Below are 144,179 nucleotides of genomic sequence, written 5' to 3' on the forward strand. Positions count from 1 at the left end.
GAAGATGAAATTTCTTAATAGATACAAGTTCCCAGAAAATTTAAAGGCAAATCAGAACCTTTTATTCTTGGAAAAAAACCTCAAACCTAAAGAAAAAAAAAATCCATGTCATGTCTCTCAGATGTGATCTGTTTCTTCAGGAATCAAACACAACATAAATATTTAGTTCAGAGTGAGGCAAATGTATAGGTACATACGGACATACATAGAAATTTCATGAAACAGGCCCAAATCAACATTTTATGTGCTTTTCATTACCCAAAAGTATCTGGTGGAGCTGAGCTGCAGTCAGATATTGAATTGCAGGTTGGGGAGAATTTACTATTGATCCCACAAACTGTTGGTATTGATGACAGGAAAGGAAAAAGGAACTTCGTGCAATAGAATTTTGAAACAGATTACGTAGAGAGCCCAATAATACAAATATAGAATGCAAACCACATTGATTACTTGAAAAATGTGTGCAACCTACACCAGAATGAATGAGCACCATGGCAATTAACCTCTGACAGCCACATGAACAAGCACTGCATAATTCGGGCTGTTGGATAATGCCCTAAGTCTTGAAGAAAAGCAGTGGCATTGAAATGGTCACCCAGTAGAAATTCATCCTCAAGAATTAAAGTGGAGCTTTAACACTCAGTACCTCCCTGAGGAAGAAAAGCTATGTCTGTTTGAGAAAATGGGGTGGGGTGGGGCGTGGATTTTGGAGCAGTACATGTCACACATAAGTTACAGGGGTTGTGCTTTGGGAGTATAAGCATGCCACGGAAGGCAATACATGCAAGTCATGGCCATCACTGGAGCTGTGCTTAGAGACACACCATGTCAAGCGACAGTGCATTTGACCAGAGCAGTGGGATACAGCTTCTCAGAATGGCAAGGCCATGCCAGCTAAAACGGAAACCTCTAGAGCTGAGCATTTAAATGAACAGACTATGGGTCCAAAATAAAAGCTATCTCACTGAGTTGCTCTTTAACATCCAGAATCTAAACCCAAGACCAAGACTGTGCTTTCTTCTTCCTCGGCCTGTAAGACTGAAGAGGTTAGGCACAGCATTATGAATAGGCCACGTTGAATTCCAAGAAGTCATACCAGAATTAATCTGTGACTTCCTATTCATTAGATCCAAGCAGGAAACCTTTCTTGGTACAACAAACTCCCAAGCCTGTGAATGTAATATGTTTGTCACTGATAACATAAAAGCGCTGTCAGACAACTGTTACAAATTAAGTGATGGAAAAAAAAGAAGAAGCATGGAAAGAAACTAAAAGTTATCATTTATAGCTGTAAATCACCAGGTTTCAAAAACATAAAGAAGGAATACTAAAGTCACACCAGATGTTTTAAATACATGAAGATAGGGAGGGCTTAGTTAATAATTGATGAAGTACTAAGGTGAAGAAGAAGACAAATCTGAAGAAATAAATAATCCAGTTAAAAAAAAAAAATTAAAAGAAGGGGGGAAGAGAGGGAGGTCTATTTTCATAGACCAGTTTTCAAGTAAAGAGGGCAGTTATTGTAATTTGACTCATTACAGAAATCTGCCTATTAACATAGTCAGATAACAATTCCTAACATATTTTTGCTGACCCAGTATGCCTGCTGTCATTTCCACCCTAGAGGCATGTACTACCAGCTTGCTTCAAGCAATGTGTTCTCAGCAATCACTCAGTTCAGGCATTTGGTGCATTCACATCCTGAAAATTTTGCAAATAAATAACAATCACTAAAAAAAAAAAGAACAAACTCACAAACCCCCACTTAACTCAATTTTAAATTTACCTTTAAAATAACCATCTTTTGGGTGAGTCTGGTTGGGCTCCCTTAGTCATACAGAAAGACCCTGCTCAGTGTGACAAGACAAGCACAAATAAAAATGAAAAAACTGATGTTTCTCAGATCACGCACACACCAGAGGATTCAGATATTCTTGCCACCCTGATAAGGCACTCACACATTCTTTGCTGATGAGGAAAGTGTCAGTGAACGGGGAGAGAAGAGCCACTGCCTGGAGCTCTGCAGACCAGCTGCTCTGCTGCTGCTCTGCCCTCTGCCACCAGCTCCATCCACACCTTACACTGGTGACTTGGTGACATCAAGTAGTCCTTAGATTAAGCTCTCTGCTTTCTTTAGAATTTACAATTGTTGCATGTTTTCCCTCTTGGATCTTTGTACACCTGATGGTCCTGTTCCAATCACCCTTCCTCATTTGTAATATTATCATTCTTATTTCTCTTCAGTGTTTATTTCCGCTCACTTTTGGACCCTCTTAGTGGTCACACTACTCTGAGGCAGGGTTATGCAGCTTGGTGGGATCCAAGCTGGATCCTTATCTGCTAGGGCATCCCACCTAAAGAGCATGGGTTACTGTGAGACAAGGCTTCCTGTTCAGAGCAGGCACTTCCCCACAGAACGCAGATCACTTTTCTTATGAGTGTCAGTGGACTCATATCTAGATGCTGCTTACAGAAATCCTATCTACAATTTTCTTCACTATCTCAGGGGAAGTCAAAGACTTGGGAGAAGAGTCTCTGTTAAGAGATTAAGATTGACAGAAACCAGGATGAACTGCAAAATGTTCTTACTGAGACAGGAGGGTCACTCCAATGCTTGAGCTCAGACTGTAGGAATAGCAAAATGAACACTCCAGATTAAAAAGCAAATGTTTTTGCATAATGCATGCAATGGTATAATTTACCTTATCTGGCAATGAAGACTGTATTAAAAATTCAAATGAGCTGTTTTAGAGAATCCCAATCTGTAGGAATAATACACAGTCAAAATTATGAGATGTAGGAGTGGCTGTCATTTCTTCCTACTGACTCATTTGACCTCAGCTTCCTGATTCCTGACTTTTTTAATGCCTACACTACCCCTTTTCATGCATTTTGTGTTCTTGTCTAAAACAAAACTCAAAAGAAACTTAAATAAGCTGAGAGAAGAAAATCAACCACCTGCTACAGGTAAGATTTAAGAGAAATGAACCCCAAAAGGCATGCCAGTGTAAATATAAATGTTTAAAGAGAGTTTGGTGAAGCTAAAAGTGATTGCATGAATTGGAGACAAATTCTCCAAATCTCAGGATTTTATTTAGACATCTTATTACTCTTGAAACTACTGGGAAATCAGACTGTAACATTTCTTAAATAAACATTCTCTTCTTCAATAAATATATACTGGGAAGGCAGCCTGGGCATAAACAACAACCTAAACCAGTACCACACAGACATTGTGCCCACCACTCAGTATGATATGCCCACCACTCCCAGGCAGGAGTTGCTGTTTTTTGGCTAGTGGTGACTATGCTGTTTTACTATTAACTAAGAAGATTTGCATAAACACAGTTGCAAATCCTGCACACCAAAACCATCAGATCAAGTGCACGTGCCTGTGAAATCAGAAGCATGATTCCTTCTTCTGCCAGCACTTCTGCTCTGAAATGTAGTTAGGAGCAGATAAATGCACTCACATCATTCAGGATGGTTTCTGCCTTTAGAAAATGAGTAGGAAGCATCAATAGTTTCCTTCTCACAGGACTTTCCGCTTTTTAAGTGGAAGGCACAGCAAAATGTTCTGGGACAAAGCAAACCCAGATAATTAACTGTATTTTGTTGAATTACTCTTCCACCACAGTGGAGATGTCTCAGATAAAGTACCTTAAATGAGACTGAACACTTGTGTTTAAGTAGCTCAGTTCTACCTGTACCTTTTTATCACTGATTTGCCACAGTCAAGTGTATTTTTCCATGATTCAGAGGAAAGCAACTTCTTTAGTTTAGGCTCAAGCTAAAAATTTCCAAAGCACTAGAAACTTGAGTTGAGAAAAGGAGAACAGACTCAGGACAAAAAGTTGTATTCAATTTTATGAGAGTGAGAGATAGAGAAAATCCTTTTGTGACCTCCTTTTTAAAAGCATAGTGCAGTAGCTAAGCATTAAATAACAGCTCAATAGCTTTTCATCAATGCAGAAAAATAATTGTCTGGGAAAAGTTATATAACCTCCAACAAACAAGGTCAAAGACCAAGATATTTTTACCCTTGGTCTGTAAGCTTCCCTCCTGCACAAAGTAACTTCTTGGATAGAAAAAAACTTATCATCTTTACAGGGCTGGACACAAATGACCTATTATTTTAGAACCAATTGATTTTCCTCCTTGTTGAGTTTATTAGGGAAATTCGCTATACAGTCCCACTGGTTATTCTCCTTCTCTGCACCAGGCGTATCCACGAATCCATACTGACCAACCAAACTGCATCTTTATTTCAACAGGCAATTTAAAAGAGTTACATTTTGTTCTTTACTTGAAACAAAATTTCATGGGCCTATCTCAGCTTTTTTAGTTGACTAGTCGTTTCTCTTTTTCCTGGAATGTGTAACTATTGCCATCCCAACAGAAGAGGTCCCAGCACACACTTAACCTACGCCACTGGTTAAGACCCAGTTAGCTGCCAAAATCCTGGTATCAGTAAAGGGCTGAACACCATGTCCTTGCAGTAGGAGCCATGAGTTTCAATTATTAACCCATCACAGATACTGCATTAAATAGATCATTAATGTTCTCAGCAACAATAATCGAGTCACCATCACACAGCAATTGCAACTGCACCTTATCTGAGGACTGCTGCTTACCTGGCTCTACATATTAGTCTTCAGGGCTGGTATGGGAACAATTGTGGCACAACTTCCTATTTCTCTTCAGTGCCTCAGTCCAAGAAGTTTTATAATCCTCTTGCTGAGGTTCTACCATTTCTGAATCTAAGCAACAGGCTTTCCTGGTGAAATACCTTCCTTCTTTAAAACCAGAGTCTCGCGCTCAGTTTCAGTGTGGTCAGTATTTATTCTGTTGAGCCTGGGACTTCCCATTCAAGTGTGTGCAGAGTGACTGGAGTTGCAAATACTGGAGCTGAGGGACCTAGAAAAAGGAGTATTTTTCAGTCTTTCAGAAGGCCCTTGCCAGGGTTGGGGCAACTCTGCAGGCTACAACGGTGAGCCCAGTTTAAGGCTGTGAGCCAACAGAAAGAGAAGTTTAGCTGACATATTTTGGATGATATCCTGGCAGTCGTTTCCTACCACCTTCCTCCAAACCACTGATTCTGACAAATTGAAGGTGGGCATTGGGCTGATAGTTTGACCATACTAATAGAGTAACATATGATGCATTTCCAAATAAATGGAGTTCTCCTCACCACTCCAATTTGTGTGTTTATGTGAAGCATAAGGCCACAGAACTCAAGCTCAAAAACAGCTACAATGGAATTTTTAGCCTATAACTGTGGTACTTTTGTATGCCATCTCCATCAAAACCAAATCCCGCCTCAGTTTGTCATCAGCTGACCCAAAGTCCTTGAGAACCTCGGATATGACCATCAATTTCAAAACCATGCTTCAGGTTTCCTTGAATATTTTAACATTTCTCTTTTAATAATAATTTCAAGACCAAATACAAGTTCCCTGATCAACTCTGTACCAGATCCACTATCTTATTACAAAATTCTAAATTTTCCCACTTGAACACCTTTATTGAATAACATTGGTGTTGGCATTACTGCCTCTCCAGTCATAGTTACTATTAATCTCCTATTAAGGAGGGAAAGCTGCTTCCACTGAATATCTTACAGAAGCTTAAATAATTTAAAACCATTAACATTTTTTATAGCTTCAGAATTATCACGTCTAAATTAAGTGATGCAATTAGAGAGCAACATAAACAGTCTCACACTCTACAGGTGCCAACCCAAAGAAATTTTCAATACATTGCATGGAGCAGAACATCATATGGTTTGTCACTAAGGCATTTGTGAGCTGGTACCTCCCCTGATAAGTGCTCCAGTGGTGCTGCTGGTAAACAGCTGGGTGTCAGCCCTTTTCCTCACCGTGCTGGGAAGTAACATCTTCCTGGATGGTAAGTATTACCCATGTACCCTGAGGAAAATGTTCAAGATTTTGTATGCTGGAAGGACTGAGGTTCATAGTCTTAACTGAGTGAAGACTGAGGTGCCAGGTAAAATCTAAAAAAGCAGTTCAGTTAACTAGTGTGGGTGGCTAATTAATCTGAGAACTGTTTGTACAGACTACTTGCAGATATTTGACTTCTCCTTTATTTTGTAAAGAGACATTTGGCAATCTCAGTGGATGTTCAGACAACAAAATATTTGGAATGCTGTGAGTCAGAGCTTTTCTAAGTTAAGAAAGTGGTACTTTGAATAAAATCTTTGCCTTAGAAGATTTTAAATGTATATTTTCATATTATATATAAATATATTATATATATTAAATATATATATATATTTATATTATATATATATTATTTTTATATTTTATATATCTTTATGTCTGCCAGACATCTCTCAGGGGAACACTATACTGTGATAGTTTCTGCAGCTAAAAAACAGCTTCTCTGTTCCCTTTGACTGAGCTGATTTTATCATTTGTATTCTCTAGTGGTCACTGCCATTTGGAAAGGATCTGCTTTGCTGACATCCTTCTGCACATTAGCCACGAGAAGTGGCAAGTTCTCCCTTGTCCATGATAAGTGTTTTGTTGTCACTCTATTATTTGAGAGGACAAGAGGAGTAGGGTCTGAGGACTGAGATCATCTGTAACCAAGCTCAGCTTTCTTTTTGACTTACAATGAACCGGTTGTTTCCAGAATATCAGCAGTCACTGTGTGGAGCTCTTCCAAGTCCAAAGCCTCTTCTCTCGAGTCCTCTCTGAAAGAGTTGTCCTGAGCTGTTGTGTGACAACCCAATGACAAGGGCATGCTTCTTATCTCTCCAGGTGCGCCGGGTTCAGCCCCGCAGATTCCAGCAATGTTCTGGAGTTTGACCTGGCTCTGCCCTGTTGCACCATGCAGTATGGAGCACCACAGGAGGGGAGCTCTGCTGATGACAAAAGTGCACCAGCTTTTGGGGCTAAGCCTGTCCTGTTTCTCCAATCCAAGCTGTAATTCCCTTTGAACAGAAACAAGTGTCTCACACATTTTCCCTGGCACGCAGAGGCTATTATCTTGTCCATTTCATTCCCTAAAGCAAAAAGTATGTATAATACACTCTATGGTTTCAATTACAATTTTTGACATTTCATAGTGCATTAAAATGCCACATTTGTAAGCAGTAAACAATAATTACATATTAAGGCAAGACAGAGAATAGCTTTAATAAAGTGCACACATGTACTCATGGCAATGAAAATGAATTTACACCTTTAAGAGGTCAAATTGTGCAGCTGGAATCTCATCACAACTACATTTTGGCTGAAAAATATATGTTTGAATGAAAAATGGGCACTTCCTCTGGCCCCTTGAGGTCCAGGGAGCTCTGAAGCCACCACTGGACTAATCATCCCTTAAAGCATTTGGACTGCTCATCAATTATTTTTCCATAACAGTAGTTTCAGGGTATGTTTACAGTACAACTGCTGGAAACTTTCATTGAGCAGATGATAAGGGATGAGTTACTTTTAGTTGATTTGGCCACAAAGAAAATCTATGCTTTGCAAATTTAATTCAGATCTGCCCTGCTTAACTTGATCACTAACACAAAGACAGCTGCTTAATACAGTTACCTTAATTCCAGTTGCATGTTTTCTCTGCTAAAGCAGTAATTATAGGCCTTTGGAAAAGCAAGGAAGGAAACAATGATTATATGGATAGAGAGGGAAAATGTTCCAGCTGAAATTCAGATTCATTTTCCCACATCACCTAACTTAGGAGCCTACCAATAAAGTATACAATACATATAACTACTTCTCTCTAGAGCTGTGCTTAGCTCTAAACATTACCCATCTTTCAGCCTGACTGCTGCTTACTTTCAGGTGCCTGCATCTCTCCTCTGAACACAATATAATCTGAAGGAAGTTTTTTGGTGTAGCTACACTTTGAGAAAGACAAATCCTTTTGTTTTATTTTGGTGTTGTACCTGCTTAATCTTAACTGGTCTTTAGGAATTAAAACACAGCAGTCTGAATCTCTGGCATACCTGTAAGGCATGTAGAAGACCGTCTGCTGTTTAATGAAAAATGAAAGGAGATGGTTTAGCAGATGTCTTTGCTGATTCTTAAGTGATAGAGCACAATTTTCCCAAGCTACTTGTTATCAGCAGAAACACCCAGGCAGGAATGTTCTCACTCTTTCTTGAGCTTGGCCTTACTCATATGCACCATAAGCACTAGAACAGGAACTACAGAGCACCAGAAAGGCAAAGCCTTTCTGCACCTCTTGTGAGACAGGATAGCATAGTGAAGTGTGGCTTCTGAAGTTTTTAGTCAGATACCTTTGCTAATGCTTGCTTTCTGGGTTGTCAGCAACTACACATAGCACTGTTTATTACTTGCACACACCATCTCTCTTCCACACACTTTAACCCTGCTTTTTTTGGGAACTACATGGGTTGTTGACACAAATTCTGTCTTTTCCAGCTTCCAACTCCCTCTGCCAAGCATATTTTTTAAATTAAATAATGCTTGGCAGTGTACACAAGCAAACAATTACCCACACAGATTTGGTGCAAGCAAGTGTAAGACCACAGCAACAGTGGAGAGGAAGTCAGGCTTAATCATTAAAATGTGTCAAGTGTGGGTTCAGCAATTGTTTTTATTCAATAAACCATACGATTTTATTGTGTGGTTAGCTTTCCTGGGCCACAGACTGAGCCTAACTCAAGATTTAATAAAAGGCACAGCTTTTGTGACAAAAATGGAGGACCATCTCCCTACTTCTAACTCTTTGCCCCTACTCTGATCTTTTCTCACAGATGAGGGCTGAATGACCCACCATTTTGAAACTTCACTGCATTGAAGACACAGCTAACACTCTGTTGAGGACCAAATACAGTTAACAAGGACGTTGTATGTCTTCCCAAAGACAGCAGCAAATAGGTTAAGGAAATTAAGTTTGGCCCTCCAACTCCTGAGGTTGTTTTGTATTCTGTCACTTCAGCTGCTTGTGCATGTAAAATTCTCACCTGCCCCTACTACTTCACCCAGTGGCTGGCCACTGCAATCCACTTGACTAAACTTTTAGCTACAGCAGTGTTCCTGGGATTTTGATTACGACTTAATTCCCATGCAAAAAGTAAAACAAGGAAAAATTTCCCCATGGTAATTTGAGAAGCAGTCCTGCATCTAAATGAAGTCATATCCAATGCTAATGAAAGAGCATTTGAAACCAAAGGGTAACCAAACGCCTTGGGCCATTTTATCATCTGAGGTACACAGGAGTAAATATGAAAGGGCTCTGATGTAGATTAATAGGCATCACAGGTATGTAAATGATGTCTCAGTTTGGCACACTATAACTTACTTGCTCTTAGATCTTAAAATACCCTAAAGTGTAACTTTATAACACAAGAAAACTGTTCTTAATTTTGTACAAAAACTCCATGTCATTTTAAAATAAAGTTAATTAGAAAAGAAACCTTACATAAATAAAATAAATACTTTAAATTATATATTAAAGATCACAAATTACTTGGAAAAAATCCTGCTTCAGGTTTGACTGTAGAGGGATTCCTTATGGAACAGGAGCATATGATACCCCTGGAAAGATTGGACAACCCAGGGTTGCTGAGGAAAAACCCCTGAACTGGCCCCTGGCTGCAGCCTGGAAAGCACCTGGCTGCAGGCAGGCCTGAAGGTCCTTGGCAAAGTTATGCACTGGTATAACTCCCCCGCTGATTAGAGGCCGTCTAGAGGGACTGGGTGTGAATCTTTGCAAAAAGTAGATATAGGCTTGCATAGGTAAACAATAAAGGGAGAACGATGCTCAAATCGTATCAGTGTACGTGTCGTTACTCTGGCCAGCTCTCCAAACTCGGTCCCGAACACCTGGCGCCAAAGCAGGGACTTGAGTGATTTTCGCTTAAATGCGGTTTGTTTTCACTAGATGCAGTTCGCTTAGACGCGGCAAGACTCCAAATCATAGCACCAGTGGTGAGGAGCCTGGAGAGCTGGAGTTGGAGTGTCCCAGCAAAAAAGTTGAGTGGAGCTGGAGACTGGAGCTCACCCAGCTGAGAGAGCCCCCACAGGTAAGATAGCTGTGGAATACGAGGCTGCCACTCGTCTCCTAGCCAGTATCCTCTCTAAGAGATGTGAGACTGTAAAAGATCTCCATGCCCTAATTACATGTGCCCGGGAACAAGGGTTTTTGAAATGCACTTTGCTTTTTTTTTTGACGGAAGAGTGGTCGGAAGTTGGAAACAGATTATGAGAGTTCGCAATTGAGGGTGGAAATGAAGGTAAAGAAGCAAAAGCTCTTGGATTAACATGGAGAGCTGTGACTAATACCCTTGCAGAAATGAAAGCAGAGAGGAAGGTGGCCGCGGCAGCATGGAGGCGCTGGGGGGGTGGCAGTCCCAGAAAAGAAAGAGAAGGGGGTCTCACGGAGCGGTGGCCAGAAACCAGGGCGGAGTCCAGGGTTGCACAATTCTTCGGGCTGACCGTGGGTCGACCGATGAAGGGGACATCAGCACCTGTACACTCGCTGCGGGAGCTGCTGGACGCGACGGGGAAGGAAGTTACCCTGCAAAAGCCTGAGGGAGAACTGCAAACAAAAGTGGAAGTAGACCCTCCTGACTCTGGGGGTGGGGCGCAGACGAGCAGAGGAGAAGCAAGCGGTCCTAGTGGCCGTCCGAAAACGGCAGCACGCTACCCCCTTCTGCCGGACAGCGGATCATTGTCTGACTGTGAAGCAGCCTCTACGGCTTTGTCGCCCGCAGAGCCAGAGCCAGCCAGGGCTGCCGCGGGCAAGCCCCAAGAAGAGGAGAAGCACCAAGAGATAATGCATGAAGTAATAAAGAAGCTTGCTGAATTGTCTACACGTCAGGATGCACTGGAGTCTAAGGCTTGCAAAACCACATCAACCTGTGGACCCACCGGTCAAAATGGCCATCAGAATTCCTCCGTTCCCGTTGGGAGAACTGGGCACAGGGCCTATGGCCCCTCCCTTCCTGCAAGAGGAGGAGCAGCCCTTGCCTCCGTCAGCCCCGACGGCGAGGACTGATCCATTGTGAAGGAGATGGAATGGAGTTGTCCGTAACACAATCATTAAAGGAGATTGGCAAGCCGTAGATGCCCTAGCCTGCCCTGTACTGATACAGGGGGACACTGCAAAGTGGGAACCCCATGACTGGAAGATCTTGCAGCAAGCGAAGCAAATGGTCACCATGCACGGCCTCTGGTCCGAAGCTACACGGAGCATCCTGCAGTTTATCTTTACAGCAGATGTCCTGTGTCCTAATGATTGCATCAGCATCGCACAGTTGCTGTTGACCCCTTCACAGTTCCTGCTCTGGGAGTGAATGTGGAAGCGGCTAGCACAAGAAGAAGCCAGCAAACACCAAGGTGATACGCAAGACCCACTGCATGCGATCCAAGCTGATATGCTAACTGGGAGCGGGGCTTATGGAGAGACAGTGACACAGCTGACCATGCCCACAATCATTCATCAGTTGTCACAGACTCTTGCCCACAAAGCCTTGCTGTCAGTACCCGAAAAGAAGAAGTCTTCCCCGTATGCAGCAGTCTGACAGGGGCTGTCAGAGCCATATGGTCAGTTCATTGACCGTCTGTCAGCAGCCTTGAAGGATGCAACTGAGCTCTCTGAAGAGCTCCAGGAGCAAATGTTCCAGACTTTTGCCATTGAAAATGCTAATAGGCAAACTAAGACAATTCTTGCCATGCTGCCCCAGGGAGCAGGAGTAGACGAGATGCTCGTGCGTGCTAGCCGTGCGGAGCAGTCGTGTCAAACAGCTGCATTTACTGCAATGCTGCAGAATGTCCTGCAAAAGCAGGGACGAGTCATTGCCGCAGCGCTGATGGGAGGGGCGCAAAGAAAAAGGGGGCGAGGGCCTCTGGCCCACATCCGGGTCCCCGGACAGACGGAGTAGCCTGTTTCCAGTGCGGTGAGGAGAGGCCTGCGTAACCTTCAGGAGACAGACGACCCTATTAGAGATTGGCTTAAGAGCCTAGGTACCTTGATAGAAGGCTGCCAATTGCTATTTGTAGTCATAATAGGCTTAATAGTATTTGGGTGTATTTTTTCTTGCATTAAAGCGGGGCTGCAAAAGATCATTGACCTGGGTTGCCCAAAAAGAAAACAGGGGATTTGTAGAGGGATTCCTTGTGGAACAGAGGCATATGATACCCCTGGAAAGATTGGACAACCCAGGGTTACTGAGGAAAATCCCTGAACTGGCCCCTGGCTGCAGGCAGGCCTGAGAGTCCTTGGCAAGTTATGCACTGGTCGGCTCCCCTGCTGATTAGAGGCTGTCTAGAGGGACTGGGTGTGAATCTTTGCAAAAAGTAGATATAAGCTGGCATAGGTAAACAATAAAGGGAGAACGATGCTTAATCATATCAGTGTACGTGTCGTTACTCTGGCCAGCTCTCCAGCCCCGGTCCCTAAATCTGACTATAAATTAGAAATACTATCAGAAAAAACCTCAAAAACTAAAGCATCACTTTGTCTTCTCATTTTTCCTACTGTGCACTGATGCCACTCTACAGTTCCCAGGAGTCATAGTCTGGTTTATCAAGGCATGTGTGTCTTTACTTACTGCTTTTCTTATGGTAACTCCAGTTCCTTCACAAAGAACGGCATCCAAGAGCCCATACTTTCAAAAATAACTGGCTAGAATTTTATGCTGGCAATTCAACTAAATTTTACCACCTCTAATAAGCTAAATGCAGGTTGTCTTATGCCCAAGGGTTTCATCCCTTTGCCTTTACTTGGGGATTTTCCCCATTCAGGCCACACACAGGCTTCTGGGCACAGCCCCTCTACTCCTCTAAACTTACATGAAAAAGATTATCAGTGTATTGATAGCAGGTCTCCAAAACAAGGACTGTCCCCCCAAAAGAGCTATTGAATTACATAACTCATAGTCAGCAAGGCACCATCCCCACAGCCCGCATGGGAAGAACAAAACAGTGCAATAGGCAGGATGCTACAGAAAAGTTTCTGAGATTGTACCTTACCCTTCCTAGAAGTTGCTTATGCACACATGCACAGATGGATTCACACAGAGGTTTTTACATGTCTCGGCCTTTTCAACTTCTGGCTGTAAGTTAATGGGTGTGAGAACAATGTCAATATGTGCCATTTTAAGAACAATCTTTTATGTAACTCAGATTAAAATTTAACTGGCCTGTTTCACTATTCAGTATGTGCAGCCTTTTCAACGGGACCTGATAAAGATCAGTTTTGCTGGAACTTGTTTTCATAGCACTTACAAAAACAGCTTCCCTGCCACCGGCACTTGGAGCAAAACAAGCTGTAAAATCTGCTGCATTTGAGAATGAAATAACACATTTACTATGGTTTTACATGTGCAATAAATGTAAGGCCAAAAAGGGGCTGGAAGGATTTCTAGTACAGTGTCAGTTGCCAATCTTGCTTTAGCTGCATTGTAACACTAGCTCACCTCCTGGTCCTGTAGGGAACTGCTTTACTGGCCTGGCAACTGCAAAGAGCTGTCAGCTACTAAAGGATGCCTCAAGCAGCCTCAAAGTGTGACTGAAAACCTTACTTAGCTCCATGTTCACATAATGGACTCTTATCACCAAGGAAGTTCAGCCCTCCAAGCTGCAGTTGAGGGACTGGTGTGGGAGGAAACACGAGAGCTGCAAAATCTTCATTTAAATTGTGGAGAAACAGATGATCAACCTTCAGTTCAGTTAAATCTCTTATCTTGTTTAAACATGTGCCTCTCACACACTGTCGGGAAAAGATGAATTTATAGAAAGCTGCTAGGTAATGACATTCTGGGTGTACTGTAAGTGCAAGCAAGCCTCAAAGACAGCCCATGCATCTCCTGATAACAGGCTGTCATTTCTGCTAGAAACAGTTCACTGGCTGAATGAGTTCACACAGGCATCAGCCCAGTCCACTGGGAACTCCTGCGAGCTCCTATCAATGACAACCAAGACTGAGGTCTCTGAAGTCCCTGTTCCTAAGATGAAGCATGCCTATAGCAAATAAGCCCCAGTATAGTTGCATATTTTGATATCAGTCTGTTTAATGTACTTTAGAGGCAAGTCAAAAGAGCCAGATGCCCTGAGCTGATTATGAATCTCCCCTTCAAGGCAAGCATTTATGACACATTACTCTAGGAATTCAAGACCATCAAACTTCAAATTTTAGATCCTTGTGAAAAACTGTTTAAGACATTATCAAAGGAGGATGTGGCACTGGGTATAAAACCCTGGTTAATAAATAACAGAAGAATTTGTGATCAGCTACAAATTACTTTGAAACTGAATTGAGGAATGCAGTTTTCAGTGGTGACACCAAGTTCTTACCTTGCACAGCACCCACAGCACCATGGATACCTGTGTATATTCCTCAAAACTGCCACAAAAAACCTGCTTATGAATGTGCAAAACAAAATTACTTACATGCATTAAGTACATGGTTTGCAGGAGGACTGCAAAACCTATGAAAATGCACTCTACATGCAAGGCAGAAACCCCTTTCTCCTAAAACCTTTATGTCTTTCCTAACCCTTTAGAAAAAACTTCATATGGGGCTTCTTGAAAGGCTATCAGTAAGCAAGTAGGAGCAGTACCCTTATTGCTGTCATAGCAGAAATTAAAAAGATTAGTTGCTGGATTCTCATAAAGGTAATCAGTAAAGATTTCTTCAAAACCTTAAACTATACTTTAAAAACTAAAAATGGCAAATAGTTTTGCAAGGGATAAACTTACAGACAGTGACAGACTTTTTATTCACTCTGCAAGTAAGTTCTGTTGAGGATATGATTTTTTGAGGCATGTTTTGGAAAGCATAACATCCCTATGGATATTTTTAGAGGCATATTTTCATTTGAAAGCATTCATTTTGTGATGGCCAGTATTCAACATTTTGGATTTAATGCATATTTTGTTGAAGCTTGTGGTTTTCAATAAGGTTCAAAAGCATTGAAAACAGGGTCAGAATAAGGTAACTGTTCAAGCTACTGCTATGTGTTTTTTTGCTTGGAAATACATCAGTGTAGACATTTTAAATACACCAGAACTTAAAAAAAAATTCTCCTGATTGAATCATTTCCATTAGGCTGCTGATCTGAGCTGAAAAGCAACAACAGGCTCCAGTGGTTGGCTGTTTTGGAGTGCTTGAGATCGTGGAAATCTCTGCAACCTGTGCTGTCTGAGATTTACCTTGATTCTCTAGTGCTATCTAGTGGCTATTACTGAAAATTATTAATGTGTATAAATGTAGCTACACAAAAGTCAGCTTCTATTGACTGACCTACATCCTTCTTCCAGGGCCAGTGTGACCTCAAGGTGTGCACGTGGGGCTGGGTAGTAAGAGCCAAATAGCCTCTCCCATAATGCTACAGCACCCAAAGCTCCCAGGCTAAGTGCCCAAGCTGAAACCAGAGCTCACTGCACAAATACCTTGTTTATTGGTTTTGTAATACAAAAGAAACACTCACAGAGCCACCTCCATGCCTATTTGTGCCTAAATAGGTGAGCACTTCCCCTCTTCTGCTACCTGTTAATTTAACGTACCCCTCTCCTGTTAATTCAATTCACTTTTGATTTGGAAGTTCATCCTAGGGCAGCTGCAGCCACCTTTCAATATAGAGAAAAGCACACGGGCTACCAGGTGTCAGTAAATACCTTTGCTGCTGGCATTTCTGCTTGGTTCACCTCCTCCCTGATATTTAGAAGGAAATCAATCCAATTCAGGTTTCCACTTTTGGCTTGATCAGAGATTCGCTAGCTTGGCCAACAGATCCAAGGTTTATACTCCAGTGTGAGTCAGTAATACGTGTACCTGAGTTCAAACTATCAGTAAAGTCAAACTGAGTATAGTTCCTGTATATAAAAGGAACCATCCTATGAATGTAAGGTCTTTCACATTGGCCTAAACAAAGGGCTTCTATCAGTGAGGAACTCTGGAGTGTATTCATACTTCATGAGGTGATCTTAGCCCCACAAACACAGCATCAGTATCCCAGGCCCAAATACTTCTCAGCTTCAAATAGGATTTCATTGTTCCGAAAGCAGAACCTGGAATGTGTTCCATTGTTAAACTTACCAGGCTAATAGAAAAGATGTACATTCAAGTTAGAAAAAGGTTCATTGGGAATCACAAAATCACAAAGAAGAAACGGATAATGCCTCTGCTGCAGTTTTTCCTGATATTAAAATAGATCAAATATTTACTCTCTTTTAAAAAATCCTTTGAGAACCTATGCATAGAAAAAAGGATTAGTGTGCCTATTTTAATTTCTTTTGTAAGAAAAAAAACATACCTGGAAGGAAATATCTGCAGGCCAATAGTTACCACTTACACAGTACTATTCCCAGATCTACATATACAAATATGTGCACGAGCACACACAAAGCCTTTGACAACCTCCCCTCACACATTATTTCCCCCACCAGCCCAATGCAGACACACCAATCAAAAGAAATGGGAGCAGGAGAAGTGCAGACAAATATGTTTGGCTGCTGGAAAAATAGCTGGCTTTGAAGAGACTCTTAAGAGTGGAAAGAAGAGACCATATTAGAGCAAACAATAAACTGTTAATGAGCTATTTCTACTAAATGTTAATATTCCATAAATCTGCACTTAAAGCAAAGGTCTGGTTATATATATATTTTCTTTCTTCCTGCTCTAGCAACCACAATTGAATAAAAACCTTTTTCCAGAGGGAAAGACTATACACATAGCATTCTGATGATCAGCTTCCATTCGAAACAAACCAAAGCCAAATTATTCCTAGGGAGATAAGGCATAGATTGAAGAGAGCAGGCTTAGTCACAACAGGAAAATCAGCTCAGACCAGGAGCTTCCTACCTTATCTCAGGCAATTCTCCTTTCTGCCCAAATTTATCCTTACTGCAAAGGTTTTGTTAATTTTACACAAAGGCGATCACTGCTGTAATTCAGTGTTGTGAAAGAGGCTGTAAAAGCCTTACCAAGAGAATGCGTCCATGAACTTTTTTTGTGAAATAATCAACATATGTATTCGGTTACCAACCTCTAGATCTACATTAACAATAAATTTGAGTGGAGTACTTCGCCTTATGTATGTGCTTCAAAAGGGAGGTACCTGAGGTGCCTGGTAGAACTGGAGATAAAGGCAGAACAAATTCAGGTCCTCTACATGACCTTTAAATTAACGCCAAGATGCTCAAGGCTAGATCTTTTTAAAACCCTCCCAAGTCAACCGGCCACCCAAGCCCTGATTTCCAGGACTGCAAGTGAAATCTGTGGTACACACCGGTATGCAGGACTGAAAAGTGCCAGTATGCATCAGTCCTGTCAAGGAGTGTCTCTGGAGCCTGCTGTACCAAGAGGAGAGCTGCTAACCACCACATCTGTCAGAGAACAGCAACTCAAGCTTTTGTCTGCCTGAGACCTAAAACTCATAATTTCTCATACAGACCGAAACCTACAGTTGCTCTCCCAAAACGCTGCTGGACCTTAGTTTTCAATTGAAGCATGAGTTGCAAGAGAAATGGTGGAGCACAGACCTTCTCTTCACACTAACTTTTCCAGGACATGGCAATTCAAGTAGTGTATACCATCCAGATGCATGCAAAAAGAAGCTGCAGATGGAGCGGGTATTGTCTTGGTGCTTAAGATCACCATGAAACAACACTGATTTTCTACGCTAACTGTGTCACTTGTCCTACTTAAATCTCCAGCTACCAAAACTGAAGTCTCCAGCCCAGACACTAGGTTTGGAGTTGCTCGGATTCCCCAAGAGAATTCTAACATTAACATTTTCCTTCACTACCAATGTGTGTATATATTCATCTAATGCAAGAAAAATCATATATATGAAACACTGTATTTTTTTTAAATTTCAAGAGTATGAGAAGAACACCTTATTAGCCCTCTAATAAGGCATTATTCTTCTTATACTCTTGAAATTCCTTTCTTCAGAGGAACTCTACACTTGGGAAAGAAAGTAAAATCTGGGAAAAAGAGCTAGTGTGAACTTACTAAAAACAAACAAAACAAAACAAAACAAGACAAAAATATGAGTACTAGCATTTTACCCTTCTTCTGGTCTTGGTGACAGTAACAAAGGTTAATGCTTTTCCCATATGATCATCTTTTATTATCACCTGTCCTCAGTGGTTTCTGTTACAAACAGGAATTCCAGTGAACATCTGCTACCTTAACCACCAGGATTGTGTTGACATCTCTCTATCTAAAACTCATCCACAATACTGTCTTTCTACTTCCAACAGACATATTCACATTTAACAATGAGTAATGAATATATTTTTTTCAGTCAAAACAAGCTGTATATGTTTTTGACAGTTTCAGATAAATATTCTCCCAAAAGAGAGTACAACTTATTACCTACTAACTACCCAAAATGCTGCTCCTGCTGCTTTCTGTAAAATTCCCAATCATGTGAAAACTTCAAGTGTTGGACACAGTGGCTTTGGCGTCTCTGTCATGAGGAGGTACTTGAAAGTTATAGCCTGAAAAAATCTTTCATGTGCCTCAGCCTAAATACTTGTGTGAGGCACTCAAACAAGAAACTTCTTTATCTCTAACTGGTGTGCAGTAGTGGAAATCTGATAGCATATCTTTTAAATGTACCACATGGCCTCAGTCCTCTGAGTTCTAGTATCATGCCCTCTTCTGCGGCTATGGTCAGTGAGAAACATAAACAAAACACTATGAAAACACACCAAACTGACATTCTGTTGTTGAACAGTGCTGAAAGACCCAAAAGGGCACCTGACATCCCACAGAAATACTCAAGAAGAACATTCACTCTCTTTTAGTTATAATGTCTCTTGGTCAGTCAAAGCATACTCTTAATTAAACTGAATTCACTTAACAAACTGTAGTCTTAACTAATAAAATGCCAAAGGCTGAAATACCAGAAAATACTAACAAATGTTAAATTCAAAGCCTCCTCTCTCAGACAAAAACCTTTCTCTTGTCTGCCTATGGACAAACTGGACATATAACTGCAAGCACTTAAAAAAATCCAACACAGTACTTGCAGCCACAAAAACAGGTAAGTTGTTTTTGTGTGTGATTCAAACACTCCTTTGATGTAATAAAATAAGTTATGTATTTAAACTACCTATATGAAGATCAAAAACAATGGACTGACTACAAAGTAGTCTGAAGAGAAATAGTAAGTGAAAACCTGTTTACCTCACTTTCACAAACCAACCTGCTGCTGCAAATTATCAAAAAAAATCTCCAGTTGAAAATTAACAATTTAACTTGGAAAATTCTGTTATTTTCAGCTCAGATATATGCAGCTTTTAGAATTTGAAATAAGAGAACCAGCATCTACATTTTTTCTACCCATTTCAAACAAAAATTTTCCCTGGGAGTAGAAAGCTTAGGAAGATTTTATGACAGGAGAAGAAAAACATAGCAAAAAATCTACTTACTCAATCTACTTAGGCATAATTTTCCATTAGGTGTATTCTTCTCAAGTGCTTGAGTTGAATCTTCTCACCTATCATTGTTACCACTTCCATGAAAACAGATGGCAAAACTTCACAAGTTAATGCATTACCCTGCACTGGCTATGAACTAAAATACATTATATTAATGATCTACATGTCTGTTGAGGAACATGCATGACGACCAGTTAAAAAAGAAGAAAAATCCACACTATAGGTGTCAAATATGCTAAAGATAATACTGTTTACAGTTTTAATAACATTTGTAAAGAAAGTGAAAACTTTATGATTAGTAGCTTCAATTGGAGATTGAAACTGAAGTGGCCTCTACACAGGAATATTTTAAATGCTTCAAACTATTTGTTTTTAAAAAGCAAGAAAAAGTGTGTGCAGAAATCTAACAGATGTCCCTTTCCAATGTCACTCCCACTTTGAGGAAAGGCTTTGTTTGCAAAACACTATTAAAAGTAGTAAGTTCTTCCACATTACTTGCAAGTCTCTATCAGCAAAACAAAACATCTTCTTGACACTTACAACAAAGATAACACTTTTTTCTTCATCCAGGTCTATAGAATATACAGCTTTTTTTTTTTTTTTCTTAAAAAAAGAGACTGAATAGAGTGAAGGAAAAGGGATCAGCAACAGCTATTAAATTCCAACCCTTCTCCCAGCTGAGAATTAACAATACTACTGCTTCCATAAAGCCAACCCAGAAATAAAATCCAACAGAGGAACAAACAGAAAAGCATCCATGCCAACAATACCTGCTCACTGTCAAGAAATGAAATACGAGTATTCCTATGAATCAGCTGTCCTTTATCCAGACCCATGCTTTCAAGAAGTGACAGTCCATTTCATTAATACCACTCTAAAATTAAAGACCTTTACTTTAACACCACTCTGATTACCCTTCAGCAATGAATGAAGAATAGCAGAGAGTTAAGGCAAGTTAAAAGAATGGGCTGGATATCTGACCAGACAATGGGATGGAGCCTTTAAGATGCCAGACCCTTCCAAACCTGTAATACAGTCACATGGAAAAAATGTAACCAAAACCATAAAACTAGGTAGAACTGGGCCACAGTACCAAGCACCTTACAGGACTAACCCCTTTGACTGGAAAGTTGCGTTGAATACCAAATGATAACAAAACCCAAACATCCTAAACCTGCAAAGTTTATTACTACGTGGTCCAGTTCATGGCAAACACTAAGCAGTGGTCATGCAACAGTTTCCTGGCACGGGGCTTGGGGGAGAGCCTGTTCTCTGAGTCCCAAGCTCCATGGCTCACTATTTTCTCCCTCATGGCAAGTCCCATGTCTGAATGAATGCTTTTTTAACAATGATTAATGCTATCTGTTACAAAAAAAGCAAGACAGCTTCTTAGTTTCATGAATTCGCTAAGAGTTGACAAGTGAAGACAAAATCTTAAAAAAAAAAAAAAATCAATTTTTAGCAGATGCTTTAAGGTTCACATAAAGAGAATTGCCTTATTTAAACTATTAAATTGTTTTGAATTAATCTTTTGCAACAGAGTGAATAATGCAAGTGAGCTATTGTAAAGCAACCAGTAAAACACACAGAACTTTACTTCATCATGACAGTTTGGAATTTATTAATTTAAATCCTCCATTGTGACACAAGAGCAGTAACAAAATAGCTGTACACTACTTCTGTTACAAATATAGATACTATTTAAAGTGACTTTACATACTCTAATGTAGGCATTTCTCACTCTATGCAAGGAATAAGTATAAAAGCAATTCAATAACAGCAGCAACCAGTAACTGTAACATCTGGTTTCCTACCACAGTGTAACAGTTAAAAAGACAAAGGGAGTGGGGTTTTTTGTTAATTGACTAACACATAGCTATCAATTTGTTAATACTACTTGACATACACTCCTAATACTGTTTTTGTGACCCACTAAAATGAATGTTAATCTTTTGTATTATCCCCTAATAATGGCCTGACCATTGCCTGCATTTTCAGCTTATATTTCTCTTAAGTGATAATTGAGATGGTGGCCTTCTGGCTAAAACTCCATTTTTGCTAATTAACACAAAGCATCATGCTGCTAAATAGAATACTAGTTAGCTTGGTATCTTCCTCTCTCAAAAGACTCAGCTGAATTTTTCTGCAGGAAAAGAAATCATGGGAAAAACATGCTTTATGTGCCAGATTCCTAAGAGCACGGCAGGCAAAGGCAGGCAGGTTACAATCAGCTAAGTGTTTCATTGAGTGCAGTTTTTAGATAAAGTTTTAGTGATGAGAAAGTGATACATTTATTGACCACGCTGCTGATCAAAGAACAGCTCCATGGTTGCATTGTACTTACTAGACACTTTTATCTGTGCCTCTAAAATTAATATCCCCAAAATAATTGTTGTAGCTGTAAAATCTCCTCTTCTGCTCATTACTGATGCAAACCTCCACTGCTGTCTCACTACTCACCTCCACTGTGAGGAATTTTCAGGTCTTTACCCATCCTCAACCCATTACTCCGTTCAAGGAGGACTCTACCTCTGCAGCTACTGATAATGGCAGCAACACCGTAACGTCAGCTTCTTCCACGCTGGCAATAGCCAGACATCTGCTGGCAGCTAGGCAGACCTGCTCTGAGCAGTTTGTTCCCGGCTCTGAGTCAAGCAGCTTGCAGAAATGTCTGTGCTGAGCCCCTAGGGAGTCTTGTATGTTGGAAGAGGACAACCTTTGCTTACAGACACTTCTAGGAAGGTTGTTTTCACCCATATAGACTATAAAATATTACTATTAAATAGTCTAGTTCTTCTAATACTGCAGTTGCTGGGCATTCTTATTCATCAGGAATAGTTTCCACTAGCAATGGATTTTTCAGCCCTGAGCACAAGTCCCACAAAACCCACAAACAAAATGAACAAACAAAAACCAAAACCACCATCACCATCACCACCACCACCCCCCTCCCCGAAATCATCAAACTCTCAAACCTAAGCCAAAATGAAACAGTTTTCTTTTTTTTCAGATACACCATGACTTAGCAAATTTAAACACACAGACAAGCAAAATAACCCACCCAAGTCACCAAACTGCTGGAGCATTGAGAAATAATATGACTTGGGTTGAAAGGGACCTTAAAACTCATCTAATTAAAAAAAAAAATCTAGTCTATCAACCATCTGCCTCCAGATTACATAATTTTCTTTTTACCTCCCAAATCTCTGTTTTATTAATATTTTCTTTCTTCAATAACCTTATTCCTGTTTTCTGACTACTGCTACCCATGCAACCCCCTTGCTGACTTGGTGCCTTTATCATTTTTCCAACATACCCAAAGTAATTTCAGTTTTGTTCCTGTGGTTATCAATGAAAACTTTTTTTCCTGGTGACTTACTAATAGGAAAAATATCCATGTGTTTCCATAGTTAACATAACTTCATCCCAGTGCTTTGACAGGAAGAGAAGTAGTTCTAAAGTATACAAAAATATGGTTAAATGTTGCTTTTCTTCAGTGTTGTAACACAGTCCTGTGAAGCTGAAAGAGCAAGAAGACTACACAAAACATTGCCATTCTCTTACTATGTGGAAACTAAATAATATTGTCTTATTGACCCTAACTCGTCAGGCAGCCAGTTCATGACAATACAGTCAAAGTGACTGTTCCTTTTGTCCTTTTCAGAATAGCAACTGCTTCCTCATGGGTCACTCCTTCTAAACTCTGCCCATTCACAGCAATGATTTGATCCCCCCTCTTGAGGCGTCCATCTTCTGCTGCTGCACCCTAGAATAATAAAACAAGTAACTGCAGACTCATGCATTTCTTTTTCTTCCTGACACACAGTCCTTAGAAGAAAACCCCTTACAACACTTTCGATTTTCAGTAATACAAACAGAGCCAATTGTTGTAAAGACCACTAATGCTGCAGTATGCCCTGCCCTGTCTAATTTCCACATCTAGAAATTGGAACCATATGATTGCTTTGTTCCCTTAACCCCATTTTTCCAGCTAGTATAATGTTTAAAACCTAGTATCATAGAAGTAACATTTTCAAGACCCAGAGAACTTTCCAGTGAGTTTTGTAAAAGACAGCTTTATACTTGGATTTACCATAAAAATTTAGGATTTATGATTCCAGTCTTCTCAGACTCTCTTCTGTTTCCTAGAGCAGTGCAAATTATCCAACCCAAGTCAGCATCTGAACTTCTCTGAAGGTCCAGTCTGAGTTCAATAAAACAGTTCCCTCTACTACCTGAAGTAAACATAAGCCCCTGAAATAAAATATAAGCCAAGGGACCTGTTTTTCTAAGTATTTGCGCTAGTCCAGTGTTGAGAGCTGGACAAGACTCTGCTACAGGCTGAATCACCGGTATTTGGAAAGTCTTAATCTTTTGAATATTACAGCCTTCAAATGCTGCAAGCACATTTTGACCAGCCTTTGCACTAAAAAGGAAAAGCTGTGAGAAACTGTAACATTCTTTTAAATGCAAACCCAGGCCATGATTTAGAACAATAACTGCAGTAAACTAATAAATGGATTGGCTGAACAAATTTACACCTACCTTTGCAAACACTGTCTTCACATAAATGGGTAAGTCTCCATGGGGACTGCCATAGCCACCCACAATACTAAAGCCAAGGCCATCTGGTCCTCTGTCCAGAGTAATGGTCTTGTACTGAGGAGGTCTAAGGAAGGGGAAAAGAATATTTTTTCTGAACTTTGGATTTAACACATAGAACATTCAACAAAAAACTTTACTCCTTTTAAGCTAACCAATACATTTCCCTTTCCACTGTAACTACAAATACTTTTATTACAAAGAACAGGCTATTTCAGTTCATGTAAAACACTGTAAACTGTCTAATGCCTATGTTATTATATAAAAGTAACTATTTCAAATACACAGTTAAGGACATAGTTATGGCTGCTATGTGTCACCAACAGTGCTTACTAACGAAGTACAGAGGCAATGCCAGTACTTAAAGATTCTATAACATCTACTTTAAAAATCCTGTAATGTCTAAAATTAGCTCAAATAGTTCATGCTATTAAGGTTTAATTGCTTCTCTCCTAATAGATGACTGTGTATTTGTAGGTACATGTTTATTATACAGATCATTAATAGGTGTATTTCCCCACATATACTTTGATTGTCAGAAATACTGGAATTCTACTTTTCAAAGTAGGTATGTGTGGCCAAAGAACCCCTTTCCCTCTTTCCCCATTCCTAAAAGAAAAATGCCTCAGATTTATGACAGTTTTACGCAAAACTTGTTCACATAATGCACCTTGCAGAATACCAGAAGCAGTATACCTTGTACACCAGAAACATCTGATACTCCTGATTGCCCAGCACTAGAAAGCACGGTATGGAAACACAGATACCACAGTGGAAAGAGAATTTTTGGTTGTACCAATTAATCCCAGCTACCCAATCTCATTGAAACAATGGAGGCTGGAGAAGAAATCAAATCACATCATAACTCTACAGAGGGTAAAAAAATTTGCAGCACAGCAAATTGCATCATGAAAAATGTAGAAGAGGACCTATGGCCCATAGGTCCCATGCTTACCAAATATGCTAATCATGATAAAGCCAAAAATGTCATTTATTATTTGCTAGAATTTGTAAGGTTTATGGGCTGAATACCATCTAAAAGTTACAGGCTACAGAGGCTGTATATTCTGCAGTTACTGACCCTAAATCATCCTGAAAAATGCCAGTTGAAGTTAGTCCTGCAAACGAAAGACTGGACGTAGGTGGATCATGCTGCTGACCAGTTATGACACTCACTTCTCCTCCAGCTACAACCTAGGAACAGAGGTCGGAAAACACTGAAATAAAAAAGCTGACACTAAAATAATTCATTGTAGCAGCTGGCAAAACAGTATTCAGAAAAAATACAAAATGTCATTGAGGATTTTTTTACCTGCAACTCAATAGTGCCTGAAGCATTTTTTAAGATATTAACAGCTTGGGAATGAGTCATGCCCTCCGTAGATGTTCCACAGATGCTAACAATCCTGTCCCCAACCTACAGAAGAAAACGTAGAAAATCTAACTCAGTTACATAGATTTGTCACTTCCAACAATAGCAGATCTGTGCATTTGCATTTAGCTAGATTTTATCAGTGATATTAGGGTACGAAGAATGAGAGAAGCAACTGTAAATTCATAGTAAATTTCCTCTTGAAAACAAATAATCTTTGAACTACAAAATAACCCAGTACAAAGGTAGGCAATTCAACATCAGAATTAGCAAATTACACTGGTTTAGTGTATTCAGTGTAAAAAGTAATGATGCTTTACAGAATTGATCCTAAAACTCTAGAAACATACAACATGTTAAAAAACAGAGATGCGTTTTGCATGTCACCTGAAGACAGATAGACTGAAGTAGCAAATTATCATCAGAGATTCTCTTTGACTTCATCTTGAAAAACACTGACCATTTTCCAAGAAACCTAAGTCAAATTCAACCACCTCTGATGCAGATTGGATACAGTACCCATTTAAGTACAGTTTCAGATAAAATCTCCCACTCTAACTCAGAGCCTAAAAAGTGCTTTCTCTATCCTAAGCATAGGAAACATGAGAGAGAAAACAGACTGCACACCTACATTTGCAGGAATCACCACCACATTCAGCAGTGGCACTCGTTTACAGAATGCATCCTTCTGAACCACTTCCTATGCTTTTAATTTTCACAAGCTGACTAACTCTGCAGTCCAAGATTACTTTAGCACATGCCAGCAATTACACTTTCCTATGCTACCAATCTGAGTTACTGTTTCATCAATCCAAACGGCAAGAATTCTTCGCACAGTCTGAAGCACTTAAAACTGTATCACTGAACTGCTGATTTACTGCCTGTCTAGCGTAATTATGGCGCATTTGCCATGCAATCTTTACAGACTTCTTAATTATTAACTTACTCTTAATTTTTGAGTCTGAGCTGCAACTCCATTTGGGTGCATCATGGCAATAAATATAGGAACATCTCCAAGAGGACTTCCTACACCTCCAGCAATGCTCACTCCTAGTGAGTCTGCAGGGCTCTGTTACAGCAATTAAAAAAAAGGATTAGATTTTTCTGGAAAGAAAAGCACAGAGAATTGCAGGCTTACCTCAAAAGATCGCTAAACCCCTATTTTATGAAAATCAGAATTCCTGTGTCAAGCCAGTTTTTAAGCTTATACGCTTTGCATCACTTCAAGAAAGCAGAGAGACCAGAATGGATGTTTCTTCTTCTCAGTCGTAGGTGAAAATTTGCCGATTTAGTTGTGTGTTTTATCTTAACCAAACTAAATACTTACAGAATTCGGCACCCGACTCTTAGTGTCAGCACAGAGGTCTGAGCAAGGAAAACCAATGAGATGGGATTGCTGTCCTTAGTACAGTCTATATGAATATCCTATTATTGAATCTTCTGAAGACTAGAATTAATCTTTATGCTCCCCCTAGTGCCCAAATGTTGAAGAGCAAAACCAGCTGTTTACCACTGCACCACACCCAAATACCTCACTGTAAAAACTGCTATTGAAAACTAGTATTTGCAGATTCTACTGTAAAAAGAGAATGGATGAATACAATCCATATAATCAAGTGCACTAGATGCCAACCAAGGACAAATAAATATAAATATTTTGGAAAATAAGAAGCAGTCTGTGACTAAGCTCACATGCATAATGAAGGTGACTGAATTTCACACTTGAAAACCTGGCAGCTGTCATGGAAGAACCTACTCATTAAAAATATGTGTGAAGAAAAATATCAAATACCAAAAAACAGCCTTCCAACTTTAGTACAATTCCCCTGACTTTAGCAAAACAGAGTCTGCATTTAACTCAATCTGGTAATGATAAAATTACGTCACAATATCTCTACCTTCTTTTGCTTTCAACACAGCTCACAAAACATGATAGCATAAGTCCCACTATTTTACATAAAAGTATAGGCAGTGGAGATAGTGCAGTCCTGAACTGAAAAGACAGAGAAATTAATTTCCAAAAACAATGAGTAGGCCTAGACTTCTTCCATTCTGTAAAGACACCTATTGACAACATCTACAAAACCTATTCCTGATATATGCCACTGTATGCTACAACTTACCTTTTTTATTTCAACTGTTCTTAGTCTCTGTATTTCAGAAGCTGCTGTCAAAGGAATTAAAATAAATTAAAAAAAAAAGTTAAACTAGCATTCCTAAAAAACTTTTCCAATAAAGTTATTCAAATCACTATGATGATTCTAACTTTCTGCTTGTATGTTATACATATTTTAATCTGATTTTGATAGTGACTGTCATTACATTAATTGGATTGAAATACTTCTAGAATAGGTGAAAGAAGCAACAGTTCTTTCTATTTAAATAGCTTTTGGAATAAGACTCCTAAGCATGCTCAAATAGAATAGAAAAAAACTTATTATTTTCCAGAAATACTTTTATCAGAAGTAACTTTGTTCTAAATTTAAGCATGAGACAGCTATTCCACATGTATCTAGATTTCTGTGAATGAGACAGCGTGTCATACAATGTATTTAGATTAAATATAAAATTATGGCTCAACTTAAATTGTCAATATCTAAACTGCTGACATAAGAAGTTGCTAGCTTCTTTTATAAAGAGCTACTACAAGATATGTATGATGCACTGAGCAGTAACCACTTCTGCAGCGTTTTACTGACTAACAAATCACTTTGAGGCCTGCATCATGTGGTTATAACATTTTAACAGAAAGATTTCAGCTACCAGTTCACACGTATAAAACACTGAACACACTAAAAAACTCTCCGACTTACTGGTATTCTTCTTTAGGCCGCTTTCAAAGACCTCAGGTGCACTGGGCCCAGAAACTGGGAAACTGAACGATGAGAGACTGCCACTTCCTTCACTGACCTACACACAATGTTAAAGTGGGATTAGAGAGGAGCTTCACTGACCCAGCTACTAAAAGTAAAACTGCAACTTGTAAAATACACTTCAGTGTCTTTTCTGCAGTATTTTATTTTTTCTGTGCCCAGTTAAAACTGAGTCAGAGAACTCCACATGCTTTCTGGTCACACTAGACAGCTCCTTTTTGAAACATCATTAGACCAATGGAAATTGTATGTCTACAACCCCATGCAAAGCTTTGAAGTGCTTCTTCTGATGGCCCAACAAGACCCTGGTATTTGCACCTTCTATCACCTTACAGAGATCTTCTAATGCAAGTTAGCCACAAGTACCACAGTAAGGACAGAATACAAAAGACAGATCTCAGTACATCCTCATGTGGGCTCTCAAATGTTCACCTACTGCATCAGCTACAACTAAGATTAGGCTCTCCACTCAGCCTCACCCGCACAATTTCCAGAAAGACTTTCACTATATGTTCTGGGGTGATGTTATGAAGCCACTTTATTCCTTAACTGTCCACTCAATGCCCAAGGACGCTGTGCCTTTAAGAGGGACCCGGGGTCGGGGCTGGAGCCACGGACCCAAGGGGGCGGTTGAACGGTTCAGCCCAAGGGCTCGGCAGGGCTCGGGAGGGAGTGCGCCGGGAGTGCTGTGCTGCTTTTTGGTTTCATTTGTATTCCAGCTAGCTGGGAAAAGGTTCTGTTGGTTTTTTCTTGTTCTTTTTCCCTTTCCTTCCCCTTGCCTCACTGCTTCCCTTCCCTCCTTGCTGGTCTGGGGAGCCTGTGGGGGCAGCCCCGTAGGGTGGCCTCGGCTGGTCCGAGCCCAAGTGTCTGTGCCCTCTCCAGGAATTTGTTGTATTTTGAGGGTTTTTTTTATCCTGTTCTACCGTTTTGTTTGTGTGTTAATAAACAGTTTGGTTTCTTTTTCCCACTTTTACTCCTTGTGACCCACTTGTCTTATTGGTGGAGGAAAAGGGGAGGCTCTTTCCTCCTGAACCTTTGTCTCAAAAACCAAGACATAAATTTGGCGCCCAACTTAAGGGGCACGTGAAAGTGGAAAAAAAACAAACAAACAAACAACCCACCAACATCTTGCTTTGAATCACTTTGTATTGAACTATAGCAGTAAGACCATGCAGTTTGATTTAGTAATTTTTCTGTGGAACTTAACCATAAGTACGTGTCCACAGCTATGGCCAGTCGGGTCCCTGGCTTACGCCTTTTATAAGTCAGGAATAAGACGCAGGACTGTCATTTTAATATGCCTGGTGCTAGTGATTTCTTGAAGTTTGATGGAAGTAATGGAAACCATCGAGAATGTGTATGTCATGTTGTTTTTCCATTCTGGCCTTGGTAGTTTCCTTTTGGAATGTATTAGCAATTACACCCAGTTTGTTAGGGAAAAGCAGGGGACGGTAATTCCCAGCCCTTCATCTCCTTCTTCCCTTTCACATCTGACACGTCACCTTTTGAAAGTGTCCAGTTTCCCCTGGATGTTCAAGATACCATTTTCTTATGTTATCTAGCAGGGTTCCTCTATGTAGTCTCCAGCTTGTCTAAAATAAGGGCTGAGATTTCCAGAGGGGTTGCCCAGACACCTGCCCCAGTTGTAGAAAATCCTAAGTGGTGTGGGGTATGGGAGGACATAGGCCAGACCCTGAAGCAGTTTTCTGACCCAGTAGCCTGGAACTTCCCCCCTCAACGAATTCAGAATCCAGCTGAGGCGGGGAAGTATCTGAAGGAAAGCTGCAATATAAAAGCTGATGGAAAGGAAAAGCTCATGGCCACGTGCTGGGTCCTGGCTAACGCTTACTGCACGCTGTTAGATACTGTAGGGCAGACGATACAGCCAGAGGGGCAGAAGAATTAGCCAGCATACACCCCAATCACTCCAGCTGCAGCTAAAGCAGATGGGGAGCCTAAACCAGCCTATCCAGAGAAAGAAACACAAAACCAAATCTGTTTTCCCAGTGGATGATGATGGGCAGCCAGGACCTTCACAGCCAGCAGAGGAATTGGAACCTGAAATCATCACTGAGTCCCTGTCCATAGAGAGCCTTCGTACCCTGAGGAAGGATTATACCTGATGGCCTGATGAAACTGTATTAAGTTGGATGGTCTGAATCTGGGACGCTGCAGGCGATGGTACAGTTCTGGATGGCACTGAAGCGAGGCATTTGGGGTCCCTGTCATGTGATTTAAGTATTGACCAAGGGATGACAAGGGGCCCTGAAGCTCTCAGTCTCTGGACACAGCTCTTAAGAAGTGTGAAGGAAAGATACCTGTACCAAGTAGATCTCCAGCTGCAGCAAAACCCCTGGAAAACCATGGAACAAGGGATTCAATACCTGAGAGAACTGGCAGTGGTAGAGATCATATTCTCAGATGACCAAGCAATTAGGAGCCCTGACATGGTAAAATGCACACCAGTGATGTGGCTGAAACTTGCATGACATGCACCACCAGAATATGTCCCTGCATTAGCAATGATGACATGGAATGACGGGGATGAGACAGTGAGTCCTATGGTGAGGAGGCTCCAGGCGTATGCAGACACTGTGCACAGCCCAACACAAGCAAGAATTGCAGCTGGGGAAAAGAGTCTGTCAGAGACCATAGAGAAGATGGAAGATAGGATGGACAAGACTCATCAGAAACTCAGGAAGGAGCTGAAAGAGGACCTTCTCCAAATTGCATCAGTGCAGACCAGAGGCCCTGTTACCAGAAGCAGATGTCCCACAGCTAGGGAGAGAGGGTGCACCTCAAGAGTTGAACTGTGGTTCTTCCTGTTTGACAGTGGGGAAGACATGAGGAGGAGGGATGGAAAACCAACTTCTGTCCTGGCAGCGCAGGTGATGAATTGAAGGATGGTAATGCTAAGAGAGGGAGTTCCACCAGAAGGGAAGTAGCTCAAGTTTTGAATGATAACCAGGACTAGAGGGGCCCTGCCTCTAACCAGGGAGAGGCCAGGGAAAATCACGTCTTTTGGACAGTGTGGGTCCAATGGCCTGGCACATCAGAACCACAGAGATATGAAGCCTTGGTTGACACGGGTGCACAGTGCACCTTGATTCCATCAAGACACATGAGGGCAGAACTGGTTTCTATTTCTGGAGTGACAGGGGGATTGCAGCAGTTTACACTGCTTGGAGCCGACGTGAGCCTAATTGGAAAGCAGTGGAAGAAACATCCTATTGTGACTGGCCCAGGGGCCCCGTGTATTCTGGGCATAGACTTCCCCCAGAATGGGTATTTCAAAGACCCGAAGGGACTCAGGCGGGCCTTTGGAATAGCTGCTGTCCTGGGTTGCAGTGTATTCTATTACCATCCTCAAGAGCCGTTGAAATCAGGTGGGGCAGTGTTTCCTTGCCTCCTTCCCCCAGACTATCTTGCTGTTAATGGCCCATCATTGTCCTGCCGCATGACTCAGAGATAACTCCCTCCGGACCATCTTCTGTTAATGAGCCTAATCAACACTTGGCCTCATGACTCATTACCCCATTGTGAGATGCTCCACCCAGAGGGAGGAACCAAGCATTCCATCCTGGATAGAATCTGAGATTCTGAACACCAGAGACAACCTTTCCACTGGATTTCCAGAGGACAGGAGCTACACAGCCACCACTGGACCTTCTGAGGAAGAGCAGACCCTTTTCTACAGGATCACTGCTTCAGAGGACTGCAGCCACCATTCTACCAGACTGCTACCACCACCCTGACTAACAGGGTGTCAGGTTGTATCTTGACTCTGTCAGTTTGAACCAGTGTTTTCTTTTAGTTTTTTTTCCTTTTCTTTAATTTCCCCATTAAATTGTTATTCTGACTTGGTGTCTCCCACTGGTTTGTTTTCAAACTAGCACACTGCTGTGGAGGCAGAGGGCATTAGGCAATTGGACACCTTGCCTGGGCTGACCGAGAATCCTTCTGCAGTTGGGGCTTCTGAAGGGAGAAGAGCAGCGAGTGCCAACTGCCGCCTCGACAGTGCACCACCGGCAGTATCAGACAAATGGAGATGCTGTGATCCCCATCCACAAGCTGATCCGTGAGCTGGAGAGCCAAGGGGTGGTCAGCAAGACCCACTCAACCTTCAACAGCCCCATCTGGCCTGTGCACAAGTCTGACGGGGAATGGAGATTGACTGTGGATTATCATGACTTGAATGAAGTGACTCCACCGCTGAGCGCTGCTGTGCTGGAAATGCTGGAGCTCCAGTATGAGCTGGAGTCCAAAGCAGCAAAGTGGTACGCCACTATTGACATTGCTAATGCATTTTTCTCCATCCCTCTGGCAGCAGAATGTAGGCCTCAGTTTACCTTCACCTGGAGTGAATCGATTGCCCCAGGGGTGGAAGCACAGTCCCACCATCTGCCATGGACTGACCCAGATTGCACTGGAAAAGGGTGAGGCTCCAGAACATCTGTAGTACATTGATGACATCACTGTGTGGGGGAACACCACAGCAGAAGTGTTTGAGAAAGGCGAGAAAATCATCCAGATTCTCCTGGAAGCCAGTTTTGCCATCAAGAAGAGCAAAGTCAAGGGACCTCCCTGGGAGATCCAGTTCCTGGGAGTGAAATGATAAGATGGACAGCATCAGATTCCCACTGAGGTCGTCGATAAGATCACAGCAATGTCTTCACCAACAAGCTTTCCTAGGTGCCATAGGCTTTTGGAGGATTCATATTCCTGAGTACAGCCACACTGTGAGCCCTCCCTGCCTGGTTACCCGCAAGAAGAACAATTTCCATGGGGCCCCTGAACAGCAACAAGCCTTTGCCCACATCAAGCAGGAGATCGCTCGTGCAGTAGCCCTTGGCCCAGTCAGGACAGGACCAGAAGTGAAGAATGTGCTCTACTCTGCAGCCAGGAGCCATGGCCTGTCCTGGAGCCTTTGGCAGAAGGTGTCTGGTGAGGCCTACCACTGGGATTCTGGAGCCGAAGCTACAGAGGGTCTGAAGCCAACTACACTCCAACAGAGAAGGAAATCTTGGCAGCCTATGAAGGAATCCAAGCCGCCTCAGAGGTAATCGGCACTGAAGCACAACTCCTCCTGACACCCCGACTACTGGTGCTGGGGGGGATGTCTAAAGGAAAGGTTCCCTCTACCCACCATGCCACCGATGCCACATGGAGCAAATGGATTGCCCTCATAACACAACGTCCCCGTATTGGAAACCCAAATCACCCTGGGATCTTAGAAATAATCACAAATTGGCCTGAAGGTGAAAGCTTTGATCTCACTGATGAAGAGGAACAAGAACAAGTGACACGTGCTGAAGAAGCTCCACCATACAACCAACTGCCATCAGAAGACACACGCTATGCTCTTTTCACTGATAGTTCTTGTTGCATCATAGGGATGAAACAGAAGTGGAAAGCTGCTCTATGGAGTCCCACATGACAGGTTGCAGAAGCCACTGAAGGAGAAGGTGGATTGAGCCAACTTGCTGAACTCAAAGCTATCCAGTTGGCTCTAGACATTGCCGAGGAGAAATGTGGCCAAAGCTCTACCTTTACACTGATTTGTGGATGGTAGCCATGCTCTGTGGGTGTGGCTGGAAATGTGGAAAAAGGTCAACTGGCAGCATAGAGGAAAACAAATCTGGGCTGCTGAGGAGTGGAAAGATATTGCCACTCGGGTAGAGAAGCTACCCATGAGAGTCCATCATGTAGATGCTCATGTCCCCAAGAGTCAGGCTGATGAGGAACACCGAAACAACAAACAGGTAGATCAGGCTGTGAAGACGAAAGTGTCAAAAATACATTTGGGTTGGCAGCACAAGTTATTCCTAGCTCGATGGGCCCCTGATGCCTCAGGCCATCAAGGCAGAGATGCCACCTATAGGTGGGCACGAGATCAAGGGGTGGATCTAACCATGGACAGTATTTCCCAGGTGATCTATGATTGTGAGACATGTGCTGCGATCAAGCAGGCCAAGCAGGTGAAGCCCCTGTGGTATGGTGGGCGGTGGTCCAAATACAAGTATGGGGAGGCCTGGCAGATTGATTACATCACACTGCCTCAAACCCGCCAAGGCAAGCGCTATGTGCTCACAATGGTAGAAGCCACCACAGGATGGCTGCAGACCTACCCTGTGCCTCACGCTACTGCCCGGAACACCATCCTGGGCCTCGAAAAGCAAGTCCTTTGGAGGCATGGTACCCCTGAGAGAACTGAATCTGACAATGGGACTCATTTCAAGAACAGCCTTATAAACACCTGGGCCAGAGAACATGGCATTGAGTGGGTGTACCACATCCCTTACCATGCACCAGCTGCAGGCAAAGTGGAACAGCGCAATGGCCTGCTCAAAACCACCTTGAAGGCACTGGGTGGGGGAACTTTTAAAAACTGGGAGATGCATTTAGCTAAGGCCACATGGTAGGTGAACACCCAAGGCTCCATCAACTGAGCAGGGCCTGTCCAATCTGAACCCCTGCATACAGTAGATGGTGACAAAGTCCCAGCAGTGCATGTCAGGGGACTCCTGGGAAAATTTGTTTGGATTACTCTGTAAAGACAAACCCATCCATGGGGTTGTCTTTGCTCAGGGGCCAGGTTGCACATGGTGGATAATGCAGAAGGATGGAGAAACATGTTGTGTACCACAGGGAGATCTGATGTTGGATGAGAACTGCTTGTAATGTTTGAATGTCTATGTATGTTTGTTGAAGGTTGCTGCTATTGTTTGTATATAGTTATGTATATATGTATAAACATGTGTGTTTAAAGTTGAAATGTATTAATTTGGGCATTGAGCAGACGGTATGGAATAAGGGGTGGAATGTCCTGGGGTGACATTATAAAGCCTCTTTATTCCTTAACCGCCCGCTCAATGCCCAAGGACGCTGTGCCTTTAAGATGGACCCGGGGGGTGGGGCTGGAGCCATGGGGCCGAGGGGACAGTGGAACAGTTCAGCCCAAGGGCTCGGGGGGCTCGGCGGGGCTTGGGAGGGAGTGCGTCGGGAGCGCTGTGCTGCTTTTTGGTTTCCTTTGTGTTCCAGCTAGCTGGGAAAGGGTTCTGTTGGTTTATTCTTGTTCTTTTTCCCTTTCCTTCCCCTTGTCGCACTGCCTCCCTTCCCTCCTCACCAGTCTGGGGAGCCTGTGGGGGCGACCCTGGCTGGTCCAAGCCCGCGTGTCTGTTCCCTCTGCGGGAATTTGTTGTATTTTGAGGTTTTTTTAAATCCTGTTCTACCCTGTTTTGTTTGTGTGTTAATAAACAGTTTGGGTTTTTTTTCCCCACTTCCACTTCTTGTGAACCACTTGTCTTATTGGTGGAGGAAAAGGAGAGGCCCTTTCCTCCTGAAGTTCCCAGTGAGACTCCATGGTTCCCAGTGAGACTAGTTCACTGACTGTGACGCTCTTCAAAACATTCAACATTGTGAGCATCATCTTAGAATAAGACCAACCAGAGTCTGCATGTTTCCATGCTGTTTAGCAATACTAATTTTGAAGAAAGCCTAACATTTTAGTCTTATCTAGTCTTAACCTGCTCACTGGAAACTGTTTAATTGTGTCTAAAACTATTTATATTTAATACTTGATAATTTTCATCCCCAGTTCACAACCAGAGAAAGTTCTTAACGGTAATTTGTGAGTTCTAAAAACTGCAGCTCCTACTGGAAACAATCACAGTGTGAGCTGCTATGCCATGGAAGGTGCTTTCAAATGCAGAAACTGATGCGAGGTTGTAACAATCCACCGTTAAAACAACAATAAAATAAATAAGAGAAGTGTGATGGAAAGGGCACAGTTTTCCTGCTTCTGGAGGCCAAGATTACAGTAAGAACATGCAAGGAATGGAGAAATTCCCTAAGCTTACTGAAGCAGTACTCCACTGTATGCCAACTACTCTGAAAGTAACTAAGAGGTTTAAAGTTGACTCTAACTTCTTCTGGTATTGGTGAGATTTGGAGTTCTCTGTGCTTCCGGGCTGGAGCCTGCAGCAAAGTCATTTCTGGATTACAGTTTTGGCTGGATCCTGTCTATAACAGATACAATATACTAAGCTGAACATATAAACTGGCTACTGAAAAGCTGCAAAATTGCTCAATCTTGGATCAGGTATGTGAAAAATAATTGTAATCATAAAACCGATCTTTCTATTTGCTTTCATTATTTAACATTATTTCTCCTAAACTAACCAGTTTTATAGTTACATACCTGGCTGCCCTGGGATGTTCTCCTCTCAGAGTGAAATGGCCCAGCTTTTATTCTTCCAACCTCCAGTCTTACTGTACCTAAGGAACACTAAACAAACAGTCACTTATAACACTTCTCTTCTGTCTACAAGACTAAAACCTACAACATTTAAGTGACTTTCTAGAAAGTGGAAGAAGAAAAAAAAAATGGACAGAGATAAGAATTATGGACTAGCAACCCTGAAATGCGCACTTTGCTGACAGAGCCCATGGCAGGATCAGAGATACACAAAGTACACCATGATACTGAATACTGAGCAGGATACATTTTTTATACTGTATTAATTAGTATTATAATGCAGATGTGAAAATCACACAAGAATACTAATTCTATTACACTGCACTTAATAAGGAGTAGCTTCTGAATTACAATGTCAACATACAATTTTCACAGTAAAAACTACAAACAGCGTAACACCTCGAAGTCTTAATCATTATTTCTCTTGATATGACTGAGAACATGGTAATTGAACTGGAAGTTACTCATCTCTCTCAAACTTTTGAAATTATCTGTTACTCTGCATAGACACCAACATAACTAAAGAAATTTTGGGCAGAAAATTTCCTAAACATCTATAGTTTAAGTGAAGTTTCTGCATTTGACTCCCAGCAATAAGCTGGGTGATATGGACTGATTACACATTGGAAAGTTCTTTCACTACCCTTTAAGATTTTAAGTATGCTATTGAGTCTACATAAAATGCATGTCTCAGGAGAACATTCACCCTGCAATTAAATATTTAAAAATCAAGACATTATTTTGAAAAAACAGAGAAGTTATTATCACAAAAAAGACTAAGAAAATTCAACTTTCAGCATAATACAAGTAGTGTCAAAAGAAAACATCAATCTGCAATGTATTAATACAGAAATATCAGTTTTGTTGCTATTTTGGTTTTTTTTCCTTTTACTGGGAATTTGTCAGTGTAAACTTGTGCATTCAAAGAACTTAATAATACATGAGGTTGCCTTTATTTATCATGTTTTAACTTTATTATCTTAAGAGAGATTCATGCATTTGTCAGAAAAATTCACAGTAACAGGCGAATATATCAAAACCAACCCAACATATCCATTCAAACAAGGTTTCAATGCCTCATATTCTGTTGCTATTCCTGAGGAGTGACACTAAAAAAGATTTATTGCTTCATCGCTTTTTATTTCATAAGTAATGTTGACTTCTCTAAGTCCTGGAAAAGACTTGATCAAAGCTCAGGCAAAATCATTCTTTGCTTGTATGAATTTAGTTGTATTAAACCATATGGACAACTCTTATTCCAAGTGGAATATTGAGGAAATATGTATCTAAAATTACCACATCCTCACAAATAAGATTTTAAAACTATAATGTGTGAAAGTAGGAGGTAATACTTTCCAACAGAACTTGTGAATAAATCAATTCCCATTTAGTTTTATTACACCTTTCTCTCTCCCTAAATGCTTCTATTTAAAAGGTCCATTAAGTCTAGTGAGGGGAAAAGCTAATAATCTTTTCACATACTTTAAGGTATACTTCAAAAGAAACCCTGCAAGAACAGGCAAAATGCTCAGACCGATGACACATTCTATTTGTCTCATTTTACTTAAAATACACTGGAATTTTCCAAAGATTATAGAATTATTTTCTAGCAAATTACATTTTAGGCGGTCCAAGACAATTTACTCCTAGATCCTACTCTCATGAATGAGAACTGAATGGATACCTGAACGGGAAGTGGTGACTGCCTACATGTGAGTGACCATGCTTTATTCCACTTATACTATGTAAACAAAATAATTATTAACAATAATCTGTCTAAGGTATTTTAAAAGCCCAGTTCTCAAGGCTATGAAAATTAATTACAAGTACTACTGAGCAATGATTAAGTACTTAAAACTTTAATACAAGAATGGTAAATGGGAACTAAGCATCTTCAGTAAGATACTCCAAAATGCTTCTCAAAATGAAAGGAACTTCCCACATGAAATGGCATTTTTATTCAGAGGAGACATAAAGGTAGAGCATATGAAGAAGAAATGCTGTGTTCTTAAATAAAACTAAAAAACTGTCACATAAGAATGGAAAAGTACTATAACCAAAGAAGAGTATACTAACAAGTTCATTGTCACAACACAGATCTTGTTCTGGCATTCTCATTAATGGGCACATGCTGAATACAGAAGTCCTCCTATCTCCAGCTTTCTGACCACTGCTCTCCCCCAGGACTCCTCCTACCCAATAAATCCAAAAGATCTGGAAAAATATACCTTTGAATGTGAGTGTTAAGGAGCATAACCATGTGCCGATGTATCCAAGAGACAGCTATAATTAGCATCTGATAAATTTTTTTCCAGTGAAACAGTTCTCCATTTAACATGCTGACTCAGTGGAATCCTTATCATGCAGCATGTCTCAAAACTCTGGACCGAAAAACAGACAAGCTGGCTGACCAGCTGAACTTCCTGCCAGACTACAGGAAATATTGTATATCTGACTTCATTCTGATTTGGAAATAAGGGAAAGACATCAGAAACAAAAAATTTATCAAGAATAGATTGGCTCCAAGAGCTGCAGGTAGTTACTTCAGTAAACTCTGAGAAAGCAGTTTCTTATACCAAATGCTTGGTCCCTGAAAAATGCATTGTAATATTTAATGGATGTAAGATGGCACACAACATATACAATAAAAAAAAGATTAACCTCTCCTAGTAGACCAGGTTACTCAGAGCCCCATCCAACCTGGCCTTGAACAGTTCCAGGGATGGGGCATCCACACCTTTTCTGGGCAACATATTCCAGTGCCTCACCATTCTCACACTAAAGAATTTGTGCCTAACAACTGATCTAAACTTACTCTTTTAGTTTAAATCCTTCCCTCTTGTCTTATCACTACAGGCCCTTGTAAACAAACTATGAAAGTAGTCACTTTTGGCACAACTACTCTGCTGAATTTTCCACCATTTAAAGTCAATTCTGCATATCTTTCTGAAAATGTGACACAGTTAACCAGTTATCAGTTTGTTCGACAAAATAGAGTTAAGTTTTTGGTTGTTTTAGGTAATGGTACTCTGTAAAGGTCTTCTATAAACCCTGTAAATGTATGACTTTCCGCACCATCATTACTCCTAGTTTTATCAGGTAAAGTATCAAAATATGAATGCTCTAGATTTCAGGAAGCTTAGATTTGGATCCACAACTCATCTCACTGACATCCCATTAACAGTCTGATCTCAGTCTGAATAAAGTTAAAAACTTGCAAAAAATCTGCATCTCAATCTTTCCCTCTTACCCATCTTCTCTTTTCCCAATACCTTTAGCAAAGCTGCAACTGCCTCCTGGTTAGCATTTCGGACATCTTCTCCATTCACTGTCAATATCTGGTCTCCTTGCATCAATCTCCCATCTGTATCTGCTATTCCTCCTTTGACGATGTCTGACACAAACACACCTGTGTCATTTCTGCAAATACACACATGAATTTTACATTACAGTATTGTTTGACAGCTGTATTATTGGCTTTCTATTGGGAACACAAAAAACATAGTCTCATTTTTCTGTTAAGTAACACTGACTTAGTTCCTCTAGGAAAGGCTGGTTAGCTTAGGCACAAAAATAAGATGTATGGCCTTCAAGTCCACAGGATCTGAGCACCAGACCACAAAAGAAACATGATAAGGAAGTTCCAGACACTGAATCTCCAGGTACATTACATACCTTTTCCCAACAATACTCAGCCCAAGGCCTTTACCAGGCTTCTTCTGGAGCTCTATATTCAGCACATCATACATGTCTTCCTCCTTGTACTGAGCTTCATCCCTGTACACAGTCAGACGAACTTTTTGGGGAGTCTGTCGGAGGACATTAATGGCTTCATCATGTGTGGCATTCCTGAGGTCAATTCCATTCACCTGCAATGAAAGCGTACAATGGTAAATTCTGCAGCACCTTACAGCAGACAAATATAACAGGCCTAACCAGCAATGAAAACAAAAGCAACCAAAGAAATCACCATACCTCTAGAATCTGATCTCCAGCCCACAGTCTTCCATCTTTAGATGCTGCTCCTTCTTCATATACTTCATGGATAATGATTGCTCCCTGTCAACAACAAAAACAACAAAATTGCACGTTGAAAGAACAAGTGCCATTTTGAACCAAAAGTAACTGAAAATTGCTACTATAATTCATAAATGACAAGTCAGGTGGCAAGAAAGTCAGATGCATGCAGAACAAAATAACAAAATATTTAAGAAGCTCATTTTTACTTTTAATTTTAGAAAGGGCTTTTTTCTTGTTTTTGTTTCTTTTGCATCTTTCAATAAATGCTGTAGAAACAAATGACAAAAAATCTCTTCTATCAGACTAATTTCATTACTGTTATTTCACTTGAGTGACACACATATTTTTCCAACCAACCAGCAAAGTGTCTGCTCCTCCAACAATGCTCAGGCCAAGACCAGTCCGCCCCTTGGAGATATCAATGGTTGTTTCACATCCAGGAATGATGGGACAAGTAGCTGGGTCGGAGGTTAACATGGCTGGAGTTGAAGACCTGCTTGTGTCTAAAAGAACCATGAAACATCCTGGTTACAGTAACAGGGTTTGGTATTAGAAAAATAACTTTAAAACAACATTTTTCAGAGTTCATTGACAGCTGTACAGCAATAGCTGAACAGCTGATCCACAGAGAATGATGCTGCCAATTCTCCCTTCTCCTCAGACAAGTACTGTCCTGTAGTTTTATTTGCAGGTATCCTGTTTTTATACCATCAAGTACCTGGATTACAGTCTGGACAGCCAAAGAAGATGTTGTACACAACATATTCTATTTAGGATAGAATTTAATTTAAACATCTATATGATGTGTGCATTACTTGAGTTGTTATTAACTGAGAAGGGTGTTACTTAACCAATAAGCATCATCCATCAGAAACATCGTAACTCTCCACTCTGAAGGAGAAGAGTCAAATGTGGCTGCTCATAAATGGCAAGACAGTCTCAACCACCCCCTTTTTCTACGAAAAATGACATTACTTTTCTCCCTCATTTAAAGGAATGCCTTTCACTTAGTTCTAGACAACCATGACAAAGGCACCTGCCGCATGTTTGAGATGGAGGAGAAAATCCTTTCATCCTCCTTCCTCTACAACAGCAGGGCAAGAGGTAGGTCTTTAGTATGGTGGAACAATGCTTTATCTACATGAATATATAATCTGGAATATTAGAAAGTGCAGAAGACAGTGGCGCGCATGCAAAAAGGGAAAACTTACAAGCTGGGTCTTTGTTTTTATGTTACAACCCCAGCAAAGAAAAGCAAGAAAAACATTACTTTTGACTGCTTCTGGTTCTGGTGAGCTGGAAGGAGGAACAGCTGCTGGTGGTTGTATATTCCTCTTCTCTGCTGGGACAGTGCTGGAAGGGGCTGGTGCTGTACTTAGGTTATCTGTCTCTGCTGGGTTGATTGTAAGCCTCACCACAGATTTGGATGTCTTCAGGAGACTAATAAACTGAATGATAAAGATAAAAGCCTATGAAAAGCGTAACTGGATTGTTCAGTTGCAAACCAAAAATAAAGCAGAGTAACAGTTCCACAAACTGGAGCTACTAGTCACAGTCCTGCAGGTTTTCTCGTAAGGAACAGAGAAAAATATTGATTTTTTTCTAAGCAACATTTTCCGTGAAACTTTTCCAAACTATACCAGGTGAGAATGCTGCAGTCTTTCAGTGGCTTCTCCAGACAAAATAATATATCTGTAGCAATTATTAGAAAAAAAAAAGTGTTGCCTTTTAATGCTGGGTGGAGCCAAATTCTGATCCCACAGAAGTCAATGCCAAAATATCTACTGAACTAAAGAAATGTGCAACTGTCATTCTGGAAGAAAAACCTGAAAATATTACCTCAATTATGGAAGGGAGAGAAAGACACTAGGGTACAACACAAAATCTAGTTCAAAGAGATACTGAAAATCCTTCAAAATCAATTGCCATCTTGCAGAAAAGACACCAAATCCTCTTGACACTTCACATTTAGGTAGTGCTATTTTCAGAAATCACTTACTCAATCTTTGTTCTTACAAAGCTTACCTACCCCTACCTCCTTACAGGCAACTTCACTATCTCTTACTTATTTACTGCCTCAGAGATAGCAGTACATCAGAGAGTAAGATTGATGCTCTCCTAATTGCCCTTTAACAAACAGAAAGTAATCTACTCATGCCTAAAGAATCACTTTTCTTGGTAGCAAGGCATGTGCTAGAAAAAAGGCCTTCTTGATTTACTACAGAACCCAAATTGAGTTTGCAGAGCTAGAAGCTAGAAATAAATCTTGTTATTTAGGAATGGAGACATTTTTCTCCAAAGGGTTGAAATACTATGCTTGGAATATAATGAGGCTGTTACTACAGACAGTTCCCATGGATAAGCACAGTTTATGACTTGATTTACCACGGATACAACTCACTCATGTAAATTTACACATATTAATTTTACTGGTTCTAATACTTTTAAAGTGGACTAGCTATGCAGAGTCATTATAAAGCAATAGTTCATGGCTTTTATCACACTAAGTGTCTCTCAGGCATCAGGTCTGAACCACAGGGAAAATAAAACCACATTCAAAGCAGAGATAGGAGGATTCATGTACTGCATTAATATAAAATAATAGTTGAGCTGTAAATTTAGGATTTAGCTTATTTTGCAGTAGTTTCCTTATCCAGACAGTGCCTGCAGATCTTTGGTTTTTTAGCTAGCTTTGAAAATGAAGTAAGAATATAGCCATGAGAACCTCACTAGTTTAAGACACAATCACCTCCTATATTAAGCAGTGTGCTTTCTGGAACATTCCTGACACTTCAGAAGCACCTTTTCTACAGGATATCCCACAACAATTTCATCATCCACTGCCAGAATCACATCTCCGACTTTGATACGTCCATCCTGGAAAAACATAAAATAAAAAATATGAACTACGGATGCTACTCCAAAAAACATTCTTCATTCCCTAATCAGATTTTAAACATTCTCACACCTTCGCAGCCGCACCATGATCTGTTAAGCTTTTAATAACTACTCCATTAGTTGTGTCTTCTTCACTAATGGCAATTCCAAAGCCTCCTTGATCCTGGGGCAAACAGAAAAATGCAAATGGTTAAGTACTGTGATATCAAAATGTTAGAATACATTCACTAAAGACTAGTGAAGCCTGCTGACTTACCAAGTCTGGTGTTTCACAATGCACCAATATTTTTGTTTTAAATGACTTCTGGAATAGATTCTGCCAACCTATAAACAGTATACTGACTACCAAGATAAATCTGAAACACTTTTAAATTCAAACTCACCCCTTTGAAACTTACAAGGTAAATTGTGATTCAGTTGTTACTTTAAACAATTAGGGCATTGATTTTACCTGAGGAACCATCAGTAAATGGTTCTCAAAAGTTCTGCAAATAGAACAAGAGAATACTTTTTCCAGAGACACAAAGCAATTGGCAAATCAAAAACAGTCCTGTCCATTCCCAAACAGGAACAGGAGATCTCTAGAAATCTCTTCACTGACTTCTTGTAACTAAGAGACTGTTTGCCATAAGAGGGACTGCCTTACAAAATTGAATGGCTACTGAATAAAAATGTGACTGTTATAGATTCAGTACATACCTTAGGAAGTTCCACATACTGAATATTTTTACATGAACTCAAGTCACAAAATGGACTTGGGTTTGCAACACTGAAATCAATCTAAGAGAAAAAGAAAAAGCAACTATATAAAACATTTTGCATCAAAACAACGTAGTGCACAAACATTTAAAGTCAATCTGCTCATTTCCTAGTTTCACTTAAACTTCTAAAACCCTGTTGATGGGAATGTTAGGCTTACTTCCTAGTGTAGAAGAATATAAAACGAAACAGAATCGATTACAGCTGTACTAAATTTAGCAACTTTACTAAAATCTCACTTGTTTTTCTATTGGGTTTCTTTCTCTTTTACTGTATTTCCTAAGCAGATAGGGTCCTCCTCTATCCAGAACAACGCTAGTATTTTGGTCAAATAAGAAAAACAAATATTTACCTCTTGGTGTTGAAGTGTGCCTGAAGTACACTGTGAAGCCTCTACTGACTTTGCAGGGCAAACAGCCATCTGATTTACTGCATCTTTGTTTCTGCAATACAGTCAGTTAAAGAATGTAGTAATAAGGTAATAGTACCGCCCCATATTTCTTAGGACAAGTTTAAGTCTGGTTCTTAGTTTCTGGCACTCACAAAACAAATATCAAAACAGAAAACTCGAAGATGTATTTAACGATTAGTAAGATTGTATCAAAAGCACATCTATGTTACCAAAATTAAAAATAACAAACATTGTGTGAAACTTGAGCACATTAAAAATTAAACCTTTTCAGCCAAACCTTTAACCAGAACTTACCTGATAAAGATTACTTTTACTTTAGATGGTGCACATTTGATTATTGAGGAAGCATGCTGATGAGTCCTTCCATAAAGGACTTGGTCATTTATCTAGATAAGGAAAGGTAGCAATTATTTACCAAAATATTTTAATTCCTTAAACTAATTTTTAAGCCTAAAAAGTCCATATCACTGGCTAAACAGCAACTGTATAAGAGAGTTATGTTACGTCCTGCTTTCACTCCCTTCTTCCAGTAAAAGTATTCACTATAGTTTGACTTCAGACTAACACTGTCACAGTGCTAAAAATGTCATTCTCTGAGTTATATTGGGTTAACTTGGCACATCACCTATTTTCACTTGCCATTGATCACTTCATGACTGATGAGGTGATTAAGCAGGGCCATGGGAAATTCTAACCATAACAAATAAATGAATTGCTTATATCCTGCAACGAGATTGCTATTATTTATTGAATCTCAGGCACTTTGCACCTCTGAGCCAGGCACTTTGTACACAGAAGTCTGAACACTGACACATTTAGCAGAGTTTTAAACTAGACTTGATGAGAAAGAGGGAAGGGAATGTATTTCTGTGTGTCGGAGAGGAACGAGGAAACACCAACACTTTGGGAAGCAGCAGAGAAACAACTCTAAATTGTCCCAAATGAACTAAGGAGGGTTCTTCTCAAAAGGTGAAGAGGTTGATAACCCAGCTTAAGTGCCTCTACACTAATATAGGCAGCATGCGTAACAAGCAAGAGAAACTGGAAATCAGTTGGTGGGATGAATCACACCACTGGGACACTTCAGTCAAGGGCTACAACCTTCTCAGAAAAGAAAGGGTGGGAAGGAGGGGCAGACATGTTGTGCTGTGTGTGATAGATTGTGAAGAGCTGCCTCAGAAACAGCCAAGAAATAGCTCAAGAGCCTGTGGGTAAAAATGAAGGACAGCATCAGCAAGGGACACCTTGTGGCTAGGGTCTGCCACAGGCTATGTGATCACAGCGAGCCTGCTGATTTCTTGCTTCAGATACAGAACTCATCGCGCTCACAAGCTCTCATCCTGATGGGGGATTTCAACCATCTTCATGTCTGCTGGAAAAGTGGTACAGCTGACTGCAAGCAATCCAGGAGACTCCTAAAGTGCATGAGGACAACTTCCTGGTCCAGGTATTGGACAAACCAACCAGAGAAGCAGAGTTACTGGATCTGATGCTCACCAGTGTGGATGAGCTCATTAGAGAGATTAAGACTGGAGTCAGCCTTGGCTGTAGAGACAACACCCTGGTTAAATAACTAATCCCAAGGAACATGGACTTGAAAAAGAGCGTAGCTGGAACTGACCCTGATCTTTAGAATAATGAACCTCCAGACATTTAAAGAATTAGTGGATGAGATTCCCTCAGAAACTGTCCTTAGGGACAGAGGACCTCACCAGAGCTGGCAGCTTTTTGAGGATTCTTCATCTCCATGTATAAGAAATCAAGCAAGGCAAGCTGGAAACCAGCATGGCTAAACAAGGATCTGCTCCTCAAACTGAGGAGTAAGAAAGACATGCACATCTAGTGGAACTAGGGACAGATGATATGGGAAGAGTACAGGGATATGATTGGGATGTGGGTAGAGATGGGTTGAGGAAAGCTAAGGCACAGATGCAATGGGCTTTGGCAAGGGATGCAAAGAGCTATCAGAAGGGATTCTATAAGGGGTCAGAAAAGAAAGGCCAAGGAGAGTGTACCGCCCTGACAAACAAGAAGGGCCAGCAGGTGGCAATGGACATGAAGAAGGGTGTGGAACTCAAAAGTTCTTCACCTCAGTCTTCAATTACAGTCTGGCTTCCCACAACTCTCAATCTACTGAACCTCTAGGTGGGGGAGGGGAAGCAAATTCTCTCCCGCTGTAAGCAAAAAGTAAGTTTGAGACCACTTGATGAATTCATATGAGAGGTAAAAATGATTTGCAGAAATATTTAATGGCTCTGAGTTCCACTTTGCAGAAGCTCCAGAGATTCGTCGTGTTATCCAAACCAATAGGATTGGACACACCTGCTCATCCATTCCAGCCTGGAGACTGGGTCTACATCAAGTGGTGGGACAGCAACCCCTTGCAAGCCAAGTGGAAGGGATCATTCCAAGTTTATATTTATTCCAAGAATAGGCACAAGTCAATGGGGCTTGATGATCTGGAATCCAGGTTCCTGAAGGAACTGGCTGATGTAGTTGCCAAGGCACTCTCCATCCTACTTAAGAAGTCATGGAAGTAAGGTCCCCAGTGAGTAGAAAACATAAAACATCACTCTAATTTCTTAAAAGTGTAGAAAGGAAGATCTAGGCAACCACAGACCACTGAGCCCCTTCTCTGTGCCTCGGAACACCATGGAGCAGATCCTCATGGAAGCAATGTTGTGGCACATAAAAGACAAGGAGGTCATCTGAGACAGGTAGCACAGCTTCACAAAGGATAAAACATGCCTGCCCAATCTGGCATCCTTCTTTGACAGAGCAACAGCAACGGCTGGCAAGGGAAGACCAACCAATGACATCAACCTAAGCCTCTGTAAGACCTTTGACAAAGGTCCACACCATATCCTTACCTTCAAATTAGAGATAGGCAGATTTGAAGGGTGAACTATTGGGTGGATAAGGAACTGGCTGGATGGAGGCAGGCATAGTGTTGTGGTCAATGGCTCTGTGTCCAGGTGGAGGCTGGTGACAAGTCTGTCCTGGGACCAGAGCTCTTTAATATCTTTATCAAGGAAAGAGATGAAGGGATCAAGTGCGCCCTCAGCAGATTTGCAGATGACACTAAGATGACTGATGTAGTTGACACAACATAAGGATGGGATACTATCTGGAAGGACCTGGACACACTTGTCAAGTGGGCCTGTGGGAATCTCATGAGATGCAACAAGTCCAATTACAAGGTCCTGCACCTGGGTTGGGGCAATCCAAGACAAGAGTACAGACTGGGAATAGAAGTCATTGAGAGCAGCCCTGCAGAGAAGGACTTTGGGATTCTTCTGAATGAAAATCTGGACATGAGCCAACACTATAGGCTTACAGCCCAGAAGGCCAATGACATCTTGGGCTGCATCCAAAGAGGTGTGACCAGAAGATCAAGGGAGGGGATTCTCCCCATCTAGTCTAACCACATGAGACTCTACCTCTAGTCATGGAGTTCTCAGCACAAGAAAGATGTGGATCTCTCAGAGCAGCTCTACAGGAGGGCCATGAATATGACCAAAGGGCTAGGGCACCTCTCCTGAGAAGACAGGCTGAGAGAGTTGTGGCTGTTTAGCCTGGAGAAGAGAAAGCTCTGGGGAGACTTCATTTCAGCCTTCCAGAACCTAAATGGGGCTTACAAAAAAAGAGGAAGAGTAACTTTTTATGTGGGCAATAGGGATATGACAAGAGGCAATGGTTTTAAATGGAAAGTTTTAGATTAGACGTCAGGAAAAAACTCTTTATCCAGAGGATAGTGAGGCACTGGAACAGGTTGCCCAGAAAAGCTGTGAATGCTCCATCCCTGGGAAGTGTTCAAGGTCAGATTGAATGGGACCTGAGCAATTTGATTTAGTGGTTGGCAACTCAGGCCATTGAGGGAGACTTTGAAGTAGATGATCCTTAAGGTCTCTTCCAACCCAAGCCATTCTACGATTCCACACTTGCTATCTGAAGATGTGACCTGGCAATCTTTTTCCATTTGGCAGAGCAGACTCACTATAACACCTTGAAGCACCCATGATTCAGATAGGAGAGGAGCTGTCAGTGTGAATTTACAGACTAAGGCCATTACTTGCTTGCATTTTATTAGTTGCATTTTTTGTTGAAAATGGAAAACCACAGTGCTGAAGTTCACTCAAGAAAAGAGAAATTATTGAAGGACAATTTGGACCTACACAAAGGGAAAGTAATACGCATTGACACAGCAGTGAGCAACAGATGCAAGACACTGTACAGAGGGCTGAGCATAACAGCAACCACCTCCTATGCAGGGTGTGTCCACCAGGCATGTCACAGGGGTCTTGAGCCCTGTCATTTACACTGGAGTTGACAATCCAAATGCAGCACTCCCTGCAGTGTTGGCCACAGGCTTGTGAAAAATATATGGTCAGGCTGCCAAGTGGGGTGATGGGACATGGCCCCCAACAGCTGCTGGACAGCTGCTTGGGAATATAGGGAGCAAGCTCAGATGTCTCCTCTCAGAAGAGGTTGAGGCAATTTCTTAGCATTAGTCTGCAAGTTTACAGTGTGGACAGTAAGCAAGAAATCACAGGATGTCAGATTCAGACAGGTGCGTTTCAATGTGTTTTCAGAATATTCCAGCTCTTCAACACCAGGATTTTAAAAACAGATGTTTCAAGAGAACTGTCTCACAACACTGGAGTCTGCAACAAAGTTCTCTCCTTGAGGCTTGGTCCACAGTGCCACAAATCCCTTAATTTCTTTCCTAGTCTGCAACTTCTACCCTATATAATTTACTTTCTCAATGTCTACCTCAAGCTTTGTTCAGATTCACCATTCCCTCTCTGAACCGTTTCCCCACTACCTCCTCAAACACCTCCACACATAGCTTTGAAGTTACACAAAGCATTTCTGTGAGGGTCATGTTACCTACTGCTACCAGAAAGGGAAGAGCTATAGTAGGGTATACACCTGCAAGTATCATCAACTGGGCTGTGGGAATATAGAAATACAGTTTTCGCTCACATATGTACTGGAAATGTTAGTTGCATGTTCAGTGGTTCGGTCCCTCCACTAGAAAATAGCACCCAAACACGTCATGAGTTAGAAGTCCATAATAAAAACAGGTATGTTCCTGTTTCCCCAATTTAATTTCCACATTCTGTGTTGCACAATAGAAAAATATTCTGCTATTATTCCACTTCTAGTAAACAGAGAACTAATTAGAAAGTCTGGAGTACTCCACAGATGGACGGACTGGAGGACTTCAATATTTTTAATGATCTGCAATTCACTGCCATTCCAAACATCTCCATAACTCAGAAACTCCTGTTGTCCCACATTTTTATTCAACACACCTTCATTCAGAATCGCTGAATCTTCTGAGTTAGAAGGGACCCACAAGGATCATTGAGTCCAACTCTTAAATGAATGGTGCATACAGGGCTCTAACCCAAAACTTGGTGTTATTAGCACCAAACTCTACCATAATCAGGAAAAAAACTGCTACAACTATTTGGCATACATCAGAAGGAAAATTTGACAGCATAGAGATATGAACTTGGATAAATTTGGGATTTCAAAATCCACCGAAAAACATATATATTTCAGCAAGAAATCTGGTCTTTGAAATCAGTACATTTGGCTTTCAGTATAAATTGTAAAAACTCACCTCTAGCAGCTCATCTGCAATCTGTAACCTGCCATCTTTTCCAGCTGCTCCATTTGGATCAATTCCCACTATAAAGACACTCATCCTGGATCGGTCTTTGTTACCAGCAAGACTAAGTCCCAGACCTGTCTTTCCTTTTTCCAGCTCAATCATGTATAACTCTCCTGGTAGATTTCCATAGCGCTGCATGATCTTTTCTAAATGTAAAAGTGTGGGTAGGAGAGGTTGGATTTACATTAGAAAGTTTCACAAGTCACCTAGAGAGTCAAGATCAGTGCTCAGTGGGCAGCCTCTGACAGAAGAAGCCCACAATGGATGTTGAAATTTTCAGTGTAAACCACACCTTCTTTTAAGCTAAGCCTTAGGTGATTTATAATAATATTTCTAGCTTTTTGTTTTCCTTATAATTTCAGAAAATATTATAAATTTTCTTAAAAATTAAATTTCATACACACAATAAGTAATCTTCTCTCCAGTAACACCTTCAGGTAACAGAAACTATAACACTGATTACTGCCATCAGTTACCTGGAGTACAATGGAATTCTTCAAGTATTCCTACATTGAATTTGGGCCATGGAGGAAAAACAAGACTGCAGTGCAATGAAGAAAAAGAAATGAGTTTTATATTTTTCCATGTGCATCTGACCAAGCACAACTAAAACAGCAACCCTTAACACCCAAACCACGATGCACATGAGAAAGAAGCAGTTCAAACTGGATGTCCCTACATCTGTGTCTTATACAGTGCAATTTTAATACTGAGTATTTCAAATATTATCACACAGAAAAAACTTACTCCAGCTGTAACCAAACTCATCCTCCTTCTCCACATCTTCTGGGACTCTGATAGAAGATGGCTGTGCAACATCACAGCTCATTCCTGAAAACGCTGAAGGAGGGGGCAGAGGCAAGTTACAAAGCGAAGTCTTTTCTGGTTCTACATCTGACTGACCAAATGCCTGTGGAGGACAAGAAAAATGCAATGGCTAAGAAGATGCAAACTCTATGTAGGGCAAACTAGTATGCAAAAATGTCAAAATGGCAATGACTACAGCTTCAAAGTTTCAATACCAAGCAGCTCAAACTCTAAATTAGTAACACACAGAAAGGCAGAAAGAGATCAAAGACAGAAACAAACACCAGGCAAGGTAAGAGAGAACATCACTCCAAAATGTATCTGGAAGCAAACAACTCACAGTAAAGGCCCAATTCAGTAAAGTTTTATGTGCCACTTTTTGTTTCAGAAAAAGCCTCTTAAGAAGACTCAAGTGCTTTTGTTTTAATGCCAGATTTGTAAAAGACTTACAACCAATTTTATTTTTAAAAGTCATCACATATAATTTCCTCCCATCATATGCTTTGCAAGCCAAATACAAGGAAAGAGAAAGGAAACAAAAAACCAGGTACTTTCAAAAATACCTACAGGAAAAAGAAATAACTGGCATATGAACTGATAGAACAGTTAAAAACCAAAATTAAACAGATGATAACTGAAGAAATCCATAGTGACTGGACCTTTTCAGTCTCATTTACTAGCTTCCTATAAGCCGCACAGAGGAGATCAAACAAAGGAGGATAAAGATTAAATCACAAGAGACAAATACTTTTTCTCTTGACGTGCTCTAACCATATTCACAAAAAGTTAAGAGGTATAAACACATGACTACTGCAATATAATGGTTAAATGCTCAAATCCACAGTCTTGTAAGCTTCCATACAAGACAGTTTCCTTGAGGAATGTGGACTCTGATCAGGGATTTCACATGTGAAATTTGTATAATTTTGCCTTGTTTAGGGTAAATATGTAAGCAAGAAACTTCTGTCTGAATGCCATCACTCCGAAGCTTATGCATGCTCAAGAGACCTGGATACTTGGCAGATCAGCTACTGAAGTAAACAAGAATTTCAAATGAAAAACAAGTCTTTTTCCAACACTGAAATTTTCAGGTGTGCTGCCCTAGATTCATAACCCTGTTCTCATCCTTTCAGTTCTCACTACCTCCATCAGCAAATTTGAAGACAGTATCTCAGATGGTGTCTTTAGGTGCAAAAACCCCTCAGGTAATCTCTCCATAAGAGCAACAGTGAAATGAATAACAACATACACCTTGGAAGACTTTATCAGCTTTAAAACTGAAGGTGTTGAGAAACGTAGAAAGTTACTAATTTAGTAATTCCAAAATTTAAGAAAGGTCCCATGTCTAAACAAAAATGACATACCTTCACTCTATAACTCCAAAGATAAAAAGAAATTGTAAATGCCCTATTTCAGTTCTCTCATTCTGCTTCTGCTTGAAAAAGATTTTCCTTTCATTTAGGAACTTGTTCTAGGAACTTAACTAAGAAGTATCAAAAGTGTGGGAAGTTTTAATGTGACACCCAAGCCAATGATTTTTATAAAGATTTTTATAAACATATAAGTGTTATATGACTTTTTGTATCATTAGTCATATTGCACCATGCTTCAAATCTAAGACAATGTCATCTCCTAAGATGATACCAAACATCCCTAAACTGAAGCAACAAAATTCTAGGAAAGACATTGTCACCTACCAGAATCAGAGTAGAAACACTACCTAGTAACATTAAAAGTTATTTTACATAATCAAAAATTCCTGTGTCCACCAAGAAGAAAGCTGGTGATAGACCTCCACATCAAGGAGGGGCAAAAGAGAGAGTACTTTTAGAAACACTCTTTTTTCAGAGTTCTTCCGACAGTTTTACTAAAGCTAAATAATATCCTGAAAAAATTAGGAAGCACAGTGTTGTGGTGGGCTGACCCTGGCTGGAGGCCAGGTGCCCACCAAAGCTACTCTATCACTCCCTTCTTCAGCTGGACAGGGGAGAAAAAATATGACAAAAGTCACCCCATAGCCTCCCCAGCTACCATAATCTTGCAAGACAAATGCAATACAAGTGTGGGATTAAACCAGATCAGCAAAACTTAGTCTCTATGTTTTAAAACCAAAATTAGCATATTACTTTAGAGTTACTCTTTGTAAGTGACAGTGTCCAAGAACAGCAAAATTAAAGAAAACATGACTAAAATAAAGGAACAAAATATTGGTGTCAAGGATCTCTGGGAGATCTGTAAGGTGTGGATGTAGGGTTACATCCTGTCAGATTAGCACTTATTAACTGCAGCCAACATAATATGATTGACAAAAAAATGCATCTTTCCTGTACCACTGTACACGCATAACAATGTAACATAACCTAAACTTTTCTGATGTTTAAGGAAATGCTGATACCAAAGTGGAAGCAAGGCGCCCTTGTAGGTGGGTAAAAACTGTGCTACAATGCCATTTGGGTGGAGGGGAACATGTCCTGCTTCCAGAACTCAGCCTGACACATCACATTTCAACAGCCAGAAGAAGAAGCCGGCCCCCACAGTTTATACACACATAAGACTTTTGCTCCCTGAATCGGGCAATGCACAAAAATCCTAGAAGGCTTTAACTCATGAAATACTTTCAGTGGGTCACACCGCAGTATTTCATTTAAAATGCAAAGCATCCAACAGTTGCTGAACCCATTCAACTATGAGGGTCACTCTGATCACAGCCAAGCAAGTATTGAAAATGACAGCAAGTCTGGAGCTTGAAAAAATGAAGGCACAGGTGGAGGAAGAAGCAGTACTCCAGAAGGTATCACAGGCCATGTACAAATGTACAGCACACATACAGTAGGACCAACTGATGGGAATTAAGACAAACCTTGAATGGTGTGGGAGCAAAAGGGTTAGTTGGGGAACAACGGAAGGTTACCCTAACTGGATTCGATACCTCCTACAGTAACAGAAAACAGCAATCCACATGTTACAGCACCTTTGGCAATACACAGTACTATTAACCAATAACTCATTTTCAATTACAGATTCATTTAACTAATTGCAGCAACTTTATTAACTCAATTTATAAATGGACAAAAGTATTTAAGGGTTTACTGAGGACCCTGATTCATCAAAGTTTCTCACTGTACATGAACCTGTGTTCAGAAAAGGATGGAGATGACAGAAGACCATTCTTATATCAATGCTAAAAAAGGAATTATGCAGAAACTGCAGCATCATCAGGTTGTCTTTTAAAATACGTGCAATTTTTTTCAGAAATACTTTTGAAAATATAGAAAACACGAGTCATCATTTATGTTATACGTCTACTCCCTTTCCTCAGAACTGTAACAAACACAAAAAGAGATTTCAAAACACACATGCAATTATACACCACATATCATATCATAAGTGTTTGTTGCACATTCAATATTTTTGACAATATGTGAAAATAGACAAAGGGCACAATCACTTCCAAGATGCAAAAGCAGATAGAAATTATTTTATTAAATCAAAAATGCATGCACACTAGGATTAAGCTTTTTTTATTAACATGTTAGAGATTAACTCTGTTCCCATTGAGAACAACATGCAGTAAGTAAGCACTAGCCACAAAAAAAAATCTAACTTTTTGGTATTTCCAAAGACATCAGCATTCTATTCACAGTGCATTAAAAGAATTTTCAAGAAGCACAGGGAAAATATTTTCATGAAGCATCATAAAAAAAAGCTGCCAGTTTTTTTTTTTTTTCATGCAAAAATAAAAGAGAGATATCAAGGCTGGAAAGTCATAACCACAAAAAACCAAAAAAGAAGTACATAGCAGCAAAATACCTTACACTGATAAGACAGTTACACTTGGTTGGTATTTTAACATATACCACAGGGACTGATCTTATAACTAAAAACCTACTCCTTTGGTAGCTCTGAATAGATCAGATTTTGTGGCTATGATTAATGGAGCTGGCATTTTTTAATTTCTCCATAACTGTTCTGTGTATATGCATGTCTGTGTCTTTTAAATTCACTATATAGAATTCTCAAGCTCGGTAGCATAGCATTTAACTCAAACTGGTATGAAAGAAATTAAATGTAGAGAGACAGTAATGAGAAAGAAGCACACATAGGATGTTTGGTGAATGAAAAGATAGTGTGTCATCATCCAACCTTAGCAGTGTTGAACTGAGAAGAATCAGCAAATGGGTTAGTGCTGCTGAAGACAGCTGGCCTACAGAAAACACTGTTCTGCGGGAAAGGCAGGGAAGGGTTCTAAAAGGAAAGCATAATCGAAACTAAGCAAAAAAAAATTTAAACAAATTATTTTCACTCATGAAGCAAAACACATTTATTTAGTTGTTTGGGCTAACCAAACAGGGTCCACTTTCTGCACTTTGCAACAGATATGTGAAGCTGGGCAAAACTGTATTTGCCCTGTGTTTCTGGCAGCAGAGAGGAAAAGCACCAATCCTCATACCTGTTCTAGACCACAGAGTACATCAAGTGCAGAATTGCACAGCATTTATGTGCTGTGATATTTGTACAATTTTGTCCAAACATCTCAGCATATGGGACACTCTCACACATTAATTAATTGAAAAAATTGTGGATTTCTGGGTTAGGATGAACACAATTATCTCTAATAATGTAGTAGATTTAGTTTTATTTTGAAAACCACAGATTCTCATAATTTGATTAACTTCTGTGGTAACACACTTTATTTTGGAGAAGTGAGGGTTTAGTAACATCAGGCATCTCTAAGCAGATTTCATATCTAATAATAATTTTTACATAACACTTTGTATACGTGCACATGCATGTAGAATTGCCTGAATCTATACTTTATTGAAACTAAATACTCTGGTCTTCCCCTGAAGCAAGGGACTTTCTCATTATTATTTAACAGAAAAGGAGTTTACACATTTAGATCAAATAAAAGAATATCATTTGACCATTTATATTCCCTATGCAGTTTTTGTACTGTGTTCTATTTTGAGATCAGAATCTCCTAAATAAGGAGGAAACGGCTCTGATTTCAAATAGTATGTTGGAAATATACTGTGTATACCTAGAAGTAATTTCTACACTATGAATATCCAGCTGGAAATTACCACTAAGTCTTGGGGCTGTAAGTTTAACACTCCTGAAAAATAGTACGGACAGAAATGTGAAAACTTTCCAGGATCATTTATATCAAGAGTAATTTAATCCAAATATACGGTGCTGTTTCAAAAATTTCTTAATGCATTTGTTTTTTTAAATTCTTCCAAAAATAGTAAACACAGCCCTACAACATTTATTATCAAATACCATGTTGCAAAAAAGTAATGCAATTTGCTAAGACAACATATGTCTTGGCTCTAGTGTATCTTCAGCAGTGACAAATAATGCCATGAATGACCGAGGTGTCTTCATGGGCAAGTCACTCAAAGTCAACAGGCTGTTTCCCTAGGGTACAACAAGATTTTCTGTGAATGTGATTCACAGTTGATTTTTAATTTTATAAAGAGAAATTAGTGAAAAGTAATTTGTTACTGTAATCATCCTATTACACTTTAAAAATACAATTCATCTGCAAAGAACTTTAAAATGTATCTTGTTGAAATTTTAGGTAACTAAAATAAACATCACAAACATTTCATATAACAACAGTAAAATTCTAGTAAAACAGGAAACAAAAGATCAGCTACAGTCATTCAAAATTTTGCCTTTTTTATTTTGTCATGATGGCGTAGCTCCTAAAATACTAGCCCTAATATTAATCCATGCAAGAGCATTGTATTAATACGGAATGATTACTGTGATAAAATATGGAGCATTTGAATTTGCCTGAACAGTTCAGTCTAGCATACTTTCTTGTGCAGTCTAGGACAAGAAAAACAAATGCTAAAATAAAGGGAATTTCCTCTTTAACTATTTTTTAAATTCAAATAAAGCCTCAAGTAACAGGATTTTTCTTTGTTTTTTCCTTTTTTTAACTAACTTCTGTTCAGAATTTTATCAATGTGTCCAAGATGCTAAGTTATCAGGAACTAGCTAGCATTTCATCCAGCATAATGCTGTAACACTACTATGGGACCATAATCACAGTCATATATTGTTTCTTACTCAGAAATACACAGAGGGGTATTAGTATGAAACACACACTCAATGGGTAACTCCTTAATAGCAAAACTATCACTATCTTTTCACAGTCCACGTGCATTATTTGGGCTATTCTGGAGTATACACAGGATCTCTAACTACTAAACCTGAATGAATACAACAAAAGGGAAGAAATGGACTCATTAACTACCTGTCACTTTAAACTGACTGCCTGGTTAAATACATAGTGGTACCATAACAATTATAGCTCACGTATGCAGGTAGCTAGCTATTTAGGTGACCGGACATGAATGAAAGCAGGAAATTCCCTTATAAGATCTTACTATAAAGTACAAATGTCACTTTCAAAAGATGAAAATAATAAATATAATGCCATTTATGAAGATCACAACATAATGTACGGGTACAGGAAGAGCATTTGCAATGTTTCTGCTTACAGAGAAACAAGAGTTTGTTAGTACAGTCAAAAAATAACCAAAGCTTAATCTGAAAACAGAGAATAAAGAACTACAACCAAAACCAGCAAAGGAGCATTCTCTAAATAAAAGTTGTGATAAAGTAATGGCATCACTTCCATACCAATGGGCCTAAACATTCAGGAGTGGCAATTCTTTTCACATCACAGCAAATGCAAAAGCCTTACTTTAGTAGCTTCAGTATCAATAATCAACATTCAGTAGAGCTTTTTCATGCAACTTTACCTTAGATGACTGACGATAAAATGGGTTAGTAGTTTTCTGCCCACAGGGAGCAGAAGCTGAAGGAGGGCTATAAAGAGACTCTGGCTGGAGAACAAGAATTATGAGACAACTAGTAAATAAACATGCAGCTTACACAGACTCCACAATGAGGAAGTTTAGTTTCTAGTGATGCAAGCAACTTATATTAAAGCTCAGTAGCTTTTGTCTGCAATGTCCATGCAGCTTAGTGACGGAAAACTTCCGTGTACTTCTAGGTCCTTTCATTAACGTCCAAGGAATTTTTTAACAGGTGCTGTATTTCTGCATGCGCTCCTCAGACATGCTGTCAATCTCTAAGAGTTGGTTTTAGTTAGACTCCTACTCTGCCCCCCAACAAATTATCTTTCTTGAGGCTTTTCAAAATAGTTTGAGGACGGCGTGCTGGAGGGTATTTCCAAATCCAAATCGATTTCATTCTAAATGGAAATAATACTTAAATCAAATCTTTGTTCCTGAAATAGTTGAGATGGCACTTTCAGGATTAAATATCCCATTCCCAAACACCACCATCTTGAACATTTGCTTCATCTATTACTATGAATTACATCTCTTTTCACATTCTTTATGCTTACCCTTGGTCTGCTTATAATGCTCTGTACCATAAAGACTACAGGATTGCCTGCCTTCCGTATGGCTTCCACAGCTTGTTCGTGGCTGGCATCTCTGAGGTCAATTCCATCCACCTGTAATTGGAAGACCCCATCTTAACAGTGCAAGAAGCTACAAATGTCATGAGTCAGTTTTGAGTTTTGGTTAGGAAACTTCGACTAAAACCCAAACCTCTGTTTTTAGTGGAAACCTTTCTCCTGACGTGGCCTGAGGTCCCACACACACAGGTTTGGTATTTCCAAGAGAACTGATAGGACAATAAATAAATATTCTCCTATTCCTCTGTTTTAAAAACAGGATTTTCAACATTTTTAGTTCAGGCTCCACAAGTTTTCCCCCAGGCAATGTAACAGAAGAGATATGATAATCTGAAGAGAGTGGTAGTGTTTACCAAATACTGCTTCCTGCAAATCTCATCTTAAGAAAAAACTATTTACCCAGGACTTTAAAAACTATTACCCAGGATTTAAAAACCCAGATTTAAAAACTAAAACTTGTTAGGTGCTGGAGAGTCTTTAATGATGAGGTATTATGCTGGTACAGTGTACTTTTTTCTTTTGTTTTCTTTTTTTTTTTTTAGAGCAAGATAAGATCAATTTTAGGTTCAAGACAATTTCTTCAGAAGTTAAATTTTTAGGTCAGAGCTGAAAAACTAATGGCTTCTAGAAGAGGGCATTTACAAAGGATGGCTAATTTGTGCCTGGCCATTTTTGTGCCTGGTCGTTTTCTTTCATGTCTGTATATGCGTGGGTGTGTAACGCAATTTGTCCTGATATCCAGGTAAGAACAATGTTAAGGTGAGGTTAGTATCAGTAAAGTATTCTCACAATGACCACAATAAAAGCTAGAAGCTAACACAGAAAGGTTATTTGTTAGTGGCAATTCTAGCACACAAAGTTATATGGTGAGGATTACCTCAACAACTTTTTAATTTTCTAACTCAAACTTAACCATCCAATGCAAATAAGAGAGCACAAAAACAATCTGAGAGAAATTCTAAACCTACAAGGAACTGATCAAAAACAATACCACTCTCCAACTTCCCATGTCTGAAAAACTGTACACACTACAGAGATCAAGTTTACATATGCCACAACATGAGAAACTGAAACAGTCCATTCAGAAACAGTCACATTAACACAACATTTTGATTTCACTCACCCATTCCAGCTTCTGCCAGCATCACTACCAGAAACAACTGCACTCATAAAAATCCAGTTATTCACATGAAATTAATGTTTTTAACTTTGTGGCTTTCCAGCAAAATTCCACCTCCCAACTTCTTACATACTGCAAACTGTTGCATCCTGTTGTAGAAAGTGCTACCTATACTAAAGTATTATTTCAAGATTCTTGATATGGATCTTGTAGCAAACAGCAAACTGCAGTTTCAGTACCACCATGTAAGTCAAACCAAGTCTGAGCCAGAATCACCAACACCATCACTCTGCTTGTTGTGCTTACCGATGGATAGTCAGCTAAGGACATCCAGCACAGTTAAGCACAGGCAGTTCCTTATAGCCTGACACTGGAGATAGGGCAATGTCTGACACTGATAGTCATACCAGGAAAGACCTATTCCCTTCAGCATGTTCATTCTTCAGTATCTTTATGTGAGAAAGCAGAAGTGGCTGCATGAGCACATTTCTAAATAGAAGAGAAACGAAGATAAACCTCTCCCTGTAATACCCTGGCAACATTACACTCAGGCATGGACACAATGTTCTTGATGTCTGAAGTATCAAACCCAGATTTCTTCATGTCAAGAGAAAAAAAAATTGTGCCCCCCTAATTCCTGCACAAAACACACAAGAATGATGTGAATTGATTAAGATTTAAGAGGGAAATAAGCTTGGCATTCATTTGCATGGTTTGCACTGGCTGTTTCTATTGCTATCCAATATGCAAAGGTGAAAAATCTTTTAGTTTCACCAAACTTAAGCTTTTTCCTACACATGCTGGTTTTAAAACAGGCAGGTCAAATTGCTGGCTTTGTAGATCCTGCTCACACAGTCAGCCATCTATGTTTCAGGTTGGATATTCAACTTAACAGACAGCTGTCTGGACACAAACATCAGCAGATGGTACTACAGTCCATGTGGCTCAAGTGGTATCAGCTGGAGCAATTGCACAGCTGTCAGCCCAGAACCACCCATCCATCTCAGTGACTCCTGAGATGCTGAGGGAATTGCAGCAAAAAGCATTCAGATGCTACCTCTACAATCCGATCTCCAGTTTTCAGTGTTCCATTTTTGCCAGCTGGGCTGTCTTCCAGGATATGCTTGATAAAGATCCCTCTCATCACTTCTCCATTACTCAGGCGGCTTCCCATCCCTCGTCCTCCAACAATGCTGATCCCCAATGACTTGCTAGGCTCTCTCCAGAGTTCAACCCTTTTGTGACAAAAAAAGGACGAAAATAAATTAAAATCTGTTGTCATTAGGACAAAGCTGCACACTGAAGACACCTGGATTTGCAAAATTATTTTTAAAAATTCTGACGTAACTCCTCCTTGCAAAGTTTTGCCTTTCAGTGGAAGTTATCTACTGGATTGATCAGAAATTCTGTAATTGAGTCTAGAGCTGGTCACTGTAGTTTGGGTTCTAATAGAAACTTTGAATCTTTCTCTTCATCTTTTCTGACTTCATCCCTGAGAGTCAGCTTGGGCTAAGTAAAGATAAATTACTCTAACAATCAAGAAACTGCTAGATTGCAGGGATTTAGCCCAATGGCAGTAAAAGTCAATTGTTAATTATTCCTGCAATGCACAACATACATAAGTGCAGCAATTCTGTTGGTTTTTTACTCCTCTTAAAATATATTTCAAAATTTTTGAATTTCAGGTGACATTTTATTATGTGCAAGTAGACCTGCACTTACTTTCTGGGCTGGTTCCAGTTATTGAAAGCTGCATTTTGAAGTTCACTTTCTTCTCCCTCCCCCTCTTCACGTTCTGGAAGCTCTGGGAGTTCCCTGATGATAAACAGGAACATAGAATTTATTTCTAAAGAATCCACATAATCACTCGATTTTTCTGAAAAAATTCATATATTGAATCACCCTGCCAGCATTAGAATCTGTACCTCCCAGATTCACAGAAGGAACTTATTTTTCTGATGTCTGTTACAATACATATGGTTTTCAGGGAGCCCCTGTCCACTTTTTTTCTGCAATGAAGTTTCTATCCCCAACACGGAATAAAAGACTACAATTTGGAACTAGAACTAACTCAAAGCTAAAGGCAATTAACTATTTTCAAAATGGAAGAAATTACAGCAGCAACACTCAACAAAACTTACTGCTTTTGGAGATGAATTTAAAAAAACCAATTATTAATCACTTTGAAATTTTGGACTGTAACAGCAATGACTTTTTGGAACTCAAGGAAAAGAATGGCACAATTTATTCTTTACAGTTATGTTCTGGAAAGACCATCAATACCAAAGTCTTATGTTGGAAGCACTTCAGTATTTGTGGCAATCCATAAATCAAATTACATGGTATTTAAGAGAAATTTAGGATAAGGAACAATTCAATCTCCTTTTTGGACAGATCAAACAGTCTTGTAAGAATGCTTAAAAATTTGCTAGTCAAAGCAAAAACTGTATTCTTAACAGCTTTTTATTTTAGTGGCTGCTGGTTGAAGAAAATCATCCATCTTTCATCTCTTCTAAAACAAAACTTATCTCCCCAAAATGTGCAAGGTGTATGGAAAGAGTCAGATTCAAGAGCTATCTGGGAGAAAACCATAAGCCTTTTGACTCACCTGACAATATGTGAAGGAAAAAGTTCAAGCGGCACATCTCCCTCTGTCTGTTGTCCCATACTGGCCCTGTACTCGTCTAAATTTTCTGCTGGCACATATGTAATACTGCAATAAAACGGGACATGATTAAACTAGCATGAGGAATGCCAGTCCTCCCTTTGGTGGGTGTGTGGTATGGATATGAGGAAGCCACTCACGACTGCTTTGTTGACTTCAAAGCCACAGTGCTAGTATGTTGGGAATAAGCATTTACGCAATCCTTTGTGACTTTGCAACAAGTACACATTTATAGTCAAATTAGGTAGCTGAACAGCATATAACTTTTTGTAATTAAAGTAAATGGTGCTTGAACAGTGACAAGAATGTAACAAGGGACAATCCAGACTCATTCAAAACAGAGATTCCTTGTGCAAAGACAAACATTGAAGGATCTGTGAGGTTTAAGGCACCATTACCACCCCCAATGACTGCTGAAAATGTTTCTGGAAGTTGGCCTGTAGGAGGTTTTGTGCTTTTCTGGGTGGTTTTGTATTTATTTTAGATTTCTATGTTTTTAGTGAAGAACACTTCATGGGTTTGGACATATAAATCTGTTACAGCACACCACCTATGCCACAGGTACCAATCCCCTGCTCAACTCCTTCCTCCAGGCCTTCATGCACTTCCAACCAGTTTGGGACAGTCCGACAGGCATGTTTTACCAGCCAAATGATGTGGAGACTCCAGTTGATGTTTGAATGCCAGAAACAGAAATAGCCCAACAGACTGGGAAGAATGAAACAGAGAGGGAAAAAAAGATTAAGGCTTGAAGAAAGTATCTTGAAAAAACTTCCACCTGGGATGCAAAAGGATACCATGGTATATACCATCATATAAACAGGACTACTTAGATAGTCCTCCTTGAACAATGCTTTGTCTTTTTAAAAACCTACAGTTGTTCATTAAGCAGCTTAGCTATCAGACTCAAGTATACCAAGAAGTTAGGCTGATGGAAAAACGGCAGAAAAAAAGTCTGTCTTGCCAAACATCACACTGTTAAAAGAAAAAATAACATACTTCTCCATAGAAGAGACAGGGCTAAAAAAAAAATAAATGGTCTTGGCCACTTCACAAGGATGTGTAAGCTGCTGGGAAGAGACACTTTCAGGTCTGAGGCTCTTACATGGAGCCGTCTCCTGTCCATCACTCCTGATTGATGTCCTTTCTGTCACACCCTGATTGCCACTGATTCTGCCTCGCAATATTCTTCTGCTGAATACATCAAGCATCAGAAGAAATGTAAATAAACTTTTATATGACTAATGCTGTCAGTCTAAAACACTACCAAAAATTGTTGTGAGGACCACCTTAATTTGTCCATCTGTGTATGTATCCAAGCATGTTCCTTATCTCCTCTCACACCTACCATACCTAGAAACATGCAAAAAGGGTCAGCATGGAGGTGCCTAGGGTGCTGAACAGAAGAAACTTCCTAGTTCTTTTTATGGAAATTTCTAAAACCCTATTATCTAAATCCATATCCATTCTAAAATCTTTATTATCACCAGCTTTACTTCTTCCTAAAATCTCCTCCCTGTTCTGCACTGGCCTTTTTTCAAACACACAAGTGTTACTCCACTAGTCATAACATATTTTCCTTTTGGAGTGCTGAGAAGTTAACATACACTAGGAAACAAACCCTCAGCACAACATCAGTAGTTTTTATCTGCCTTTCCTGAGGGCATTCTAGCAAAGGAAAATGCTACAGACATGCAGCACTATTCTGTGAAGACCCAGAAGTGAAACAGCAAGAAGAAAGAGAGAAAAGAATTTTCAAAAATAATGACTACTATTTCTCAGTCATCTCCAACTCTAAGTGTGTCGAACAACAACAAAGTATTATGCTCACAAAACCCATGGGCCAAATGCTGATGCAGCAGCTTCATCCAGTAAGCCCACAAGAATACCTTGCCTCTACACAAGCTGTAAGATCTGCAAATTACATTTCAATGTAAGAAAACGTAACACTCATTCAGTTAACATTCATCACTTATAAAAATAAGTAGGAAATAATGTAGCTTTCCCTTGACAGAAAGATGCAGTAAAGAAACCAAAACTGCAAACAATGTTTCTTCTGGCTAGAAGGCTTGGACAATCTTCTTTATGCTAAACTGAAGCTGGAAGCTATGGTTCGAAGTGTGGAAAGGAGAATGGCACATCCCTACAAAGGAAAAAGGTTAGCCCAGATTCAGCCTGAACGTATACAGCAGAGTGTAAACTCTGGCAGTACAGTCTCCAGTATGTATCAACTCTTGTCTAGTCCTTTTCCGCAAGGAGCACAAGTGAAACAATTACGCAGGGTTCCAAGGTCCACGGGTGTATAGTCCTTGCCTTATACATGAGCACTTGAGATCAGCTGATCGCAGGGGGGAGGCAAACCATATGCACTCCAACTTCTGGGATAACCTATTGTTTTTCATTATATGATTAAATAACTGACATTGTACTGAAATATTAAAAAGGTATGACTCAAAGAATGCTCTCAAAGAGTTTTAAATGCTACTTAGAAACATCTCCCAAAAGATGCCTTAGCTTCACTTGCTGTGTACAGCACAGGAACTGCAAAGAAAAGTTTGCTTTACCATTTTTAAAATATGCATCTAAAATTGAGCAACTGAATTACATAGATTTCCACGGATGGAATAAAATTTAGATAATCTCACTGGGAGCTGATACATTTTAAGCTCTTTGGAAAAATACATTATTTCTATTCTAGTGCTTAGCTCCAGTTCTAATAGTCTAATTTAAAGCACTCAAAGGAACATTCAATATGTTTTTATGTTCATTCTTATCTACAACTAGATTTCTGTAATGCTTCAGCTGTTTCACTAATATAAACCAGAACACTTGCATTTTGCAAAAAAAAGTAACATACAAAAGAAAACCAAATTACATGGGTCAAATACATGAAAGTTATATTCCACATGGAATCTTGCTCAAGATTTCCAAAGTCTGGTTAACTGCAAAAGTTTCCCTAGCTGCTCTTAATACCTGTATTACTGATGTGACTGTCCTCCTACTCTCTCTGTTTTGCATGTTATTATTGAAATGAAAAGCTTTACCAAAAACCCTCCCTCTGTGGTAAACTACTTTTTTAGGAAATACATATACCAGAAAGCAGTCCTTGCTAAGAGGCCATTCAACCTGCTCCTGCCTTCTTTGACACTTGGCAAGGTCACACTGCATTAAAGACCTCAGATTTTGAAGAGTTTTTTTCCCTGCTTAGTGCTCATGGGCAGACACCTCACAGTTATCAAATCCATTACTTGCTGGACTGCTACTGAGCTGGAGCTCACTCGGAGGTCAGAGTGATGTCTGAAGACATTCAGCATCATCCTGAACAGCTCAGACTGTGGCTGGGATGATAAGCACAGAGCAAGAAATGTTTTTGGCTCCTCTGACCAACTGTTGAACCTTGTGCTGTTAAGTGAAAATAAAACCCCATCAAGGCACCTGAATAGTTCACCTGCAAAACAGACTGTTATTGTTTTAATACAGTTACAGGAAAGACAGCAAGAGAAACGAGAGCCAGAAAACAGAGATGAAGACACAGAAGACAGAATATAAGTAAATGACTGCTCCACTTCTGTGTTGTATTTCTTTGCTGCAAGAGATAATAAAGTTCAACAATTTCAAAGGATACTATATGCATGGTTTAACCATTTTTCTCTCTTTTTCTCTCTTTTGTAGCTGTACAGCTTGAAAGAAAAGCATTCTGGTTTTCTTTCTTGAGAGCTATCACCATTTCTCCTACCCCCAGAGATATGCACTAGAAACTAAAGCAGTGACAATGGAAACACCAATAGTTGTACATATGAAAATATCTTGTAAACACAACACTGCATGCAGTACAGAGGAACATTTATCACATGCTTGACTGAACAGCCACACAAAACCTTGAAACACCAACAAATCGAATTACAAAGTATGGAAAATGCTCAGGACAAATTAATGTAATTAACACTTAAGGTTCAATTTGAACCTTTTCGTACATGAGGAAGTAAAATGTAAGTGCCACAGAAAATATGACACTGAGATTAATCCAGATATCAGTACATTGTACTCAAGCCAATTCTAGAAGTGAACCTTGTACACATACACACAACACACACACGTGCTCTGAGCACACCTTGGGTGGCTGTCATAGATGAAATTAAAAAATATTAGCAATGATTTTTTTAAAATACTGGTATATTCATTCCAGACTTAGAAAGTATGCTCCAATCTTCAAGTTTAAAGCCATATATAAATATATAATACAATTATACACACACAGTCATATCCTTTTTAATTAAAGAAAAAATATATACACATCTACATGTGCAGCCACATGTGCATGCACACATATACATACATGAGGAGAAAGAGAATATGTACCTATATCTGGATATATCCCTGACATTACTATTGATGTCATAAAAGCATGGAATGATTTTACAGACAAGTTGCAACACAGAGCCATAATGAGTTTCTGAATCGCCAATACTCACACATAACAGAGGGCCTGATCATCAGCAGGTGCTGGAGAAGATCTAGAATGTGAAGCATATGATGTAGTGTCTTTTTACAATGGTGTTAATTAATATCAATGTCTCAAGATGAATGCGAGAGGCATATTTATGGATGTAGAAGTGTGAGCTGTTCCTTTTTTTCTTCCTTTCTGTTTTTTTGTCCCGTTCCACCTCCACTTCATCTACATCTAACCCAGAAAACATCTGCCCTTTATTATTGTCTATAGCAGTGATTATTATGACGCATGGAAAATGGAACTGCAATCTCTCTTATTTCTTGATCAGGAATTCATTCCTCCAGTTTAGTCAGGTGAATTCTAATTCAGCTTTATAATTATCTGACAGATGTTACAAGCAGCTGCTGCTGAGCACAAAGCATTGGCTATTATTACGGAAATAAAAGAGCTCCTGGCAAGGTAGAGTGAGAAGTGAAACAGAACACATTCTGGTAAGGCCACACATCTGGTTTTCCACACACAAAGAGGAAAAAAATTAAATACCCAACTCTGAAACTCAGATTGCTGGTTCTTGAACTATTCAAAAACGAATTTCCTTTAATAAAATTAAACAATGCCTTTACATGGCCAGTAAGAATGGCTTTGTGTTTTCTCTGCAAATACTATTTGCCACTGTTTGAAATACAGTTTTGCTTGCAAAACACTTCTGCTTAATCACTTTTTGGGGAACCCTGCTACTCCAAAAAAGCTCAGTCTAAAAGTTAAGGGGTAAATTTTGCAGTAAGGACTAAGAGGAATGATATCTACACGATCATGTCTGAGTGTTAGCATATCCTTGTTTTCCAAGTAAGACACCAAAGAGATTCAACTTAAATCTTTGAAATGCTGGCCCTTAAATCACAAATGCTGCAAGGTGAAGTGCCACATTAGCTCTGAATTGACAAATATGGGGGTGGGGGAGGCGGGAGCAGGGGAGGTTTGTGTATATGCTTCTCAGCAAAAATGAAGAACTATCTGAACATGAAGCTCCTCATCTCCAAATTTCTGATTTGGGATGTTACCCACATGTTTGTATCATAATATTTTTCTGGCATCCTGTAATGTTCCTGCAAGTTAAAAATTAAAGAAAAGTTTCATTATGCTGAATAGTTTTATAACAAAACTGCGTAGCCCCAAAAATAGTCATTTTTCTTTCAAGGCTCCTTTAGAAGTTACCAAAGGATTTAGTCTTCCTGTTTCTGAAGTGGAGAAGCTGGCTTCACTTTAAAACTTGTCATAGGAATGCAACAAAGACATAAAAACAAAGCAAAAGACAAAAATCTTGAGTAAGAATAAAAACAGCTACTGCCCCTTTTCTGCAGTATCTTTCAGAAACGGGATGCATTTTTCTCTGGAAAATCTAAATCTCCACATCTAAGGCAAGATTTTAGTATTTCCAACATATCTGCAAAAGAATACGACTACAAAACAAAACATGTAGTCACACAGCATAAAATACAGCAGCTATAAAAGGATAAATACAAATAATGAACACATCTATATTTCATCATGTAACAACAACACTAAGAAAACACTCTTCATAGAAAAATGGTGCTGAAGCATTTGTGTCTCTAAGCAGATACACACAGGCATGCAAACACATACAACCGATTTCAATCATGACAGTTGGCGTTGTAGTTTGGAAGCCTACAGTAATAAATGTCACACTTTATCAACACTGACTCACTTATATTCCTGACAGCACTGACAACAATGTAATTCGTTATATGAGCATATCCCTTTATTTAAATAGGCTTACATTAAATCATAATCTTAAATGCATGACAGCTGTGGGGCAGGCAAGTAAACCTACCGCCCACAGTGAAGTTACTTTGCCCACCTGTTCCCAAAACACCAGGTCTCTTCCAAACTAGAATACTTCTGGGCAAGTATGGAATGCCCGGCTGTCCATTTTGAATTCAGTTCTAACCACAGTTATCTGTAACCACACTGGGACTGGACTGATTCTTTCAAGGCCACCCTCTCAAATAAGTAGAGGCTTTTATTACCAACAACTCCATTAATCCCATTTGCATATCTGACTCAATCAATGTAACAGGCTAAACAGAGAAAACAGCCACTAGGTTTTGAAGCTGTAAACCCAGCTTTGGTGTGTCTACAGCTTCACCCACAACTTCAGGAACAGCCTCATTTCTACATGATGCTTGTGGGCAAAGTTAATTCCACAGCCACAGCAGCTAGATAGAATTGTACCTTAAGGCAGAGTTAAAATTCTGTCAATTGTTTGAACTTGAGAGGAAGAAACTTTCTCATCAAGTGGATTTCTCAAAACTTGTATTAATTATTGGAAGTTTAAAACTACTACTACCAGGAGCAGAGCTCATTCATATGCACATGAGCAACAGCTCATTCACATGTACTAATAAAAAATTGGAAGTAACTACACAAAACAGAGTGTTTCTACTGTTGGTCACAGAGGTACTGAAATGTTTTAAGCATTAATATCTGCATCAACATAATATTTCATACTTTCTATCTGGCAACTGAAACCAAAACCCATTAAAAAATCAAATTAAATCACCTGTGCAACGGCCAGGACAGTCCACCTTCAAGAATCACAAACATCTTGAGAAAATTGTTACTTTCTTTACAAGAGTCATACTATGAATGCAAAATTCTGACTAATCCTATTCTTTCATAAAACTAGGCTGGGCAGTAATGATGATGATACTCATGACAGTAATTTCTAAGAACATCTGAAGCTTCTCATACAAGTGATCTCATCTTTGAAAGCCTTGGAAATGTAATCAGAAGGTGAATTACCCATCTGAAGCTGCATCTTAACAGTAAATTCATGTGAAATAACAAAATTTTCATTTAAAATACTTGCATAAATAAAAAAAAAAAATTATTATTAGCTTTCTCCTACCATAATTCATCATCTAGTTTTACCTACTTTATATCTGGTCCAATGAGTGAATGTCGTCTCAGCATAGCCCGGGCTTGTGCATTGGTTAAGTTAGTGGTTGACTCTTCATTAATGGACAGGATGCAGTCCCCCACACCAATCCGTCCATCACGACTTATTGAGCCTCCATGGATGACACTGCGAACTATCACTCCCAAACCATGTTTATTAGAACTTACTGTCATCCCTACACAAAAAACACATGAAATAGTTAATGTCTTTGAGCCACAGCTCTGGGTGCCAAGATAAAGAAATGCAACTTGGGGCACAGGGAAAAGAAAAGTCAGTCAGCTGACCTATCAATATCACCAAGCCTATAAATGTTGCTCTTAGTCTCACCCTTTGAGATAGCAATTACAAATCACAATCACAGTAGCTTTACCTTGTTGTCATTTCACATACTCAGCTCAATACAAAAAAATTTGGGACAGTGGAAATTAAAGCAAAAAATAAGAAAGATAATAAAATTGCTTAAAAACAATTTAAAGTTTCCACTCTACTAATAGTTCGCTGGGTTTATACACATTTTACTTTTGTTTATGGCAACTCTCTTTGGAAAGAAGGTGAAATGATTAAACAGGTAATTAATAGGCAAAACTTTTGCACAGGAAAATGGGATTTCAGCTCCTCTTCTGCATTTGGGTGCTTCTTATCTTTTAAATAATCACAGCCAAACGTTAAAGCTCCAGCTGTGGCTGGCTTTAAAGAGCTGCTGCAAACTATGGGTGACACCATTTAAAAGGAAAAAAGAAGTGCCAGTTCTCAACTCTAAATTATTTAATTGATGCAGCTGCAGCTTTCAACATCATTCATAGTTCTTGACTCAGCTCCTTTTTTAAAAATGGAAGGTAAAAGCAGAGAAGCCATGTGTGTAAACCTGTCACTGTGCCCAGGCTGCTTCCCAGGCCAGAGCACACTCAGACTGGAAGAAAAATGGTACAGTCAAAAGCCAGAAGAAAGCAATATTCACATTCATACTTTGTACATATCAAGACCAGTCTTATTTTTCATGCATACAATGTCTGCAATATGCACCCTGCCCCAAGTCTGTATTTTCAGGCTGTATTACGCTTGGTATGAAATTTGCTTTGATGTTCACTGCACTTAAAATACTCATACACATAAATGAAAACCTATTCCACTGAATGAAGAGTTTATTGCAAAGAAAACTTTTTTATACAAAATCCAGATGCCTCAAAATGAATTGTGACCTGCACTTGATACAGCCTAGCAATGAGGCCAGTAAAGGTAGTAGTTAACCGAGCACCTCATCCCAAAGAAAGATAAACTTTATACCTGTATCAGCCTTTTCTACATCGTTCTGTTTTCAAGACCCTGACTTTAATTAGCCCTTTTGAAGGATGGCTGTTTCATGAAGGTGATACGCCGCAGACCAAGCATCCAGCCATCACAAAGCAGGTTACTCCAGGTCAAGGCGCCCACTGAAATACAGCATCACAGCTGTAATAGACTGACACCCACCTCTGCACAGCAAGGAAGTCCCGACTGGGGACTGTTTATAAACATCCAGTTCTGTGGACAGCCCATTTTAAAGCACTTGAGGAGTTACTGCCAATAGCCAGCACCAACATAAAGTCCTGCCCTGTCAATCCCAGAGAGTCTTCAAGAATATGCAGTTGGCTGGAAGAAACAGCACCAGGAACCTAAATCTAATCAAACGAACACACAAGCTGTGAACAGGAGGGACACATCACTGCCTTTCAACACAAAGCCTTCCTGGTGTGGGTTCTTGGAGGGTTCTATTCTTGTTCTCCCCCTCTCACTGCCCAGGGCTACACCAGAGAGCAGGATAGGACAATGAAAAACACTATCATCTGTTGTGTGTGTTCACTCCAAAACGTGTTTCTAGTCAGTATGCTCAGGAAGTTCCAGAGTGCAGATACCTAAAAACTTTGAACTTCACTACAAAATGATAGTATCATTAAGCCAAAAATAATAGCTATTAAATTTATCAATAACATGATTTTCAGAAACATTGAGGCACTTTGGATTCAAGTACAAATTTGAGGCAAGAAAGAAAACAGCTTGTTTAGACCCTTTTAACCATCCTCAGGAAACAAGACCATTTTGTGCTAACAACTACTTGAAAGTCTTGTCTGCAGCTCTTTGACCATAATGTTCTTCTACAGGATTCCTTGGCTATATCTTGTTTGTCCACTGTATTAGTACAGACATTGAAAATGCATTAAAATTGTTCTGTTAACATTTAGGAAAGACTAAACTCCTTTATGAGAAAATAAATTCTCAGTGAGACTGCACATTTCACTTTTGTGTTCACAGTGAGAGCAAATGAATCCAGTGTCACCACTGGATTCATTTGGACGAGAGCAGCAAAGAATGAATATCCTGTCCCCACTAAATGGAAAATATTTAGTTTTTACTAATAAAACATACAAGGGAAATCAAAATCCATATTCCTGAAGAGGTTACAAAAAAAGTCCGCTAACTTACCTAGGCTTGAATTGCCTTTTGCAATAGTGATAGTCTTCTCATACATGTTTTTGACTGAATTTGGGGGTGTGGAACTTCCCTCCAAAGATACTGGGCATCTCTTTTCCATTAAAAGCAATTGATCCTAAGGAAAAATAACATTAGTTCAGATTACCAACATAAAAATATGATTGGTCATACCGATCTCAACTACTTTTGCCTTATACAAAAGCCATGGACATAATTAAGTCAGACTCCTTATACACACATATATAGTCAGTATAGTCAGTTCATCAAAGATCAAACAAACATCATGATTTCTGTTTTCATTCAGGCAATATACTAAATCTACCAAAAAGCATGATTTTAATTTAGGGACATCAAAATTAGTAAGATGAATTCAAGGGCCTCAGATTCATTCATCACAGATGTCTGACAATTTGCCAGTACTAAAGTAACAAATCTTGTATGAAATTGCAGCTTTTTTAAGCATTTCTTAATAAACCACTGAACAGAATAAATAAGAAACACATGTCACAGTGACTGAAACATAAAGGAATAGTATGTTTGCACACTGCAGCATCACAGGTCAGTTTGTGAGCTGAACTGCACAGGCTTGCAAGAACACCATGATGCAGGACATTAACACCACTCCCCCTTGGATTCCTAGGCCAGATTCCAGCTATGGGCCTCCTACTTGCACTCATGCCCCTGTGAAGGTTAACAAGGGCTACAAAAACTCCCATGTCCTGCCCAGTGGGTACACTGTGGTCCAGCAGTATCTAATGATGTGAGGCCTTAGAAGACTTGTATATGCCCCTGTACTGCTAGGCTCTGAGGAAATTCTATCTTGATGCCAGAAATTACGCCCTGCTGGAAATTTCTAAATCCTGAAGTTTTGATGTGAGCTCACACATTTGAAGGACATTAATAATCAAAGAACTACATGTGGTTGTTGGCCAGTGACAATTTCTGTACGAAATTCTTTGGCCTAATTATAGGCTTTCTGTACACTTTTAAATTATTATCAAAAAAAAAAGGAAAATAACTGCTTTTTCATTGGGATCAAGCTATGGGGTAGTAGCAAGGCTTATATTTAGTACAATTTCTGGTGCTGTCTGAGATCCTGTCCATGTTGCTGTATTTTCACTTTCATTTTGGTTGATATCCGAAACATCCAGAGTCAGAAGATCTGTTTTAGTTAAATCACTTGCAGTTTCCAGGCTACAGTCCACTACAGACTTTTCGTCTCTCAGTCTCTGATCCAGATTCATGTTGTACAGATTCTTCTCAGATACATGGAAATCAGCTGCAGCATTTGGGCATTCCTCTCCAACAGACTGTTCAACACAGGAGACAATGAACAGTTACCATTCATTTGTAGTATAATTCAAAATGACATATCATGCTAAAACCTTAAACAAAAACTAATCTCATAGAATTTAAACATACTGCTGTAAGATCAGTAAGATCAACCTCATCTACAATTGCCAACAGGCATTCATTCTACTATACAGTGAACTTGATTTCTTAAACAATTTCTTCTGCTTTATAATACCAGAAATCAGTATAGTAAGTTACTAACTCTAACTTGGTACTCTTCAATAACTTTCTACTAACTTCAGCAAAGTAACATTCACTTACACATTCTCATAGTAGACATAATTCCAGTAAGTTTTTAAAATTCAAGCATCCAATTGTTTTTCTCAGGTGAAAGAACTTTGCAAGACCAATGTCTTTACTTTCAGCACACTTAGCAAGAAAAGAGGAATTCCATACAGCTCAGACATAAGAATGCAACATAATCATCCATTTAACTGAGCAGAAACATATTAAGATTTCTCTTCCTCAGAAAGAGCGACAAATACAAACTTGGTCAAACCTCAGCAAAAAGTGAATACGGGGGATTTGAAGTGTCACAACAATGAAATATAATAATGCAATTACAGAAGCTTACCGGATAATACTTATTGCAAATCTAACAATTATGGCTACAGTACTAGGACTAAGTTCTCTACACATTCGTTTAGACTTCCACAGCTCTGAGGCGCTGCCTTTGAAATGTTTCAAGGGATTTCAATAATCACAACATTCTGGAAAAAAAACCTTCAAATATTCTCTAGCTGACCTTTTAAAATAAGTTATTTTAAAAACATGTATGCTAATAGATTTTAAAAAGATACATCGAGGACTCAGAAGTTAGACTTACAGGCTCTGTATCAGTATTAGGGATTTTCCTCTGAAAAGCAAAAAAAGTAGTCAGAAACAACTACCTCTATCTGTCTTAGTTGTTATCCACTGGTCCTATTAATTGTTCTATTCCTTTTTCAAAAAGTTGGAAAGATTCCCAGGATTTGGGGATATTTTGCAACATTTTGTCTCAAGAGCCTTAGAATTCATTTTTGTCAACTTCCATGAGGTGCATACATGCTTGTTCTGTCCCCCGGCAAGAATCAAAAAAGCCTAACCAGCAAATAAGTAGTTTAAGTAACAGCTGAGAAGATAATTGAGCAAAGCCTAAATACAACTAATCTGTATGATATAATCAATGACATAATTTTCTACCTTTCTGAGAACAGAGCACAAGTACTATAATCTATTAAAATTATTTTACAAGGTTTCAAATACATCTGGGACATCTACTCTGTTTTGTATCCATTTCCAGACCAGTGAAAACAAGCATCAGATTATACTCAACATTTATTTCATATGTCATATATACATGTTAAGAGTTGCCTCATATGCTTGTTTTTATTTTTGTTTCACTTAAAGAAAAGTCAATGCTGTAATTTTTTAAGAATAACATAATTCCAGGAATTTGTAGCTATAGTAACATGTGGCCTCACTAGAGCATCTTCATCATTTTAAGTATGTTTTTCATCATCTATTTTAAATGTGATACCAAAGTGACACTCAGAACCTGCCAAGTGCCCTGCAGCCAGAAATAACTGAAATATCTCTGCATTCCTCATAGCATCAAGTAGTGTTGTTTTAATTTTTATTCCATTTCACCTGCTTCAAAGTCTTCATTAATGAACAGATTTTCCCACTGTGTTTGTTTTGTGAACCACAAATAGGTTACTTGACGAGAACTTAATACTCACCTCATACTGGTATACAGAGATGAACACTGAAAAGTCAGGACCGTGGCATTTTAAAAGAACACGTAAACCAAAGCTATCTTTAAGTCACTGCTGAAAATAACTAAAGAGTCTCTAGAGCCTCAATGTACTACATAATGCAGATCCAGTCTCTATCTCACAAAATGCTCCTAAGCATGTAAAATGCATAATCCATTTAAGTAACAATTACAGAGTTAAACAATGCAAGCTGTCCCACTGGCACAGCAGTGATGTGCTCTTCTGAGGATTAGGAGAAACCATTAGAAGATGAATCTAGCTTTCCAACCAGCGTCTCATAAGGGCTAAATGTATTCCAGAAAGGTTAACGGCAGTTACTGCAGCTCAGGTGTGGCAGAAAAAGCAGCAGCTACTCTACTCAAGACCACAGACTGCAAAACCAGTGGTTTTCAATGATGACTGCTAGGAGAATGGTATTGGAAGGCTTTAGGTTAGTGAAATAAATCTAAAGATTTAAAAGAAAAAATGAACATGAAAAACCATGGAAAGAAACAAAACACAGTCAGGTCATTATGAGTATGTGACCAAGAACCAAAAAAGCTACCGGTCTTCTTAACACTCTTAAATAAATATTCATTTATTGCTTTAAATAAAAATTATTAGCAGAGTTTTGATAGATACATATTAAATTACAGCATCATTATGAAAATTTCATTCAAAACCACAGAAACATACTAATTATGAAGCATAAAAGCAAAACTTAGGATGAAAATTTACTCTTGCTTTTCATACTAAAATACCATAGAGCAACACAGTCATTTTGTGTTACCACTCTTCACTATGCTTTGAATGACAATTATATTTTTCTAACAGACTGCTCACCACACCTTTAATACTACAAACACCTCACCATACTCCAGCTAAATCATGCCTTATCTAGCAAAAATCCAAGCTTTGTGCCTCCTATCTGCCTCTCTCTTCAACAAAGATATCTGCAAGACGTCAGCATTACTCTAAACAAAAATTTAACTTTGTAACAGAGCATTTTGATCCATGATGACACAATACATTTCTATCTGATAATACAGTGTGCTCACACTTAAAATCAAAGTTTGCCATCAATAAAACCATCCTCATTTTTACCTTTGGAGTTGATAATGGAAGAGAAAAGCTGTCGTTCACCTCACCACTACAGGCGCTGTCATGCAGAGCTGTCACTGAATCCTGGAAGACGTCTCTCTCTAGAGAATACTGTGATTCAAAAGTGGACTCATCCGCTAGATCTGCCTCGCCAGAGTCCACCTAACAACAAAAGCAATTCAATCAGCCAGGCTGTTGCCATCACACCACATAAGCTCCAAACACATGCACACCAGCCACTACATACTGATACTTTTCTTCTTTTTTTTTTTTGGTATTCCGTGTTTAGATTGAAATTACATTTGCACAGTGCAGTAGGAAAATTTTCTGCTTCCAGTAATAATCTGTATTACCACAACTTCAAAGCTTGCAAAGAATATCTGAAGTAAAGCCAGAGTCCAAACCAGAGGAAGTTGCGGGGCTGAGGCAGGCTCATGCCTATTAATAGAAGTACAAAGCATTGGGAGAATCCTACTGTAGTCCTTGGTGTCAGTATTTTGATTTCTTTAGGGCTTTTTTTCTTTTCTTTTAAATTTTCTTTTAAAAACATTAGCATGGAAAAAATAATGAGCTTTAGTTAGTGCCACATGTCAGGAATGTTCCCTTGACTCAACTTCTTAGGCTCAGTTATTTTTATATGCTTTTAAAAACAATCATCTGGAAACTGCAGTGTTCATTTATATGAAAAATTCATTACATTATATTTTTAATAGATTTTAAATTATTTTGGTTTTGACAACAAGATTACTATGGGCATTCCTGTGTCTCTATTTCTCTTTTATTTATGAGAAATAAAATTTTTAGAAGAGTTTCAGACATAGACATGAGTTGATGGGTATTTTTGCCCTTTGTTTTTTTAAATTAAACATAATTTTTCCCAAGACTCATATTCTTTCAAATACTAGAATATAATTAAGCCTAAAAATCCTAATTTATGCTGCTTTATATACTACACTTTGATTATTATTTTATCTCCCCAGCAGAGCTCAAGAACATAGTGCAGGCCAACAAAAATGATCACTGGGTTAAGAGCCATGCCCATATAATAAACTTGTATGAAGCAGATGAGTGCACCCACCTACAGAGATGGGACTAACTTGTTTTTCAGCCCCTGTCGTTCATCATACTATGAATTCATTATAGCAATAGCAACAATTACCTGCAGTAATTCAACATATTGATTCCTTTTCAGGGTAAAAAGGATTTTTTTTTTTTTTATTATTTCAAGCCTGAAGACTTAACTACTAATTCAAACTGGTTCTTTGCTGTAACTTACTCTCAGCTCATCTTCTGGAAAATACATATTTATTTTACCAAAGCTATGCTCTAAAAAAAGTATTGTGAAAATTCAGGACAGATCTGTAGAATCTGAGTACAGATCTGTCTACAAAAAAGTATTATCTCATATGTGCACTCTGAAAACACATCTTCAGCTGGGTGACTGCACATTTAGTTTCCTATTTTGCACATTCAATTAGAAACTGACAAACTTGATTGACAATTTTATTATGTCATGTATTTTCCTTGCCTTTTTTCCACAGGTTTTTTTAAATATGAACCACAGATAGAAGTCAAATTTTTAGATAGTTTTAATCTGATCATTTCAACACATCTTTAATTAAAGGCTCTTTAGAATATAAAACTCATGCTTCTTCTCAATGAATGGAGCAAGACAAATACTATTATCTAACTGCTAAAGGGAACAACCTGAAGAATTAAAAACATGCAGTCTGTTTAAAGGGAAGTTAATAAGCCAGCTTTGTCATCTGCAAATGTGAAAAACCAGCAAACATGCTGGAAGCAGTAATGCAGAGATTTTCACCTTGACAGGACCCATTTCAGGTTTTTGTTTAGTTTTGAGTTTTTCTGTAGTGAACTAAGTTCTGGTGTTTAGAAGATGCTTCCCTGCTCAAGTCCCCAGAAAATAAGGGCCTAATAATTTCAACATTAGACCCAGACCAGAAAAATAACTATAAGGATACACACTTAGAATAGATACATATACACGTCTATTCTGGGTTGGGGTTTTTTTTATTTTGCGGGAGGAGGAGTTGGGGGATTATTTGCTTTTTTGTAGTGCCCTATTTCCTGTGTCTTTTTAATCTGAGTTTTTATTGGTAACTTCTGGGCTATGTAAGGCACTGAATGCTCAGGTAAGCCGCATTGTTTGTACAAGTGAGCACCTTTTGACCTTGTAAATCTCATAATCACTGATTGATGTTGAAGGCTGAAGAATATTATTAGGAGGAAGTATTTGCACCTTTCAAAGACAGACAGAGCTCCTTGTAAGGCTGGATTACATGCAAAAAGGGAATATCAAAATCTTTCCATGGTAAAGAAGTGATGTATTATGATACACAGAAGAATAAGCACATGAACATTTTTCTAAAAAAGGTGAGATTTCCAAAAAGATGCTCAGTGCATGCAAGGACAAGTGGATGCAAGGATAGCCATGCACTTTTGAAAACATCAGCAAAGTATATTTTTTTTCCCCCCAGTAATTAATATATCACAGGCCAGATTCACAGCTCATGCAAAAAGCTGAAGTCTCTAGATGCCAGTTTCTACAATGTCAGGATCCATCCCATCTACAGTGGATGAGTAACGTAAAGACAGCAAACACTAAAAATAAGCAGTAATAAATGGACAGTGACAAGGCAACTCCTTTCACTACAAAATGCAAAGACTGAAGAAATCTGTGGTAAGTTGGGCCACTAACCAGAGCCAGCTCAGCATGGAAGAGGGCTGCATCAGCTGGCCCCTCTTCCTCAAGTGACTGGGCAGTGTAGAAAAAGCAATCTTCCTTAGCAGAGACATAGCCCTCCTCAGGTGAAAGCTGCAGAAAGAACGAAGCTCTGAGTCGGATGAGTGGCCTGAACACAGGAGGTGCAGAGTGCATTCTGCAAGGGGGGCAGGGGGCTGTTTAGAAAGGCAAATGGATTCCAAATGTAGCAAAGAGTTCATTTCAACCACAGTCATAGTATTCAGTAGGTAAAGAGACAACTTTTTTTTCAAATTTACCTGAATTGATTCAGATTCACACCTCATTCTGTAACCCCAAGTAACAAAAAAGGCCTATCCAGGTATACCACAGATCCCACAACTTAGTCTAAGCTAATTTTCAATTTCTGCTCTTAATAAAGATATACTAAAACTGCCACCACAGCTGCCAACAGAGAAAGAGCCTAGTAGCAAAGGTCTTTATAACCTTGCTAGCCACAGAGCAATCTTGTTTGCAGGCAGGAAGATTTCATCCACTCTCTGTTTTACAATTGTATCTGCCAGACTCTAGAGGACAAAACATAATTCTGACTATAAACCAATAGCTTTTTCCAATATAATTTGTTAGTAGGTGCATTTTGTCCAGTACTGCAAAAAAAGCAGTGATTATTTGCAATGTTAAATTAGTTGGCAAGCATAATAAAGGAAATACTGAAGGATTGCCATATGTTTACAACTTTTGGGAACAGAAACAAAACCCCCACGTATTTTCTCTTTTAAAGTGACATCTTCTAGAGTATGAAATTTTTGATTGCAATTAATATGGAGTCTCCAATAAAAAAAAAATAATTTAACAGAGCAGGTTAAAACATACTCTCTTACTATGAAAAGTAAAGTTTCTGGGAACTTAAACTACAGCCATTCCCTCCCACTCTCTCTGCAAAGATCTACTAAGAATGAAAATTTGGTATCTACATCCACAAGAATTACAAGATTATCAATTCATGAAAAGCAAAAATCAACCCCTAAAACTGCACTTGGGCCTACAAATATAGAGAAAGGTATCTTCCTCATATGTATGAACTAATGCCATTCTACTGATTTGAATTTAACCCATCAGGGACCTTAGTTCACTGGCATTCTTACTGATACACTATCTCAGTCACCACAGGTCTCCTTCAACTTCCTTTTTTGAATTGTTACAGACTATCTTCTAAAGCCAAGCTGGAAAAAACCAGTTGTATAGATGCACACAAATTGAAGACTACACACTATTACATAAACAAAGTGTGCTGTATGAATACAAATATTGCATATATACTTGTGAGGGACTGGAATGCTAATGGTCGATGAGTCAAACACTTGCAGAAGCAGCAGGTGCTTTGTTGACCAGGCACAAAGTAACCACCCAGATGCAGAGAGTGTACACACACACCACCAGAGACTGCAAGCTGGGTTTTGAGCCAGATAAGGGAAGAAGCTGGTAAAAAGCAAATCCTGTGAGGTGAGATAGTGCTTTTTACCATGTCCATTACACAAGTGGCTCAGGTGTGAAAACTCCCCTCTGGAGAAGTGCCAAGACACTCACACATATCCTGAAGGTATTCATGCCTTGTCATGGGCTATAATTGGCTAAACTACGTGGTTCTGAGAGGAAGCTGTAATATCTTAGATGTCATAAACCATCAAAGACTCTAGAAATGCCTCATGATCTACAGTGTTACATGAGACAGTGTAAAACTTTCCATCCCAGGGGAAGTACCTGGACATTCTCATCTAGCCTAAGTGTATACTAACCCACTGAACTTTGTGTTTCATGGGTTTCCCCTATCCCTGATGGATCAAGATTCTTACCAGCGGTTCAAACAAGGGGCATCAAAATCACAACAATCAAGTCTTGTCACTGGATCCATGGGTGGTGACTACATGCCTTTCTACCCTCATCCTTTCTCTTTTCCCTTATATATTTTCCAAAAGTATTACTTTTATGCTTTTATAGTGTTGCATTTCTAACCAAAATGCCTACATTTTAAAATTTGCAAAGCACCTTTTTCTACCTTAATGTTATAAAGCTTGTAAGTAAAAATTTGTTATTGAACCTCTTGAAAGTTTTGTTGTTTCTCCCACACACCACCCAGAATAAATCAAACAACCTCTCTGAGCAGCATAACAGGCATAACAATACTATACCCTGCAAAGGAAAGGAATTGGCAAATTCCAAGCAAATCAAATAAAAACAACTTTATGTCACCATCTCACACATTCAGAGAACTATGTGAAGTGTGCAGCGTACAATATTATCCCTGTCAACTTTCAGCCCTGAAAGACTCTGCTGGTTGCAAGGTGCTTTGCTGTTCTGTCAGCTGCAAGACAGGTGTGCTAGGTCCTGCAATCACTACACCAGCCATACACTACCCAAGCCACTCCTATATGCAAGACAATAGTTGGGCCACCCAGGTGTACCCCAAAACACACAAAATGTATGGAGAAGTCAGGATCAGTATGCACCAGCTTGAATGACATGAAAAGTACACACTGAATTCCCAAATCCTTACAGGCAGTGGTTTGGCAACTCCTATTTTAACTGTTCCTGTTGGGGCTCCTTTCAGTGCTTGCACTGCTTCCTCCAGGCTGCCATTTTCCAGGTTGATATCATTGACAAACATAAGCCGATCTCCAGGAAGAAGTCTGCCATCTTGCTCAGCCACACCCCCAGGAACTAACGAGCGAATCACAATTACAGTGTTTGCTGGATCAACAGGATCCTAATTAAATAAAGGAAGAAAAAGGTTTCATTGTTTTACTCTTTTATATCTTGAGAGGTGAATTTTTATTCTTGAGCTTTTACTAACCAGAGCTGTGTTAAGAAGTGTTGCTCCCCTCCAGATGAACCTTCAGTAGGAGCAAACCCTCCTGTCTGTATGGTCCATACATTTAGACCTCCACTTATTTTTAATTCTTAAACGTGAAAATTATTACTCCTTTGTAGGTGATGTCCCATCATGTATCTCCAGTACAAAATACTACTAAATTGCAGAGTGTTGTCCATACACATCAGAAATTCATATACTTCCTACTGCAATAGCGGTGTTGCAAATGCCATCCTCTCTTACACTCAGAGGTTTGAGGACACAGGTGGGCAATGTAGACTGGGGCAAATGTAACAATGTAGACTGGGGACAAAGGAGAGCTTTTCAATAACTGTCTGATACTTCATGGTCTTGCTCAACTGAGAAAGCACTCTTCAAGAGGCAAGTTCTTGCACATGCCTAATTAAATACTTACATGAGACAGGAATGTACTGATACAGGACTCTAATCAACAAGACAAAACAAAGTGGTGTTTGCTTTTAAGAAAGAAAACTGCTTTTAAGTGACCATCCTCCAATACACTGATTTTTATAAAAAAAGCTAGCATCAAATACTAGTAACAGGAACATATGATTCTGCTATAACAATTATCACACATGCAAAATATTTGTGTGATTCTTACAGAACTACATTCACAAGGAACATCATGTTAATACTTCCAACATGCAGTTCACTTGAGTGCATGAACAGAAAAAAACCCAAAAAATGTAATCATGTAACAGCTTTACTGATAGCAAAAGTAGAGAAACGTGAACATCTAGAAATCAGCACACAGTTGTAACAAGTTTCCATGTCAAGATGTACATCTGAAAGGATGGACACCATCGAGGTGACATGAGAAAGCCACAGGAACAGGGAGACTGGTGAAAGCTGGTATGGGAGAAAAGTGTTGATGGAGGGAGGGAAGGAAGGAAGGACATCAAGAAGATCCTTATCATCTGATGGCAGTTAATGCAGTAAAAAGAATGCCATGGAGCAATAAGACACTTCACAAGTGGAAATAACTAGCAGTGCTGCAGACAGCGCTTGAGCCTGAGCACTGACATCTTCCTCACTATTTTAATAACAAATACTTACACTGTAACTTTAGATGGCACTGCTTGACACACTTTTTGGGAAAAAAAAAAAAGAAACAAGCCTCTCTAGTCTATGTGCTAGTCTTCCTTAAGGTTAGAAATTATGTAGACTTTTCTACAGGCCTGCCATTGTATAAAACATGAGGAATGCATTAGTATGAACATAATTCTCCTAACTTTAGTCACTGTTCATTGGAAATAAATTGAAAATTTGATGGAAACAGCAAAATACCAATATAAATCTCAGTGTAAATTTATTATTCACAGTCTTATAAGAAAGCAAAACTTCAGTGACAGTGAATTTTTTTACTGCATATCGAAAGAGAGAACAAATGAGAATACACAAGTATTATAACATAAAAAAAAAAAAGCTAAGTTTCAGAAAGCTGACTAAAGTTGTAAGACTAACTCATATTTGAAAAATATATTAACCAATTTAAGGCACTTCCCACAAGCCTTTAGTACTGTTATCCATAAACAAAATTCAGTCACTAACCACATATGAACCCACCATTTGTGTTAATGCTCAGAAAAGGCTTAAGCAAAAATATGTTTCACCATGTGCTGACATGGACTTCAAATACTCAGGCTCACCTGTGATGTCTGATTGCAGAGCATCATGAGCAACATATTAAAGAGTAGTCACTGATTCATAAAAGACACTTGACTATGCCTTTATCCTTCACCTTATTTCTCTACACTGCTCTTCTCCTTATCAGTGCGCAAATGCAATCTCTAGGGCATAGGTTAATTCTAAGGAGTGCCCTGGGGCCATAATTTCCACCTGGAAGTGATCTCCAGATGTAAGTGCATATACTCCTAGGGACAAGATCCAACAGAGATCTGGACAGAGACCTGATCCCACAGCACCACAAAACAGCTCAGCAAAAGCCTACATTGACCACAGGGAGAAATTACTTGAGGTTCAATTAAAAATTATCCACTGGAAAACTGGGAACAGAAGGAATATTTGCTCTGGGATCCTGACCAAGTGAAGGCAAGAGACAGGCACTAAGCTGTTTATTGGGACACACCAAAAAATATAGTTTAGATATCTAGGAATTCTGAAGTCAAACACAAAATGATGGGGATGTTTAAGCATGTCCTCGACAGACAGCAGATAAGCAAGGGATTTCAGAATTACAGTTCTGGATTTTAGTAAATCCTGCTTTAAGCATTTAAGTCCTTTATTGGATCTTGCCCTAAACACCTCACTGCAGGTGCAAAATACATGGCTAAATGCCTAAATATGCTGGCTACATCATTTGTTGTCCCTGCGTCACTAGAAGAGAGCTTTCTGAAAACCCTAGTATACAATGGATTATCTGTTTTTCTGAACCAGTATTACCATCATCATTAGAACCTGCAGTCTTAATACAATGAGAGGAATATGTAATATAATTACTGGAATGCCTAAAATTATCCTTAAAATATATAGAACATACTGCAAGATCCAAACAATACGAAGTACTTTGTTCTCTATTCAAAGAAGTGCAGAAGTTACCTGATAGTCCAATATGCTAAATCCAAGCCCCATACTCCCTTTCTCCAGCTCAATGTGCTGTACTTCTGTTTCCCACATTGCCAAAGATGAGTTTTGCACCTCTTCCACACGCTGACCCTCATCGGCTGTTTCCAAAACTGTTCCCTCTGTGTCTGAGGAGCCAATGAATCCAAGTTCTATGTGACCCTGATAAAAACAGTAAAAAATCACCAATAAAATGTAAAGACTTGTGAATCTGTAGAGACAAACCCCTGCTTAAAAAAAAAACAAGATAAAAACTAGGTGATATATCTCTAAATACAGAAGACATGCACTCAGGAGATTTAATGTACTCTGATAAACCTAGCACAAAATTCAAATATCCTTTATAGCTATGCTCCACGTATATTAAACTACGGACTAGAAAAATATTTACAAAATGGAATTTCTGTCAAACAAAAAACTTCAAAAAACTTTATTAGTATATGCATTCAAAAATACAGGAAATACATGTTATTAAATTGTATGTCTAAAATATGCCCTCATTAAACAATCACACTGACAGTATAGTATAGTAGTAGTCAGAATATTTAATAAAAGTAAAAACAAACACACATGTACATACACAGACTGTTCTTCAGTCTGTTCTTCACTTGGTTTCATAGAGAATTTTAGAAACTATAAGCTGAATTTGGTGCCTTGCCTGGAACTCAGTTAACTGCTTCTCTTTTCATACAAAGGCTACTGGTTTGTATACTACACCCTGGGCTGTTCCTACATGGTTAGTTCACCAGACTGCCCAGAGCTATGCACTTACGAGTGACAGAAGTGTCAGTCGATGAATGCAATGTGAACAGTTATGTGCAATGTGAACCCAGAAAGCAAAGCTCAAAACTAGATTAAATACACTCAGATTCTAAAGAACACACAGCTCAACTTGCCATACCTCTGTATCTCACCTACACAACATAAAGTACAGTACTTAGAAAGACAGCCCCACATCCTAGAATATTTTTATCTATGACCAGGCAGGATTCATACCTTCTGGTGGCCTAAAAATGGCTGATAAACATCATTTGCTGTTTCCTATTTGTCTGGCTCCAATTTAAAAAATATTAGAACATATTTCTAATCATATAGAAGAACTTAATCTGTTTTTTTCTCAAGGAAACTGTCATTGTCAGTGATTGTTTAAAGATAAAAATACCTTTTCTGTGAGTTGAACCTCAGACAGGCTTAGACTCTCTAGTATTTCTGGCTGAGTGATGGGTGGAGCTACTGGACGACAGCACACCATTGTCACCTTAATAGGCAGCTCTTTCAAGATACTGACCACATCCTTGTGGTTTTCTCCAAGCAGAGAGATCTGATTCACCTCAATAAATAAATACACAATGGTTAGAACTACAGAGTATTTATAAGTACAATAAGCAAAAATGAGTAAAAAAACCCAAGCAAATCCCAACTCACTTATCACCTCCTTAAAAAAAAAGTAAAATAAAAGCAACAAAAATCCTCATGCTAATAGACACTTCCAACCCTTAATTTCTACTCAACTTGGTGCTCAGCACCAAGGTACACATCAAACTGAACGTGTAGTCTTTTAAATTCCATGACATCATCCTACAAACACCACATACACTGTAGCTTCATATTTCTTGCATTTATGTAAACCAAATTCACATCTTAATTCCAAGAAAATAATTTAGAAAAGTAATTAGGTGTTTAGTCCCTTCACTGAATAGGGATAATCCCATCCAGTCTTAATGCTTTTGCTACATATTCTTTTTTTGGTGACTGTCTTGGTTTCAGCTGGGATAGAGTTAATTTATTCTCAGTAGCTGTGCAGAGCTGTGTTTTGAATTCCGTATGAGAATAACATCGATAACACACTGATGTTTTGGTTGCTGCTAAGTTGAATCAAGGACTTTCAGTGTCTCACGTGCTGCTATTGAGGAGGTACAAAAAAACCAAAAAAAGCTGTGAGGGAACACAGCTGGGATAAGTGACCCAAACTGACCAAAGGGATATTCCACACCCTAGAGCATTATGCCCCCAGTATACAAACTGGGGAGTTAACTGGAAGGTGTGCTGTGTGTGCTGTGATCAGGGCTCAGGTACAAGGTCTGGCATTGGTCAGCAGGTGGTGAACACTTGCATCATGCATCACTTGAGGGTTTTTTTTCCTTTTTATTATCATTATAATTATTATTATACTTTGTTTAAATTATTAAACTGCCATTATCTCCACTTAAAAGGTTTTATTTTTGATTCTCCTCCTTATCCTACCAGGCTGGGGGTGAGTGGAGTGGGTAAGCAAGTGGCTGTACGGTGCTTACTTGCCAGCTGAGCTTAGACCACAACAGAGACTCATGTTTGTATGTGAAAAGTCAGGTACCAGATGAGAAATGTATGTAAGCATAGTTATTCACATAAATATATGTAAGTACATATGAAGTGACTACTCAACCACTAACTGGCATGCAGTTAGGTATGCATCACTCCCATGGTCATAACCTATAAGAAGAAACTTATGGCTCAAAAACCTTACTGAATGCGGACCCAGATAGAGTAGTATTTTATCTTACTTCCAGCAGTTCATCTCCACTGAACAGCTTGCCGCTTCGTCCAACTGGCCCTTCAGGTAAGATAGATCTGATGAAATGATGACCCACTGTAGCTTCAAGACTTATCCCTAACCCACTGCTTTCACTAAACTTGTTAACCACAGCCACCTAAAATAAGATGAAGAAATGGTTACACTTGTCATATTTACAGCCAGATCTGTTATCTTCCATTTTAATTTACATGTAATGAGGTCAAAATTCCAGAAGTGAGAAACCAGAAATACTGTCATATGTAATGGGGACAGTCAGGTAAAAACTAACTCTTTGATCACATGCCACTTTGCAATATACAAGTGAGAACTGTTTATGACAACAATGTATCTAATAATACATACTTCTGCAGACACTACATCTATGACACACGATTTTGCAGTATCTCCTAAAGTCAGATACCACTTTTAATCTGTATCTACAGTATACGTTCTATGAATTATTTACATTGTTACATTAAACCACTTATTCAGTATGCAGAATGGGTATGAAGTCTCAAGTTCTAGCTAATGAAGGGAGCTTTGAAACTAATATTAAATATTGTTTTTTTCTCTAATACACATTTATCCTCCTGAAGTTAGAAAATCGGTGAAACAATAGTCATGGGCACAGTAATCTAATGAGTCTGTTATGGTTTTGATAAAATACATATCTACATTCAAAATCTATAATTAAAATAATCTCAACATACTAAGGAACGTATATGTCATTTTTATACATGAAGGAACAAATACAATACAAACATATTTCTATCCATATGTTGTCAGCATAACAGATGGACAGATGTAAGGGCACTTAACAATAGTAAACAAAATTTACCTACCACTATTTCGTAATTCGAACCCATAATCCTCTGCCATTTCATCTTTGTAGTTGCTTCTTCTGTAGTAGTTAGCTGGAAATCTAAAATTTATATTTAAAATTACTGTGACAAAGAATTAAAAAATCTAGTCAATTCCTATAGCTGATAAAGTATATAGAACATGCACAGTGACACAATCGTTCCCATGACGTCATTGTCCTAAATAGGACTACAACCTTGGTATGTTTAGTCTCACTAAGCTTGAGTTTACCAGAGGAAAAACTCACAAAATAGTATTAAGATTCCAGCCATGCAAAACTAACTGTGTATTTTGAAAGACATGAAGTTCAGTCAAATAATTTGGTGTATGTGGCTATGAAGAAAGGATACGTATTTACACTAGCCTCAGAGGTGAGTCAATTCTTTGCCATTTTTCAAGATAATAGGCACAAAGGAAATTAAAAGGTTGCATTCATGCCCTATGTTAAATCAGACTACATGTGGGCTGATCAGACTACATTTTTAAGTATTTTAGCCATCCCCCTGAATTAAACTGTGTGCTGATCCTTTTGGACAGACCCTGAATTTTACAGAGGATGTCCAAAAACAAAATCTGGAGATTTTTTTTATTTTTAAAACCATGAGCACAACTGTGAAAGACTTTACTGTAAGCCCTAGAGGTCAATAATAGAATGCAAGAAGTCCAACCTCTTTGCTTTCTTTCTTTTTTTTTGCTACTCACGTATATGCCCACATACAATGACATAAAATTCTAATAGCTAAAGAACAGCAACAAACTTGGAAAGGAAGGGGGAAAGTACAGTGACAGGCTAGGTAGCAAACTGTGGAAAATCTTAATTCTATTGAACATTTATCTGCAGGTCTGAAAAAAAGGGAAATGCTTTCTTCCTGCTCATTTTCCCCTCATTCACATTGTCTAGGCTCTACAGCAGAAAGCAATAAAAATTAGTATTTAGATACAACAGCCAGCAAACACAGCAGGTTTGACAGGATACTACATATTCAAGGTCCATGGTCTTGGCTGTGTCTACAGTAAATATCAAAATAAACTCTTCAGATCTGAATGCTCATCAAAGGCAAAGACAAGGATCTTTATTACAAAGTTCTTGAATCCCACTGATTTTAGTAAGAATAGAAAACGACTAAGAGCCTCAAACACTGTTTTAAGTCTAGTCATTGCTCAGAGACATTACTAAGCATAAAATCAGATGTTGCATGGTGTTCAAATAGGATATTACTTTCCCCAAAGCCAAGACACAGTATCTGAAGGAAAGACATTAAAAAGAAATGCCTTCAGCTATCCAGGAAAATCAAAAAGCATAATTTATGAAAAGATACATTTTGCAGAACTTTTCAGTTCCCCTTTTTACTCTGGAAGCACAAAAATGTTACACATCAAGTTAACACATCAAGGTATGTCTGAATCTGAAAAACATATCATTACACAGGACTTCTGAAATGCAGAACAGTGTTCTAGGATCTCAAGCAGGAAAAAAATACCCATTAGGAAATAAAAATTTTGACAAAGTGTATGGGAAAATTTGGAAAATATCAGTGCACCAGAACTGACTGAATTTCAAACATTATCAGACAATACAGATTGAAATAAATGTAAACCCAAGAATTTGTGAAAAGGAAATTTTTCAGAAGATGTAGAAGCCCTGGAACTGTAGCTAGGCAGCTGCAGACAATTGTAAAGATAATGGGGAATGGGGAGGAAAAGGGTATTTTCCTAGACTAAACTAAAAAGAGTAGCTATGCAAACCTAGACTAGGAGAGGGCTGAGCATGTAGCCAAAGCAGACTGCTTCATGTGACATCTTCAGCATGTAATTACTTGCAGGCACATATGGTAGTCCTGTTCCTACAGCACTCATGATCAAGAGTACACGATTAAATGTACAACTACTTTGACTTTGTAGTTCTACCTCAGCTACAGAATGCACAGAAGATGGAAAGATGCACAAAACACCTGATCTTTGTGTAAGTACACTGAAGTGCATTTTCACAAAATAAAATATTAAACCTTGTGAACCTGTTTCCTGTTGTTTCATGTCATCTCCAATATTTACCACACTGGCACTGCATGACAGTGATGGGGACGCCTGTTCTATTTCATTGTTATCTGAAAAAAAAGAAGAAATCTTTTCAGCTATTTAGCTATTTTTTATGTTTAATACTCATCAAGCTCACAGGTATGCTCTGGGGCACCAACTCTCTTCTCCACTGGACTTTAGAGTAACATATTTGGCAAATGAAATCCGGCATGAGGGCCCAGAAGAAAAATCACATTTCAAAGACATTGTCTTCTATTACTGCTTTGCCTTCTCCAGTGAGTTTTCAATGGAAAAAAAAAAAAAACAACAAAAAACCCAGCACAACTATCAGTACCTGTATTTTTATGACTGAATGAAAATATATCTAAATATAACATCTTTTAGCAATCTTGTATTAATTTATTTTTTTTTCCTTTGTGCAATTCAGAAAGCTGACACTGAAAACATAAATGCTACAGACTTTAGAGATCTGCACACCTGGCACACTTTTCATATGTAGGAAACCCCTCCTACCATCAAGTTCTGTTATGCATGTTTCTGCCTGTCAGATGTCTTGAACACCTGCTGGCTAGAGAAACAGCATTCTGAACATTTAATCTATATTTCTTATTAAAGGTAGGAGTGAGAGGATGACATACAGGTAACATGCTAGCGGGTCTTTGAAAATCTTGTGCAAGGTGGGGATTAGGCATCCATTGACTATTTGTGATATACTTTCACTGACACCAAATTACAACACAAGCAGCTGCTTTGTGCTTCTGGCCCTTGTGCAGGATATTTTGTGTTTAAACACACTGACTTTCAAGATCTGGTACATACACTTAAATATGTGCAGAATATGTAAGTTAAAGCTGCACTAATCTCATGTCATCAGCAGCAAAATTAATACTGGTCTTTGGCTTCTGAACATTTTACACATCATTGTCAATACCCTATCAACTTCTAAATACAGGCTACTCCTCTCATACCTGTAGCTTGTAACAAGAGTGAAAGGAGATGAGACTGGTTATGCTCATCAAGGAGGGTCTTTCTCTGCTTCCTTTTGAATGCACTCTTGAGCATGAATAAAACATTTGCTGCCTTCTTACCATTCAAAAATTTGCAGGATCAAAGTCTTGAAGCAATTCAGCCAGAAGTGCAATCAAGGAGAGATCTTTCAACACTCACTTTGAAAATGTAGCAAATAATACCACTGTGTCTAAAAGATTAATCAAACCATAGTAGACAAAATTCCACCCTCATGTGCAGCAGCTTTGCACAGCAGCTCTGCCATCTGTAATAGGTACCCAGAATTAATCAGGCCCGTTTTATTTCCAGTTTGCATTTGAGAAGAAAAATGTTTCAAGCCAACTTTACAGAAAAGCCAGTTTTAATTACCTTTGGCTGTGGTACTATCCATTGTTTGGAAGAGTAAGTCCTTTTCAACAGGAGCACTGAAGTCCTCCTGGGATGGAATACGATTTTCCTGCTTAAGACCTCTTCTGATCAAAGTGAGCCGAACCGTTTGTCCTGTGTGCCGCAAAACTTCAACTGCTTGCTGGTTAGTAAAACCCTGAAGATTTGTTCCATCCACCTGCAGGATTAAGCAGCTTTTCAGTTCACCCAGGAAGAAAAAGTTCAGGGCAAAACAATGCAGTGAGCTCTTAGCATCTGTTAGCCTAAGCAAAAAGCAAGTGGAGGAGCAGGAACAAAACCTGTACAACTTTACGTAACTGGATATGCTAAGCACTCCCACTGAAGTACCCCACAGCTAGGTGACAACCAGCACCACAGCAAAGAGGGGAGGAGTGCCCACCATGGTGCAGCCAGGAAGATCTGCTCTGCAAGGTGGGAGAGGATACAGCATGTGCTGTGCAGGGCATATTGTGCAGCCTTTCTGCTCAACCACTTCAGCCATCCCTACCTCCAAAGAGAAAATACTGGGTGAATAAGCCAACACAGCCATGGCTAGGAGTTCTGGAGAGAGAAGAGTAAGGAGAGAAACATCGATCCACTGTGGTAGAAAGACCTACAGAGAGCAGTCATTCTGAGGTCAAGTAAACTCAGATACAGAGAAGTCTACTAATGAACACCATGAAGTCCAATTTCCAAATAAAACACTGTTGCAACAAATCAGGTGTTATTGATAGGTCATCATTTTAATATTTTAAAGAATAAAATTTTGGCCTCCTCTGTTTGAGGCTATTTGATTATCTTATTAACCCAGGGGTTTTTTTTCTGAAATTCAAAACTTTGGCATCTCTTAATTCTATCCCATTATCCCTAGCACCCACCATATTTTGTTCTTCTCCCTGCAAACTCCACAATATCCCATTATTTCTACATCTACCCCACAGGGCCTTAAATTTCTTAAATACTTCTTACAATACTATGTTCCTTGACTCCTGTATTTGTTTCTGCCTATCTACACAACACATATACTTCATTATTTTAATTCCTCCTACATGAGGAATGAATCCCCTGGACCATTAGTCATTTGTCATCCATGTCTGAAATTCTTCTAAATATAAAGTAATTAAAAATCAGCTGGGACTATTTAATTTTTCCTCCACACTTAAACAAACCATATTTAAAAAATGTTTATTATTCTTCTGTGTCTGAGATCACTCAAATAATTTTCTCCTTCTGCATTTTCAGTAGAAGAAAACAAACTTCGGAATAATTCATTTTAGCCATTTGTACTCAGCATATAAATCATTACAAAAAAGATACATACTTCCACAAACAAACATGTGGACACTTTTGGAAAAAGGTCGTAACCTGTTCTTAGTGCTGTCTTCACACAAATGCAAGGACAGATCTATGAGAGACACAAAAATGCACTCCCTGCATTCAGGACCTGATTTCCACCACACAACCAACAGCTTACAGATGAAAATATGTTCTTCTTTCTCTGAACACCTAAAACTTTATTGACACATTTTTAAAAATCATTTTGAAAGCAGTTGCCCGATTTGAATCAAACTTTGAAATTTCACACTTACTAACCTCCTACTGATAAAGAGGATATATAATGATATATTCTCACATACAAAACAGATTTTTTTAAGAAATACAAGTTATGTGCAGGTAGCATAATCAGAAAACATGCACTGAGATAATCTGTTAAAAAAGGACTAAGAATTGCAACACTGACAGTAAATATTTTAAGCAAGTACTAAATGAGCCTTTCTTTACAACTTAAAGAAGCAGAGTTTTGTAGACAAGCGATCTCACTTCTTCCTGTGTTTACTTACAACTATAATTTGATCTCCCACATGGATTCTGCCATCATGTTCAACAGCACTGCCTTTTGTAATGCTTTTCACAAAAATACCAGAAGCTTCTGGGATGAAGAAACAGGAAAAATTAAGTTAACTAAGTTATTTAGAAACAATGTAAATAATGCAACTAAAGGCATCAGTCAAAGCAAGGGAAAAAAAAAAGAAAACACAATCTCTAAGTAAGATAATAAAAGAATCATAGAATCAAAAAGAAAGTAATGATTTAAGAAAAACATACATATTATTATTATTTTCGAAAAGAATGAGCCAGATTAATGTCTGCTTGCATTGAAGCAGATTTCATTCAAAATCTTACAATCTCAAATTCACAATTGTTGCTGCAAAACAAGAAATATTGTAACTTACTTTAATCTAAATGTTGAAACCAACACTGACAAAAACCGTATCTCTGACTTTTGCCAGATTTGGACAGAAAACTCAGCTTGAACACACTAATCTCGCAATTTCTGAATTTTCTATGTACTTAATAACCATTTAAGAAAAAGCATGTTTGGAGAGCCAAACGGAGAAAATTATAAGTGAACAGGACTACATTTGAACCAGCTTTTAACTGCAGTATCAGTATTTGATAAAAGGACACAAAGTTTTAAAATCCCCAGAAAAACAACAAAATGAAACAAAAAAAACCCCCCATCAAAACAGAAACATTTTAGCTACTAACTAGTTACTACTTTTGAATCAGAAGGAAAAACAATATATAGAAAACAGCTACAGAAAGGACATTTTACTAAAGGAAAACATTTCAGGAAAAGTACACTTGCCTTTGAAAGAACTTCTATAGCTCAATAAAGTGAAAATATATTGAGTTCCTACATGCACATTTTGCACAGCTTACATGAAAACAGGAAAAATAACAGCATAAACTGGCATGAAATCATTCTGATGGTCACAGGCCTGCAACACTGGTATCAGAAATCTTAACAGCATCTACTCTCTCTGAACAAATGTTCCCACTCTGTAAAATGAATATGCTTGATGTGAAGATAATCCACTACAAAATGCATTTCAAAAGCTGTCAGAGCCTTTGCAGACCTCAAGCTAACTTTTAGCTGGATCTCAATATGACAAAAGTTATAAGGAAGGAGGGCTAATGACTCAATTCAATTTAGGAAAAATAAGATTACATATATATTTAAGTCACCTCATTGACAAGTTTCTTTTTTCTTTTTGCTGGGTTTTTTTTTGGTGGGGGAGGAGGAGTCAGGTTTTTTTTAAGCAGTTGTTTGCCCAGGTTTAGTGCATAATTACATCACTGGTCATCCCAACTTCCAAGCATTTTTATATCCTGCAACAGCTGTATGGTAACATGACAAGTTACTTGTCATTCACAAAAAATTCAGCCATGGTACTTGTTGTCCAGTAGTTTTATTGCTGCTTCTCTGACAGCAAAGTTGTTCTGCAACTGATAAGTCACAAAACTGAGTTACCTAATTAGTTCCTAAAACAAGAATATTCTCTAACATAGTTACATGCAGCACAGTAATTTCAAACTGTAGACTAGTGATACCCAAACACTAAATCAGTTAAAATTTGCTCTCAGATCTATCACATGTTCTACACCTTAATTTGTCTTTTGAAGATCCAACTGGAAGCTGCTAAAGAGTGGACCTACACAAACTGTGACTGTCTAGTCCAGTTTTTTTAATCCAACAAATTATAGCTATAAATTTCCAGTAATATAGCTCGTACCTATCCATACATTTTTCAAACAATATACATGTGGATACAAGTCAAACCAACAGCTCTTTGAGAAGTTTTATGGCACATTGAACAAACATCCCTTCCTAGCAATACCGAATTTGCCAAATTTCCCCTAGGGAGGTCTTACACAGTTCTGAATCATTTTTCTGAAAAATGTAGTGGAAATTACAAAGTAAAAATAAACAACCATACACGAACATTTACATATATATTTCTTTAAATAAATATATTTATTGTCTGCCACAGCCCACAGGTGAAGAAACATTTATTATATCAAGAGGTCAGTAAAAATTTCTTGATGTGCCAGCTGCATTATACACATTGTTTAAAAATTAATAACAATACCTCTTAAAACTACTCAGAATTCTACTGTGTTGTCTTGTAAGAAGGCTAGTTCTAACAAAAAGGCCTCAACCTATTTTACGACAGTTTTTCAAAAACACGTAAGCACAAGCTTTAGCCAAATGCGAAGATAAAAACTGATTTAAAAATACTGAGGTGGGATTTTATAATATTGATTGCTTTTATTCTTTTTTCTTTACAAACTACAAATAGATTTTAGATGGTTAAGTGTTCTTTTAATAGAAGCTATACCAAAATTAAGTCTTTGATGTACATACACCACAGTATGCAATAGACTGCATACTAAAGTGAAGGAATCAACAATTACCTGATGTCTTGTCTCCAATGTAACCAGCAATAGTTATTCCTAAACCCTGGTTGTTTTTAGTGAGTTCAACATTGAATTTCTCCCCATCTTCAAAGCTATCAACAGAAGCATCATCCTAATAAGAAAAGCACGATTAGAAAGGAAGCTTAATTTTCTTTAAAGTTACACCACATTCTTTATTGTCAGTAACACGCAAAATTAGATACAAACATAAAATAGGAAGTATGAAATTTGCTTATGTCTTTATTTGCTGTTCATCAGAGAAGCAAGAAATAGGTAACATTCCTCATGGTAAAGCAAGGCAGGGCAGGTCATGTCCTCCCCACCCCACTGCTCTGGGATATTACCTCTAACCTATCAAAACAATTACTAAAATGACTGGTGAAATTTGTACAAAATGAACAATTAATTTCTTTTACAGTAAGTTACATATATATGTACATTAATATGTAGCTTGCTGCCTTTCTGGGACCTCCTCAGAACTAGCTTTAGACTGCTGTGTTATCAAAAAGAAGAAAAAAATTCCAAATTGTGTTTTGCATTCTATTTGTTTAAATTTCTCTTCATCAACTATCTTTTTAAAACTTGTCAAGTTTAAAATATACTAAAAGCTGTCACTAGTGAGGCAATTACACTTCTTGCTTTTGAAAAGCTTAAGAATTGTGTTTTAGCACATAGCAGTTAATACTTTCAGCTAGCTAAGTAATTACAATCTCCATTAATACCTGCTATAACTCTCTGAATTTCAATAACAACGAATTTTGGGGTTAATTAATTATTGTTGTTAATGATAATGGAATACATATTAAAATCCTATTTTAACAATAGGGAGTTTGTATTGAAAGTTTGTATTCTGTTCTTTCTGCATGCCAAACAGCAGCTAACATTTTTTTTAAGTGCCAATATGGCAAGCAGGCAGATAGTAACTAAACCCAGTTTGACTAGATAAGTATGCGCTGAAGAAGACTTCGGGAGAGCTATGATGGTACCTGCTAAAAAAGAATCTGACTTGAGCGCTTTATCCGAGCAACTCCACCAGAAACCAAATCAAACACAAGAAAAATAAATTTCTACTGCATTAACCATCCCTCTGTTTGAAAATACAGGATTACTTTGGCCACAGCTAATGCCACTAAAAAAGATCCAACTTCTACAGCTTCATGAATTTTTACAGGATAGACATCTGCAGGTAATATGACAAGAAGTGCCCATTTTGCAAAGCCATTCTGGTCTCAGTAATAGTTTTAAGAGCATCATGAAGACTCCACCCAAACTGTATTTGACAGGAAGAAACTAAAAAACCAAGTTGTTCGCATCATCATCTTCACTCCAGACCCAAATCAATGAGTCTTGCATGAGTTAAAAAGGTGCTCCTTCCAAGAATGTGACTTTGTATAGGCAGAAGCAGTTCAAAAATAGCCTGCCTCCTGCCAGTACGTAAGTACCAGGAAAGAGGTATTGAAAAGTATGGAAATTGGGAAGGCGGCAAAAACCTCAAATTGTGACCCTTTGCTGCTTTGAGCTATTTCATCAGCACTAGAAATCACATTTATTCTGCAGCTGCAGATACATCTTTTAACATTGCATCATATAACCTCAAAAAGGCAAATACTGTAGAAATATACACAGATTAAATTACCAAATTCAATTTATTTTGAGAGATGCATTTCAGACAAGAAATACTAGGGCTAATTATCAATCCCTTTATCTAAAATGCAGAAAGGTTTTACACCTCTGAGTGCTGTAAGCACACCAAAGTACCAGTTTGTCTCTCCTCTTCGATGCTCAGGAGCCTCCATGTTAAAATTAACTTTCTTTGCCTTACAGCTACAAAACAGGGGATGAATATACGTTAGGTTTTCACAGATATCGTTATAATGGACAAAGTCATAGTATCACCATCATAAATTGTTGGATAACAATCATGCATAAATTGCAAGGACTTTTTTTCTTCTGACATGACATCGCAAATCTACATTGTAACCGGGAAGAAAATGTGTAGAAAAACTACAGGAAAAAGTAAAACAAAAAATTCCGTGTAGAGGTAGGCTCAAAAACAACAAACTTTTTCTTCTGTCATAAATTTACTTCAGATACTCACATTTAAATGTATCTGATCATAGCCATATGTAGCAAAACAGTACTGTTTCTGACTCCCATGAAACCAGACTCTGTTACAAACATGTAAATTACCTATTTTGTAGAGGTTTTGAGCTGACAAGTCATGATAATATTTACAGCATTTTTTAAGTGGCTGAGAGTTGTAGATGAGTAACAATACAGAGTACAGTCATCATCAGGGGAGTAAGGGTAGCAGCTGGCTGACTTTTTTTAGTAAACATCTAGCAAATGAGCAATGCGAGGTGATGTAGGGAAGAATTAGCGTCTGTGTGCTGGTTGGCACAGAGAGGAAAGTTGTGATGAACAGATGAAACTATATGGAAAGAAAAAAGGCAGGCAGACAGAGAAATGCTAAATAGTCAACTAGTTCTGTCTGAACAAAAGATTGTGTTGCTTCAGTTGTCCCAATATAATAATATACCCTCACAAGCAGCCCAGAACAGGTTGTTAATCAGATTGTATTTATGGAAGTCCTAAACCGTAATCCCAAAAGTCTTCAAAAATACAGTTCCTTGCACTAGAAACTCATTACAGCTAAATTCTCCTAGATTGTTAGATGAGAATAGTGCTACCGGGGAAGAAAATCCTAGATTTTGAGAACATAAACACAAAAGACATTCAAATAGGAGTAAAAAAGAATGGAAGTTTGCAATGGGTTACATATGTTCACTGTTGCTTACCTGTTTCTCTGCTGTGGAGGTTGGTACTGGTGTACCTGGAGGAACTGCTGGTAGAGGTGGCTCCTCAACAGGACCTCTTGCAATTACCAGTTTCACTCTATTTCCACACTGCCTTAGAACTTGTGCCACCTGCTCACTGCTCATTCCAGCTAGGTCTGTATCACCAATTTTCAAGATGTGATCTCCACTACACAATCTCCCATGCTGAAGGAAAAATAATGACCAAAAAATGCCATTTCTCCCATTTACCATACAATTAGAAAAAGAGCACATAGCTTTAGTCACTTTTAAGACATATGAATCAGGTAACTTTTTTTGGATGCCAAGTCAATATCTTGGTAACACAGAAAACAAAAGAAGGTTGCCTAATGGCTCACTAATGTTACTTGTAATTTCCCCAGAAATATCCGGGAGATCCTCTTTCAAGATGTCACACAAGCACAGAGAAAAATTGTATTTAGCTATGGTTACTCCTACTGGTGTTTAACAACTGCATGTAGATGGCAGAACTTTGGGTTTCATTTCCAAGCACACTTCCAAACGACATCATGCAAACATATATTCAGCTTTGCATTGCTACTAAAAAAACTGCTAGTAGTAGTAGTAACAGGATTAACCATGACTTCAAAATAAAATTAATTTCTCTCTTACTGTGATCCAGCTATCTGTATTGCTCTACACTGGTTTACTCTCTTACTGATTTGACCTTAATAAAAAACTTCACATGAATTTAGGTCATATGATGAGTATTACAGAGACAGGCTTGTAAAAGGAACCTATCTACTGATTAAGGAGAAAGAGAGCAGCAGTAAATCCTGTTCATGCATGTCCAGGCCCTGTTATCAGACCTCTACTGCTTTTGTTGGAAGATTGACCAGTCTCTATGCCTATTCAATCCTTGACCATCATTAGTGCAGTCCTAGGTACCTGTCTAGTGAACAAGCTTAAAATAAGCTGTGATAACCAAATTCAATTCACATGACCCCTTCAGGCAAGAGCAGAGCCTGTGTCTTGAAGCAGACACATGAAGCCACATACCTGCTCCAAGCTTCAGTAAGCTCAGTGGAGAAAAGCAGATGCTCTTAGCTGTTAGGGCACAGCAAGTCAATGTTTGGTGTACCTTCTACTCCTGATTACAACCAGCACATTCATGAAAGCATTAAGACTCTAAATGCATATGCACAAAACATATATAATGTTACAGATTTGAAAATGTGATTTAGAGCCTAATCCATCTTTAACATTTAAATGCAGAGACTCCTGCACTAAACACACCTTTACAGAGGAAAAATTTCAGTAATTATTGTTTCTTTTTTTTACATTTATTTGGATAAAAGCTACCACTATTTGGTCTGACCATGAAAGTAAAGAGTAACTTCACACCTTACTGAACAGTAACAGAGAGGTAGGTTGAATTTACCTGATCAGCCACCCCTCCTGGGAGGATGGTTTTAACAATCACTCCAGTTGACTTTCCTCCCACTATCCCAAATCCCAGACCTGAGCCATCATTCACCAACTCTATGGTCTCCACATGCTGCCAGTGAACCTACAAGGAATAAATATAAGCTTGTAAATGATTAAAAACATAGAATCATAGAATTGTTCAGGTGTAAAAAGACCTTTGAGATTATCAAGTCAAACTGCTAACACACGTATTAGAACTTGCACACTATTTTCTCGTATTTCTTGAGCCAGTTTCTGAGAATGGAAGGTTGGAGGAAGATGTACATATAATACCTTTTTAACAATTACTATTAGGTGTAATATTACATAAAACCAGAGTTGGGTAATGGGTCAGACCTTTTAAGAACTTGTTGAATGAATTTAAGCAGCAACCTAGGGCTGCCCACCTTCATGCCCCTTTGCAGTCAGAAAATACTGCTGCTAGAAAACCACAAAGGACTGGAAATTAAAATCTTCAGATAAGTGCATGTTCACATCAGCCATTATAACAAAGCACAGGAGAAAGCAAAATCCCAATTCAGTATTTTTAAGGATGAAAGCAGCACCAAGTATTGTGAGGCAGGTATCAGCAGAATTACCCCATGTAATGAACAAAGACTTCTGGGTTGTCTGATGGCAACAGCACTAGAATAAAGTAGCTCTGATGACAGACTTTGTGTTCTGACAGGAGAAAAACTGCTCTGAAAGACAGATGCTAACTTGCTCGCATGGGGCACTGCTTGAACAGACAGCTGGAAGCTCATGGTATTATTTCTCCTGAAGAAGAACTCACACAGCAAACTCATCTGAAATTTAAAACTGCAGCTGGTGCTGCACCAGGTACACTCTTGAAATAAGCATTTATTTTGGAATAATCAAGGCATTGCAAATTCAAAGCCCTGTGGTACCTGTTTGGAAATTCAGTCTTAACATAAATCTAGGGTGATCAAGCAAAGCCTGAAGGAAAAAGAATGGCTCCTAGTGCTCTGCACTTGAAAGCAAAGAGAACACGAGAGTTGGGAAAGGCATGCTAAAAAAAGCAGCATCAGCTGTGGCATGTTTCTAAGGAGCATCTTTTCAAGAAAGGGAAACTGTTTAGTGAATACAGAGGCAATCGCATAGAGAAAGAAGTGTGCCACAGCAATACTGCAGGAGAACAGGCTTCTCCCATGTGCTGGCAGGAAAAGTTAGGTCAGTCAGCTGCACTCCTGCACACAGGTAAAAAGAATAATTCTGACATTCCTTCACTAAAGGTTTTATGCTAATGATTAAAAAACACTAGAACAGCTCCTTTTTCCAGACTGATTGCTCTCTATACTTCTGGTAATTGACTCCCTTAAAGAAGGGCCACAGATGACTGAACAGCAAAACCTACAGAAACTGAATATAAATTGTTACATCCCAGGACAAGTCATTACATGAGTAAGATAAGAGGAAGAGAAAGTACAGTTACTATCACCATGTTTATGAACTGTGTTGTCTACACCTAGATGTGCAAAAGCTCTCAAAACAAAGGCATTGTAGCAGGGCTGTGTTTTGGGGAGTCCTTAAGTGCATCTTTTAACCTTACTGGAGCCCCCACGCTAATAGACAACAGAGAAACAAACACAAAAGCACCCATCCAGCTGGTGGTGCAGATCAGATTACGATGCCTCAAAAATTGTTTGCTCAAACTGAAGGCAAAGAAAAAAAGATCCCGTTTACTGCAACCTCAAAATATAGCTTCATCAAGTGTAGGAAGAGACAGGATGGAATTGAACTGCGGACTGTGGGAGGTGCCTGCAGAACACCATGACAGGACAAAGAAACTTATCTCCACTTGACCTTGGGGGGAGGAGATGCCACACAGCAGAGCCCTGTGGAGAGGAGCCTGCCAGAAGCTGCTGGACGGGTGGACAGCGAGTGATCACCCCCATATAGGGACATTAAGAAAGTGTGTTACTGACATGGCAATGTAATAGGTCGCTTAGTGAAAAATGCCATATAAGGAAACACTAGGTCTTGAAGAAGTGTAAAAAACCAGCTTCACTCCTTTGAATAAATATCTCAGATTCCCTGCCAGTCTGAATCCATGCCTTAGTCATTACGTCAATCAACTAAGGTAAACATGCTGTATTTGCATTAGTGGATACAGATAATTTGACAGATGGGAAGAAGGAATACATCCAAGATAAAGATTTTTCCCCCAGAAAGCCTAAGTATTTTCTACTCTTTGTAAGGAAAAGGTACACTAAAGATAAACAGAAGAAAAACCTCAAGAACTGTGAAGTAATGTACATACAAGTTACAAAAAATAACTCAAAAGACTATATGCAGTAAGTACATGACTGCACAGAACTGAATACACAGATGTTTGGGATATACTCACCGGGTTGGAATGGGCTGAAACTGTGCTAGCAGCAGATGGAGACCGGGAAACTACAGGACTGATGAGCTGAGGAAAAGTGCCTCTAGCCACAACTAGCTGGACATTATCTTTTGCTTTCTGCAGAATGCTGATAGCCTGTTGATGTGTAATTGTCTGATCAAGGGCTTGTCCATTAATAGCAAGGATTTGATCTGCTTCCTTCAGCTTTCCATCTCTGTCACATAGGTGTAAACAGGGAAGGGGGATGACAAAATAAATAAGAAAAATCAAGGAAGCATTGCCATAGAAATTGCAATATTTTGACAATTTTCCAGTATTTTTAATAACCTGGTCCCTATTCCCCACACTTTTTTAATCCCCCCCTGCAGTTTTGCTGAAAGGAGCTGATGTGGCACCCTGGTGATCACTCCCTTTGAAGCTAATCCCACTGCCACTCTCTCCTGGCTACTACCCCCTAGCCAGCTTTCTTCTCCCTGAACCCCCATGCGAGACTAAGCATATTAATCTCAGTCGCTCCCAACCACAGCCTGGGAACTTATGTTTATCCTTGACTTTGAGCTTCTTGCTTTACAGACCAAGTGCCCCACTTTGTTCAGTGCACCCATACTGAATATTCATCAAACCATGGAGTGGAACACACTTTCATCAATATGTTACAGAAACAAACTTTGTTTTGCTGAAAAACAAGGGGAAAAAAAAGAAAAGAAAAAAGGACAAAAGCAAGGACAAAGAAAGAACAGAACAAAAATGATAAAATAGAGCCCTTTTATAAAAGGGGAAAAAAGCCCTGAACAAATCAAAAAAATCCTCTTCACTTCCTGACAAAGGAAGCATCACTGTAAAATTACATACTGAGTCCTTCCCCAGATCTACTCCAGAGGAAGTGTATGAAGCCTACACAGTTGAATCACCCTCTCTTTCCTCCACCACTTCTTTGCATCCCAAAGTGGCAATGCTTTGAAAACAAAGGGCAGCAAGGAAAACAAGGATCTCTACTACACCAGCTTTTGTGAGCACCTACACTGTAGAAACTGAGGTAGAGCACTCAGGAAGAAGACTATTTAGCTTCAACCCATAGCATTTCACTTGTGAATTTGAACTGTTTTTCAGAGTGCTCTCAAAAACTTATTATAAACCCTGCAACAGCTGTTGAATGTTCCTTTTCTTGACAGTGAATCAGGCAGGGCCTGATTCAGTAAAGACAGGTCTCACCTCCAAGCAGTAAGTGAAGTAAAAGCCAATACGTCTCAAATGGGAAGGAAACAAACAAACAGAAAAAAAAAAAAAAAAGAAACAAAAAACCCACCTAAACCAAAACAAAAATAAACAAACAAAAAGAGAAAGTGGAATTTAGGGAGAGTCAAAAATATTGTAGAGATATAAAGCATGTCACATTTTGTAACTGATTAACTGCAATTAACTCTGTAGACCACGTTCTTGTCTGTCTTGCCCATGTTCTTATTAGACTTACAGTGCTCAGATCACAAATAATCCGAAAATTTCTCCCTAAAGCATAGTGAGAAACAGCACCAATATGACTCAGCCTCCCCACACAAAACACGGGAGTATACCACAAAGCAGTTTGGGCCAGGATCCTGATCAGCGACACACCTCACCGGTTTGCAGTAAACCAGTGCTGCTGCCATTTACCATTGAATTTGTGTGCTCCCTTGGGCACTTCTCTCCACATTAGCTGTGGAATCTGAGTTCAGCAAGCTATCATGATTGCTGAGCTTCTGTAATATCAGCTGAATATCTCTGTGAATATCCCTGACTTTAGGCCAAGACTTGCTTGACTTTAAGGCTGGGTTTCACACCTGCTCAATGGGACTCTACCTAACAAGTAACTGCCAGATACAGCTGACTTTTGTGCATCATATTGCTCTTCAGTGAATTCAAGGACAGCAAAATATGTATTCCAACCTTAAAAGAAATGACACAGAACAGTAGCTTCCCTTTCTTTCCTATTTAAAAATCCCAGGGAAATGACATTGGTAGTTTCTATAAATTGAGAACAGTTCATTCGATGCCTGTTACAACACTACATAAATTGTGGCAAGTAATTTTACATCTGTAATGATGCTCAGAATACGGAGAGAAACACACCGTTGTACCACAGAAGTAACAGCAGTAACAGAACTGAACTGCAGTGTCACATTAACACCTGGTATAGTAAAATATTCAGTAGTAATCTTACCTATGAGCCACACTTCCCTCCTGGATTTCTTGCACAAATATTCCTAGTTCTCCCCTGTTTTCACTCTTGAGTCCCACAACACTGAAGCCCAGACCACCACTTAGAGGTTTAGTAAGGTCAATTGTCTCAACAAGACGACCCTGTTCAGCAAAAGGTTAAAAATGAACAAAGGTTGAAAATGAAAAGCAGTAATAATAAATGTGGTAAACAACTTGGAAATTAATTTCTTATTACAGCTACAGCTGGGCAAGACCACACAAGCTAATAACTGAAACAGAGTTGTTCATTTCCCATTTCTTGCTATCATACAGAAAATATTTGAGAAATAAATATTATTACAACCCAGAAGAGGAAATCAGGAAATAACAGATAAATATGAAGAGTTTTGGTTCGGTAGTGACTGAAGTAGGATATATATCTATTTTAGAGGGTACAGAACAACTGTCAAGCAAAACCAGGAAAAGAGGATGAATTTCAGAAAGATGAAAAGAAGTTGGACTACTCAAAAGGCTCTCCTGAACACCATTAGATGTCTCCAATGCTGCTCTATTACAGATTTAATAGATAAATCCTAGAATATATGCCTGGGCATTCCCAGCTCCAACCACTGAAGGGACTCATTCACCATTTTTGCCTACTACACGAAAGTAGTAAGATTATAGAACAATGCGTAACAAGGTCAAAATTTTCCACTTTATTTCCAACAAAGTCATAGAACTAGCTTTCATTAATTATGCATACAAGAGCATGCTCTGAACAAGTATATCTCTCTCATGCACAGAGCAGCAGTTCTACAATGAGCATGGAAAAATAATGGCATGCTGATCTGTAATACACACACTGGTCAGCTAAGGACAGTAGTTCACAAGTGACAATATAAGGGCTAGTTTTTCAACTGCCTTCTCATCTACTAATTGTTTCTCAAACTAAAAGGTTACTTTTATATTACACAGTAAGTGAGCTCTGGTTTGTGTAGTAACTCAATTGATTTTAAGTAAATATCATGTATCTTAATCTTCAGATAATCAGTAATCCGTATTTTGTGGTTATTATATGACAAGGTTACCTGGGACATGTTTCTGATCAGCTGCTCAAAGTCATCACTAGAGAACTTCCCATTAATCTGAGGCGTAATGGATCTCATTGATGCTTCTAGCACATTAGCTGGACTGCCATTCTGCTGAGCCAACAAATATGACTCATTAAGTGGCAAGGACCCCACGTTCACACCATGATGGAGAAGCTGAGGGAATTCACCACTGGAATGTATGGGAGGTGTAATATTTACCTGTAAAAGATTGAAGGCAACACAGATCTATAGGCACAGCAGAAACCTTCTTATCAGGTAAGATCATAAGCCAATTGATCATTAGAAGTACTTCAAATTCCAATTTGCAATTTTTAACAGACATGTTAAGAAAAATTATCTTCAGTATTTATACTCAATGTAAAGTTGTGAAGTACAAGCATAAAACAAAAAGGTAATTGATGAGAACAACCTAAAATTATTTTCCACACTGTCTAAAATTCATTAGTTCCCATCAACATAGCATCTTGAAAAATTCCACCACAGTGTTAGAGGTAAACAAGTAGGAACAAACTTTTTCTGAGTATCACTATTTAAGGAAAAAAAAAAAAGTTATTTTACAAGAAAAAGAAAAAGCATGTGTATATTGATGAAAAAATAAGGAAATCTCATAGCTACACAGAAAACAAATTTCACTGGTCAGAGTTTCCGCATCACTATGTACTATAGCTACCAATGTGACTATCGGCATGAGCTAGGATTAAATATAAGATTACTGAACAAGGCTAAAACCACTAGGCTGACCTGAAAGTCAAAATCATGTATTCACACAGACAGACTTTACAACACACTTTTCTTAGAACAGAAGATAAAGTAAGAAAATTCTCCATTTAGCACAGCCACAGTAAATCACTTCTTTTCAAGCAGATCTGTGCCAACCAATCAAATGAATGGCTGCTGGCAATACAAAACTCAGGTGAAGCAGAAACCCTCATTTGCCTTTTGTCCCACTTGCCTGTGGACTGTCAATTGGTACTGCTTTACTCCAGATAAATTTGCTTCATACTTGCCTAGCACACCAACCATCACATTGCAATTTCAAACACTTTCCATAGTTTTATGATGCACACTTTCTAGCATTCTGCATTACAATACAGAAACCTAAGACTCCCCTTCCTTAAGTCATATTTTAAACTTCAAGTATCAATAAAAATTTTAAAACAGTAGACATATTTTAAAATGTCTACTGCACCAGTCTCAACTCTTCAAGCACGTTACTTCTATTAGTTTCATCATATCAATCCTCCAACAGTCCAGTCACTAAAAGGTCAATACTGTTCTCCATCATACAATTCCATCTCATTTGAGTGTTTTAGGAAAATTCAATAAAAGAAACATAATTTGTTGAATAAGTTACGTGCCTGGGAAGGCCCTCAAGTTAAAGAAAAAAATACCACAAGGCAACTGGAAAGGAAAGTTCTCAACATCATTTTTAAGTCTGCTCTGACATAAAAAACTGTAAAGAAGAAAATTTGGATGCTTGGAACTCAGTGATTTTTATATCATTTTGATTATGTTTTTTATCTGTATTTGTGAGGAATCACTTGGGTTATGTTTCAAACAAATTGTGACTGTTTTTCTCTACTCAATACTGAAGGAGTTCTTCAAAAAAGACAAGGCAATGTCCTTAGAGAATTATGGTTTTCTCCCTGGTAGAGAACTTGCACATTCTCATGCTGAAATAGAAGTAGTCACAGGGCGATTAATTGTTTTAGTTTTACATTGTATGTTTTCACTGACCAAATCCTGTTTGAACTGGCAATATAGTGCAACTTTCTCAATTTGAAATTTCATCCTTTTTCCATACTTGTATGAGCTGGAGCATCAGTGCAGACATACAGGAACTGAACAACTTCTCCCATTCCTTCTGCCTTTCAAAGCAAAAGATAGAAGTTGTTCATGTTTTCCTAAGACACATAACTAAGTAACAACTCCATTATTCTGAAAACACTGGATTGTTTTTATTTGCATGATGGTAAAAATACCACTGAAAAGAAGTGTTGCATACTACACATACTGCAGGAAAAGGAAAAAATAACCTTGCAATTCACACTAGCTTAACTTGAACTTTAAAAGCTTCTCCTCAAAATTTCAGTACAACAGCACACCTACAACACAGTATTGAACACAGTCACATCAAGAGCAACTGACAGCAACACCTCATTTTCATCACACCTTTTTTAAACAAACACAGCCACATGTTCAGTGGAGGATGTGCTTAGCACATTAAGCCAACCTCACATAAAGTGTCATCTGACCTCTGAAACTCTATGAAAAAAATAAACTCAAAGAAAAAATGTTAAACTGTTAACAGAGTAAAGTTTTTTGTGTGTGTGTGTGTGTGTGCATGTGTGTGCAAAAACCTCACATTTCACATCTCCTCTTCTGAAACAGACGTGGTTACACTTTAAAAACTATAAAAACATTTATAATGACATTTATAGTAGTACTTAAGATAGAAGTTCAAAAATTGGAGAAAAATTATAACCAAAGATGTGATGACTACTCTCTTCCATGTGCCTCCTGAAATCCAGGCCTATAGCATGAAAAAGCAGAGAATAACTGCTATATATTCTTGCTAACCACAGAAGTGTAGGTCATTCCAGGGGGAGCAATAAACCACAAGTGCAAATCTTGAAATGAAGTATTTTTCATAACTTATAAACTGTACTACTTTGCAGTAATACAATCAACCTAATTCTATTCAGAAGTAGCTTTATAGCACTGTGATTGTGTAACTACTGTATGAAACATTACTTCTTTGTTTCATAAACTGACTTATGCCATTTGTCCTTAACTGGCTTTCTCCTGATGGCATGAAACATCTTCAACGTGGACAGAATTTGCATAAGATAAAAAGAAAAATTCATAAATACCACTGAGTATGACAAAATTTATGTTTTAGTCACACAGACAGACACTAAATACAATCAAGCTGTGCTTCCATGCAGTAGCTCAAAATACTTTTTAAGACAAAAGCAACTACACAAGCGATGTTTGAAGTGTATCAACACTTAAAGCAATGTCCTCAGAATTACTAGGTCTCAACTTAGACAAAAAGAAATTTTCAGTATTTCTGCACTCCAGCTACTGAGCAGCAGCTCTGGACATCCCAAGAAGCACAAGACTGACTGCAAGATCCCTGAGTAGCAAAAAGGCCAGCTGCAACAGCAATCACACTGGAACTGAGAAAGTGCAAGCCAGAGGCCATGCAAGCACAAGAGCAGGGAAAGGCCCAGGACTCCCAGGAACAGGAACTGGCACCGGCACCACTCTGCTGGGTGCACCTTTATGACTCCATCCTCAGAACAGATGAAGCAGATCCCAAATCAGCATTTTTTATGATCACTTCATTTAAAAACACAGAGAAAACAATATTGTTGCCAAAAGGGGTTCAAAACACGAACTAAACATCTCTATTTGTGCAAAATAAAGAGTTAAGCGAGTGTTCACTGACAATATGAAAAGACTTTTCTCACTTCTTCCCTAAACCCTCTCTAGCACTGACACCCAGCTACTACCCACCACTACACTGTGAAGGAAAAACTATGGTCAAACTCACAAGTTAAAAAAAACCCCAACAAACAAAAAACAACAACAGAAATAAACCAAAACAACAGCAAATAAACAAACAAGCAACAACAACAAAAACAAAACAAAAACACCAAATAACCCAAACAAACAAAAAAACTCCAAACCACCATACTAAAAATCAAAACTGAGGAATGCAGCCCTGCCATCCAGTCCAACCACAGGATATTTTGTTCTGGCAGAGCTCTGAGCAGGAAGGAGGCCCAGGAGGAGGTGGGGAGGAGGAGGTGAACATGTGAGAGACAAAAAGGAATAGAAGAGAAGCAGCACAGGAATGCTAGTATGGTCTGTGCACTTTCTTTAAAATATTTCATAAAGAAAATAAAATATTTTTGAAAAGTTTAATACACCACAATCTCTATTTCTCTTCTCTGTCTCTTCCTTATCTTCAAACAACAAGACTGCTCTTCAGCATGAGAAAACAAGCATTCACTGAAGAACAAGGACAGAAAGAGACAGGAAAACCTGGTTCCTTCAGTGGTCCCCAGCTCAAGTGACTTGTGAAGTCAGAACAGTAACTCACAAAAAAAACATCCCTTTGTTGTGCCTAGACTTTTCCACTTCAGTTAACTTCACAATGACAGTTTTGCAGTGCAAACAAATCCTGGTTGCTCATTTAAGAAAAAAAACCACACAACTTTAAAGCACCTACCAATAAGAACCAAGGCATCAGATTTGCTGACTTTAGCACCACGCCTCAAGATAAAGCAACATAGCACTCTGGCCACACAGAGCACAAACAGAGGGTCGGACTTTTACTATCATCTCTATGCCTTGCAGACACAGTGCCTCAAGCCAGGAATACATCCTTACCTTCAAATTTATTGACATCCCGAGGCCCATAATGAAGTCTCACTGGTTGATCTACTTCTGCTGGGATACTTGCAAGGAATCTGTTTGACATGTAAAGTAAACTGCCATTCTGGCTTCTCTGGTCCCATCCCCTCTTTCAATCTATACTTTTCTAAAAGATGACCTCCCTGAGAATTCTGCAGTAGTCTTGTAGCTCTTTAAAAACTCATTAAAAACACAGGAGCAGTTAAACAGACTGTCATACTTCACCTTGAGAAGAATCAAACCCCTATTCAATTGTCATTGCAGCTCATCCTTAAACTTTAAAAAACTAGCCATCTTAGTCTCAAGTGGGTAGAGGCTGCAACATCCTGTCATTGCACAACTCAGCACCATTTGTCATCCTGTCTCAAACACAGCTCTGACTGCAACTGCTTGGGACACAACTTGTCTCCTTTCTCAGTCTGGCACAGCTTGGCCAAAAAACCTGGTCACTACTCACATGCCTTGCAGTTTTCATCAACCTGTAGCTTAAGAGTTTCAAGAGCACAATACCCTGCCAGTTGTAAAAAGGGTGTCCTTGAAGGGTGTCCTCAAAAGTGAACCTTTTAAAATACAATTTTTTTTTAATATAACTGCCTATTTCATGCTTTTATTCTTTGTCTTGTTTCAGTAAGCTTTGTAAATATTTAAATGAAACAAAATAAAAACAGACCATCTCATGTTATGTTCTAGGGAAGAAATCCTACATAGAAAATACAGGAAAAGAGCTGACACAAATCTAAGAATGCTGGAAACATATATTTACATGTGTAAGTGTTCATATAAGCACACATAAAAAAAGGGAATTCACAACCAAACAGCTCCCCTGTCAACTAGACAGGGTATGTGCCATGCAACATTCACAGACCACTAAAGTTATTTCGCAGATAAACCTGCAGAGTCAGGACAGAAGGTGAAGTTATTATTTGCTTTTTAAAAAATACATGCCTTAAATTACCCACCCTAGTATCAGCTGCTTCATTTTCTAATTTAGGCAAGTGTATTGAAAAAGATAACCATCCTTTAATTTCACAGCTAATGTCCAGAAGTGAAAATTTAATTTGTCATTTCACCAAACTTCTATTGATGTTTCAGGCATACTTTTATTTCTCATTAAATGTTCCCAGGGTCTTCACCACATAATTCACTCAATTTCTAGATGTCACTGTTAAATTCTCATTTTCAAAGAGCAGTGCAAACAAACCCTCAGGACAGTTTTTTCCCCAGGATTTTTTAAAATTACTGCAATGTCATCAAATCTCTAAATACTAAACAGGCAAAATCTGAAAAACATAGTGATGAATACAGCATGGGCACCATTCTAATTTATTTCTTGTCTGTGCAAAATAGCATCAAGATGATCCACAAGCAAGAAAGGGCCACAGTGCACTCATCTGCCACACAGCTTAAGGACTATGAGGATTGTGAGGAATCCTCCTCATCTCAGTCTGGTCAGAGACCAGATGTGGCTCCACACTGATAAGGTCCATGCGCAGAGTCTGCTCCCTCCCACTTCAGCAATTCTGCATACCACACAGAGCTGCCCATGTTGCAGGAGTCAACAGGAACAACTATTTGCAAAGCCAGATACACAGTTTAGTCCTAATTCAGTTACTGAACTACTCTCTATATTCTTCAAATTCTTATTCTGTTGACAAGAAAATTATAGCAACAAATAAAGTCAATATAGACAAACTGCTGACCCTTTTCTCAAGCTCATTGAAACCATGCAGAAAATTAATACTTAATACCCTGAGGAAGCAAAAAGGAGGCAGGAGTTCTGGCTTCTCCTTGATCTTTTATTCCCATATGAAGTACAAAATAGATGTTCATGTCCTTCTGAAGTCAACCATTCCATAGTTTTCCTCTACAACCTCATTTCAGCAGCATAAGACACAAAAGAGCAATCAAAGGCTCATAGAAAAAAAGTCCTAGACCTCTTAGAAAATATGCTCCTTTTGAAGGGCAGAGAAAGAAAGCTTTATGTTAACGCCCCCCATATCACCATTTCCCTACCCTGCACATTTTAAGTAATGAGCATATACATAAAAATCACATACACAAAATATGGCCTCAACAAAGCCCCGAAAAGTCAATGGTGTATGTCCCCAAACCTTCGGATCAGATGTTTAGTGTAAGATATTTCACTGTTCAACAAGCAGAAACACACACATTTTTACATTACCTCAACAAATTTTCCCTTGCACTTGAAAGAATGCTTTTCCTACCTGATCTCTCAGTTGTTGAACAGAAGTCTGAAGGTTCAGAATTTGGTTAAAGAGAGGACTCTGCAGCACTGATTTTAATAAGCTCAGTTTCTCCTCATTTGCAACGTCACCTCGATCCCGAAGTTTTGCCTGTAACCGCTCCATGGCCTGGAGGGCCCGATGTGTATCTGTAGCAATAACCATTCCTAGTCAATAGCAGTCTAGAAACAGCCACACAAGGTAACAGGTTTATATGTAACCCTCTTTACTGTTCAAACTACAGAGAACTTGAATGGCTCTGTTTTGAACAAAAATCCCAGCCCAAACATGTCGAATGAAGCAGGAAGTCAGAGGCAGACCACAAAACAGAAGCCAACGAAAACTGTTTTGTCCATCAAGAAGTGGGTTACAAAAATGAAAGAGCCTCCATTAAAATTCAGTTACAGGAACTGTGGCTACAGTCCACTGTAAATAAATAGTGGCATAAATAGTCATAATAGAAAACATTTGTCTTTTCCACGCAAACTTTTAATTCAAGAAAAGATTAAAACAATTAAATCAAGACGACAGGCTAGAAATTAAATACACTAAACATGCGATTGTACAACTTTTGTTTTCAAATACAAAAACCCAAAGAAAACATGCATTTCTAAGCACAGTAGATAATTTTTTTAAAAACCTCTCTCAGTAGTATATACCAATGTCTCAAATCATCACACGCACTTGATTTGGCCACAAAAATACTGTGATATAAATGAAAAAAAGATTACCAATGGTTTCCAACATGTTTTCTGCTTCTCAGCTTCTATTTCAACATTGGAAAGAGACAGTAAATATTTCCCTGAAAAATAACAGAAAGGAAAAAAGGTCACATTTATAGAAATACTAAACTCTGAAGGGAAAGAAAAAAGCTTGACTTTTGAAAGCAATAAACATCAAAATAACAACCCACAAAAAACCTATCTCCACAGATAATTGAAATAACCTCAAAGGTGACCATATTCTGACTCACTTTGGTGCTCCAAACCTTCCTGAAAACTGCTTTAGGAATATCTTTGTAATATTTTTGCATTTCCATATCAAAGCTGCTGTCTGCATATTGTTGCACAACATGACCCACACTGCTTTAATCAGATGCTATGAATCATAGCTGCCACTGGTATTTTACACTGTTTCATTGCTTTGCTTTTCAGTGATTCACGAAAGACATTCCCTGTGGGATCAGTTTTCAAGCTCTGTGTTGACAATTTCAGGTTCATGAGCCACAGCACATTTTTTAGAGTTACTTTTGAAAGAAAAGTCATATAAATCACAAGGCTACAGGCTTGCAGGACTCTCACACTAGAACCTCTACTATTAACACTGGAATTGAGACTCAGGTGTGGATGATAGCTGAGTATTCATCAGCATGGGTTTCCAGGAAGGAAATTCTACACTAAGAGGAAGAAATTCTGAAATTGCTTTGCCTTTTCTTTTTTGTTGTTTTTGGGGCTTTTTAAAAACATACACCTGCAATTGCTCAGAAATTTGCAGTGATAGAACATGTTTGATGGAGATGGATAGCTGAGGAGAAGTGAGGAGTTCAAGTATCATTGCAGGTATATGAACTGTTGATCTTATCTTTCACAATAGTGCTTTTGTTTCCTTTATAGAAGAAAACAGTTAATTATAGCATCCGAACTTGAATCTGGAGAACTTAAAAACATACAGAGCTTTGATCTCTAAGCACTCAGGTAAAGTCATTTTTTTCTTGAAACTTTGGATAAAAAGAGGAAAAGGATTGATGTCGGCAGATTGCTGGATAAGACAGCCTAACAGGATCATTATTTATAGAACCTGATCATTTTGTCAAGTCTACACTGTTTGCAGTTTGTGCAGAAAAAGCAAACCAAATGGGTTTAAAATGGTTTCAAGTTCCATTAATATGACTTCCCTAGTTTCAGTATGCCTGAAGCTTCCTATCAGTTTTATTCACAGAATCACAGAATAGTTTATGTTTGAAGAGACCTTAAAGATCATCTAGTTCCAACTATACCTGGGTACTCAGAGCCCCATCCAGCCCACTACAGGAATGCAGAGTCCACAACCTCTCTGAAGACTGAATTTGAATTTAACAATTCATTGATATAGAATCACTGATCATCCTTTTTAGGACAACATACAAAATTCAAACCCCTTAAACATGACTTTGTCAAAGTAATGTTACTCTGTGATCCAAATTATGCCTTTAAATAAAAATAAGCTTTTATGAAGTATCCGTTCTCTCACTTGGCAAGGAAAATCCCAGCATGTGATTACCAGATCTTAAAAACAATCCAAATAGCTTGTATTTTCACCTTGTCACTCTACAAAACAGGACAAAATGAAGCCTATTTTACATGGGAAGGGCTGGATGAGATTATTTAAACATCATGAAGGAAGCTGACTTCCCCAAACCTTAATCACCCATAGCTTTTATTTCTAGAGTAAAAAACTACTATTACTTATATTCAGAGCCCCTATTTAAAAATAGAAGCATTTATGTCATCTCTGTAGATGTTCTCCTCAGTGGCACTGGCAATCAAAGCAGTGCTTTCCTGTTTCACTGTTCCAGTTCTTTCTCAATACCTACTCTTGGGGCTGTGTAGTGGAAGGAACCAGAGAACTGTGCAAAAAATTAGAAAAGGAGTATTTTTCAGTCATTTCATGTATCACAGCACTATATGCACAAGCACATAACATCATATGCTCAACAGATGAAACTACTCAGGGAAAATACAGGATCAGTGTTCTGCTTTAGCTCTGCAACAACCTCAAGAAGAGATGCAGCTGTAAAATGTCTCTGTTTTTTGGAGTAGCTAGATACTGCTTTAACTTAAAACTCAATTTGCCTAAAATCTCATTCTTCTTGTGCTGTTTTACAAGTGACATCACCCAGGGTCTCCAGTGTGTTCATGCAAACCTGAAGGTATGAATTCTAACAATTTATAGCAGAAGATTCTAAAAGCAGACACAAGTTCTAAACGTATCTATAGGTTGAGATTATGGTATCTAATTTGCAATGAAATGAAGTCCTTAGCTCTGCTAAGACACTCATTACATACTTTCAATTTACCTCATGCTTTAGAGAGAGGCGTGAATACTGCTCTAGTGTCATGCCAGCATCAGCAAATCCATTCTGAACTCTCCGTTTATTTCTCCTTATTTGTGTTTATATTAGCAGGGAACCCCTCCCCAGCTGGCCAGCTTAATGCTTCTGTGGACTGCAGCAATAAGCATGAGCAAGACCAAAACTCTCATCAGAATATTTTCCCTCAGATACCTCCTCTGAGGCAGACACAATGCATTGAGGCACCAGCATTGCAGGCCAAGATGACCCCTGTTCGCTCCACCTGCACTCTGAAATAGCAAAAAGCCACGTGACTGCTCCTGCTGTGCCACATCCACGCTAACAAGTGGGATCTGTCAGCACCAGCTTAGTGGCACATTAACATAGTGGAAGTACTGGAGAAGCAACCACACATCTGTCCAAAATGCACTGCAGAGACATATCCATAAACACCACCACCCACTACAGGACACCCTGGCCTTTAAACCAGCTTGCTTCTAGGTATTTTAGCAATAATACCCTAGTGAGAAGTAGAGTGGCATGCATGATTACATGTTGAAAGGGCTAATAGTGAATATTTTTATAATGGCATCATAGATTTCTAGATGCACAGTGGGAAGTTTCGTTCTGATCTTCTCATTTTGCAGTTTCATGGCAGTCTGTATCACAGGAACCTGAAGCCAAAACCAGCCCTTCTATACATGATACAACAATCTTCATACCTCAAAGAGCTTACTAGCTTAGCACAAAGTAGATTTAACTATTTTTGTATTTCAGTGCTGAAGTTCATTAACCTCTTCACAGTAATAAGAAAACAGGCTGTCTGAGTTAAGACTTTATTGGTAAATTGAAGAAATACTGTTAAGCAAACAGCAAGTTAAATTTACTTTCAAGTTCTAAAGACACAGGTAGCTGGAAGCTGTGACTTAAACAAAAACAAACAAACAGCCAAACAAACCAAAAAGAAAAAAAAAAAAAAAAAAAGGAAAAAATCTCAAGCCTCATCATCTTCTCTTTTTCCTTCTGTGTTAGAACATTAGAATGGACAACACAGGTAATTTTAGAAAGGTATGTGGTGACAAAGGTGCCATATTCTCTCCAAGAATAAATGACAGTTAAAGATGATCCCTTTCAAGTTTGTACTTCTGAAATGTGATTCTTCTCACGCTAATGAACAAAAATGTGTTATATACACATTTTGCCACTCTTTATGCTACCCTTCTTTGACAACATTGGTTGCCAGAAAACAGCTGGCATGTTGCAACTCTGGTTTCTTTCTGTCCACTTCTGAAACACTAAATACACAGGCAGCAAAATTTTTTAGAAAGTCCAAAATTTATTTGATCACCTCCTTTCCACTGCAATCACAGAAGGCATTTAGCTAAACAGACAAAAGATTCACAAAAATAGAAAGATGACCCATTTCCATTGATCATTCTTTCACACCTGATTAGTTTCTACAAGGAAACCTACTCCACCTACTATTTTGCAAAGCCATTTCAGATAATACCTTGGAAGCTAATGCTCATAGCACTGGATTAGGAAACATGAAATGCCAAAGATAGAAAACACAGTAATAGGCTTTCCCTGTAGCTCCTGCATTACTTGAAGCGCTCTGAGAATACAGAGGAAATGCCTATCTTAAGAGTGATCTCTAGGCCCAAACTTTGGCTTGGAGTTGCATGAGATTAAAATTAAATCTATTTCAATTAAGCAGCAAGGTGACCACAACATGCATTTTTTAGCTGCTAAAAAGAGTATTTTGAAACTGCTAATCCAACAATTTGGCCTGGATTTGTCTGTGCTAGAGATATCCTTTAGTACTTGATTTTTATCCCATATCATCTTCCTCCCCAGTTCTCTGGCTATCACTCAAATAGGCATATTGCATTAGCACTGTGTGGTGCAGGAATGGAAACAAAACCACGCAGGAAGTGGGAGATACTAATTACTGCTAAAGTTTCTGCTTTGCCTGCAGATTCTAAGAGTTCTTCCATTTTTCCCAGTTAGCTCTTGAATGCTGGCTACTACCAGGAGGAGAACTAACGTGGTCAAAATTAAGGCAGGGGAAACTATTCACAGTAAATAGAAAGATCTCATGCTTTTCTACATATTTTTTCTAGGTATTTTTCCACTGTCACAAATGCAATTTTGCTGCTGCATACAGCACTTTCTTAAGCACACAAAAGGTGTGAAAATAAATGCCAGAGTGCAATGACCAACAGGGAAAAGAGAATAAACAAAAAGTGGACAGGAAGAAAGAAGGGGAAAAAAGGCTAGCCTACCATTTTATTGACAGGATGCAAGCTTGCCAAATTAACATCAACCACTTGTTTACATCAGCCAAGAGACTCTAGACTGAGGACTTCTGGATGACAAAAGAGAGAACGGATTCAAATTTAAGGATTTAATACAAGCAAAATTAATGTGCACTGTTCCACAAGGAACAAAGCAGAGTTTCACCAACTACCTGGAATGTAACAAGCAAGCAAGAGATGCCTGGCATTTACATTTAAAAGCTATGCTAATGAAAATTGTTCTGAAACATTCAAAGCAGAAATAAAAAGGCAGTACTGCACAGCTTATATTAAGACTAAGCACTTTGAAAGGACATTACTAGCCTCTTGAAATTTAGCAAAATGTTAAATGCATCAAAAATAGAGAGATGTAGTGGCTCTGTATGTTGAAGAGAAGTTCTGTGATAGAGCTGAACAGCATCATGTACTTTGAATAAACTATGAAAACAGGATTTTGAACATTCAACTACCTTTAGCCTTCTGTACACATCACACTAATATATTAAAGAAACTTAAAAATGCCACGAACTGGCAATCTGTTCACTGTGTATAATTAATAATGTTCTGTAACACTGTAAGAAGACCTACATCAGCATAAGATATAACATCCATGTTAACTGACATTCAACTAATAATTGCATCTGGGAAATGGGCCTAATTTATCCATAATGATTTCACCTACTGATAAATGTGTATGATATAGTGTATTCAAAAGCGATTTGTAAAGACCATTCCAAAAACAACAACATAGGGTGCTTCTGGTGGGATTTGTTTGGGAGTTTTTTGTTAATGAAACAAACAGATCATCTTTTACAAAAAAGTATTTTTTCAGTAAATATCTTAAATTAAGATCAATTGGAATCCGTCTACATCAGCTTCAGAAGCCGAAAAGCAACTTTTTAGCATATGCAGAATATATGGGACACTAGGTATACTGAATTAATGAAATACAGGTATGGTTAATATTACCTCTTTACGTTTTCAAGCATAGGCAATTGATTACCATATTCATTAAATTCAATTAAACCTGATGAAGCATAGATGTTACAGCAGTTGCACCTCAATGTATACTGGATTCTTCACAGAGGTGAAAACAGCATACATAAATGAATAAATACAAAGCCTCTCTGAACAGCTGCCAGTAAGCATCAACAAAGAGTCACCAAGTTCCCTACAAACTGAAAATGTAAATTTCTCTTTGTGTATTGTGACAATAACAAGTGACTTATACAGAAAATCATAACACTGTGTAACAAGACCACTGTGCAAGGGATCTCAGATGCAAGGACAGGGTCTGAAAAGCCTATAAAAGAAATACTTTAATATTGCCTAGGCAAAAATAGCATATTTTTGTATTGACTTGTTGAGAACACCAGCAGTGAAACAAAACTATCCTCATCAATGATGATACAGTATCCTGCCAGCATGGCATTGTATTAGCCAAAAGTGCTTCACCAGAATGCTCAAATATAAAGCCAATTAGAAAATGTACTGGGCGCACTTCACAGAATTTTAGAATTTTTTTATGTGAAACATGGAGCAGAGATTTAAAAGGTCTTTAAAATGGTCCGCAATATACTGAATAAAATATTACTTGTTAAAACCATCTACAGCTATCTGCATGACTGAGAAGCTGTAAGGCATTCCCCTCTGAAGAATTCACAGACCAGGACCAGGTGGAACAAAAAGATCATCCATTAGTATGTAAGTAGCGCAGTTCTCTTTCCCTAGTGCTGATACTGATCTAACTTTCCTCATGCGAAGAGGGGAGAATGTATCCAGTTCCTAGTGAAAAGCTTCTTCAAAGCACTAAGGATACCATTAGGAACACCAGGTTAATCACTAAATGTTACATGCATGTTACTGTTAACAAGATAGGAGAGATAAAAATAAGCAAGCTAAAAATGCATAACAATAAAGAAAATTGATGTTCTCTGTCTAAAAAATCCTCCTTGTTAAGGTATGTCCTTAGATATTTTCCACTTGCATTCTTTTCTCCTAGTGTTCCAATTACTTTCAATTTCCACAGAAGCATCAAGTAACACGCCCAAAAACTATTTTACCACTTTCCAGTTTCCTTTTCCAGTTTAGATTCTTCCCTACGAACCAGTCGCTGTTATCTTGTAAAACGCAGTGGCGATATGGAAACCACAAGACATCACACAATAGAACTTCTGCTACTGCAGAATTCAGACCCTTCCGCTTGATTTCAGTAAATCACTGCTCTCCTACAGCGACAGACTCCTGACACCCCCTCTGGCACCAAAGCAAGTAAGGACGTTTTCTATCCAACAGTTTATAGTGAGAAAAATCTTCTACACGTATTAAGACACAAAAATACAACTGGACGAGGCAGTGTTTACAAAAGCAAACGACAAGGAAAAGGAAACAAAAATAAAACCACAACATTTCTCAGCCAAGTGGCAAATCAAATTTGTTAAGTGCTGTACACGGAGTTCAAAAGGTCGGCTTTGTGAGTTTTTCTTTTTCTTTCCTCTTCCTACTCTTTCCAGTAACTTAGGGAGGTGCTGGCAGCAAGGAGGGACACGAGAAACGATCCATCCCTTTTCTTTGCGCACCCAAACTCATCAAAGGGTACAACCGCGGGCGCCCCTCGCCCTCCGCTTCCACCCAGCCAAACCCGTTACGTTTAAACGCGCACGGGGAAGCGGCTGGAGCGCTACAGCGGGGCCGGACCTGCGGGGAGCGCCGATATCAGCACGGTAACAGGTACCAGTCCCGAGAAGCCGCGGCCGCCGCCCCGTCTGGAGCCGGAGGACACCGCCAGTGTCGCCGGGGCCTCCGGTCCGGCTCTGGCTCCCAGCGAGTGTCAGCGCCGGAGCCGCCGCCGCCCACAAGTGCCGGGCGAGGGCCGCGGCCGCCCGCAAGGTCTGTGGCAACGGCGACAGATGAGGACACCTCCTCCCGTCACGAAACACTCGCAGGGGGTGAAAACGGAATGCGCGAACGGGCAGCAGGGCTCCCTGAGGATGTGAGGGGAGGTTCGGCTTTTGTTTACGTGAGGACAACGCTCCGCCAGGCCGCCCGAGCCGCGGGCCGCCCGCCGCAGGCCGGAGCCCCGACCCAGCCCGACTCCCACAGCCGCTCTCACCGCCCGCGGCCGGCTGGGGGCGAGAAAAGGGGGATGTGCCGGGACACAGTAACAGGCTCAGCCCTCCCGCCCGCAGCTCCACGGCCTCTCTCCTCCTCCAGCCCCCCCGGCAAAGCCCGTCGGATCAAATGGACAATAATAAATAAAACTTGGAGAGACAAACGCGTTTTAAAAGGCCGTTCAAACTCCAGCGACGCGGCGGGCCCTCCCCGGCCCGCATCCCCACCCTCCCCGGCCCGCATCCCCACAGAACGACGCGGGCCAGCTCGCCCCGCTCCCCGCCGCCCGGCCCAGCACCCTGCTTACCCCAGCGGCTCGGTGGGCCCCGCCGCCCGGCCCCGCTCTCCGCCCTTCCCGCCCCCGAGTAGCGGCGCTGAGCGAGCCGCGCCGTGGGGGCAGCGCGCTCGGGCACGCCCCGGCGGCCTGAAACCTAATCCTGCCCCGCCGCCCCCCCGGGCCGCCGCAGCACCCCCCTCCCGCGGGTCTCACCGGGGAGGGCTGGGGCGGCCGCCCGCAGCGACGGTGGGCGGGGGTATCCAGGGGATTGCGGGGCACGCTTGGGGGTCTCGGCCCCGTCTCTCCCGGCCTGTCGCGTCGCGGCCCTTCCCACAAAGTTTGTCTCCCCGCGGCTGCCGGAGTGCACGCCTTGCCGAGATGAGACGGGGGAGCCGGGCTGCCCCTGTTTACCCCCCCGGTTCGCACGTGAAGTGAAGGCGGCGGCAGGCTGGCCCTTGCCTCTCTCCGGTGGTGCGGTGCCGCCTGAGGCCGGGCCTGGCTCCGCTTGCTGCCAGCCCGGCCATCGGCCATACCCCTTCTGGTGGAACAAGATGAGCCTGGCCTGGAAGGGAGGAAAATAGGAAATGTTTGGAAATGTTAAAAAAAATTAAAATGCCAAGATCAACAAACAACACATGATGAAGTTAGACAAAATTATTTATAAGGTCACAGAGTTAACGAAGGGATGGCTTTTCCCTCGATGCAGCGGCTGGTTGGTGTGTTAACTAAAATTTTGTAAGGAAGGTGCTGTGGCTTTCATATATATATGTCTAAGAATAAAGCACATAATGCAGAGGTGTTTGCAAAAAACCCGCAAAACATAAGTTCAGCTAAAGGTGTAATTGTTTTGCTGTTTGTTCACTTCTAGCAAATGTCATCAGGGTCACGGCTTCACCTTTTCCTTTACAAAAGATAATTTTTTGGTGTAGATGCTCTCAGGCGGCTCAACTGAGGTAAACCCCCTGCAGAGGGAGATGGACCCCGGCTGTCCACCAGGCATGTTGACTCTGAATCTGCAGAAGCTCCGTGAACATTTTGTCTGCTTGCCTTCTGTCTTGGTTCGGTTCTTTTTCCAAACAGATTTTAATCTTAAGTGTCGTCATATTCAGGGGGGAGGGGGTGGAAGTGTTTGGTTGTTGGCTTGGTTTTTTGGGTTTTTTTTGGTCACACAAACTTTTTAAGGAAACCTAATGTTATGAAGATAGAATGGAATACTGCCCTATCTATTTTCAAGAGTATCAATAAATGCAATCCCACTACAAAAACTTTAATTAGCAGGACACTTAACAGGTAAACTTTAAGAAACCCAGCCCTTTGTACATTTTTAATTTTATTTAGAAAACTGAATTCTGAAAAAATTTGAATCACTAAACAATATTTCTCTTGCTTGCTCTTGTTACAGCTGGTGGATTGAAAAACTCCAAATGATTAGCTGCCTTTTCCTCTGCTGAATACTGAAATATGCATTTAATTACACCTTTTTAACAATAGTTCTTCCACTTTTTAACTAAGAAAAGTAATTCTTTTCCCTTGTTCCCTTGTTGTCTGGCATATGCTGGTAAGCATATTGCTTTTTAACCAAACAGAGGCTCTGCTATAGCTAGGACATTGAATGCTCTATAACTGTCCTACCAACTTTGTGTGTTACATGAGCCTTTATTAAATCCAGAATAAAGTCTTAAAAATAAGTTACAGTTTGTTTCCATGTATCATTGTTCAATGAATAAGCCACAGTTGATTTGATAAGTACAAAATGAGACAGCTATTGTAATTTTTTCCTGTTGCTCAGGCTTTAACCATGGCATACAACTGAAACAAAATACAGTGATTCTATTAAGTCTGTTTGGACAAAAAACTGGTCAAAATTAGGTGCAACAGGACTCCTGATGTACAACAGCATTACTTGCATAATACTTCTTCCTGGTGCAATTTGGTTTTGTATGGGATATACCTTTCAGAAGTTTTTTAACATACAGGCTGCTATTTTCAAGTAGAAATACATTTTAAATTATATTCAGATTTTGTCAAGTCCTTGGAGTATATATTAAGTAGATGATAGTTACTGAAGTTCAGAACATTGGGCTACCTTAGGCCTTGCCTGTATTGAAAATATTTGCATGAGTATAATTATGCCAGCATAGCTGTACACACAAACTGAGCCCTCTCAGTGAACATACAACCCTGCATACAATAAACATAAAACTGTAATGGGAATTTGTAACACAGTAACCTAGTGAGCTCTTGTCCACAGTAGCTGATGCCTCTGATGAAGAGCCATGCAGGCACAGTTCTAGCATACAGCAAAACAAATTGTTAGGGTTTGGAGTACACACCTGGTCTTGTGGATATAACTGGTATTAGCTTTAGAAAGTTAACTTGAAAGACATCAGCAATTCATATTTACTTATTTCTTCCTTTTGTTTTAAAATAAGACCTCTTCAGCCCCTTCTTAGAAAAAGAGGGTCACAAAGTATTAATAATTTCCATAGTGTGGGTTACATTATGTACAGTGACACACCATGTTTTAAGTTATGTCATGGCTTTGTTACTGTAAGGAGTGTGGCCACTGTTGTTGTGCAGTCTTGAGAGATCCTTAAAATATGAAAAAGAGAATCTACTTTGTATTTCAAGGCTAAATGTCTTAACTAACTACAAATACTTGTTATATCTACACATATTTATTCAAGTGATTTTAAATAAAAATTGCAAGCAGTTTTTTAAATCCTAAGCTTTTATCAAAAGACTGCTATGACTACAAAACCATAACAAAATATTCTGTCCAAAAGGTCTCTTAAGGAAAAGGTGAAGAGGGTCTAAAGAAACCCTCATTTTATCTTCTCTAGTATTAACATCCTGATATATTTCATTTCTCAGGTCAATTTATAATATACTCATGGTCAAAGTATCAATATTGGATGAGATGTCTGCCTTGCTGATTTACTTATATAAATAAAATATTGATATTAATGATCTGCTGCTTAGATTTATTAGAAGACATGAAGGAGAAGTAAACTCAGAAAAAAAGTGTGCACAGAAATAACAGGGTCACCAGAAACAAGGCTGTGTGTCCATTAAATCATTCATTAGGCTGCTGTTGGGGATGCAGCCTTTTAAAATAGTAATGGGAACAGGATCTAGGCAATGAAATGAGGCCGATTCTGCTCTGAGTCACAAGTACTGACTTCACTGTGAGAAGATATTGCCTATGAAACATATTTGATGACATTTATGGCACAGATCTATTTATTCCCTAACAAAAGAAAGTATTCATAACAGTAATTGTTTAGTTTCACCGCTCTGGGTATCATATTTGGTATGGGCATTGTTATTGCCTGCCCCACTGCAGAATGGGTAGAATATATATTTTAGGGACCAAGAAGAATCCTGTCAGGAAGGACTCAGGATTATTTATATGTTTTATATTTATGCTTGAAATATTCCATTCCTGAACTTAGAATAAAACATGAAAAGAGACCAAGAAACACTTTTCATAAGTACTACCTTGATTAAAAATTGGATACGTTTCTGCTTTTACAGCCTTACTCTTCAATATGACAGCATAATTTTCTTAATGTATATTCATATATATATGCATACATAGACACAATATTATACTTTTCATTATAGCATTTGCTCAAATTTTAAGTTAAAAAACCTACTAGTTGCCATCTTCCTTTTTAGAGAAGGGTAATAACTTATTTTATAAATTTTATTCTCAGCTATGTAAAGCAAAAGTAATCCATTGCATTAAGTGGAATTAAGCTGTAGAAAACCAATCTGAGATCAAAGGTAACTATGATCCTAATTGCTATAGCTGCTAATCTAAATATATTAAGTATGTGGTTATGCATTTTGTCCTTATCCAAATAAGAATGGATCACCATCTTTTTTTCATGGAGCTCTTTAGAGTAGAATAAGTTATACTAGCAGAAGCACACATTATTAGATATAACACTCTTCTCATCATCTCAATGTAAAAGTTACACTTCAAAAGTCAGATGGTGTAACTATGCAGTTACTTCTATTACAGGAGGTAACACCATGTATGTAGTTACACAGAGTTAAAATTGGGCACTTTCTCTTCATGTTTGAAATTTACACAGTTTTTGGATTATTATGCTAGCAAGCAGCAAATATTAGTTTCACTTACTGAAGCATGCATGTTGGCAAGAATGGTGCATAGATTTACATTTTAAAGGTTCTTTGGGAAATTGTCCTCCCTGGGGGCATACTTCGTAACTGTTATGATTGCTATTGGAGGCTACACATATGCGCAGAAGGGAAAGTATGCTCCGTAAGGTAAAACAGAGTAAAAAAGTCACAAAAGGTATGTTAATTATTTATAACTACAAAACAAAATACTTGAAATTATGACAAATTAAAAGAGCATTTATTTACACACAAACAGGATTTTTTAAAGCCACAGGCCTTGCTCACAGCAGAGAAGTGAAGCCAAATAAGTGACAAAGAATATTAACCTTATCATAAATTCTCCAGACACATAATACCTACAAGGAGTGTCTGGTTTCATCAGATTATGGCTTTTTTTTTTTTTTTTTTAAATGTTGTATTTTGCTAGAGATTTCCATATATTTGACAGACTCTACTCTCAGACAACCTAATTTTAAAAGTTTTTTTCAGAAGTCCCTCAAGGGACGTAGTCAGAGCAACATGTGATCTGGGTATGCTTGTCAATGCAACAGTTGTTCCAGTATTTGAAAAGACAAGGCAGTATCTCATTAGCAATTCTTGTGTTAGGAAAAACAGGAGCTCCTGCATGACACTTCCTTTAGTTCTAAAAAATTCAGAATGAAAGGAACCTGACCTGACTAGTTCAGGAGTTTATGTACAGATGAATTGACAAAACTAAAGGAAAGCACAGCAATATGTGTAGAATGATTTGTTGTATGGCTCTGCAATTTATCACTGTCCGAATAGTAATTGCCTCCATATGCACTACTTAGCTAATCAATGTATCTGATATCTTGCCCTGTGCAGTGTATGATGCAGATTACATGTAAGAGTACACATTGTCTTCAAGTCTCTGCTTCTGATCCAAATGTGAAATTGGAGAAGTATTTTGCTCTCAGTGATTTTCAGAGTTAAAATCTTAGGAAAAAGTACATCTCTGAATTGGCAGTCTTAGGACTTTTGTTCACAAAAACATTCATGATATTACCCATTTTGGATGAATAGTTCCCTACCTACCAAACCATCAAAATGGTATCAACTCACTACACTGTCCCAGCCATGGACCTGTATTAGAGCTGTAGCCTGTTTGAGAGGGCAATGAAGTTTTACAGATAGCTTTGCCAAGGCACTGTGTGTACACAGAGACCATGCAACCAACCTCGTTCCATTGCTTTTCCAAGGGATCTGATTCCACGTGACTCTGTATGTTCTTAGTTTTAACTTACATGTAGAGAAGAGGCAGAAATGTACGTCTGTGTCCTTTTATCTTGTTTATGATGTAGGTGAACTTTGGGTTGGGACTAATTACTGCTATTAGTATTACCGCTGTTATTAACCGCCTTTAGTACCATTAGACCATAGTTGCATTGAAAATGTGATTATTACAGACTAGGAATTACAGCATGGTGTTTGTATCAGTACAGAGAGTCCAAAATCCAAACATGCAAAGAATATATCCATCTGCCTGTGAACTTGAAAACTACATATTGCTCATTCGCATCAGCCCAGTCACTTATGGATGGCCAGTGACATCTCCAAAGAAGGCTACTCCACTATTTTGAAGAAGCTATCCAGGAAAAAGGCTTTAATAGCTATTATACCTGTCCTTCCATACCAAAGGTATTTTATTTAGCAGGATTAGCACCTGTAAAAACAAGAAGAGTGGAGGAAAATTTTCTGTTATTGAAAGTATGTCCTATTAAGCCAGCTGGATGTAAGGAGGAAACTTTTGATGCATTGTGCTACAGACTATTTGCCCAGATATGAGTGGGCATGTTTGTAATTGGCTGAGTTTCTGGGGTCTCAGTCAGGTTCACTGATGTAAATTCCTTAGGATTTGTTTGATTCTTTGAAGGTCTTTTCTTCCTCGGTTCGTACTCAAGTGCTGTAAAGTTCACCATTCCTACAAGCCACAAGAAAGTACTAAGAAAACGATGAAAAAACACAGAGAGAAAAGAGATTTCAGCAGACCAGAAGATGTAAAAAAGTTGGCATTTCTGGAATAAGCTCATTTATACAAGTATCTGACAAATGAAAGTTTCATTTTAAGTTTGTTCTTAAATAGGAATTTAACACTAAGTGAAAGTCATTTTAGCAAATGGAGCAAATTTAAATTTAGTCCAACTGCAACATTAAAAAGCTCTGTTAGAGCAGGAAACTAATTCAGTAAATGCCTTTTTTCTGTTAAAGTCCACTTTGATTTAGGTCAGCTGCTTGTCTTATAGAGAAGGGTTCTTCTCATAGTGGTATTGTCATAAGGAGCTCTTAAAAACTTTGATATGAAACAAGCAAATTTGCCCTCAGCTGGTCAGTAAGTGCCAGAAACTTCCATTATACATAAAAATAAGAATCAATACTCCATCTAAACTCACAGTAGTAAGTGGAATCCCTCATTTTCAGGAGTTAAGTATCACAACCTTGTATGCAAAAAATAGTTTGTTCTCTAGCTAGATGGTGTAGCCACTGTCATTAGCTAAGTACAATTTTTTTTGTTTTCTCCAGCCTTTTAAGGATTCATACAGTGTGCAGAGCACAGGACAAGGTCTCAAGGCTGTAATAAGCTTCCTCCAGTTTTATGACTTGAGACAACATTTAGTCCCCACCCAGTCAGAATCTCAGAGTATGTTATGCAAAAACTGGCTCAGATGAGCTGCCATTTGTTTTTTTCATTATACGGGTGTCCTTTATTTTTTGTTGCCAAGGGACAAACCTAGAGGAAATGGATTTAACAACTGCAAAGTGATGAATTTCAAAGCTTCTGTTAATAATATTTGAACTCTGAATCTAATTTATACGTAGTAGGAATGAATAATAGTAATGTCATTTCCAAAAATAAAATTAAATAACTAAGTAAAAATCACTCTTTCCCTCTCATGCTCTTCTCTTTCATATCCCTATTATTTGGGTACTTGAGCTTTGAAAAACAGAACTATAAATGCCCAGGCAACTACAGAAACATATGAAGGTAAGGAAAACAGAAATATTGAACCTAGTCTGTCTCATAATCCAGTATTGCCTTAGCATACCCAGACCTTCTTGAACGTGAGGAATGAAAATTGCACAATGCACACTTGTTTGTAAATGCTACTCAAACAGCAGAGAGGAGCTGCTTCAGACAGCAAGAGAAATGTTTCTACACCTCCTGATCCCTGTTGTATGTTTTTCAATAGGAAAGACTTGACAAGAGAAACAGAAGTGAAGCCAGCATCAGGAGAAAAATGCTTGTAGTTTTTAGGACTGCTGTCTGCATAAACTAGCTGTATACAAAGTTAGACCCTCTAGTTTCTATATAACCCCCTGCCCAGCAAGACAGAGTGCATCATCACACTCATGAGGCTACAGTCAGCCTTTCTCCCTCCCTCCTGCAGTCATTAAATTTGTTCTCCTTTTGTAGAATCTAATACATGACAACTCACAAGGACTTAATTGCAAGAACATTTCTGGGGCTTTCAGACATCCATGCTTGCAAGGTCACCCTTACTGCAGATGTCTTCTACAGGTGCTTTTTGTTATAATGCCACTGTCCATTCCACTGTAGTGAAATAAATGATGGACCTGGGTATAAAAACTATCCTTAGAAAAGTTAGAGAGAAACAGTTCTTACAGAATTAATTCAAGTTGGAGAGATTCAAGAGTCTTTCTTCAGATCTGTGTGAGTACCTAGAGAAGGCTACCAGTATTGCTACACCCAGTACCTAGCCCCATCCAGGTCTGCTGCCTGAGAGCCACCAACATTGTATTTGGGAAATCTAATTTACCTAGGTGAGTCCATTTTTGTTTCCTAATATATTTCTGGTCTACCCTCAGGTAAGTCCTGCTAGAATTCATAAACTAGGTGTTTTTCTATCTGATTTTGGAGACTGTACCCAGACTTCTCTGCTAGAAAATACCTTCCTGTGGAGGTACCACAAGGACCAAAGGGAATCCTGTGTCTCCATTTTTGAGAAAGAAATTGGCATACAGGCATATGAATTGAGATCCCTCTTGGAAGGGATTTAAATTTACATTTCTTGAAAAAAACCCCTGTGTTATCCTCACTATTAGTATGCTGAGTTGGGCACAGTCCATGCCTTTGACACCAAGACTGTTTCATCTCATCCTCCTCATACATGGCATTATTGACATCTAAACCCAAAAGTCTTTCACCTAAATCCCTCCAGGAATGTCATAGTAAAGTCCTTGATCAAGAGAGCCTTCAGTCCTACTAAGGGGAGGAAATAAAATTGGTAGAGTCTGCTACAATCCAGCTGGAGAGTCTGCCCGTGAAACTACTCTGTATATATGTAGATGTCTCTACACAAAAAGGAACAAGCCTTTGTTTCAGGGATGAAATAACCAGAAAATATTGCAATCTATAAATATGAAGTAATAGGAAATCCCTCAGCCCAGCAAGTGAGAAAGATTTGAATATCCTTGTCTTATGTTCTTCCTTGCTAAGGCAGCTTTAGGGCCAGTATCATTTTCTAAGAAAAATGGTGTCTGCCTATACCTCAGTGTTTCCATGAAGGCCTTGAAAGCCACAGCAAGGTCATAGGTATCTAACTTACTTGCAAACTTTTAAGAAACTGGATCAATCATATTTTCTTTGGATCCAGATTTACATTCATTACCTTGGTTTTTGTCTCAGGAAAATCCAAATGGTCTCTTATTTCATGCTATGCTTTCAGGTCTGGGAACATGAGCTTAGCTCAGCTGGGTAGAGTATGGTGCTAATAACACCAAGGTTGTGGGTTTGATCCCAGTATGGGCCATTCACTTACCAGTTGGACTTGATGATCCTCGTGGGTCCCATCCAACTCAGAGTATTTTGTTATTAGTTACAAAGTAACATCTTTAGCATGTTTATTTGATTTTTTGTATAAATTTTCTTTAGAAAATCCTTGAAATTATTTAACAGGAAAATTCATATGCTGAATAGTGTAATAAGACTTATTTTGCCTCTCCAATTTTATTCAAAAATTGTATTTTTATCCCCAGTTATAAACAGTTTTGATAAAAAATACCAGTTTTGCCTTCTGACTCTCAGCTGTCTCAGGCTTTCATTAAGCCATAAGCATCAACAGTCTGATTGTGGCTTGTGTACCAAGTACAGCAGTGACAGGCATGCCTTGCTTGTAAGTGTACTTTTCTTACAAGAGTGGCAAAGCAATAAGTGATTTTTCAACCTTGATGAGATATTTGAGAAATCCAATTTCCTGTGGGAACAAAAGTGCCTGCTAATTCAGAGGTACTGAAGGCACTTGCTAAAACTGGGGCATGGGGTGAAATGCAAACTCTAAGTAATGTGAACATCTCTTAAAACTCTGTGAGCATTTCCCCAATGAGTGAAATAATAAATCTGATAGATTTTTGGCATAGATGCTTGAAAGACTTAAAAAAAAATAGATTTATACTTCAAATTAATTTGGCAGATGGGTCCAAGAAAGGTTTCTTAATTTCTAGTCAAAATTTTTTAAAAAATCAGATGGACACCCAAGATAAACTAAAAGAATATTCGAGGAATACGTTTATCAAGTGTCAGATGAAGTGGGGCATATAATGTTATTAAGTATCCATCACTGAAACTTGCTGCACTTATTAAAAGTCCATAGGGCAGGAAAGAATTCAGGTCCCTAGTAGTTTCTCTGCAGAGTTCGCCTCCATGGTGGTTCAAGCTGCCACTGGGATCAGTCCTGACTCCTTGTTGCTACTTAGCACTTCAGATATGCCAGCATGTCACAATACACTGCTTTGCAGGGTCAGAGCCTAGCTTCAGGTATTCAGAGATGGCTGAGGTACTGGAAACATTAGATACACATTAGTGCATCTTCAAGCCTGCCAGAGTTCAAGAATCGTTTGGAGAATGCTCTCAGGGATATGTTGTGGCTCTTGGGGATGTCCTCTGCAGGGCTAAAAGTTGGACTTGATTATCCTTGTGGGTACCTCCCAACTCAAGATATTCTATGATTATATAATTCTATGACTCAGCTAATTTGCTCTGGGCAATGGAGCATTTTGGCTGAGGTAGACATTGTGCAAATGTAATCATCCTGCTCCTGACACCCATGTGGTTGCATAATGTAAACACAACTATGAAATATACACTGCAAGGAATGAAAAATTCACATCAATGTTTTACAATACTGTAAATTACAGACAATGTTTGTAGTGAAAATTGTTGAAATTGTAGATGCACAAGTTAGTTGACTGGGGCAACATTTTTTCACAATAGATGCAGTAATATTTACTTCAGTCTATGCATACAGGAAGCCAGCAGTGACTGGCTTGAGGGACACTATAGAGCAGAAAATGGGATAAAAAGGGAAAGTGGAAAACAAAAGTTCATGACCTCTTCCACTGCAAGTACTAGGTTCATGAAATGAAACTGAAAGTCATGACTTCTCTAGGCAGCTTGTTGTAGTGTCTTATCATCCTCATAAATAATTTATTCCTTATGCCCAACCAAAATTTCACTACAGGCCCTGTTAAAAAGTCTCTTTCTATCTTTCCTATCAACTCTACTTTTAGTACTGGAAGGCTGCACTAGGAGCCTTCTCTTCTCCACGATGAACAATCACCATTCACTCAGGCTTTCTTCAGAAGGAAGGTGTTCCAGCCCTTTGATCAATTTTGTGGCCCTCCTCTGGACCCACTATTACAGATCTAAAATCTGACACCCCAGATTACAGAAAAAGTTGGGCTGTCTTGCCTAAGATGACCTTCCCAGCATCAGTGATTTGACAAATTCATGCTGGAACCCTTGTTTTGACTACTGAAAGTCCTTCAAAGGTGGTTTTCAAGTCTACTGTCATAAAGTACGTGGTAGGTTTGGCCACAGGTGGCAAAATTTTCCAATACATAAGGCATGTGATGGAAAAATTATTACTTTAAATATTTAAATGCTATATCTACTTGCATGAAAAGTTTCTAAAAGCATCTGTAACAACTTACTACTATTCTCACTTTTGTCTCCTTGTAAAGAGAGCAAGCTCTGTCTCAATATGATTATAGCTGGAAAATAAAAGGTAAGCTCTGGGTCTGTTTAGGAGTACTAAAGTCTCATTTTCAAATATTTAGGCTTTCTAGTTACAGCAGCATTTCCATAATACCTTAAATAAATTCAGTATTTGATATTCACCCTGAATATCAGTTTTGTTTTTCAGTTACCACAGCCTTAGGCATTACGAAATTATATGTAAGGATTATTTTGTACTGAAAATTATAAAAAAGAATGTAATTCTCACAAATTAACACTGCAAAAGAACTATGTTTTTAACTAATATTTGTGAAGTACTTAGTTGGATGGCTCCAACTAAAAGCTGGTTTTCATAGTGTTACTATCTATAGGAAGAACAAATCAGTCTTTTAAATACCTTTTCAAATACTCTTTTAAACACTTTAAAAATAATAACCATTTAATATAAATTAGCTTATATTCCTAATGCCTTGTTCTAATGCTACAATGAGACCATGTGATGTCAAGATGTTTAGATTGGGCCAGCGTGCTTGTAATTCATTGTAGTTTTAGAAAGCTGCACATCATACAGGGAAAGCATTTAACATGGCTATTGGTTAGCAGTTTCTCTGGGCAAACTCATTGAGTTGTGTATCCGTATAAAGACCAAAGCATACAAGGATTTATTGAATGTGGTTATGATGTTTAAATTAAAATAATATAAGATCTTCACACATTCAAAATATCCTCACATTTAAAGCTACTGATAATCAACTTCCCAACTTAGGAAGGATGTTGAGATAACTCGAATGCATCCAAAGAAGGGCAAAAAGGCTGATGAAGGGTGTAGAACACAAGCCCTGTAAGAAGAGGCTGATGGAGCTGGGGTTATTTAGCCTGGAGAAGAGGAGGCTCAGGGGAGACCTTATCACTCTCTACAACTGCCTGAAAGGAGGCTGTAGCCAGGTGGGGGTTGGGCTCTTCTCCCAGGCACCTACTGACAGAATGAGAGGACACAGCCTTAAGCTGCACCAGGGAAAGTTTAGACTGGACTTTATGAAAAAAATCTTCACAGAAAGGTGACTGGCCATTGAAATGAGCTGCCCAGGGCGGTGGTGGAGTCACTGTCCCTGGAGGTGTTAAAGAAAAAGACTGGATGTGGCACTCAGTGCCATGGTTTAGTTGATAAAGTGGTGTTAGGTCATAGGTTGGATTCGATGATCTCAGAGGTCTTTTCCAACCTAGTTAATGCTCTGATTCTGTGATTCTATGATATCTCTCAACATTTTAACCTCCCAAAATAAGCATTTAATCACTTATCCAGACTACTGTACCTCTATCTCCAACTTGATAATTTCTTACACTTTAGATAAAGTCCAAAGCATGAGATAAAAAATATAAACATGTTTAAGGAGTGTGTGAAAATGTAGTTCCTGTGTGACTGCAGGTAAACCATAACTCAACACTTTCAAGTGTTGCTCTGTCCAACTTAGCAGCATCCTGTAATCTGTTATTTTGGTATTTTGTGCATGTAGATTTAATGCTAAGCATAGATAGAAATTAATTGACAGCTGCTATACAAACCCTGCAACTTCATTATTAAATAAATTAGCTATTCCACTAATTGTTCCAAAGGATGTTAGAAAGACAAAGCATACAAATTTCTTATTAAATATCAAAGGAACTTATTTCTTAGTCTTTTTTCTCCATCCTGAACTGGCAGAGTGTTGGGAAATAGAATTATTGGGATCAATAAAAGAACTGTAGCAAGAGCCTGCAAGCAAAAGGTCTGTGTGAGAAAAACTCTCCATGAGAATATTCTTGTGTGAGAAAAGGCCTGGGAAACAAGAAGGGAGTTTTGAGAAGGTACAGCTGTGTAGATAAGCTCGGGAGAGAAGGGAGGTGAACTCTGAATTCTTTTAATCATAACATAACTAGTAGAAGCCTGCCAATGTAGTCTAATTAGGTAGAAGGAGAAATGCACTTTGATAGGTTTAAGCCACTTAAGGGTTAACAAGCCTGGTATACTGGTATATAAGTGCCTGGTATACCGGTATACTGGTATATAAGTGCCTTTGGATTGCTAATAAACAGAGTTTTGCTCTTATCAACCATATTGGCTGGTCTGCAATTCCTCCCCCCGCCGGAGTCCCCAGGCTTTCTCCTTTTTACAATTCTAACAGCAGAGTACCCAATGGGTCTTCCTCCTCTAGTCAAGATAAAAAATTTTGATATGCAATCAGAGAGCTTAGCCGAAATCAGAGAGAACATCCCCTACCCTGGACTTTTTAAAAATGAAACTGGAAATCTAGCAGTGAAACTTTATTTAAAAGGTGGTTCCCTAACATATCTTTTTCTTTCCCAGATTTTGAGGAAGAAAACAACTAAAATATAGCAAAAGTTATCTATTTTAAGGTTGCAGACTGATGTTTAAAAAATAGACTGACATACTCTCTTTTGTGTCTTTAATAGCTGAGGACACTTTCCCTTGAAATTATATTACATTTTAAGTTTTGTTTTGTTTGTCTTTCTATGCTTAAAGGACATGATTTGTGAACATTCATGTGTACTGCTCCCTGCCTATCAGCTTTTTAGCATGTTCATTTTTAATGGAATTTCATTCCACTTCATGATGTGCCTGGGCAGCTATAAATTAAAAATTCATCCAAGAAGTGTCAAAACAACTTCAATCAGAGGTGATGGCAGGAGAAAGTTGGTTGTTTTTCTGTGCTCATGCAGACATTGTGGTGCAGGATGTCTCTACTGTCAGAGTCATAATACAGCAGTTCTGATGACATACTAGGGCTATTTAAACATGACCCAGATAAACATGTCTCCTGTTAAATTTGGGTTGTATACTTGTTATGTCATTGTAATGACATTTGGTTAGTACCAAATTATCCTGTAGCATCCCCATTCCCTTTCAGTGGATCTCTAGGGAGTGCTAAAAAACCCCAGCCAAACTGGCTGGTATACCAACCAAGCAAAACACCAGTCCAAGTAGTCAAATTGTGTGGTATACGTCCTTACAAATATATGCACCTTAAATATATATATAAATGGAAATGTAGATTCTTAAAATATATACCATTATTAGCAAGATCTGAGGAAAATAGCATAGCTAGTTGTAATAGAAGAAAAAAAAAAATGGAAAAGGAAAATAAGTACTTGCACAAAGTAATGTTTTCTTATATCACAACTTGTGGTATGTAATTTTTTTACGTGGCTTGTAATTTTTTACCTTAAATGTCACACATAGTAGTTAAAAATATTATTTTACCAGTAGATGTCAGTGCAACCATTGAACTCAACTACAATATAAGAGTATATTCTTCGTATTCACTACTGCAGACAAATGAAAGTGTACTAATGAAAGTTATATCATGAAACAGTTAGTGTGATGGTTTTGGAAAATATTGAGTCTGTTTTTCTTACGCTCTTTCATTTATAGCTTCAGAAGCTTGAAGGGAGCTTCTGTTCAAAAAATATAAGAGGTATTTTCTAGGCATCTTCTTTACTTTCTGAACTTTAACTCTAAATTTTCTCTTTTTTTTCCCTAAAACCTATGGAATGTACATAAATATGTAGCATTAACAGAAATAGGTATTGGAACTTGACTTTTTTCAACCAGAAACCTAGGATTATCCACCCAAAGGCACAGCAATAATGTACCAAAGATAACTGTAGCTTTCTCTGATCTTTCCAGGTAGAGTTCAGAACTGAGTGAACTGCATGGTGGCTTATATAGACGGTTAAGTTGGTGGAGCCATATATAATGAATTGTTATGTTTAGAATCTCATTAGAAAGTAAAATAGCTTACTGTGCTGTTCTTCCTTATTTTAAGTTTTTGTATGCCAAGACCGTGATTCTTTATTTTTTCCTGCGATAGCTGATACTAGTCGTGACACTTATTGCAGAAAATTAGATTTTCCATGATGATTTAGATGTTAATGGTGTCATTAACTGTTGACAGAGAAACACAAAACTTGCTCCAAAACCCGAAGTCCATGGCAGAATGAGATCTGTTAAGATGTTTACCTGAAACCAAAGAAGGAGAAGCAGAGAGAAGAAAAACTGTTAAATGACAGGTAAACTGTTAAAGTAATTAGTACAAACTACTATCAAGTTAAATAAAATCATTATGGGCAAATTGTTCTACTTCTCTGAGTTTTAAGAAACTCATGTGAGGGCCCCCAGGATGGAATAGTAAACAGAGTAAGCTGAAAGGTAGACATTTCATCAAGCTATATGTTCCTGTCTCCTCCCTCTGACCCCTGTTATCTGTATCTTGTCTATATACAAATATCAGTTTCCTGTAAAGAGGTGGAATATTTTGTGAATGATTTGAGAAATGCCCAATGTTCTATAAAGATGCCAAGATAATTGGGAACAGGTCTCTTCTTGACTAACATCCTTCTTGGCTTCATGAATCATAGAAAGTTTGACATTTCTTCATCAAACTCAACAGACGTATTATTTACAATCTCCACAGTTCTCCTGAAAGCCAGTAATCAGTCCCACATTGCTGATCATTACCAGACAGCTGACATTAAGATGTATAAAGTACATAATATGCAGAACAGAAGAATGGTTACAAAGCTTGGGATGAATAAGCCTCAGTGACACTAAGTTCTCTGATCAGATATGTGAACAAGAAAGAAGAGAGACGAAATCAGGCACCCATGAGACTGTAGTTAATACAAAGCCTGGAAAATGAAGTTAGGATCAAAGATAAAGAATACTCTGTATGAAGGGACTAGCCTCTTAAAATCAACAGACCTGTGAAAGCAAATGGAATGTAACACATAACACTGCAAAGCCTTTCACCCATTTTTTTCAGTACTTCTATCAATCACACAGCAATACTCCATGAGAAGGGCTTGTCCCTGTGAAAGAGAAAAAAACCTTTCCATTTGTCGCTCTCTGAGGAGCTAAACATCTAAAATTAGTCAGTGATATTTTGACAAGATTGAAGAAAAAATTTGCTCCCCTCAGTACTGAAGTTGAAAAGAAAGATGCAGGTTTATAACCATAGGCAGAAGATAAATTTCACACAGTATATTACGACAAGTACAGATTTTCTTGGAGGGAAGGCTGTATTTAATTAAGCACTAACATTTTTTGTAATACTTAAAAATACCTTTAAAAATTGATAGAACCCTGCCTGTCTTAAGTTGCCAGGCTGTATAGCCATTCAGACTTTGCTAATATTTCCCAGATTAATGTTCATTTTGCATTGCCTGCACCATAAGAGTAAGATCTTCATGCTATTATATGTGCAAGGCCTTTCATAACCTTTGGTGGTTTTAATAACCTTCTGGTGGTTTGGCCTCACCACTAGGCATGGAAATTCACCCCAGTAGGGAAATCATAAAATCCATGAGGAAACCACACCCATCTAGGATCTCACTTCCACACCTCCTTTGCTCACTGCTCAAATGGCTGCTTTCCTTGACACACCCCATCTGACGCAAAGACAGCTCCCCTCCTGAGCATGGTCCTTAGAGGGGCATCTTTCCCCACACAGGTGAGCTGAGCTCAAACCACAGCCTTTGAAGTGCCTGCTCGGGTGCTGCAGGGTATCAACACACTGTGCTGTGAAAAATGACAGCTCACCAGATGGTGGCATCACTTTAATGACATATGCAACTTGGCTAAATCCTATTTCATCCCACTTACTTCTTTCCAGGAACTCAGCAAGTACCAATTGCAACCCATCATAGTAATTCTTCACTGCCATAAGACAGCAAGAGTCTCCAATTTCTATAGCTTTGTAATGAATACTTGACATAACTTGATGAGATAAGCACCACTGCTAGCTTCCTCAAAGGCTGGAGTGGGTGGCTCTGTGTTTCCTTAGCCTCCATATTATTTGTTGGTGTTGAAAAAGTAAAGGAAACGTGAACTGAGTAATAGCATAAGAAAGGTAGCAGCTCTTCAGGATTTTTTTTTTTTTCTGTCTGAAGACAGCTAGACCACTTCATTTACTGGGGAGGATCTTTAAGTGAGAGTTATCAGAGAAACCCACAAATGGGACTGCCTGTCCTAATAAAGCTCTTCATAGCAACAGACATAAGTGCACCCTCCGGTGTCACAAGTGGTTTTCCAATGATTTTCCTCAGTGATACAGTGGTATAGGCAATACCTGCGTGGTATTAGGAAGAAGGCACTGGATTTCAAATCCATAAAGCATCTAGGCACCAAATTCCTAGCCCACAAGCTTTCTTTGCTTAGGTCTTCAACACTGAATACAAACTAAATGGGTGCCAGTGCCCTGAGTGCCATGACTGTGATAATGATAAATGCACAGTAGGCCCTGAATTTGTGCAGGATCTGTTGCTCCAGATGGATCCATCTAAGTCCATAGGGCCTCATGGGATTCATCTGAGAATACTGAAAGTTCTGGCTGGTGTCATTGCAAGGTCTCTCCCAATGATATTTGAACAGTCTTGGACTCTGGAGAGATCCCAGTTGGGATCTGGAAGCTGGCTAATGTTGTCCCAATTTTCAAGAAGGGCAAGAAGGATGATTCTGGAAACTAATGTCTTGTCAGTCTCACTTCAGTGCCTGGTAAAATTATGGAGAAGAGTATTCTTCTGGGAGTTATTGAAAAACACCTGAAGGATGGGCAGGTATTGATCAGAGCCAGCACAGCTTCATAAGGGGAAAGTCCTGCTTGTTAAACCTCATTTCCTTTTATCACAAGGTAACCAACTTAGTTAATCAAGGGGAGCCAGAAGATATAATCTTTTTGGATTTCAGTAAAGCTTTCAATGCTGTCTTTCACAGTATCCTCCTGGAAGAAAATGTCCTGTGCACAACGCAATAAATTGCTTGTGAAATGGGTGAGCAGCTGGCTCACAGGTCAGGCACCAGGGGTTACAGTGAATGGGGTGACATCAGACTGGGGATCTGTCACTAGTGGGGCTCCACAGGGCTCCATCCTCAGCCCTGTGCTCTTCAACATCTTCAAAAATTATTTGGATGCAGGACTTGAAAGGATACTGAGTGAGCTTGCCAATGACCCTAAACTGGGAGGAGTTGTTTGACTCTCTGGAAGGCAGGGAGGTCCTGCCGAAAGACCTTGATAAATTCGAGGGCTGGGCAAACACCAACCACATACTGTTTACAAGGGAGATTCTGGATTCTGCACCAGGGATGGGGCAACCCTGGATGTATGGACAGACTGGGTAATGAGATGCTGGAGAGCAGTGCCATGGAAAGGGACCTGGGGGTCCTGGTCAGTGGCAAGTTGAACATGAGTCAGCAGTGCCCTGGCAGCCAGGAGGGCCAGCCCTGTCCTGGGGGGAATCAGGCACAGCATCACCAGCCTGGCAAGGGAGGGGATTGTCCCACTCTGCTCTGCACTGGGGCAGCCTCACCTCGAGTGCTGGGGCAGTTTGAGCACTGCAATATGAGAAAGACATTAAACTGTTAGAGAGTGTCCAAAGGAGGCCAGTGAGGATGGTGAAGGGCCTTGAGGGGAAGCCGTAGGAGGAGTGGCTGAGGTCACTTGATCTGAGGGCAACCTTTCTGCAGTCTAAAACTTCCTTGTGAGGTGAAGAGGAGGGGCAGGCACTGATCTCTTCTCTCTGGTGACCAGTGACAGGACCCGACAGAATGGCCTGAAGTTGTGTCAAGGAAGATTTTGGTTGGATATCAGGAAAAGGTTCTTCATCCAGGGGGTAGTTGAATACTGGAACATGTTCCCCAGGGAGGTGGCAGAGAGAGTTCAAGAAGACTTTGGACATCATTTTCTGACACACAGTGAGATTCTTGGGGTTGTCTTGTGCAGGGCCAGGAGTTGGACTTTGATGATCTTTGTAAGTCCCTTCCAACCCAGGATAATTTATGATTCTATTATTCTAACAGTTTGGTGAATTATGCATGAGCCTTCATTCATGGCAACAGAAGAAAAGCCATGTCATCTGAGAAAAACATAAGGACATGCAAATTGGCAGTAAATTCAATGAGGAACTTGCCATGTTGCAGCCTCCGGGCTTTGTTTCTTTTTCTAGCCAGTACCAGGTGCCTAACTAATAAAGACTGGCACATACAAGAGTGAGCAAGGTTAGCTTAGTCAAAGTTCAGTTTCCTCTCACACTACATGGTGGTGCCCTCAGGACTGCAGTGCTATGGTTCCAACAGTTTGACATCAACAAAAGGCTCGCAACACTTTAAAATACTTGGAATCAAACATACTGAAGGCATGCATCATGAAAGGAATAGAACTGCATATAAGTGTACATTGATGGGAGAAATAAGAGGAGTTTTACTGCTCATGTTGGCCGGACCCATTACACAGATACATTAAAAAAAAAATCCACATCATCTGACTTGAAACACAAATAACATAGTTTGTGTCCATGGTAGAGCCAATTCACTGTTTTAATTCACAAAAATATGAATAAAACATAGTTTTAAAAGACAGAAAGTAGAGTCTTAATATAATTTTGCAGAAAAGGACTTTTTTAAATAGAGAGTGACTGACTGAAAACTACAGATGCAACTAAATATTGAAGGCATTTGGAAACCTAGCCCAGATGCAAATTTTTGTCTTTGTGTCTGTAAAGATCTAACTTAAAAGTGAGAAACGAGCATCACGAAGCCTGGAGGTGAGGTAGTAATAGAAATGTGGGTGTGAATTCTGTGATTCAGATGTGTGCCTTCATACACATACTACTTTTGTGGGCACCCTCATCTTTATGGAAATGATGGATTCCTAAAATATATACCATATGATTTTTAGAATAACAATGCCTCAGTTTTGCATAAATTAAACAGCAGATCCTGATAACTAGGCTTTCCCATTTACATTATGCCTCAGTTCCAAATCCATGGGATATAAATGAGAGCAGCATATGGTCCAGAATGGGAAAGCTGTGGGACTTTCATGTATGCACCATGGGAGCAAATGGCTGTCCCACAGATGGTGGAGTATTTAGATGCATCTCCTGTATGATGGATGCCAACGCACAGGAGGATGAAGACATGAGTAGCCTCTAGAGGTCCCTGCTGGCTGGCATGCCTAGAACAGATGCTAGAGCTACACAAAGGGTTTGCAAGGATAGCTCTTTTTATATCTTGGCTTTCCATTTTCAATGCTTGTCTGTATGTGGAAATTTATGGCATAGCTGAATTATCTTTCCAAAAAGCTGTACTATAGTTAGAACTTCTCTTTGACAGCAATAATAATAAAAATAATTTTATTTCAGATTAATCACTTCAGTTTTTTACATGAGCAGTGCAGGGAGCAAACTTTTTTGGGGTTGTTTTTAACTCTCTTGGCCTAGAGCTGTGAAGAGAAATTCACAAATCAGAACAGATGATAAAGAAAGGACTGAGAAGCTACTTCCATATCCCACAATTCCATAGGCACAAGTTATATACAATGCCATAAGCATTGACAGAGGCAAGCATTTAGACACAGCCAACAGGGAAAATATCACTGGTAGGAAAGTCAGGACAATCTTTATGTGAAAACTAAATCAGTCCACCGGTATATTTTGAAATATCAGGTTTGGTTATTTGGAGAAGAGCTATAAGATGTTAAAAAAAAAAGAAGTTGTATTTCAAAAACTGCTTTGTATTTACCTGTGAATCCATAGCCATCTGTAAACAATAAATGAATTAGCCCACAGGGATCCTAGCACACTGGTATGTGTCCCATCAGCTATAATCAAAGCATGCATATAAAGCAGCAGAAAATTGTCGCAACAAACAGATAAGAAAATACTTGTGACAAATGACAGCACTGAACTTAGTAAAGCAAGGCACTGTGAGCATAAAAAACTCCTCTCCCTGGCCTTCCTCCCATGGCTAACCATTTCTCCGATACCCTTGCCTGCTCTGCATGCACTCTCCTCCTGACCTCTCTCCCATTTCCTCCTCCTACAGCCATGCTCCTTTGCCCTCCAGATGATTTCATTAATACTTTATAGTGTTGCTGGCATCAGGATTCTTACCACAGACTGGGAACTTGATGTCCTTTTGAAAATGCCTAGCTGGGCAGCAAGGGGCAGGCTTCCATGTGGAGTTTCGGAGAAAGCAAGTGGTGGGACCTACGCCAGGAACAGAAAGGATTGATCCTTTTGCATTATCAGGATAAGGACTTCTGGCTCAGAGCCTGGCTAGCAGAAAGGAGAGTGGAAACACACTAAAGCAGGCATGGGTGCAGAGATGTGGCAGAAGAAGAGTACATGGTTAACTCCATAGAGTGGGATTTATACTATTGAGGAATGCTCTCTTCTGACTGCTTGAGACCCCAAAAGTGTCTCCCACATGCTCCATACACACATGAAGTATGTTTCTTCACACTTTTGCCTCCTAACCCTTTTTTCCCCTTCTTTATACAAAACAGAGAGAGTTTTCTTTCATAACAAAGTTAAAGTGAGTCAGCAAACTTCCTTGTAAGAATTCATGTCAGTCCTTCAAAAAGCTGTGCTAGCACTTTCTAAGGATAAGGGTCAAGAAAGACCAGAGATAGATCAGGATTTTTTTTGCACTTGTCCAGGTGTAGCTAAAATCCCAATTCATCCACAGCATATAAGAAGAATATGATGGGTAGGTGGAAAATTTCATAAAATCCTTCTATGTTTAATATCACAGAACAGATGTGGATCTCAGATCTCTCTAACAGGTTCACTGCACTGGTGGAATCCAAAGAACAGAGGTTTTTTAGTGTGGTCATTTTATAAATCAAGAGCAGACTGTATGTATGTTGTAAAAAGCTTAATCCCTGATTTCCCCCCCCACCCTTGTCTTTCCTTTAGTTATTTCTTTGATTTTTTTTTTTTTAATTCAGTTTGTGTTTACAGTTAGTTTTATTAAGGCCATTCTGCTTCATCCTACTTTTCTGTTGCAAACATCTGGGGGGTTTTTTATTCTATTTGTTTTTTTCCCTCTTAAATAATGGTGAATCATTTTTCTCAGCCTTTCATTAGCCTTTTCTTTGAAGTGTTTTGAGATTTTCAGAATTCTTTTCTGTGAAGATCTTTTCCCCATTTCAATCCCATTTTTGAGAGCAGATCAGTTCAATCTCTCTCCTTCTAGCTTCCACTTTTTTGTCCTCAAAGTCTCATAGTATTTAGAACTAAAATGCCTTTCTAGAGATTACTTATTGAAAACAATGTGTCTATACAGACTGAAAGTTACAATCATTCCCTGTCTACGGAGCTCTCATGAAGAAACCATTTGGTCTTCAGCAGATCCATAAACACCCATACCTACCATATACATAAATGCATGACATGTATAATGTGATTTAGTGTTGTATATTTGAAAATTTCACAGCTAAATGGGCATAACTGTATAAAGTCAACTGCCCTCTCCGCCTCCAAAGGTGTCTCAGAGGGGACCAAATGTATCCCTGAGTAGTTTCATAACAGTCACTGAAGTAACACAAAAGCGAAATCTGGCAGACAGGGTTCTGGTAGATATCAAGGACCCATAAGAGACCTAAATTTATGAAGTACAAAGAGTGTTAAAAATGAAAAATAATTGCATGCATAACTGGTTACTATTTTTTTCCTAATTATGTTGTTTGAATTTATACTATTATCTTTTATTGTTACATTTACTTAGTAGGATGTTCCACTCACAAAGTTGTATACACAATGACTGACAAGTTGTATTTGATACAGGCAGCGTCATGAGTTAATTTACTAAACATTTAATCATTAGACCAACTTTCACTATTAAAAAAACCCAAAAACATGAAAGGATAACTAGATTTCTAAGCACTCATAATAAACTTTCAAATGAAAAATGCATTATTTCTTCAGTTACAATAGTATAGATCAAAATTATGACCCTTTTTTTTTACCAATTTAACAGAGAAGGCAATTAATCTTAGTAATTTTTTTTCCATTTCTTTTGTTCTATGTAAGATCACAAAAAGTTTGATAACTTCAGTAAAGCCAGGACAGGCAACTTATTTCTTAATATAGAGAATATCCTCTAATAGCTAAAACAAAAATAGAAAGAAAATCCTGCTAGTCATGAAAATGTAGCAAATTAGCTCTTG

The 144,179-nt window shown here is 39.0% G+C and overlaps 1 protein-coding gene across 12 annotated transcripts; it reads right to left on the bottom strand.

Moving 5' to 3' along the window:
• Positions 1–20,992: 20,992 nt before the first annotated feature.
• On the bottom strand, positions 20,993–121,272 carry MPDZ (multiple PDZ domain crumbs cell polarity complex component). 12 transcript variants are annotated; one of them, XM_069000801.1, is made up of 47 exons: positions 121,242–121,272; positions 113,026–113,096; positions 112,277–112,443; positions 105,603–105,824; positions 104,537–104,676; positions 102,340–102,553; positions 99,946–100,074; positions 98,526–98,729; positions 95,725–95,839; positions 93,306–93,394; positions 91,447–91,642; positions 90,039–90,137; positions 88,014–88,093; positions 87,161–87,307; positions 85,780–85,947; positions 84,594–84,779; positions 81,699–81,908; positions 79,142–79,258; positions 76,426–76,584; positions 73,306–73,542; positions 72,224–72,347; positions 69,740–69,938; positions 66,806–66,847; positions 62,277–62,381; positions 61,391–61,483; positions 60,726–60,903; positions 58,474–58,584; positions 51,024–51,186; positions 50,226–50,422; positions 44,888–44,979; positions 44,534–44,624; positions 44,122–44,202; positions 43,493–43,585; positions 43,327–43,401; positions 41,795–41,972; positions 40,882–41,027; positions 40,480–40,563; positions 40,180–40,373; positions 39,777–39,924; positions 36,448–36,534; positions 28,188–28,284; positions 27,498–27,541; positions 26,321–26,443; positions 25,315–25,419; positions 25,084–25,196; positions 23,946–24,069; positions 20,993–23,166 (listed from the first exon to the last, which is right to left on the bottom strand). In XM_069000801.1, exons 2-47 carry the CDS (start codon positions 113,039–113,041, stop codon positions 23,020–23,022), a joined length of 6,129 nt encoding a protein of 2,042 aa, XP_068856902.1. In that variant the 5' UTR covers positions 113,042–113,096; positions 121,242–121,272; the 3' UTR covers positions 20,993–23,019. The 12 variants fall into 12 exon arrangements, with proteins under 12 accessions (XP_068856902.1, XP_068856903.1, XP_068856901.1 ...); XM_069000802.1 differs by lacking the exon at positions 121,242–121,272 and adding an exon at positions 121,059–121,081 and having other exon boundaries at positions 27,498–27,538; XM_069000800.1 differs by lacking the exon at positions 121,242–121,272 and adding an exon at positions 121,059–121,081.
• Positions 121,273–144,179: the final 22,907 nt, after the last annotated feature.

Source organism: Aphelocoma coerulescens (genome assembly GCF_041296385.1).
Source record: "Aphelocoma coerulescens isolate FSJ_1873_10779 chromosome Z unlocalized genomic scaffold, UR_Acoe_1.0 ChrZ, whole genome shotgun sequence".
NCBI classification, from domain to species: Eukaryota; Metazoa; Chordata; class Aves; order Passeriformes; family Corvidae; genus Aphelocoma; species Aphelocoma coerulescens.

Bases quoted from the DNA above. Each gene is read 5' to 3' on its own strand.
- MPDZ (XM_069000801.1), bottom strand. The intron at 91,643-93,305 runs GTAAGTAAACAC...TTAATCCTGCAG, and splicing joins TGGGAGATCAAATTATAGTT to GTGGATGGAACAAATCTTCA. The intron at 24,070-25,083 runs GTCAGTAACTGC...CCCCTTCCTTAG, and splicing joins ATTTTTCAGGATGATTTAGG to ACCTCCTCAGTACAAGACCA.